Here is a 144,179-nt window from a genome sequence, read left to right as displayed (position 1 = left end):
TGTTAAACATAACTTTCGTCTTATCCAAGTTCATACAGAGACCGACACGTCGGGAGGACTCGTTAGAGATTTGTTATGCTAAAGTAAAATATCGAGACCTTTGTAATTATCTCTACAATTAACCCAATTTTTTTAAATTTAAATGTAACGTCAATAGGCTCTAATGCCCCTCTCTTCCCGTGGGTGTCGTAAGAGGCGATTAAGGGATAACAAGGTTCCACAACCACCTTGGAACTTAAGAAGCCGACCGATGGCGGGATAACCATCCAACTGCTGGCTTTGAAATACACAGGCCGAAGACGGGCAGCAGCGTCTTCGGTGCGACAAAGCCAGTACTGCGGTTACCAACCCGCCTGCCCAGCGTGGTGACTATGAGCAATACACATGAGTTCACGCATTTTTGGCGCGAACTTGTGGAGGTCTATGTCCAGCAGTGGACTGTATAGGCTGTAATGATGAGGCTCTTAATGCACTTTATAACACCATGAAAACAACCCCCACAATATCTGCTATAGTATCACCTTATTGTTGCGGAATAGTAAGCATGAGGTACCTGTAGAAGAGGGAGTAGGTACAGAGTTGCTAAGGCCAGCTGAATCGGAGTTCCCGCTAGCTGGCTGGCCGCTCTGAGACGCTGCACTTGCCGCTCCTCCACCTAATGATGCAACATTTATAACATTAATAAGAACAAATTAAGAATGGAACAAGCTATTAAGAATAACTAAACAGCTTACGATGCCGCGTTGGCGCAACGGTTACAGCCATGGACTGTACCTGTTGCGCTGGCGGTTGCGGGTTCGATCCCCGCACATGACAAACATTTGTATTGGCCATACAGGTGTTTGCCGTGGTCTGGGTGTTTGTGCAGTCTTTATGGGTCCCCACCGTGCCTCAGAGAGCACGTTAAGCCGTCGGTCCCGGTTGTTATAACGTACACCTGATAGCGATCGTTACTCATAGTAGGAATATATCCGCCAACCCACATTGGAGCAGCGTGGTGGATTAAGCTCTGATCCTTCTCCTATATGGGGAAAGAGGCCTATGCCTAATAGTGGAATATTACAGGCTGAAGCGTTACGGGGGTCCGAAAACACAACACACAAGCACAAACGCCTAGATCATGCTTAGCATCACACCATGAATGGAGTTCGAACCTGCAACTGCCAGCCTAACAGCCAGTATCGTGACAGTTCCCATAACGCATCGTAGATTTCAATATTTAGTACTTAATCAATTGGATCGCATTTTTAATAAAAAGTCTTGTACGGTTTTCATAAACCAGCGCTAGTAAAAAAATGAAAACGAAATATAGTCAAAAACAATGGACGCGACGGAGGCGTTTTAATTACAGATGCATTCGTAATAGTTTTTTTTTTTTTGTATTACGAAAATAAAACACCGTACTTTGGCAAACTACTGGCAAAGGAACACACAACTAACTATTAAGTCGAAAGAATTTGTAAAACATCGAATTACAAACCACAAAAAAAGGAAAATACATAAATATTAATATCTTGAAAGCCTACAGTTTAAAAGTTTAGGTTTAGGACAACGAATGTTTGTCTAATCGTAAAATTCTTAAAAATTAATAAATTGTAAATGGTTAAAATACGTGTAATGTGTATTTTACGAACAGAAGAGCACGAATACATCTACGCAGTTCATTGCGCGATCATTACCGCGAAGTTTTGAAAAAGAGGTTTATTTACATTTTAACATTGATTTAAATATAAATGAAGGAGTTATAAATTAAAGCGAGCTCTAACGACTCGGATTCCGGGATATCTGATTGTCGGACATCTGGTAACGGTTACGTGGAAGAAGTAATGAAGAAAACTCACAACTTTATTTATATGAGACAGGTCTCATAGCTTTTTCCTTTATTTTTTAACCGACTTCCAAAAAAGGAGGAGGTTCTCAAATCGACTGTATTTTTTTTTTTTTTTTTATGTATGTTACATCAGAACTTTTGACTGGGTGGAGCGATTTCGACAAATTTTCTTTTAATCGAAAGGTGGTATATGCCAATTGGTCCCATTTAAATTTATTTGAGATCTAACAACTACTTTTCGAGCTATATCTAATAATGCGTTTTTACTTGACGCTTTTTTCGTCGACCTACGTTGTATTATACCGCATAACTTTCTACTGGATATACCGATTTTCTATTTCTCGATAATTCTTTTTTTGTTGGAAAGGATATATCCCAAGTTTAGTACCATGATAAGGAAACCAGGATTTGATGATATGATCCCAGAGAAATCGAGGGAACTTCTTGAAAATCTGCAATAACTTTTTACTGGGTGTACCGATTTTAATAATTTTTAATTTAATCGAAAGCTGATGTTTGTCATGTGGTCACATAAATTTTATTGAGATCTGATAACTACTTTTTGAGTAATCTTTGATAACGCGTAGTTACTTGACTATTTTTTCGTTGATCTACATTGTATTACTCGTCGATGTAATTGAAGTCGGTTTTTTTTCGTTTGCGAGCAAACACAATTATGTTCTATATTAGTTCGCTAATTTGTTTTATGTATAATTCATAGCTATGACTATACATCGCTAAACGTGACACATGTTAGGCTTTGTTGTGCTAATTTCCCCACAAACTCGTATTCAATGGGGTCTGTAAGGCTAAATGACTTTCCAAGCTAGAGTTGAAGGCGAGACAAAATACATAACGAACACATTATACATATTATAGCGTTTACTAGTGGTCCCCAGTAGTCGAATTTCGACCATAATTAATTTAAATTATAAGTTTGATCATTATCAAGGTTCTGTTATCAAAGACTGTACTTCTATAATAATAAACAAAAGAGTATGGTAGTGTGTGTAATGTTTTTTTTTAATGATTTAATGTATTTTTATGCATAATTAAAAATATATATATTAACATTCTGCACTGTCTCTCTGTATAAACTATAAGTGTGCGAAATTTCATACTCCTCCATCCGCGCAGTTTTCATAACAAGGGGTACAAAGTTTATGCTTCACGTATCAATATATAGATTATGGTTCTAGAACTATCCGATTACAAATTAATGACACGCTACGTCTCAGAGCTTGCGGTCGCAAAAAGTTTTGCGAGAACTTTTAACAAATACAAGGTCGATTTAGTAAATAATCCCGACGTGATCGTGGCTCGTGATGTCACCGCGTGATGTCAACGAATACAGCTCGTATAATAATACTCCCAGTCTCAGAAGTTCGTGCGCGTAATTAATGTACGTGGGAGTCAATTGATTAATTATAACAGTCTGACTGATTATGAATATAAGCTTTACTGTGACCTTAACCCTTCGTGAACTAAGTGAATAATTATTTGAATATTTTGCTTAAATTCTGAGTTTTGTTTTACTTTTATTGTGCATTTAATCATGTTAATTAATGGCAATAGGTTAAAAAAATAAAATTAAAATTTATTCTATTGAACTTGGCTTCAAAACTACTTTTTAATAAATTATAGCTGAAGTGAAAAAATGTACTGTGTGGCTACGGTACTAAAGAATTTAGCCACCCCCTCTCTTCCCGTGGGTGTCGTAAGAGGCGACTAAGGGATATCACAGTTTCACTACCGCCTTGGAACTTAAAAAGGCGACCGGTGGCGGGATAACCATCCAACTGCTGGCTTTGAAATACACAGGCCGAAGACGGGCAGCAGCGTCTTCGGTGCGACAAAGCCAGTACTGCGGTCACCAACCCGCCTGCCCAGCGTGGTGACTATGGGCAACACACATGAGTTCACGTTATTTTTGGCGTAAACTTGTGGAGGTCTATGTCCAGCAGTGGACTGTATAGGCTGTAATGATGAAAAAATGTAATAAGTTCTCGTCTTCTCCTTCTAATTAAAGGGGAAGCTTAGAGCCCAATCCGCAGCAAATCGTTTGATTGCAAGGCAGAAATCATCTCATTAGTGGCAGGCCAAATGTTTTTTATCCTTTTATTTTACCTTTTATTCACCAAGCATAATATGACCTTGTCAACGTACATATAAAAATCATTAACATAAAATCACGACTTGACCAAGCCATTACGGCTCAAACTATAATTAGGATTTAAAAAATACAAGACTAAAAATACTACTTGTAAAACCATTATCGTGAACAGACAAAGAAAAGACCACATCATATTTTATTCAGTAAAGGTACACGCGGACGAGCGCGGTAGTAATATTAATGATTATGTTGTAGGTACAATGTACAATATTGTGTAACTATTTTTATTTTCATTGAAGTTCTATTTTTGTAAACGACTTCAAAAAAGGAGGAGGTTAGTCACTTTGACCGTATATATATTTATGTATGTTCGGGGATTCTTTTTTTTTTTTGTTGGAATGGAGATATCCCAAGAGTGGTACCAGGATAAGAAATCCCAGATAAATCGAGGGAAACCCTCGAAAATCGTAGTAACGACTAGTGCGTTTGTGAATTTTTTTCGTCTACCTACGTTGTATTACTTGTCGATGTAATTGAAGTCGGTTTTTTTCGTTTGCAAGCAAACAAAATTATTCATGATATTTTTATCGAAACAAAATCAACGTTCCCTTCATTTTTAACAGACTTCCAAAAAAGGAGGAGGTTCTCAATTCGACTGTATTTTTTTTTTTTTTTTTTTTTTTTTATGTATGTTACATCAGAACTTTTGCCCGTGTGGACCGATTTCGACAAATTTTGTTTTAATCGAAAGGTGGTGTGTGCCAATTGGTCCCATTTAAATTTATTTGAGATCGAACAACTACTTTTCGAGTTATATCTAATAATGTATTTTTACTTGACGCTTTTTTCGTCGACCTACGTTGTATTATACCGCATAACTTTCTACTGGATGTACCGATTTTGATAATTCTTTTTTTGTTGGAAAGGGGATATCCCTAGTTTAGTACCGTGATAAGGAAACCAGGATCTGATGATGGAATCTCAGAGGAATCGAGGGAAACTCTCGAAAATCCGTAATAACTTTTTACTGGGTGTACCGATTTTGATAATTTTTAATTTAATCGAAAGCTGATGTTAATCATGTGGTCACATATAAATTTTATTGAGATCTGATAACTACTTTTTGAGTAATCTTTAATAACGCGTAGTTGCTTGACTATTTTTTCGTCGATCTACGTTGTATTACTGGTCGATGTAATTGAAGTCGGTTTTTTTTCGTTTGCGAGCAAACACAATTATTTCCTGTCGATTCCCCATATACATATTTTTTTAATGGAAATAGCAAAAACGTAAAAAAACATATTAGTAGGAGATCCGAACTAGAGACGAACTTCACCCATCTGCTTAATGGATGAAAATTATTTTACATTTATTTTAGTACATGAGAAAATATTAGCGAAAGGGTTGAATAAGAATTCCTGGCCATCATCATCATCATCATCATCATCATTCCAGCCTATTGCAGTCCACTGCTGGACATAGGCCTCCAAAAGTTCGCTCCAAAAATGCGCGAATTCATGTGTTTTGCCCATAGTCACCACGCTGGGTAGGCAGGTTAGTGACCGCAGGGCTGGCTTTCTCGAACCGAAGACGCTGCTGCCCGTCTTCGGCCTGTACATTTAAAAGCCAGCAGTTGGATGGTTATCCCGCCACCGGTCGGCTTTTTAAGTTCCAAAGTGGTAGTGGAACTATGTTATCCCTTAGTCGCCTCTTACGACACCCACATTCCTGGCCAGGGTATATTTAATTCAAAATTGAACAATTTATTTAAAAATGCACCAACGAGTTTAAAGGATGTATTTAATACCTGCCAATAAATTTTACATCATAATGAGCGCTGTTTCATTGCGAATACTATGATACAGGGTTGCTGCTATAATTCTGGTTTGAATGACGGTTGACGAATATAATATAACCTGACCGGGAATTTTTTAGGCAACCCTTTCGAGATTTATCTTTAAAATACTAAAAAAGATAATTAATTTTTATGAACTAAGCAGAAAGGTGAAGATCGTGCCCCGTTCAACCAAAAAAAAAGAAAGAAAAACAAGATAACCTACTGTTGAATTTGGAATTATCGTTTGTAAAACGACTTCAACATGGACAAAACAAAAGAAATTACCCAGAACAGTCAGTCAATACAGTCGCAATTACTAAGCCAAAATGCCAGAACGAAAATCAGTACAGTTTTACCGGTATATAAATAAAAGCAGTAGGCGACGCAACCACGCGGAACTGTGGAACTGCTAAAGGTCACCTCGTATTATTCTTACTTCTCGTAACTTCTTTATGGCGAATATAAGTGTATATACCATAATAATAATGATACATAATACCATGAATAGGGATTGAAACCATTTCCAACAGTACAACTAACTCTGTGATAGTCCAAGATACCAAACCCCCCCCCCCCCCCTTTCCTTTCCTATAAATACTGCCGACAGAACGTGTCTGGCAGTATCAATTTCATATTTTTTTATATAATATAAAACAACATAGGTAAGAATCAGTCATGAGAAATACCTAAAATTGGTGCCATTTTTACGTACTTTCATGCAGCTAATGTCTGAAAATTGGCATATATACGTCCACTAATAATACACACTAATAATATTGCATACATTTTGTCTGTCAGAAAATAAGTAAAGTCTGAGGGGCATGGGATCTTTCTCTATAACCATTTGCAAGTAAATCAACATGTAATAGGTATTTTAGCCAAATCTCACAGGATACATAAGACGCTAAAATTGTGCTCTGTTAGCGGAAGACGTAAAGATTTTAATGTGGTTTTATTGTTTCATTAAAGTTCGCTTTAATCGTTCGCCAATCGTAATTCAACCACTGTTGATGATCTGAATGTGTACTACATAACATACCTTCATTTAAATTTTAATTGCGTTCTCATAAAGCGTACGATAGAAGTGATAAACAAACCGTAAATTAATACCAAGTATATGTCGATGTCGAGCGAGGACCTGTTCTCGTTTTCCAAGGATATTTAATGTTTTATACGCTATAGACAGCACTACATATGTTTCTATGTAAAATGGTTTAAAAGCAAAGGTTTTTTATTAACTTTGTGGATTCGAATAAGCCTTCAAAAATGGTCTCTAATTATAGTTTACTTTAGAAAGATTTTACATTTACTTCTCGTTTCCATCTGTTAGTGACAACTGATAGGACTTCAGTTGTTGTACAGATAATAGACATTATGATTGAACGGGGTAACGATAGGTGCCAGCAATCTTGCCAGCATCCCACGCGGACATGATTTATAACACAAATATTTCTAAATAATTACGTTTTAAGTTGGCGTTGTATATTATTTTGCATTCAAGATATATGTGAGATGATATTTTAGTCTAATTTTAAACCTGTTTCATCGTTACAGCGTAATAATACCTGATTTAAATCTAGATCAGATATACGGAAGTCAGTAGAACAGTGACACAAATAGTATTAAACCTGAGTAGTTAATCTCTGCGGGCACAAATGTCTTCATTACAGCGAGCGAGGTCGCTGGGCTCGTCGATGCCGTCATAATAGGGCTGACATCGACTAAATTAATTTTTACAACTCCGAGCATTTTGAAATCGTGTTTTTTTTTTGACGAATTTATGGTAGTCGGTATTTTTTTTTTGTGTTTAGGGTGCCCCCTCATGGCATAAATTCGTGTAGACAATTCTTTGTGTATTTCCAAAAATCGGTTCAGACTTTCTACTAAGTAGAGTTTTACGGAAAACAATTCCAAAGAATTTGAATAGATTTAAAATATAAGTTTATTAAAAGTATTGTATCGTATAGTTTTTAGGACTTTCTCCATATACAAAATTCTTCGATTTTATTAATGGTTTTTTCAGTAGCCTTTTCAGACAACACCAGATTACTCCACACGAAGGGAATCTTTAAAGAACGGCAACCCTGTCCACACAATACAATAACTCTCGCTGTATACCTAATTAGTAGGGAAGTGCGGACGATGCGTTGAGATTTGTTCCCATTAGAGCAACCGACACGACAATTATATTCTTAAGCAACTTTAAAGAATGAACTTCTGAATTAAATGATACATTTTTATAAAATTAAACTAGTTTTTTATTGCTTATAAACGACTTTTTTAAGGAATAAAGTTTGTATTTAGGTTGTTTTTGAAACACATTAAAACATAGTCATAATCAATGTTATTTAGTAGCTAATTCTGAAATAGTTAATTTTTAGGTAGGACTTACTTTCGATTCACGATCGCGATATCACAATCCAGCCTGCAACATCCCACTGCTGGGCATAGGCCTCTTTCTCCGTGTAGGAGTTACTTTCGATTAAAAAACTATTATTTTCTATGACATTCTCGACCTTGCAATAGTTGAATGAATTTAGCCCTTGAATAACAAGTCAGAACTAAATTAAGGAGCGTAAATGATTGAATAATAAAAAAAATTCTAGGCTTCTGAACATTCAAATAACTAGACAATAAAAAAAAATATTAGAGGACTAAATTAAAAACTTTCTGATTGGCTCCAACTTCACAATGTGAAAACTGAACAGAACTACATAAAATAAGTTGAAGTTCCAGTAGCTATCATCGTCATAATTCCACTACTTCTTGTACAACTTTTCTTATTTTCTTTCTGTCTGTTGGTCCTTATGCAAAAAACCTAGTACGAAATATTTGCAAGACAAAAAAAATATGAATATACTTAGAAATATAAAAACATACTTTTTAAAGACAATTTATTCGGTGCTAGATAAAGTTTGTCTTGTACTTGATACACTAATATACTCTGAGAGACGCTATCAGCATTATTTCTCGATGATCCTTAGGATCTCTGTCACCTCAACTCGTAAGCTACAATTTAAGCTTTCGCAGATATCGGATAGAAATATCTGACAGACAAACAACAGTATGATTGTGACACAGTCTGTATATTTTTAACTATTATCTATTTATAATTAAACATATACAGAGTGGGGATGACAATACGACAAAAATTGATAACACAGGTAATACTAGTTTATAGGAGTATTTCAAAACCATCAAAAAAGTTCTAACGTCAAAATCAAAAAAATGATTTTTTCAAACAAACTAAATAAGAAAAATATAATAAAATTATACTACAACATGTGTGACTATAGGTTCACTGACCTGTTATGACGCGCGGTGACACAACGAACTACTACGAACTAGGTACGTTAGTTTGTTTGGTCGGTCATTGTAGGTTACTAAATTTTTAAATTCTATCTAAAATAATTATCTTCTTATAATTTAATTCATTAATTTTGACATGATGTCGCCATTAGTGGCCATATTTTTTAATTTATTAAAAGGTCTAATAATTCTATTTTTAACTCATCAACTGTATTTACGTCTGTTGAGTACAAGTCGTTTGTTACAAAACTTCACAGTAAAGGCGCTTTTAGTGTCACGCGGATTTGCTCACGCACGCGGGATTGGACCGCATGCGTAAAATTTCACGCTGCGGATCATACGCAGCATGAGTTTCAGTTTTCTACGGGCTGCGTAACGGTATAGACGTGTTCAAAAATGATCAATGTCAGAAGAATATGTGTCGCTTACATACTTTACAAACGACGAAACAAGAAGACAAGAGTACATGTTGATCCCTTTCTTGAAAATAGGCTTCTTGCTGGGGCGTTTGTTACACGCTTTGGAAAACTACAAAATAATGAACGTAAATTTAAAAATTACTTTCGAATGTCCATTCGTTCTTTTGATGAACTGTTGTGTAAAATTGAGAATAAGCTACAAAAAAGCAGTTTACGAAGGATTACAATACAACCGATTGAGAGGCTCGCTATTACATTAAGGTAAGTTTTAAATTTTAAATATTTAATTTCCTGCTATGATTTAGTGGAAAGGGATTTGAACAGGTAGGATAAACGTTTTTTGACTTCAAATTACTGTCATGTGTAAATTTACATGTGCAAAAAAAAAATTTTGTCATGTACTCTGAAATTTCATTGTTCATAATTTCATTCAATTTCATGTTGAAATTTCATTAAATAAGATTATTTCACTCATAAAATGTCGCCATTAAAGTGGAATCATTCCTACCTTTCATCACACGCTACTTATTATAATATAGATAAAAGTTATAGGTTTGCACATGACAGTAATTTAAAGTCAAAAAAAGTCCTTAATTGGTTTGGGATTGGTACGTTCAACCTACATACACAATCCTTTTTTTTATCTGATAAAGTACACATGGCCACAGATCAAGTTACCCAAAACCAGCATAAATGGAACTCGCGCCTTGCGTATTATCATACTTAGGTAACCCGTCGGAGTCCCGCTTATACTGGATTTGAGTAACTTGATCTGTGCCGTGTGTACAACCGCACTCATATGACTAAACAAACAATTAGAGAGAAACTGGAGAAAAAAAGTTAATCGTACTCATTTTAATAAAAAGAGTTTTATTCATAAATTAAAAAATCAAATTTTACATCATTCATTTCTTTGTAAATTTGTATCCTGAGCGTTGACATTACTTTCGCCTGTAGATGATGTTGTTGCTGGGGTATAAATTACGTCATAAGACGTGATATTAAACAGGCCGCTTTCAGTCGAAATAAGAGTTTCATTGTCATTCACTGCAGCAGAACTAATAGCATTGTCGTTAAGACTCGAAGTATCCTGGATTATACTATTGGTTTGGTAATCTTGATTTATCGGTGACAAACTGTCAAGCTCAGTAAAAGCACTAGAACTTGTTGTAGGTATGGGACTGTAGTATGCAGGTTGTGTTTGACTTTCCATTTCCATAACTATATTTAACACTTTTGTTCTGAACATTAGTTTTTGATATCTAGTGAATCTTTTTAATGAAGGCTGCAGAGACTGAAAGAAAGCCAAATCCTCACTTTCTAGCTCCAGTTGATTAGACTTTAAGCATTCTAATAACTGTGCCTCAAATTCAGATGGTGCTTGCTTTTTAGATTTTACTTGTTTTTGTTTTGATGTTGGGTGAGAACTTTCTTGACGTGAAGTATCTGGTTGCGTGGACTCATTAGGTGTTTCTAAATTACTTTGTTCAGACATTTCTTCACAGAGTGACTCTTCTCCAGCAGTTTCCGTTGTACTGTCTAAGAAAGTCAAAATGTCATAGTAAGAATATTTCTTCTTCTTCTTCTTACTCCCAGAGCCGGATGGCTGATTTTTTTCAGATATCTTGTCTTTCTGGTAAGTGTCCCTTGCTGTTCGCCAGCGTTGTTGTATTTTCTTGTCTGAAATGACAAAATATAATAAGTAAGTGGCAAAAGTACACACAGTTTCAGATCAAGTTACCCAAAACCAGTACCAATAAACGGAACTTGCTAGGGCCTCGCCGGGCGCCGAGTCGTCTACGATAATAAACAACGCATGAGTCCTGTTTATACTGGTTTTGGGAAGCTTGATCTGTGGCCGTGTGTACAAATCTGATATTAGTTGGAAATTTAACTGCATTCGATTAAAGGCCCTCCTTAATTCACACATGTTGTCAACTTTACACTGTCTCATGAAGCATTAGATAAATCAAGCAATATATATATACCTATACAGAGTGGAAAAATAAGGCCGCAGTTGAAGGAAAAGTACCCTTAGGCGCAACGCAAACGGCGGGCTGGCGCAGGCCGGTCAATTTCGCCGCGAACGATAGCGCAAAGTGAATCTTATACTAGACGCAGACGGCGCGGCCGGGGCGGCGCGGCGCAGACATCGACGAAATAATTCATTTTTTACAAAAATAATTAGAACTTCATTTAAGGATTTTTGGAAAAACACCGGATTGAATCGGGCAATTTGTTTATTTGTTACAGTAAAATTTGCCATCATCAAAATTAAGGTGAAAACTTCCGGAAGTCACTAGCGCTGTAAGTTTTTAATTTGTTTTAACAAAAATTTGCTTTATTTGCATCTGTCAACCTTCATGAAGGAGGACATCTTGTAATGTAAATATTGCCTGAAATAAACGATATTTCATTATATTATATTATATATATTTATTAGATTCCTTTCATTTGCCGGAAATTTTACCATAGGGGTTAATTTATACAGAGAAGATTTCTTATAAAATATTTACAGCATAGTTATGTGTCTCAAATCTGCTAAAAGTGGCCACTTTTAGCAGATATGAGATACATAACTATACTTCGAACTTTTCATATGAAATCATAACTGCATAAATACCCCCCTATGATAAAATTTTCGGCAAATCATAGAAATCTAACGTAGCTATAGTACTGTAGTTAAAACGAATTAAAAACTTCTAGCGCTAGCTACTTCCGTGCCCTTTCACCTTAAGGGTATTTATTTTTCTTCTGAAGTAAAATTCGAGCGGTGCATGCTGTCTTATGTCTGATGTCAGCATTATTAATATATTATGTTATCATATTATTAATATATTGTTTTTGTTTTCAGATATTTGGCAACTGGTAATACATTCACTGATCTACACTATTCCTATGTGATTGGAATTGCAACAATTAGCGAAATAGTAAGACAAGTTTGTTACATAATATGGATTGAACTAAAGTCTGAATGTATTCCACAGCTTAATGGGATCAAATGGAAAGAAATCGCAGAGGGATTTCTCACATATACAAATTTTCCTAATTGCTTGGGTGCAATTGATGGAAAACATATAAGAGTGATTCGGCCGCCGCACAGTGGATCACTATATTTTAATTATAAGAAATATTATTCTGTAGTGCTCCTCGCAATGTGTGATGCTGATTATAATTTTACATATATTAATGTCGGTACCAGTGGAAGCAACGCCGATTCAACCATCTTTAGAAGGAGTCAATTGTATACGAAACTGGAAAGTAACACGTTGGGTATCCCTGACCCGCAAGAGTTGCCTATTATTTGCCCCGAAGTAGCTTATCCATCTAGTGTAAGAGCAAAGTTGCCGTTCGTGATAGTGGGAGACGAGGCATTTGGTTTATCATCACATGTGATGCGGCCTTATGCTCGTGATGATTTACCTTACAAAAAGAAAATATTTAATTACCGTCTGTCCAGAGCTAGAAGGTACATAGAATGCACTTTTGGAATTATGTCAAATAAATTTAGAATATTTCACAGATCCATGAATGTCAAGTTAGATCTAGTACAATTAATAGTCAAGACGGCATGTGTACTTCACAATTTCATAAGGAAACGGGATGGCTACAAGGTCAGCCATACATTTGTCACAAATGGTTTTACGGGACCACTACCCAGGCAGCAGACTGAAAGTAGTAATACGTCGGCAAGTAATATCAGAGATATATTTGCAGATTACTTTATCAATGAAGGAAAAGTCTCCTGGCAACACCGATATATAATTAATTAACTAAACTCAAAAGGTTTTAGAAGGTTTTTGATGTTATTTGTGAATTAAATAATTATGCTTATATTAATAAAGTAATGATGCTTGTATAAATAAAATAATGAACCAAACACATACCCGCCTCTTTTCTTTCCTCTTCGCTCAAATTTTCGTAGTTAGGTGCCAATTCCTTCAAAATATCTCTCCATGCAGCCTCCCTCGCGTCCCTGTTTTTGTATAATTCATTGCGTTTATCCCACAAAACGGGCCGCAGATGAACTTCAATGATTACTCGTTCTGTATCGATTTTCATTTCGGTAGTACAATACGGCGCGTGCGCCCCGCTCGACTCTAAAATGGGCACTGAAGTTGTAGGCAGCGCTTACGCATGCGGATACCCCGCACCGGGGTGACGCCCCGCACAGCGCCCCGCGTCCCGCGTGCGTTTATCACGCTTTACAATAGATACCTATATGAAATTGTTCTTTGCGGATGCTACGCATGCGGTCCAATCCCGCGTGCGTGAGCAAATCCGCGTGACACTAAAAGCGCCCTAAATGCGGGATAAAGCATTGATCTTCCCGTATCCTCTGAAAAGCATTTGAAAAAGTGCGGCCATCGGTTGGACAAATGCGGGTGTTCCCATATCTCTCCCGGTACTTCTGTATTGCTAAATTAGCCTTGCCGTGGCATTCTCCGTAAACAAAAATCATGTACTCCGAAGCTGTATAATTATAACGTGGCATTGTAAATAAAATAAAAACTATTCTTACTATTAACACTAGCGCCTAATTTCGCACAATTCACCTAATAACTATTATACTAGGCATTTATTCTACGTTAATGTTCTTGTCACTATAAAAATAAAGCGTTAAAATATCGCACAATCACTCCAAGTCTTTCGAGATAATTCAATAATTAATTAAAACGAACAAAACTCGTGCGCATATGTAGAAAATTGACAAATCAACGCGTATGACATCAAGAAACATGAGTACCTGGGTGGATTTTCAAAATAGCAAATTGTGAGTGTGATTCCACTTTTTGACTCAAAATAGAACCTCCATTATGTAAAAATGGCTTTAGATTATTCTTTATACATTTAGTTATAACTTGCAAGTAACAAAATAATAAAATAATTATGCTAAAATATAAAAAAACTTGAAATATTGTCCCAAAAATCATTTACCTCTCCGATATTTTTACACTATGTTCGTTAATGAAATAAATAAAACGCAGTAGTTTGCCCGAATTTCGTTTGATTTTATTCTATAAGTAATAAATAAAGTCTAAACTGAATAATCATTACCTTTCCTAAACAAAAATTTTCCTCTATCATTATTATTTAGCAATTTAAAATTTTGTCACAAGAATTTCATCATTACCATCCTTGATTTTTGTTTATAAAATTTTGTTCTACAAAATAACTAGATGAAAGATTTTGAATACATTCCGGGGGGCTTCCCCCGTGCTGCCCCTCAGTCGACATCAAGATCTGTACGAGTCTTGACGTGTTAGTAGTGAAATTACGTTTTTACGTGATTTTATATTAGTTTGTCAAGAAATCTCGTCATTAAACGCGTGAATATATTTTTGGTAAGTAATTTTTCTTTATTTAAACGATAATTTGCATAGATTAAACTAAATTTATATTAAATAATGAACAAAGTAATTATATAGGTTCTTCCCTCAATTTGCAAGTTACTAAATGTTTCGTTTTGTTTTGTCATATATCGTAACATCATTCATCGTGTAATTCTAAATGAGTTGAATGATTTCTTTTGAGGAAAATGACATTTATGTTGAATTTAATGATGCATAGTAGACGTTAATGATTAAGATGCAAAAAATTGAGTATATATTCAGAGCAATATATTTAATTTCTCATTGATTTTGAACATAATGTAATAGAATAGTCATGCACTAGGCATGATATTCAAATAATCTGTTCAGTTTACCTTTTTTAACTAATTTCTTATTATTATATTATTATTATTATTTTATTTTTATTTTAACTTAAACTGATTAGACTGATTTAGATTTTTTTCAGGCAGGTTACATCATGGCTAAAACAAAAGCAGAGCGTTTAGCCCAACAAAGGCTCTGTAAAAGACGTAAGTATTTGGAAATAAAAAATTACCCTGAATTATATGCACTAGAAAAAGAAAAACAACGTGCTCAAAAAAAAAACTTAAAGAAGAAAAGAAACAGAAATCTATCACAGCAAGAAGTCCACGTGAACAGCGAAAATTGCGTAAACAGTGGAAAGAAAATTCAAAAAAATATAGAGAGCGGCTTAAACAGGCAATTCCAACTAAAGTTAGTATAGTAAATGTTGAAGCTGAGGGATTATTTGAAGAAAAATCTAATACTACGGAAGATCCTATCGGTTTATTTACAAAAGAAGATTTACAAAAAGCAGAAAGGAAAATACGGTATCAAGAATTAAAGAGAGAATACGATTGACGAGCATTATAAAAAATCTGCAGAAAATTAATAAAAATCAAAAAAAGACAATAATGTATTTGAAATCACTTCTGGACAAGTTTAACGCATCTAACCCGCAGACTGAGGATACCAGACAAGAGTTAACACAACACAAGAAACAAACGAACTTTCGCGCTAGTGCTATTTCCAAATTGAGATCAAGAAAAGATACTAAATTTCGACTTTTTCGCCAACAAGTAATAGAATCTATTGAAACTTTTTATAATGATGACGCTGTGAGCACTTTTCTGCGGGCAAGAAAGAATTCATAACAAGAAACAAGAGGCGAATGCAAAAAGATATCTTACTGCCCCATTGAAAGTTTTGCACAAAAAATTACTCTCAGAAACAAATGTAAAAGTATTCATTTTTTACCAAACATCGTCCATTTTGGGTACTTCATCCTAAGCCTACAAACAGAGAAACGTGTTTGTGTGCTCAACATAGTAATATAGAGCTGTGAATTAAATCTCTGTATAATGCATCTATTATAGGCGAAAAAAACTTGGACGAATTAGTCTCACATTTATGCTGTGAAGCCAGGAACTCGAAATGTTTATTGAGAGAGTGCATTGCCTGTAAAGATAAGGTATTAAACTATAAAGAATTTTCTAATGACTCTAATTTGACCTATTTTAAATGGAAGAAAATGACCAAAGAGGTACTGACGAAAAAACGGATAAAGAAGAAACAAGTATTTACAGTGAAGGACCCGATAACTACACAACCATTAACAGTAATACGAGAATTAGAAACATTGATTAATCCCTTTTTATCTCATGTTAATAACATTGAAGCACAATATACTACCATGAAGAACCTAAAACTGAACTTAACGATATCAGAAGCACTTATACACGTAGACGTTTCTGAAAATTATGCCCTTAAATACGCTGACGAAGTCCAGTCATTTCATTTTGGAGAGAGCAGGCAACAAGTTGCTTTGCATACCTCAGTTATTTATAGTCATGATTTTTCTATAGGAGCTATTCGACCAATATCGGTGTGTACCATTAGTAGTTGTGTTCGTCACGATGTGGCAGCTATTTGGGCTCATTTAATCCCACTGATAAAACAAGCTTTAGAAATCAATCCGTTTATAACTATGTTACACTTCTTGTCAGACTCACCAATATCACAGTATCGAAACAAATTCATGTTTTATATAATATCACAGATTCGGAATGAATTTAATTGCATTTTCAGAATTTCGTGGAATTACACAGAGGCGAAAGAGGGAGCGAGGGAGAAAGGGTGCCCCTGATGGGGTGGGAGCCGTTCTGAAGAGAACTGCTGATAGAATGGTTAGTTTCTCTCTCTTGTCGGTCCCTCATGTCTGAGGATCGTGGTCAGCATCAGGGTTGCATCTGGAGCGGATGATTTGCCTCCACCGGTCTCTGTCCATGGCGTCTCTTACGACCGTGTCTAACTTAGTGGCAGAGGAGTTCTTGAGGCTAGAATGGTTAGTTACGGAAGAGATATTGGCGATTTTGATTCATTTTGTGAAGTATTGAAAGAAAACGTGGAAAATATCAGTATCAAAATAGTAAAGGAAGATTCTATAAAGAAAAAAGAAACCCTACTTCCAAAAAATCTTAAGCCTTTCAGAGGCACACTTTCCATCCACCAGGTTCTTTGGAATGCGTGTTCTGCTAAACTTACTTTAAGGAAACAAAGTTGTTTCTTATGTGATATTGATGAGCAATGCGTTCACGGCAAACACACCTTGGGTTTTATGAAATTATAGGTGGTAGTAATATTAATCATAACTATATAATGATTCTGAAAAGGTAACAATGTTAGCCGCAACTGCGCGTAGAAGCGTGAACGAAAACCGACTTGTTAACGTATTAACAGATATAACTTTTAACAATGACCTAAATTGATTATTTTGTTAATTTTGTGATTGATTTATTTTTTAGAGACTGGTTGTTCAAACAAATCAAAGATTTTTGTTTATTTACAATAATTATTAATAAGAACAAGCTGATTCTTTTGTAATTAGAGTATTTCGTAGAGGCTGGATATTTATTGTTACAGAAATCAAAATTGTTTGTTGATTGATAATTAGTAATCTGAGTTTAGATAAGATCGATTATTTTGTGATCAGATTGATTATTGTGTGTTTGGATTATTTTGTTGTGTTGTTTACTTGTTTTTAGTTCGATTAAATCAAAATTTTTTGTTATTTATATTTTAAATTTAGTAATTCGTATGTTATATATCTTTTTTCTTAAATAAAAAGCTTATTGTAATAAGAATGTTTTATTTACGTCATTAACTGTAACCGCTTATCATTTACTTCAACGGGTTATATCATTCATCTCTACACAATATCATTCACTTCAATACAGTATTTCAATTTTATGGTTTTTTCTCTTAAATGTTGTGTTTAAAACATAGTTTAAATATACAAATGCCTTAGTTTTACGATCAACATCGTTATTTAGTTGTTATTTTTTAGATTCATAAGTAAATAAAAAAATCACCCAAAAACAGTCATAATAAATCATAAAATGAAAATCCACCCACCTCAATAAACGGCACAGAGACCACTGGCCGCTTGTCGCGTACGCGGCAACTCAGGGAAAAACTAAAAACAGGTTATAACATGTTCAATGTTTACGCTAGCCTACGCACCAGGGCTGACAGATGTACGATTTTAATCGATACGATTTTTTTTTTAATTTTTACTCATGTACGATCGCTAGACTAAAATCATACGCAATATGTACGATTTTTATATTCCTATTACCTGGAAGCATTTCATAATTAAAGAAACATCATCCACCGGCAAGCTTGAATTTCGTTAATTTCCCTTACTTGAATGAACCTACCACTTTTATATGAATGAGGACTCTGAAAAATCATATAAGGCTGTATTTGTTTGCTTTCTAATGAAACTTATAATTAACCTTGTGGTAATAATTGCGACTTGAAAAAAAAAATACATTTTGAAATAAAAAACAATTTGAAAATTATAAAACACTAGCTCAATTTGCTTTGAATTTGTTATCTTTTCCCCATTACAGTGCAATCTGTAATGTGAACGAGAATTCAGCGAAGTTAATTTAATCAGAACAAAACTTAGAAACAGTTTATCCAATGATACCCTTAAGGGCACATTATTAGCCTAGCAATTAATAAGAAGAAACGAAAATGATACGAATTTTAAGCCAACAAATTCTTTTGTTAAAAAATATGACCACAGAAAATTTTGTATGAGTGTGACAAATTTTTCTAGCAGCCCTGGCATAGCCAGTTGTCCTTTACACCGTTAGACGTTCTCAGGGTCATTGCAACACACGTGCCACGTTGATTGTTTTTTTCAGCTGTTGCAAGATTTAATATTTTAATGTAATAACGTGGTATTTTATTATTAATAATTGTTGTTATTGTTATTTGTTGTCTTTATCGCATTTGTTGAACTGCTCGAGCAAAAGTTTCGCGAATATTTTGATCTTGAAATAAATATAGTCAATGAAATACTTAAATTTATTAAATATTGTTGATATGCCATGTGTGCTCCCCGTGATATTACCTACTTACAAAAACTATGTTAGATTCAGAATTTAGATTTTCAGAATTTAAAATTTAAGCATTAAAAGAAACAATAAATTTTTAAAAAACAAAAATTATAAAAAGAAAATTATTAGAATCATACTGAATATTAAAACTATTTAACAAATGTTTTTAATATGTCTTAACACAACACTGACCTACCAAAATAGATAACAATTTTGCACGTTTTTAAATTACGCGTACGCGTAATATTATGTTTGTACCGATCGCGCTCAAAGGGTCGTTAACCTGCGGGTGACCGTTTATTAATGTTATACAACACGTAGTAATTTTAAAAAATGAAAAATCATATTTTTTGACTAAACTACTGGATGTATTTTATTGATTTTTTGTATGTGGGCTTGGAATATCATTACATATACGATGTCAAAGTTATTGTCGTATTGTCATCCCCACCCTGTATATTAGATTTTAATAAATATCTGAAACATAAATTGGGCGCTTTATATCATGGAATATTTTTTTACCATTATCAAAATTTATTTCGATATATCGTATCGTGTGTAGAAATGGAAGCAGTTTTTATTGTTTACTGCGGCGAGTGCGAGTGCACCGGTCGCTCCGACACGCGCGTCGTACGTACTAATCTGTGTATTTGTGTCTTAGTGTTACTGGGATTATTTCCAACAGTTCTGATGAAGCAGCGCGGCGGTTAGGTTAACGATACGGGTATATCTGTGCAAATATTTCTTTCCGCTTTGGGTTTTTGTTGTCGTTACCTTCGCAATTTGTCTGAGAATACGTTAAAACTTTTGTCCCGTGTCTTATCATAAACGCCTGATTACGATGATTGCTCTTGGCTTGGAAGTCCCAACCCTTTGATAACAGAGAACCGGCATATGTTCGAGCATATACGGTATTTCTTCTCTATTACAAAAAGCACTGCATATAGTTGGATATTTTTCTTGTTGTTTTGGTCCGGTTCGCTTCAATGGCTTTATATGTATAGATCATGAGCAGTTTGTCATTTTAGTTCTTCAAACTTATATTTAACAGATCTTAATTAAGGAATATTTACTGACATACGAGTTCAAGACATACAAATTACATTATTTTCTCAAAGCTGCCAAACATTAGGGCTTAGTTTATTTTTTCTATACAACAATAACTCTTCAGACAACACGCACGTAAGTGTGGATAAGTTAACACCCAATAAAGGTGAAGGCATCTCTGATACCCCTCCACTATCAGTTATACAACCGAGAAGTTTTCTTATAAACACACACATACGCACACACACACACACACACATATAAACACACGCACATACAAACACAAACACTCACGCGCGCGCGCACGCGCTCACACGCACACACACATACAAAGACACGCACACACGCACATACAAACACACGCACACACGCACATACAAACACACGCACACACACACACGCACTAACACACACACATACAAACACACGCACATACAAACACAAACACTCACGCGCGCGCGCACGCGCTCACACGCACACACACATACAAAGACACGCACACACGCACATACAAACACACGTACACACGCACATACAAACACACGCACACACACACACGCACTAACACACACACATACAAACACACGCACATACAAACACACACACACACACACGCGCGCTTACACGCGCACACACATACAAAGACACGCACACACACACACACATATACATATTAACACACGCACACACGCACGCGCACGCACGCGCACGCACGCGCACGAACGCGCACGCACGCGCACGCACGCGCACGCACGCGCACACAAACCCACACGCACGCACACACATACACAGAGAGAGAGAGAGAGAAAGAAAATATGTAGTTTTATTAGTATGGTACGTACCGATGATGACGCTGCAAGTGTCGAGACAGTCCTGCTGCGAGATGAAATTGTTCCCATTTCCGCGACAGCCTCCGTAGTAGAAGGGTACGCACATTCCCTTCTGCGCCGCGAACGCCCAGCGCTGGTACAGGCCGCGGCAGGGACCCACCTCCGGGGGCTCCATGCAGATACCTGCGGTAGTTTATTAAGTGACTAATGGTAGTAAATCGTGTCTCATTTTCATAGAGATGAGTGAAATAAGTTCGAAAGAGGTGCTACTGTGTTGTTGTAGTTTAACTGAGATGGGCTTATATTAAAGCTGTGATTTCGTATTCAAAAGATTTAAATAAATTTAAGTTGATTTATTGTCGATAGGTCGTCAGTTTAAGTGTGAGACGATCAGCATGATTAGAGGAATTCTGCTCGACACGTATATACAAGCTGAACGGTGAACTTAAACAATCTCTGTTGTCAATTTTTTTTAATATATTTTTTATGTAAGTAGGTCGGTAAACAAGCGTACGGCTCACTTGATGGTAAGCGATTACCGTAGCTTATAGACGCCTGCAACACCAGAATCATCGCAAGCGCGTTTCCGACCCAATCCCCAATCTCCCCAGGAGCTCTGATCACCTTACTTACCAACAGGAACACAATACTGCTTGAAAACAGTATTATTTAGTTGTGGTCTTCTGTAAGGTCGAGGTACTACCCCAGTCGGGCTGCTCCATATTTTGAGCAGGAAATTCCTGCTGTGCCCTACCCCAGCTTAACCTCTACCTCGTTGTCGACCCTCCCAATCCTAGACGCTCTCACTCTCCAACAGGAACACAACACAGCTCGAAAGCAGTATTATTTAGCTGTGATCTTCTGTAAGGTCGAGGTACGTTCCCCAGTCCCCTCTCAGATTCCCTGACGCGGCCCCAGCAGCGCAGCAGCAACTCACGCTTGGCGGTGGCCATGTCGACGGCGCAGTCGGCGCGCTCGAGGCAGGGCCGCTGCTGCAGCAGCTCGACGCGCGCGCCGCAGTCCCGCTGGCGCGCGGCGGGCACCAGCAGCAGGCGCGTGCGGAACGCCACGCCGCGCCCGCACGACGCCGAGCACGGCGACCACGCCGACCACTCGCTGGCGGGGCACTGAGGGTCGGACACTGCAGGCGACTCCAGCTCCGAGCACGCCGGCTCCATGCACTTGCGGTTCTCCTCTGTAGATGGGAGACCAGAGAGACCATATTTGATTTCAAATCCAGTTTTAGATACTTGCATTTGATATTGTTTATGGATGATGAAACTTAGGACGTAGTGTGGCTACGGTACTAAAGAATATAGCCACCCTTCTCTTCCCGTGGGTATCGTAAGAGGCGACTAAGGGATAACACAGTTCCGCTACCACCTTGGAACTTAAAAAGCCAACGAGGGCGAGATAACCATCCAACTGCTGGCTTTGAAATACACAGGCCGAAGACGGGCAGCAGCGTCTTCGGTGCGACAAAGCCAGCCCTGCGGTCACCAACCCGCTTGCCAAGCGTGGTGACTATGGGCAAAACACATGAGTTCACGCTATTTTTGGCGTAAACTTGTGGAGGCCTATGTCCAGTAGTGGACTGTAAAAGCTGTAATAAAATGATGGATGATGAAAATATGATATAATAGTCAATTCCTAATTAAAATTGTTGGAGTAGACGGATCTTAGAGTTGAGACCGCGTCTTGGCAAACGCAGTGTGGGACGTCCTCCGGCCCGTTGGACCAACGATCTACGTAAGATTGCCGGTGTAGGCTGGATGAGGATTGCGGAATTGCGAAAGACCATGATGTGTGGCGCGAACTTGGAGAGGCCTATGTCCAGCAGTGGACTGCGATAGGCTGAAGTGTGTGAATTAAAATTATCCACGGTAGCATTAAACGAATCAAATTTATATTGGAAATCCTTAGTTTATATTATCTGAGCTATTGTTTTGTAGGTAGATGAGAAAATGTGGTATATTCGTTGAACCCTGTCTCTTGTTTCTGTGGCGGTGGAACATCCTATCTTCATCTGGACTTACGAAAGAAGTGGAGAGGTTTAATTAAACTGCAATATTATTCACTACAACTGATTAAACCATTGAACCTATAGGAGATATATATAAAAATAACACCAACTGCCTGTCGTAGATAACAAAAAGACTATTAAATAAATAGATACGCCCAAAAACTTACCAATTTGCACCAACGGACACTTCTTAGTACCCATCGGGTTGCGGAAGTGGCGCCTCCTGGTGCTGATGCCGACCCCGCAGGTCACGGAGCACTCGCTCCACGGCCCCCACTCTGTTGTCTCACAGATACCTCCGATCGCCTCCACCGGTGCCACTTCGAAATCTGTGTCCGCTTCGTTAGCATTTTCACCCCTGTTTGAATAATCAATCGTTTTATTCCATACCTGTATGCATATAATTATAACTTTTAGAACTAATACAAGAGAACTTCAATTTGGGAGCGCAGTTAGTGCTGCTGTATCAGCCCTATCAATTTTACAGTATTTGCAAGTTCCAGAAACCTTCATTTACAATTAGGATAAACGTAACATTCTTGGACTGTGTCAAATTATCTTTTCTGCAAATTTGATCCTACATCCTGCTACAGCTGTAATTTTTACAGCAACTACCTCGTCTTTTCAATAAATGGGTAGTAAACTAAGCGTGTAATATATTGCATATTAGGGTTTTAAGGTTTTAAACTTCCACGGTCTTTCAAAAGTCATTCGTGAGCATGGCGTCTGCAGCGTTACCAAAACATCGGATAGTCAAAATAACAATCGCCCTAAGTCCCGTTAAAGTAAAAGTATCCATACATCCACACTGTTAACTGAGGTAGGGCACAGCAGGAATTTCCTGCTCAAAATATGGAGCAGCCCGACTGGGGTAGTACCTCAACCTTACAGAAGATCACAGCTAAATAATACTGCTTTCGAGCAGTATTGTGTTCCTGTTGGTGAGTAAGGTGACCAGAGCTCCTGGGGGGTTGGGATTGGGTCGGCAACGCGCTTGCGATGCTTCTGGTGTTGCAGGCGTCTATAAGCTACGGTAATCGCTTACCATCAGGTGAGCCGTACGCTTGTTTGCCGACCTAGTGACAAACAAAAAACACATGTTCAACTCACTCGCACTCCGGCACGGCGGCGACGCACATCTCCTTGGACACGAGCTGGCGGTCGCACGCGAACATGCGCGCCTTCTCCGGCATGCGGAAGCTGCGCGTGCGCATGCGCAGCCCCTTGCCACACGTCACGGAGCACTCCGACCACGGCGACCACTCGCTCACCGCGCACTCCGCTAAGGGTTTTGGAAATACACATCAACTTAGGACTAATCCCTTTGAACCTATAAAGCTTAAAATGTTTGTCGACTCAAATCGACGATCAAAGCTTTTTATATCAGGCAATATACGTTTGGAAGTGTGAGGAACATGGTGATTGAATTCCTCATCAAACAATGAAAAGGGAGGATCCTCCGACCAGACGGATGTTGTGTCTGGTGGGCTACTGCCCCGACGGTTGTTGTCGAGTTCTTGTATATATACTTAATCACTTTGAATATTCTGATAGCGCGATGTAGCATACGTCAGGTTTCTCTAATTACGTAATTAGTATGTTGCGCGATAGATGTCGCCACATACGCAAACCCTATACCGTATGGTTTCATCGCTTTTTTAGCGTTTTGATCTATAGAGTAGCCTTACTCTTATGATGATTGGGAACTTAACCATAGACCCCACTATCATTATATTATTTTAAGTAATCTTATCATTTCCACACTAACGTCTGTTAGTAGATTCGGTATTCTCAGTTTCTTCCACGATCAGACTCTGCAGGGTCTCCTCGTCACAGGACTTGGGGATGATCTTCTCCCTGGTGAGGTAGAGCCTGGCCATAGGGTTCATCTCCTTCTGGTCGGGGTTGTAGAACGGTGCGCGAGGGTCCTCGGGATACATCGTTGTGATGCGGTACATCTTCTCTCGGGGATTTGTCTCTGAGTTTGGCGACTGGTGGGAATCGAAGCAATATTAATATTTTGAAAGTATTTTTGAAAATAAATTCACATTAAAGTTAATATACACATGTACTAACAGGAACAATAATATGCACAGTCTGACTGTGGTTTACGATACTCAATAACAGCTGATTTATTTTTCAGCTGATTTTCAACAGATTTTTACATATTTAATAAAAATAAGACAGGTAGCCTGTTTTACTTCTAATACCTCCAAGAATATGTGTACAAAGTTGCATGATGATCGGTTTTGTAGTTATCGCGTGTAATCGTAACAAACAAACTCACATTCACATTTATAACAAACATTATATCCTATTATTACATTTATAACACACATATATGTATTAGGGATGTACATAAGCATGATTGTGTGTTTCAATGTAACTTTGTAGTTTCTACAAGATTTCGACGCTAGCTGTTTAAGGAATATGTTTTCCAGGATGATGGGAAACATCAATTTTTTAATAGATTCCTCACTATTATCTTACCATATATGAGATGCCATTATCAGTACCAGCATCATACGGATACAAGTCTATGACCTTGGACTCCGCCCACGAGCAGTCCTTGTTGCACAGGTCCAGTCCGTTCACACCCACCACCCAGTCCGGTGAAGGACCTGAATCATCAATAATACTGAGTGAAAGATGAACTTTGAGAAACCTAAACTTAAAATCGTGATACAAATCATTTCTTCATCTCAATTTAGTTAAACTATACAAGTAGTATTAAGTACTTATCAATAAATGGAAATTTGAGTAAGTAACAGTTTTATCGCGTAATTTATGTTAAATTAACAACAACCCAATAGAAAGAACGTATCTATGATTCAAAGCGTAAATGGCACGGGTTTAAATATTGGTAAATCCAACTGTCAGTTTTGTAATTCGCATTCGTCGCGGTCTTAAAGGAAACATCATGACATATTCTGCATGTCTAGTAAGTTTGCGTAATGTATCAAGTAATAATTACGATCTTCAATTAAAAAAGAAATACATAGTTGTTTCCAGCACTCAGACGTTTACATGCTGATTGATTGAGGTAGAGAACTTACCAAACATAGAAGCAAGCGAGAGGTAGTGTCGTTTCCTGTCGACAGAGAAAGTGGCAGTGGTGTTCTCGTTAAGGCGAGGATGCCACAGTCCTGCAGCTTTTACTATGGACCTTAGGACTGGTCCGCGCTGACGCAGCTCGCGCTCCAGGAGACCCACGGAACCCCATTCTGCGAGTGACCTGCGAAAGACATTTTGGCGATAAAACCTCGCGTCATCAAATGTTAGCAAAATCTGGTGCTATGTGGGTCCTTTAAACAAAAGAACAACCAGAAACAAGAGTTTAGGTAGCATATATGGCAATCAAACAGTGAAAATACAAAATAATAAGGTAAAACATTGATCTAGCAAAATCAACGAACCTAAAAACTCGTTGCTTTTAATACTTCTTTGACACGAACGATGAAAAACTAAAGTACCACAAAGTAGGCTACTAATGAAATGGTAGCTCGTGTACCAACCTGAAGCCGTCGGTAGCGATCTCTCCTTCGCCCCAGAAACTAAAGTTCTTGCGATGCGTGGCTCCGATTACATCAGAGAAATGAGTGAGCCACAGCGCCTGCACTGGGAAATCCTTAGGATGCGTTTGCGGAGACCAGAGCCCTTCGAACACCATCTGTGGTATTTTACATATACGGTAACAATCAATTACGATATTATTTTTCTAACTTACCTCATAAAAAGAGAATGTTCCCGATTCCAATTTATTATTATATATTATTGTTAGGGTGATTTTCACGATTCTTTTTTTATTCGAAAGCTGCTTGTCGCATCGTTACATTTAAAATTTTATTTTTATGAATGTCAATTAAATTTGACTATTTTTTCGACGTTGATGATGTTCTCACTTTATCTCGTGTCGATACAAATTGAACAGTTAGCGAAGAATGTCAAATTATTTTCACGGATTAAGCTATATTGTAATCTAAAAACAAGATAAAATAATATAAACTAAAACAAAACGAGTGTGCTTTAGACCACACGACGGAAGTCAAACTTTTTTAGCAATAGGCCTGCACTTTGTCTTAGGTATACGAAACGTAACCGGCTATGCGAGAAAGAGAGGAAGAAAATGTGTGTCGCACCTCTCTCTCTAGCTCCGTTCGCCTCGACCGGCCATACTTTTCGTAACGATCTCGTAACGCATTCACCAGCTTACACCCCAAGTCGTGTCATAAAATACTCCAACATTTGTGTCGTTAAATATGATACTTGTCAAAAGATGAACAACCTCGACCCCAGTCCCAAGCCGGTCACTCACCCTGTACTTGGCGTCGTCGCAGGCGCAGCAGTCGGGCGCGGACAGCGCCGTGTCCTCGCACACGCGCCGCGACAGCTGCCCGTCCTCCGCGAACCAACGGCTTGCGTTCTCGTACACCATCGCTCTACACATACACCTTTAGCTATATACACATTGTATCATCATAACAGCCTATACAGTCCACTGCTGGACATAGGCCTCCACAAGTTTACGCCAAAAATAACGTGAACTCATGTGTTTTGCCCATAGTCACCACGCTGGGCAGGCGGGTTGGTGACCGCAGTACTGGCTTTGTCGCACCGAAGACGCTGCTGCCCGTCTTCGGCCTGTGTATTTCAAAGCCAGCAGTTGGATGGTTATCCCGCCATCGGTCGGCTTCTTAAGTTCCAAGGTGGTTGTGGAACCTTGTTATCTCTTAGTCGCCTCTTACGACACCCACGGGAAGAGAGGGGGTGGCTAAATTCTTTAGTGCCGTAGCCACACAGCACACACATTGTATACAATGAGATAATTAACTGAAATATTGTAGTAAAGCTATGCAAAATATCTAGACAATTTTTATTTTTATATATAGCTTAGTCGGCAACCGCGTTTACCGTAACTTATAGACGCCTGCAACACTAGAAGCATCGTAAGCGCGTTGCCGACCCTATCACAAATCCTCCCAAGAGGTCACCTTACTCACCACAGGAACACAACACCACTTGAAAGCAGTATAATTTAGCTGTAATCTTCTGTAAGGTCGAGGTACTTCCCCAATTGGGTCTGCTTCATACTTCGAGCAGGAAATTTCCTGCTGTGCCCTACCTCAGTTGAGAATTGTAAACTAATGTTCATTTTGATGATACCTCGTCTTTTATGTAAAAGTAGGTCGTGGCTTCAAAGGAAAACTTTTTACTTTTTTATTTTAACATTGATTCTTTATACTTGAAAAAAACTCGATTAACAAAAAGAAGCAATATTTTACAATTTCTAAAGAAAATAAGGAAACATTAACTCATTTAATTCACATTGGTCTCTTCAAAGTAATTACTGGTTAACTAAAAACTTAAGTAGGTAAATAGTAAAAACATACAAGCGTATAACTTACTTAAGTACAACGCAACCAGAACCAGCTGGAGGTGCCTTCCACATGACCTGCACCTCAGTCTTGGGCAAGTCGTCAGCTTCTATCACAGAGTTGGTGCACTCTTCGTTGAACTTAGTGAGAGTGTCCGCAAACAGCTGGAACTGGCCTTGTTTGTGGGGATTTCTTGGAGCGACTGGGTCCAGGGGGTCGACCACCAATGTAAATCTAGTGAACTGCTGGACAACATCGTGGGTTCGCGAACCAACGAGTGTGACTGGAACAAGATTTATTGATTCAGGAAAAAAGCTTATATGTTATTTTTTACTTTTTATCAAATTCCTTAGTTAAATCGAGTTTTAGGAAGCTAAGCTTCATCATTTATCAGCATCATTTCAGCCTATCAAAATACAGTGCTGGCCATAGGCCTCCTCAAGCTCTCTACTCATGTGTTTTGCCCATAGTCACCACGCTGGGTAGGCGGGTTGGTGACCGCAGGGCTGGCTTTGTCGCACCGAAGACGCTGCTGCCCGTCTTCAGCCTGTGTATTTCAAAACCAGCAGTTAAATGGTTTTCCCGCCATCGGTCGACTTTTTAAGCTCCAATGTGGTAGTGGAACTGTGTTATCCCTTAGTCGCCTCTTACGACACCCACGGAAAGGCAAGGGTGGCTATATTCTTTAATGCCGTTGCCACACAACAGCCAAGCTAAGCTTGTACTAATAAAATATGTTGCAGGAACACTGCTACAAACGAATTCCAATACCGACTTCAATGTAATATACCGTAATTTCAAATTTTATATTGAAAAGCTGTCTTCTTACAATCCTCAAGGATTTGAGACATGCCGACGACATTTCATTCTTCGTATCAGATTTGATTCAATACTTAGAGCACGCTAGTTTGTTTTCTTTTTGTGTTCTAAAATTACATTTCTATGTTATAGATATACAAATAGTATAAACTTGTTTCTTTATTGAAGACTTGTTATAAAAAAATTGTTATGCGTTAAATAAAGAACATTCAAAGATAACTGTCGTAAAGGACAAGCATATAGAACAATTAGGTCATGACCGCGGAATACAAAATTATCATTTAGCGTTAATTTCTGCAAGCTATCTGCGGATGTTTTAAGTGTAACGTTCGCGGCGTGTGCATTACGACATCCTTTACGCCTGCGCACTCTAAAACAATCACAACAATGTCAGATGCACCACACAACCGTTCTCTTTACTTTGTAGTAATGACTGGTGAGCAATTATAGTGCATTTATTGTAAATATTTGTTCAACTAAATACGTGCTAGAACAAAAGTAACACAATTCGAGTTCAAATATTCAAACTACGTACACGGAGTCATGTATAATGGCTTAGAAATCATTGAAACTTTTTTAACCGACTTTTGTGAGAAAAATTCAGATCTATAGTAATAAGTACCCCCCCCCCCTCCCCTTCTTAAAGAGGTCTGTATAGCTTACCAACATATCTCTGATCTGGCGCATATCGCTCTACGTCGCCGTTGATGATGAGCCGGTAGTAGTTGTCTCCCGGGCTCTTAGGCCGTGCTCCGTCTCCAGGGTTCAGCTCGCAGGCCAGCGCGCTCGCCAGGAGCAACGCCACGAACCACACACCATGCCACACCATCTTGTCTCACACGGTCACACCTCACGCGTACTACACACAGAGTGAAGTAACAGTAGATTATTAACCAAGGGGCTAAAGCAGTGTGTTCTGTCGTGGGTGACGATTTAAATCGCGAGCGTAACGAAGGACTCGAGGTTTACTCTCGAGTGTAGCGAGGGTGTTAAAAACTCAAATCACGAGTGAAGCGAGGGATTTAAGACGAGTCCTGGGTGTAGCGGGGGATTTAAGTTCACCCAAGACTAAGACAGCTTTATCACCGAAGAAAATACTCTACTTTTCGTACCATTTGCGAAAAAATTAACACAATAATAATATGAGATAAGCATTTAGAGTTATATTTGAGTATTTTTAGAACATTAACTTATTCATAAAAACAAATTAAAATAAACTTAACGTTTATGTATTTGAAGAAAACAAAAACGCGGCAAATTCCTAGACTATTTTTTTTTTTGTCGGAAAAGCAAAGGCATCAAGCTCATACGGCCTCGTCGGTTTTCGTAATTTTATTTAATAATCATAACTGCATAATAAATGCGTATTCCTTTTTCAAAAAGATGTATAATGCTTTTTAAACAAACTCAATGGTGTAAACACAGATGTAGTTCAGTATAAATTTCGGTAAGTATTCCACATTTAAATCACATTCTCCCTAGAGGATGAATGAAATTCAGTACAATTTTCTTTCCCTGTTTTTAACAGATTAAAAATGACTATTGTTATGTTCGCTTTTGGTGGCATAGAATGTCACTTTTTTGAGCAAGTGGTACGAAAAATATGATTTACATCCTTGTTAGAACTCCTTCTTATGGAGGATAAAGAACTTAACCGAACATTTACCTACAAATTTTTCTTCCGTCCGTCAGGTTCAATCAAAGATTATTAACGTTAGAACAATGAATTATTAAGTAGAAACAATATAGGCTGTCCAAAAACTTCTGCAAGTTGCTTAGCGTGTAAAGGAAATGAGCGTTTTACCACTTCATTCCATTTCAATTTCGGGGTCTTCCTACTTTAAATTTTCAACAAATACCACTTTATCCATCAGATGAAGAGCCCTAAGGGCCTGATTTGACTCCTATTGGTAAAGTCTATCTGTCTGCAACTTATTTGCAAGATAAACTGGCTACCATACCCACCACAGGACACAACCGCTAATCTTCTATAAGGTTTAGGGACTTCCTGAGGCTGCTCCAGGTTTTCAGTATAATATTTTCAGCGGTTCCCCAGCTCAATAAGACTATAAAATTGTTAATTTATTGCCACATTTATCAGTTTAAAATTAAAATGTACTTACACTTACGAATATCTCAAAAGTCTTAAAAGCAGTTTTTATGCCAAAATTCGGAAGAAACGCTTCTTAAATATTTAACAAAGCTATGACAATCATAATAGTATGAACGAAATCGTCAATTTATTTCACATGAACTCATTACTACTGATAACGATACCATCTGAACTAACGTTTTTAATATATTTCATAAAATATAAAACTTACCAATGTAATATGTGAGATGTGAGCAGCGGCGGGACGTGGAGTGCGCGATAGGACGGCGGTGGCTGATAAAGGGTCAGATGTCATGTGGCCCAGCGTGCTCACGAAGTCGCGCTCTGGACCGTTTTTAAGAATTTAATATTTATATCAGAAGCATTAAAATTAAATAACATTAAAATTAATGTTTTGATGAATTATCTACACGACAATGTTTGTAGCTGAATATTTATAATAACGGCCATTTTGACTAATTATAGTTTATCTTTTTAAAATTTTCAGTTGTTTTAGGTGAATTGGAAACTTTTATAGAAACTTATCATTTGTGATTACTCGTTTTTGTGATTTTTATTCTGTGGTTAGTTTATATCTCTACTGCAATCAACTCATGCGTATGCAAGATTTTTACATAGTCCATCCTTGGAAATCAAAATTCCGTCGAAGCGACAATAAAACCGTATAAATTTTGTTTTAAAAGTCAAAAATGAATATAAATATAAACTGATATACACATATAACTCAAATAATAAAATGGATAGAAATGTTGAAATGCATCTTTTGTTTCTAACTTGACGGCAAAGAAAGATCGTGTAGAATCTTGCGTATCTACTTATTTGGGGGTAATTTCTAAGATGCAGATTAATAAAGTCCAAATCTTCTCCTAGAAAAGAGAAGTCTTATATCAACAGAAAGATCCAAAGATTCACCCGCTAAGTGTAATAGAAACGCATTACGAAAAGTCGGTGTCTAACAAGCCTGGTCTTCAAGTGCGCGAATCACGTTGCTTTGTTAATTTTGATCAATCAATTGACAAAAGTTCAAATACGGTAATATAAAGAAACAATATTATGAAATGTATATAATACGAAGGCTCACCCTTATAGTAATGACGTCAAACGGAAGTGTGCCAAGGCCGTGTTATAATCTAGAATTGGGGATGACACGTTAGGCGGGACTGCTGGGGCAAATGGTACAATTAGCGGTAATTGTTACGTGAGACAATGTCATTAACATTACTCTCTATATGTATTAGCATACTTGTAGGTGCTTAATTTAATAGAAATAAATTTGTGCATGATAATGTTCATCTACACAAGTACATTAGTACGTAATGTTTTTTTAAGTACCTCATTGCAGTGGCACATTGATCAGTAGGCTATGTTGGAGCCTAGGGTGGCAAAATTTTGCCTAAATTTTTGCAACATTATTACCTATATAGATCCAGAAAATGAATGAGCATACCGAAATAATCGCAACTGGCAGTTGGCACACAACCCTTTTGAGGTCTGGATCCGCGCCTGACTGTACTTACACGAAGATATTATATTATTATATCGAATTTAGGAGATCACTAGAAGCGTAAGAGGTTGTAAATCCTAAACTACCTAATTGTATTTTCCTTTAAAGTTTTTAGATATGCAAATGTGACAAATCTAGTCGCTTCCTCCATAAAGGTATTATAATAAAAACAAAAACTTGAAAACAAAAGCATATCACGTCGTATAAATGGACAAACACGAATAAATAAAAGTCCGATTGCAAAATTCATGAAATAAACAACCTATTTGTCGAAAGGCTATAGCTATAATATTTCATTTCAACACCCATATGATGATCATGATGATGTTCGTGAACGTGATTATGCGTAAAGTTTCCACAATCAATTTATAATAAAGCCTACTTCTAAATAATAAGTAAGAACATTCATTTTAGATGTCGTATAAAATTGCAATGAAAGAAAATGTGCAACGCATTAGTGTTCAGTCGTACACTGTAAGTCATTCAATGTACTTTATATTTAACTCTTATACAAAAGGAGAAATACGAGAGTATTCTCAAAGTACTCACCTTGGTGACTCGTGTGCCGGTAATGAGGCGAAGACAGCGCTGCTCGCTGCCGGCAAGTGCTCTCTTCCGCCGCTCACACATTTACTTTTAAGACATCCACACGAGAGGGATTACACGAAACAGTTCGTTTCTATTCCTTGCACCCCAATCATAGCATGACTCTAAAGGTTAAAGGCCGTTAATAAATTATTACATCTAAATTCCAAAGCTGTCTCTACTCTCTAGCATAAGATAGGCAATTGTTGATTCTTTATTTCAGTATGCTTCGATTCGAAAGCAGGGAAAAAGCAAATACCGGGGTCACTTTATTCTATTAGCCGAGGCCTACGTTAGTTGTTTTAAAAAAACGGAATGATTATTAAACTGATTAGAAACCGAATACTTAATTATATTACAAATAACTGAATGATTTTCGCCCAGTACCACAAGCATTCGTTGTCTACACGATCTCTTAACGGTCTTCTTAATTTTAGTCCAGTATTTAGATTTTATTAGAACATGCCTAATGTTTATACATCAATTTCCCACAATTAATCTTTACTATTTGTTAGGTAATTTCTATTCTTATAATAATACAACTGCTAAAGTATTTTGATATTTCGTAAAAGCGAATATAAAAGTTTTCTCAGCTAGCTAATGGTGACCCTACTCATTACGGATAGACGACGCGGCGCGTGCTCGCATACCGCACGCCTACTGTCGGCGGTTCAGCAGGATATGCTCATTTTTGGACCTCACCGCTCCAAACGAAGCACCACTGGATGCGCCAGTGACCCTGTGTCACCTAATTACTACGAGGAAGTTAAACGAACTTCACTAGTAGATGTTTTCTTTACTACTAGGTACCTATTTTATATATAATATAAGATACTAATTTGTATCTTTTAGTCTTATTAATAATTTTCAAAAGAAAATGTTATCGTCTTTGAATACTTAAAAACGCTCAATGTTTTATTTGACTATAAAGTTGCGCCGTAAATAGTCACACCTGGTTGCAGTGCTCCTCTAATGGTCATGGTTTCCTTGGCTCTTTGGTGTGTCTCCTAATATCTACTACTGCTAGTACAGTTTGGGATTTTCTATAGTGAATTTCATCGACAAAACGGCATACCAATCACAGATAAATATTACTGCTTTTTTATTTAATGAAACACTTTTTTCGGATTTTATCGCGGTTTATTATTAACTTTTGATTCCCGACGTTTCGGATACTTTACAGCAACCATGTTCACGGGAGGACTAAATCCGAAATAAGTGTTTCATTAAATGAATAAAATTCGCGTAAACATTAGAAAAAAAAATATTACTGCTTTCAAGCAGTGTCGTGTTCCTGTGGTGAGTAAAGTGACCAGACCTACTGGGGGATAGGGAGTTAGGTTGGCAACGCGTTTGCGACGCTTCAGATATTCAGGTGATGCAGGCGTGTATTAGCTACGGTAATCGCTTACCATTAGCGGAGCCGATCGATTGTTTGTCGATCTAGTTGTATATCATATATTATATTCAAGATTCAGGCTGCCTTATTGAAACTGGTGTCTTCTTAAGCTCGTTAATCGTATTTGTATTCAATAACCTCGTTTTAACTTTTAACACTATCATGAGCTTGTTCAGTTCAAAGTCAAACAAACACCATAATATCATAAAATAACATTAGTTCCATGATGTCAGCCGTTTATAGAACAAAAACAATCATTTCTGTTTTTGTGACATCTTTACGTTATGGAGTGCAGTCACGAGCGCCGCACTCGCGACTAACACACCTGTCATATTCTATTGTTTTTCCGTCGAAATGTTATCGGCATGCTGATCTGACGCGGCCCCTCAGAAACCCCAAATATGAGCTTGTTTAGCGCAAGTATCGCGTTAGTAAATATCAGCATCACTCTAATTCGTTAAAATAGTTGGTAAACTGCATTAAATTCCAACTTTAGTTTGACGTGGCCTTCGTGCCGCGCCGGGGATTTGTCGCAAATACTTCCGGCCGTCACTATGGCCAACACGTTGTATTGATAAAATACCTAGAAATCCAATGAAAGCGCAGTTTTTTTTTTATAATAATTACGATTCTGTAGAAATGTAAAAGTGGCGTGTTTGCATTTAAATGAAATAAATCATGATTAATAAATTAATACCGCTAAACCCCAGTGGAGCAGCGTGGTGGACAAAGCTTCCAATCATTCTTCTACATGGAGAAAGAGACCTATGTCCAACAGTGGGATGTTACAGACTAAATTGAATACATTTCTCAACCTATATGAATCCTAAACTCAACTTATTCTGATGTTTTTAATGATTTTTTTTTTTTAATATCGAATAGAGATATTGGTGAATATCAATGTAACGTATAAGAGAAATTACAATTTATAAAGAATCCATCTTTCGTGTATATTTTAAATGTTCAATCATTTTACCTAGTAAAGTCAATGTGAATTGACCGTCAACTCGGAACGTAGATTTTGCACAGAAAAACCGGTCAGAAAGTCATCGTTACCAAAACTATTATCTTTGGTAAATTTAAATAGCGTCTTCTGTGCGATAAAGCCAGCCCTGCGGTCACCAACCCCGCCTGCCCAGCGTGGCGACTATGGGCAAAACATGAGTTCACGCCATTTTTGGCGCGATTTTTTTTTTGCCTATGTCCAGCAGTGGACTGCGATAGGCTGAAGTTGAAGTGAATTTTGTCTACGAGTATTGTCATCGTTTCTAGGTTTGCACGTTTAATAATAAAATAATATTTTTTTAAGGTCGCATAGCTAATTAATACTAACATACAAAATTTTTACTTATTATGGGTGTCCGACCTTTTTAACAAATTGTCCGGCCAAACGCTAGTCTGTCCAGCTACTAGGCTTGACGATTTAGCAAACCTAACCGTATCATACAAATTTTCTGAACACGTACCACTGCGACTAAATTATAAAAAAAAACAAGCAGAAAAAATCTCACTGTATTCATTGTTAATTTTTATGATATTTATTTGTTTTGTTTATCTATTTCAGGTAAAAATGGACATTGAAAAAATAGAGCACCTATTCCGCATACATCGGTCAGGTAAATCAAATTACCAAAATTAATAACTTATTTTCAAATATTATTTACAAGAATCTTGAAATGAAACCATGTAATTTCATTATTATAGTTCATTAGTCGACACGTACAACAACGTAGGTAGACGAAAAAATATTTAAGTAAATACGCGTTATCAAAGATTACTCAAAAAGTAATTATCAGGTCTCGATCAAATTTAAATGGAACTACAAGACAAGCATCAACTTCCGACTAACATAAAGAGTCATCAAAATCGGTACACCCAGTGAAATGTTGTCGTATAATACAACGTAAACGACTAAGAATAGTCAAGTAAATACGCTTTAAAAGATATAACTCGAAACGTACTTGTTAGATCTCAATTGTATTTAAATGAGACCACATGACACGCCTCGATTTAAAAAAAATCATCGAATTCGGTCCACTCAGTCGAAAGTTCTAAGGTATTACAATTGAATTGAGAAAAAATACGAGTACAATTGAACTGAGAACTTTCTTCCTTTTTGGAAGTTGGTTAAAAATCCAAACTAATATTCACTCTTGACTTATTTTAATTAACAGTTTATTAAATTTTTTATTAACTATAAAAACAAAATAATGTTTACAATTAAAGTAAAATATTTAAAACAATCCGCGAACTCGCAGTGACGCAGCGTGGTGGATTAAGCTCCAATCCTTCTCCTACATGGAAAAAGAGGCTTATGCCCAGCAGTGGGATGTTACAGGCTGTATCACGATTTAAAAAAAAAAACACAAAAAAATATGTAAGAGTATTTTATTCATCAAATCATAAAAATGTCTTAAAAATAATCTCACCGCAGCTTTACTGCCCAGGCAAGTATAACATCACACGGTCACACAACTCGTACGTGCATCACACACAAACAGAAATAATGCGGCCGACAATTAAATCACTAACTTTATATTTTTGACGTTTTTTTCCAAAACTTGTATAATTTAATTTTCCTAACGCAAAAAAAAAATAATTATATCGACTTACATCTGAATTTTAATTAGTAAGGCAATTTTTATCGTTTCTGTAATAATTTCACAATAATTAGCCTTAAAATGTCGTCCAAAATGGATGTCTAATTATAAATAGCAAACAAGTTCAAACATCGATGATACACATGTATTTATCATATAAAGCATTTCATCATATTAGACATTGAACTCCATTCTTATATTCGAAAAAACAATTAGTTCTCTCACGAAAACGGGCCGTTTTTGAATATAGGAACCGAGTTTTAAGGCAACAAAACTAACGATTGAATCTATATCTCTATTTAAGGTCTGTTTTTTTGGAATTGTCCTAATTGGTAAACAAATATGGCGTACTTATGACCACAGACAGTTAGAGTATAGTGTAGCTTAGTGAAGTGACACAAAGAGCAAATGAATGAACAATATCAATAAGCCATAGACAAAGTAAAATTAATTTTACATCGAAATATTTAATGATACCATATTGCTAAAATTATTTCAAAACCTAATAATATATTGAATATTTTTGCTAAGAATTAGTAGAGGTACAGAATTACGAAAAAAAATACTAATCGAGCATCGAGCATAAAAGGCAACAAAGGGACTGTCCATTTTGGCCCAAGGTGAACAGAATTCATACAAAAAAACAAATATACCAATAATTTTCATAAATTAAATCATGTTTATTCGTGAATTGCAGTTTTATCAATATAAACTGATAAAAAGTTTATTTAATAAGTATTTTAATTCATTAATTATATAGTTCTAGTTTATTTTCGGTTGGTGATTTGATTACAACACGTTGCCAGTCTTAAAAAAACAATTATTATTAACGAACAATCGATTTTAAAATATTTTTAAATCAATTATTTGTTAAAATCGATTAAAAGTATTGTTAAATCGAATTAATAAGAAAAAAGTCTAAAAAAAGTCTATAAAAGTGTATTTAGTAAAAAAACATTTAACTTTGGTGAAAAATAAACTATTTTAGAAACATTGTTATTGACTAAATAAAAAGCAAGCAATTAATTATATTAAATTCGATTATCGATTTAATCGATTTATTTGTTTATTGAAAATATTATTTATTATGGCAACCCTAAACTACAGACTTTTGCTTCATACATTCATTTGACTTCGATGTTGCTTTCATGGTGATATAGCAACCTACTGTAAGGTTTTCCGTCAACCGAGAATTCATCACTACTGCGACGTAAAATACACAGTAGGCATATTCATAAGTAGGAAAATATATTTTGTATTTATTTTATATGTAAACAATAAAGGTCAGGCAGAGAAGCCATAAAAAATATTATTGCAACTGCATGGTTGGTCGACGGACAGTAGTAGGTTGTTGTGGCCATGTCATGAAATTATTTGGTTTTTGGGCTGAAAAAGGTTTCAAGATTTTATAAATCTACCTGCCTAGTTTTTAGATAACATTCTGTTAACGTACGAATCCGATTAGTAAAACAAAAATAACAAAACAATGATTTTTTATTTCAGAAACCTTCTTGTAATTATCCACAAAAAAACAAAAAATGAAACACCTGGATACAAAACTATATCATTTTTCTAATTCATAATTGTTAGTACTACTAACTTAATATATAATTATTATTCTCAGTGACTGTCCACTCGGGGCCGAAACCCCCATACAAAGTGGACAGTCCCCTATATATTTCGTTTATGTGATATGGTCGGTAAAAAAAAAGCCAAAAATAAAATTTACAACAAAATAAAGGGGCCGCCTGTGTCTAAAAAAAGTCGACCCTATTAATATTATTGTCACATTATTTGTATTTACTATGAATAAAAAACCTTGCGCCGGCGGCACACTCTCTCTAACATCTAAAAAAAGGACTAATAACATTGTACTCCACGATGCTCTCATTGGGTAATCTTCAGTCTCATCCTAAAGTCTCAAAATTTTTTCCTGTGAACTACAGTAAACGTTTATGCCGTTGCTATGTGGTATACTTTAATATTATATGGGATAGCATTAAAAATGTTCAGGATGAAATTGATATTCAGAAATATTCATAATATAAAATAAAACCTTTACAATGAACACTTTACCATAAATGATTGACATTTGCAATATTTTGTAAGCATTTTTTTTGTGCGCTCAACATAAAAAAAAGAAGAAAAAAAAACAATTAATAACAAAATACAAATAAATAACAAATCGCTTTACTGTAATATTATTTAACAAGTTATAATTCGTGAAATTTTAAAATATAGTTAAAGAACATGGCCTATTTTATCGCTCATGCTGTTCATTCACTTATACTCATTCACTTCTAAAAATATTATGACCACATCCCTATTTGCCTTATAAAAAAAGATATTGAAATGTCATATTCGAAAATATTAGTTATCTGTACTCTCGGAATTCGTATTTTGTAGTTTTTATGTGTTTAAAATGATAAATTGATATTTGTTTTTAGTGAAATAAATAGTAAATGGAGTTTTACAAATGTCCGTAAGCTAATATTTTGTGAAAGTGAGTGATAAATGCGGAAAAAACGTGAATTACGATTGACAGCGGTTTGTTTACCAATTAGGACAATTCCAAAAAAACAAGATATATATAGTCTTTGGTTTTATTAGAGAAGTTTGATATAAGCTTTCCGAAAGCTGTTTAGTAGTAAGCTTTGTTCATGTAAGTTTTATCATAATATTTTTTAATTTAAAATTAATCAGTCAATATATAATTATAGACAAGGTCGCACCCTTTAAGCAAATAAAATAAAAAAAAAAACTGTCAGACATTAATAATTAAAACTACAAAGAAGCACAACACACATCATTCACATTAAAAAATAAGTCCCTTTAAAATATTTGTATTTTATCTATGACTAGATTTATACTTGTCGGATCCAGAGATTATTCGATCACAAAAGTTCTATTACATAGCTATTCAGAGAACTCTTTATCACATATACCTTGATAACGCACTGAAAGATTTTTTTCAAATGCAGGTATAAAGAAAAAACGCCTAGACATTTATTATAAATATAAATACATTTCAATTTAAAAAAAAAACGAGTGTGCTTTAGACCACACGACTGAAGTAAAACTTCTTTAGCTCCATCTATCTTATAAATCCCTCTCAACTTCCGTTTGCTTCGCCCGATCACACTTTTCGTAACGCTCTAGTCACGCATTCACCAGCTTACTCCCCAAGTCAAGCGTACATAAGGAAGTTAAGTTAAACGGATCACATTTTCCACAGTTCGAGGCCCAATTATCCTGTTCCTTACTGCTGTGTCGTAAGCACACACAACACCATGAACGCCCACACTGTATAGCTTACACAAATGTTTGTTCAGATAGACGCGGAGATCGAACCCGCGACTGCTAGTGCACCAGCCACTGCTGTGTTTCTTTCAATATGGGAACCGGGCTTTAAGGGGCTACACTACCTCAGCTCGAATTCAGATTTCAACCGTACTAACACACATGAGAATTGAAAGCGCTTGGTTGTTCATCGCGCGAGTTATATGTTTTAATAAAAACTAGAGGTAATTTTGCGATTTTTTTGTATCGAGAAAATTTTATGGAATCGTGTTTTCGAAACATATAAAAGATGGTTTATGTCCTGAACTTTACCATACATACATTTCAAACTTAAATATTCAGTAGTTTGGAAGATATGGACATCCTGCCGAGTGGAAAATAAGCAATTTGGGGTAGCATACACTCGTAATGAGCCTCTCAAACTTTAAGTTTATTAATACAAATGAAAATATAGATATGCACATTGAATCACAAGTTAATAAAAACTTATATAAGTTTAATAATATCTCCAAGATCCGACACGCGTGTACATATTTCGTTCACAGTACAAATTCATTAATTATATAGCCTAGCTAACCTAGCTAACCTAGCTAGTCCTCGCCATTACACATACGATTCGATTATATAGATCTACAACTAGTCGGAATGTTACAGATCGTCATTCGTATTTATCACATTTATATGCATTATTTATTATTTTACTATCACTCGTAACAAAACAACTGTAGTTTAAATAAATAAACGGCCAACTCTCCACGGATTAAAATTTCTTTCTTCTCCAGACCACGGCAAACATCTGTACAGTCCATATAAACGTTTGCCATGACCGGGAACCAAACCCTTGACTGACAAAGTAATAGCTAGTACATACATACATAATAAAAAAATATGCTTTAATTCTTCAGCGGCATATTTTAATATATGCAAACTTTTTTCATTTATTTATATATTTTTTGTGATTGTGATTTTAATATCATGCGAGTTACTTAGAACTTATTTTCAGAAATTTTTTTGTGCCACTCTAAAGGTCGTCTCAATCATTAACAATTAGCTACTAAGAACAACACTGAATATTACAAACACTACATTCTCAACCGTCAAAACAGAGTAATAAATTAATCAACAGTAATTAAGTCAAAAATTTAATGGAATGTTATGTAAGTGTCACCTTCATAATCCGAACCTAAGCTTATTATACATACCATATGTTCTAAAATTTTAAAACTGTATTCAGCACGCATATAAGAATGTCAAATAAAATTAAAATTAATAACGAAATAACAATAGAAAAAAGTATGAGTGAAACTCACAACTGTCATAATGACAAGTTAGGAAATCAAAGATTCTTTCGTGTCTTCTCCAGTGTATGTGGCATTGGCAGAATCATTCGCGCTATTTCGCACAATGAAAGCCATTAATCCAAACTAATGAATGTGATTCTTATATCTCTTATTGTTGGAACGAAGTTCCTTACGGCAGGCTTGACATTTGGCTGGGCAAGCGAACTGAAAAGAATGTGATACTAAAACCGTAAGAAAAATATATAACGGAAGTGACGTAATATCAGTCGCACGACTGTATAATATGACGTTTGTAAAACTAAAATATTACTAGTAAACTTTTTTTAAATTATTTACGTGATTTTATACTGTCGACAAAAATAAATAAAGACACATGTTTTTTATTTCACTTAATAGTTTGAATTATTATTATTTTGTTCGATTTATTTTATTTTACGGTATTTGTTATTTTCTAAAATACCAAATTTCCTAAATACTTTTATGTACTTAATTAAAAACCAATCAACAAAATTTAAAGAAAAATCAAGAACTAGAAAATATATATAAAATTTAACATTTTTTTTAAACTGTTGCTTCTATACTATCCGAAGGAACTTCGTTTCTACCTGGTGTCCCATGACACCACATATTTATTTAATTTTAGTACATTAATTATAAAATAATGTATTTTTATAACGTGATTGCATATCTCATTAGAACACTCGAAACAGACTATATAATTATACCTGGTTATATTCAAAAAACGATACGTTTTACATGTGAATTAATTTCAAACATATGTCCGGAATTAAATGGCTCGTAAAACGAATCGTTAAATATAGTAACGGGGCTTTAAAAACCGCCTTCAAGTATAATATTAATGGAATAATTAAATGGCGACTGTATTATAACCTTAATATAAACCTCATAGTACAGAACTAATGATTGTCGCTATCAGTTCATCCCTTGTTAATTACAAATTATAAACACACACACAATTAATACTATTTAACTTTGTGACTTAGGAAGACTAGAGTTTGTATTTGATTTTTAGATCTTTTTTTTTATAAAATATGTAAAAATTATACCAGTCAAGTATGATACCGTCACGTTTAATGACGAACTAAGCAAAAATTAATTTTAAAAGTTTTTGTCATCTATTTATATTATGTCTAAGAGTTAGTAGTCTGTGAAAGTGGCTTGCACTTAGAGGCCTAGAAGGCCTAGTGTATGTAAGGGCCTCGCGTTTTTGTAGGCCTAGCACGTTTTTAGGCCTAACAATTCAAAACTTCAATTTACATACATCTTTCGTCCTGTCCACCCTGAGAAAGCTATTAGCATCATACATATTACATGCATGTCGAGGTAAAAAATGTACCTCACAAATCACAAAGGCCTTAAGAGACCAAGACCCCATGATGTGCACTTTCTAGGAACCGTTAAGCCTTTTCCAATAAGTTTTGAGGTACAGTCGCTTAAATAAACTAAACTAAGGGCCTGTTTCATTAGTTGTGGATAACGCTATTTGACGGATGACAATATCCAAAAGATAAAAGTTTTTGATATTATTTTTCCACCATCGAATGTCACTGTATTTATGAGATATTTCTATTCGCAAATATGTATCTAATACTTATATATATACTTTATTTTTTGAGGCGAGACAGGTCCTAATGGTCTATTCTGTCTCCTGCTGTTAAAGTTTAGTCGTAACTTATGTGTGAGATAACCTTTATCCATAACTGGTGGAACAGGCCCTGACTGTTTCTGTGATAGAAGCATTTATAACTAAGAAATATACATGGTTATTTCAATTGTTTTTTCTGTATACAATATCTTGTACATCGTCATTACGTTATTACTAAAAATATCATTTGTTAATCTGAGGATTTTTAAATACAATTAAATTTTGAGAAAAATTGCTATTTAGGCTAGATTCTTATATTCAGAAAACGATTGGTTACGCGTATTCGATCGAGCGGACGAAACCATTCGTTCGTTCTCGTTCGTTCGTTCATTCGAACGAAAATGTCTAACAAAAGTTAAACTGTTAAATTTCGAACTTGTCATGTTCATAAAACGGCTCGTTTACTGAATATAGAAACTAGATTTTAAAGTATTGACTAGATTCATTTTTTTTTGTCTCGTTGAAATTCAATTTTAAACACCAACAACGTTTCTTAGAAAAATATTGTTGACATAAAAATATTTCTCCAGGAGCCTTGTGCTCACAGCTGGATAGTTGTCGTACCGTTAAGAATTAACTTAAATATCTTAAATAATTCTACTTAATTATCTTAAATAATCTTAATATTCGTTACAAACGGATGCACTTTTGTTGAGGTCTCTTCATATTTAATGGTATGAGATCGGAGGACTGGCGGATTGACCTCCCGTGCAGGCAAGGCTGGGGGCGAGGGGTGTTCGCCTCAGAATGTGAGGATGGGTTCCTCGCGGTGGTCCAAGATGTCTGAAACGTGAAAAAGGATCTTATAGAACATTTCTTGACAAGTTCACTTTGATTCATTTAAATTCGTTGGGAAAGTTTTTTTAGTAAATGTTGAAAGTAAGGCGTGTCCAAGTACCATGAACAGTTTAATAATTTAGTTTGTAAGATACATAGGTTCAAACGCTTCAGGGATATATTATCATTGATCTAATTTGAACTCGACAGTAAGAGAAGGATATCGCTTAGTGCCCCCCCCCACTCACCCTTGGCGATGCTCCACCAGGGCAGCGTGACGTAGGTGAGGAAGGCGTTGAGCGGCGCGGACTGCGCGCGCCGGCCCTCCTTCCACAGGTGGAAGGTCTGCGTGAAGCCGCGCATCGCCCACAGCGGGTTGTAGGCGCCGTCGTCCAGCTCTGCGGACACACGGCCAGATACACACACCGCCGACGGGCTAACTAATGAGTTTCATCCACGCCACTTGGATGCTTGGTTTGCAATTAAGGTGCGAACTTTACGTGCATTTTTTCGGCGTATATGCAACTGTGGAATGACCTTCCCGCTGAGGTTTTCCCTGAGCTCTATAATTTAGGGGATTTCAAGCGTCGACATCTTTTTCTTAAAGTCCGGCAACGTATCCGCGACTTCTCTTATTTCGAAGATGTTCATGAGCGAAGGTAATTGTTATTAAAAAAAAAATACAATGAGGCGGCGCTATCGCCGGACACGCTGCGCTACACTGCGCTACGCTGTGCTACGCTGCGCTAGGCCGCGCTGGGCGCGGTCAGTGCGCCTACCCGCGAGCCTGCGGCGCGGCACGTCGCACCAGTAGTAGATGTCGGTCCCGTCGGGCGTGGTGCGGCGCGGCGGCAGCGGCGCGTTGCGGAACAGCTCGGCCGCCGCGCCGCGCCGCCGCGGCAGCGTCACGTACGCGCGCGCGCCCGCGCTCCACGCGCCCGCCCCCGCCACCGCCCCGCCCGCCCCCGCCACCGCCCCGCCCGCCGCCAGCTCGCACGGGAGCTCCTCCTCGCCGCGCACCGTGACGCCGGCGAGCCGCTCGGCCAGGCCGGGGGGCGGGGGCGCGCGCGGACTCGGCACTTCGCCCGCCAGGCAGCCCGCCTCGCACGCGTCGCACGCGAGCTCGCACTCGGGGTCGGGCGCGGGGCCGGGGGGGCCGGGGGCGGCCCGTCGCGTGCGCGCGGGGCGCAGCGGGCGCAGGGGCGGCGGCGTGGCCGCGGGGCGGGCGGGACGCGGCACGCGGCGCGACACGGTGGCCAGGCAGGCGGGCGACAGGGCGGGCGGCGCGCGGCGGTACACGTCGCGCATGTCCGCGGCGGGCGGCGCGCGCGCGCAGCAGCGCCAGCGCTCCGAGGAAGCCCGCCGCCCTACGGACGCACACCACTCGGTTACTGCGCGTGTCGGGGCGGGCGGGGCGCCGCGGCGAGGAGTGTCCGGGCTAGCGGGCTTCCTGCGGGCGACGGGCCGCGCACCGAGGGCGGGCGCGAGACGCGTTCACACCGACGCCCGCCCTCGGTGTCCACTCGGAACGTGCGTTGACGCAGTTCTCGAGTCGAGCGGAAGCGATCACGATACGACAACTAGTGAATGGAAGCATGTCGTGTGACTACTGTGCTACCGTGATATTCGTATGAAACTATAACATTGATGAATTTATCTAAAAGCAGAGATTGAAACTGATAATGAAAATAATCACTTAAGTAAATAATTTTACAAATGGAACTCTCTAATAAAACTAATATTTTTTGTTTTGATCGATAAACAACTCAACTTTTTTCAATATCACTTCCCAACGAAGATACGAAATCAAAATAAGATATTATTATCTACAATGGCGTACGATAAATTGTGATTCACTAATGTGACTACAGCCAACTGTACGCAATGAAGAAATGAAGACGATGACATGGTATTAGGAGTCAGACAGCGGGGCGGGGCGGGCTCACCGTCGCGCAGGTCGCCCGCCTCCACCTCGGCCAGGCCGCCCAGCGCGTCCAGCGCGCCGCCCTCCGAGCGGCTGGTGTCGTCGCGCTCGCGCGCGCGCCAGCCGCCGCGCACGAACGTCGCGATGTTGGCGCTCGGGTCGCTCAGGCGCCGCTGCAAGGGGCCGCGGGGTTAGCGCACTGGCTGCGAGCTGCAGCCTCACCGGACGGTTACTTATTTGGATCCGGGAATCCGTAACGTTTTGATGTCACCGTCGCTTTAGAATTAAAGCTTTAGGAGTCTGTTACTGAGGCAGGACACGGCAGAGATACCTATTCTGCTCGGAATTTTAAACTAATCCCACTGGGGTAGTACCTCAACTTTACAGAAGAACGCAAACAAATAATACTAAACATTTTTGAATATCATATCAAAAATTGACCGCTCCAGCGGGATTCGAACCCGCGTCTCCGACTGACCGTGTCAGTCCGACACGGTCAGTCAGTGGGAGCTGGAGCGGTCAATTATTGATATGATATTCAAAAATGTTTAGAATTCCTAATGTGTGGGTACACAAAAATAAAATCGTACATAACAAATAATACTACTTTCAAAAATATTGTGTCCTGTGGTAAGTAAAGTAAACAGAACTCCTGAACGAGGTAAGGGGTGATACAACTACGCACTTGTGATGCTTCTGGTTTTGCAGGCATCCATAATAAACAGTAGCCGCTTACCATCAAATGGGTCGTACCCCCAAGCTTCTTTGACACCTCAGTGGTAAAAAAACTTTCTACGTGATATTAAGGCCTCGTACGCATTTTGATAGTTAATTTTCTAATTAATGTAATATAGCATTAATAATAAGCTAATAAGAAGTTATATTAAACATACACATTCTTTAATTTACAATATTAATATGCGTTACAAATACTAAGTTCCGACTTTACACACAGGAGGCGTCTATATTCTTCCGTCACAACATAGATGGCGTTAGAAGCGCACATGAAAGAATCAACTGTATCATAATTAATTGTAACAAGACTTTCTTCTACGATTAATTAATGATAAAATCTGATAAACAACGACTAATGTTATATAAATTTAACTCTTAGATAAGGACATGAAGAATTTTATTTAAACTCCGTTAGTATCTTAATGAGTTGATTATCGAAATTTTTTAATAAATCATTTTCTTCAGAATCAACAAAATAAAACGCAAAAACGCAACGTAATAAATAAAAATAAGTATACAGATAAAGATATGTCTGATAAAATAAATCAAAAAGTCCGCCGCTTTAAAGTCGACTGAAAATTTAATAACACATTCAATAAATTTAGACGAACAAATTACTATTCAAAATTTTTAAGCCTATTAATCAAACTTGCTCCTAATTTTTCTTTTATTTTCTTTATTCGGTAAATTCTTATAGTGAGGTGAAAGATTGGAACTTAATTTATATTATCTTATGAAGTTAGGTAACAATGCCTCTTGGCTTTGTTTTTTTTAATTGCTAAGAGCTAGTCGCTTGGTGACATTGTACCTAACATTACATACTGAATTTCCAAGTCTCTAATTTATTTAAAAAATATTAAGATTTTTTATCCCTTTTCCTTATCTAAGTTTCGATTAAATTACTTATTAAATTATTCAAATTATATTACTCAGTGATTAAAACCGTAACGTAAGGAAACACGTGCATTATTATTTCCTGTAGCTTATAAACGCCTGCAACACTAGAAGCATCGCAAGCGCGTTTTCGAGCCTAGCCCCAATCTGCCCCAGGAGCTATAGTCACCTTACTCACCAGTAGGAACACAACGTTGCTGTAAAACAATATTATTTAGCTGTGACCTTTTAGCAGTAAATTTCATGCTGTCAACTGACTGAGACTATTCGTAACGAACCTCGAAAACAGCTTATAGACGTGGCTCAGAAGTGAGATCGCTTTATAATTCTTTAAGATCACTAATTAATATTTATAAAATCTAATTTAAATTTCGGATTGAAAGCAGTTAAAAAAGGCCTATAAGTCCTGTTATAGTCGTGCTGTGTGGCTACGGCACTAAAGAATTTAGCCACTCCCTCTCTTCCCGTGGGTGTCGTAAGAGGCGACTAAGGGATAACAAGGTTCCACAACCACCTTGGAACTTAAGAAGCCGACCGATGGCGGGATAACCATCCAACTGCTGGCTTTGAAATACACAGGCCGAAGAGGGGCAGCAGCGTCTTCGGTGCGACAAAGCCAGTACTGCGGTCACCAACCCGCCTGCCCAGCGTGGTGACTATGGGCAAAACACATGAGTTCACGTTATTTTTGGCGTAAACTTATGGAGGCCTATGTCCAGCAGTGGACTGTATAGGCTGTAATGATGAAGTCCTGTTATAGTATTTCATGCAACATGTTTCTAATTTTGTACTAAAACACAGTTTATATATTATTTTCAAAAGAGTAACTGCGGAGTTTCTTGCCGATTCTTCTCTGCAGGATCTACATTCCGAATCGGTGGTAGCTTCACTTCTACAAAAATAATAATTTATTTTTAAAGTTTTGATTTGTAAGATGACGATTCGAAAGTGCTCTTGGAGCCTATTTGAATAAAGTCATTTTTGATTTTGATTTTGATAGTTGCGGTTACCTGTTACTCAAGGACGCAATAATAATCCTCAGTCATAGTTTGCGGCAGCACTGTCACCTAATCATAGCAGAGCGATGGTTGGTGATGTTTTTATTATTAATTATGAATATTACACTACATCCACGGGCTCTCAGTTGGGCATGCCCGTTGCACTACACAAAGCACCAGTTCCTCTGGGGCGCACCTGGTGGCGATAGAGGAAGAGCTCGTCGACGTCGTCCTCGCAGTCGCTGTCCCACAGCTCGGCGGCCGCGAGCCCGGGCTCCGAGCTGGGCGTGTGCGCGCCGTGCGAGCGCGGCCGCGACACCGCCACCTGCGACATATGCGCTACACTCTAGACCACTATATGTATGGTAACGCTTCAGCCTGGAATATCCCACCGCTGGGCATAGGCCTCTTTCCCCATGCAGGAGAAGAATCAGAGCTTGATCCACCTCGCTGCCCCAATGCAGTTTGGAGGAGAGAACTAACGATCGCTATCAGGTGTGCATAATACAACTGGGATCGACAGCTTAACGTGCTTTTCGAGGCACGGTGGGGAGACCCACAAAGACTAGACATACGGACGTTTGCTGTGGTTTGGGCGTTTGTGCTTGTGTATTGTGTCTATGGTCTAATGACATAAGAGGAATTTCTACTGGGGGGTGTTGAGTTTGAAGCGTGAGACGTTGGAATGTTTCCCCTAAAATACTAAGAATAGAGGTGCCTTTTGCACGTGTCTAATGCTCTGAAGTATGATATATAAAGATGGGAGATTTCTGTTAGAACGTTAGCAGAATGTTCAGACTAGTGTACATACAATTATACAAACGCTTTTGTAGATAAGACTAACAATGATTTATTTACCCGATTAGTCTATTATAAGAATTTAGAAGTGGATACATTTTGTTTCGTTACCAAATAAACTTCTACTTCTACTAGGTACTACTCAATCTAGAATAAAAACAGACAATATTTAGTCTTGTCGCCTATGCCACTTCAACTGATAAAAATTGACATGTGTTTGTGGCAATCCGCACATTGTGATTGTAATATTTAGATCGATTGCATTTCACGAACCTGATTCATGCACATACAAACAAACAGCTGTGAATGACATTCGAATGTTCGTTTACGTCGATAGTTATCGTTATCGCAGTTACGCAGTTATCGTTATTACCGTACTGTACTATATCTAAAACACAAAAAGACGTGAAGGCGTTGGTAAAAGCCCAACTATTTCCGTGCAGTCTACAATAAAAGCCTCACACTAACAAACATACACACAACACAAAGAACCACCAAGACCACAACAAACATCTGTAATTCATTGATTCAGCTTGTATCATCCCACTGCTAGGCACTGGCATCTTGCTCGGCAAACAATTCATTTCATTTGATCTCTATGGGCCAAGACATCTTTCCGTGTACGGGGATCGAACCCACATCATCGAGCACATTAACCAGTTGTAAGTGATGCGCCAACAAGTCGATCTACGGCAAAGTTATCACGAGCAAACGTTACGTGTTGACCGAATCATAATGAAAAAAATCCTATGAAAATAATCTCATAAACATCATAAAAACCCTGACAAATGCACCGAGATATAAGAGCCTACGATATCTATGATATTTACCATTGACACTGAACCTATATATTGTGATTATAATCTACATACGATATTACTTATTTCACCATATGTGAATATGTCATGTACCTGTCAATAACGATTCATTTATCTTTTTAAATTGAGATTGCTTGTATAACAAATGTGATCAATAATGATTACAAATCAATAAAATTATCATTAAATATAGAGTGGAAAAAACGTTTGAAGAATATTTTCATAAATCGTTGGTCGTATAATGATGAAATTTGGCAGGGAGGTAGTTTACAGTTAGACTTTCACTGTGAACGGATTTTTAACAGGATCCGATTAAAGGGTCCAAGAGCTCTCACAAGTAATATGTGTAAGACAGCGACGTTTCAAACACGGCACCGTGTGTATGTATGATAGTGCTCGGTGCGACGTACCTCGGCGTGTCCCTTCCCGCCCGGGCCCTTCATGCGAACGAACTCGCAGCGCGCCGCCGAACCCGCGCCGCGGCCCAGCAGACCGAACGACATGCGCTGCGCCACCTTCGTCGACAGCGACGATTGCTGATGCACACAAACACGTCAGATTAGCAACTTTTTTTTTAAACATATCACTCGTGATATTCTAACATCCATAATAATTGTTTACACAAGTACATAACAACAAGTAATAAAAAATATATATACGGTCGAATTGAGTAACCTCCTCCTTTTCTGAAGTCAGTTAAAAAATGCAAACATCATCAACAAGGGTAATCGAAAAAAAATGTCTTTTTGTTCGACTACATACACATAGCTATGTGACGTCATTTTAAATCCAAAATGGCTTACAATGTGGGTATCAAATGCATTATGCAGCTTGCAGAGAATAACTTGATGCGTAAAGTGACGTTACTCTAAATCCAATATGGCAGACTTCTTAAGATGGTTGACTAAGTTTTTTATGCTTTCCTACATTAGGGGTATCAAATGAGAATACCAGACTGAGAAACCTGTCCAGCGATAGCTAAAAAGTAAGAAATAAATTAAAATATAAAACTTTTTAAAAACAAGCTTTTATTTTGAATGCGCTACATTTTATTCTTTGTGAATAAAATAAACTTTTTCTGTAAAACTTTTACTATCAACTAAGTAAATATGAGTAGGTACTAAAATTTCGCGACAAGATTTAATACGCAAATATTTATAAATTATTTATCGTTGGTTTTTATTTAAATATTCATAAATTACTTACTTTTTGTAATAGTCTTTGTACTCTGTCACAAAAAGAAAATCTACAAAGTAATTTTTTATAGTTTATAAGTTATTGCAATCATCAATTTTTACGAGTTTAAAATAAAATTAAAATCAAATTCACAACTTTTAAATACCTAGAGATTTTTATTTATGTTATTCGTCGAAGTCGAAAGTCGATTAAAACAGTATATACAGATATAACAGTCATTCACACTTTCATAACACCTATTCATTCACTCCGATCCGTTCCGTTGGGTACATCGACGTCAGATATCAAACCCTGGCAACATATCTCCTCAATCTTAAATTGGGTTAATTTCGTATGAATATACAAAAAATACACAGACATCCGCCAAAATACAATTTCAAGTGCCACGCTGGAAACGAACTTCTTGTATAGATCGTATAAGATCACAATTATTATTATATCAATCGATATAACCAGATAAATTGATTTTAACCGATTTCAAAAAAGGAGGAGATTACTCAATTCGACCGTATATATATATATATATATATATATATATATATATATATATTTATAGAGATATCCCAAGTCCTGGAGCTGATGATGGAATCCCAGAGAAATCGAGGAAAACCCTCGCAAAAACCGTAGTGCGTTTTTTTGTTTTTTCATTTGCAAGCAAACAAAATTATAATTGAAACAAATCTATACATATAATAAAATGGTAGGAAAGTCAAAACTGAACATTGAATATTTTTTTAAAAGAATACTTGGGGTGTGATCTACAATCGATACCGAAGCCAAAAATATAGTTTTTAGAATTTTTTGTCGTACCGCATGGATTTACTTCAAATTAGGCACGAATATTATTAAGGACGCTATCACATTTTTCTACAAATATCAGTGTTTTTCACGTACCATTTTAATTAATTAGGAGTCACCCTGAGAGGATATCTTGGTTTCAAATGAAAGATAATATATTCATCTCCGAGTGAGACCATAAAAATTCTATAGCCCCATACAAACTTTTCACACAAATACAGTTTAACCATCACAGAAATCGCAAAAAATTAAAAAAAGACGGGTCTGAATTGGAACCATTATAGCCTAAATACACTGCACTAAGAAAAATAAATACACTAAGAAATTGTTGCTTATTTAGTCCTCTATGCGTAGCGCTAGATATTTTATATAAAAATAAATAATATTTCCATTTATGAGAAAAATAAGAAACGCTCTCAAATTTCTTCATACATTTTTTACAAGTGAACCATCGTCGTTCGTCATTCCGCGCCGAAACGCGCTCATGGAAGCACGGCTGTATCGCTTCAGCGCAAGTAATAATTACGTAAAAAATGAGTTCCTTGTGTGTACTGTGCTTGGACGAAATTGATACTTCACAATCGATTATCTTTGCTATGCACCTGGTTTATATATAATAATCAATAATAATAAGTAATCTTCGCAATTTGTCTTCTTTTCAACCGACTTCAAAAAAAGGAGGAGGTTACTCAATTCGACCGTATATATATATATATAAATATTTTTTTAATGTATGTTCGGAGATAACTTTTTCATTTATGAACCGATTTTGATAATTCTTTTTTTGTTGGAAAGGAGATATCCCTAGTTTGGTACTATGATAAGGAAAGTAGGATCTGATGATGGAATCCCAGAGAAATCGAGGGAAACTTTCAAAAATCGTACGGGTGACTGGTAAATTTAATCATGTTTTCATTAAGTACTATAAAGCACTACTATTTAATAAAGGTCTGGAGTCGATCTGATGATGGAGAAGAAAGATAGTCGAGGGAACTCTTCAACAATTTATAGCAATTACCTACTTTTTGAACTTAATTCGTTTCTATTGATGAGAACTTTGCGCCTGTATGAGTTATAAGTGCCATTACAGTCTGATGATGGAGACAAAAGATAGTCGAGGGAACTCTTTAACGATTTATAGCAATTACCTGCTGTTTGAACTTAATTCGTTTGTATCGATGAGAACTTTGCACCTATATGAGTTACAAGTGCCATTACAGTCTGATGATGGAGACGAAAGATATTCGAGGAATTACCTGCTGTGTGGTCATCTGTGTCACAGGACCAGATTTGATGATGGAGCCCATAAACACTCGAGGGAATTTCTCAACAATTTACAGCAGTTACCTTTTGCTGTTTGACGACCGCTTTGATATATGGTGCATGTGCCGCGTCGGCGGCGCCTAAACACTGACGGTCGCGGGTTCAATTCCCGCTTGGAGTGGATATTTATGTTTATACAAATATTTATTTTCAGTCTAGTTGTTAATCCTTGTGGTTCTCCCAACCTAGCCTCAGAGAACACGCTAGGCTGTCAGTCCCGGTTGTTATTACGTACACCTGATAGCGAACTTTACTCATAGTATGTCGACGCGTTAGCGCAGCGGTCACAGCACTGGCTGTTGCGCTGGCGTTAGTGGGTTCAATCTCCGCGCAGGACAGACATTTGTATTGGCCATATAAGATGTTTGTCATGATCTGGGTGTTTGTGCTTGTGTATTGTGTATGTTTCCGGACCTCCGACACAAGAGAAAAAGCATCCTTGTTAGGTCTACCCATCACTAAAAATTGTAAAATAAAATAATTTTTAACAAAAAAAAACCGACTTCTAACAGGAAACTAAAAAGTGAAAAATAAACTTACTTAGTACAAATTAATTCGTATTTTGATTTAGTTAATCAGAAATGATTAAATAAATATTTTATAATATTGAAGAAGTTTCCTGTTTGAAGTCGGTTTTTTTTTGTTAAAAATTATTTTATTTTAAATTTACATTCATCATCTGATGATGAATGTAAATTTAAAATAAAATCATTGTTCCGTTTGCAGAGTTATAAAATAAATAAATTTCTAAAATAGAAGCAGCCTATGTTACTCCTTATTGCATAAGATATATCCCAGTGAAAGTACCGTCAAAATCGGTCCACTCGTTTCAGAGATTAGCCGGAACATACCGACAGACAGACAGACAAAAATTGGAAAAATATTATTTTGGTATATGGACCGTGTATACATCCGTATGCATTTAGTAAAAAGCAGTATTTTAATATAACTAAAGGACACTCCAATTTTATTTATTTGTATAGATTGTTTACGTAAAATATGTTATGTTTATATTATTATAATGTTAAAACTATAATAATATAACTTAAAATTGTATGTGATTTTGAATTATAAAAATAAGCGTATTATTATCTATTATATTTTATTGTATAGTACGACGAACGAGTAGTAGATACCCTGACGCCTCGTCTCTCTGATCGTCATAAACAGAGTAGGGGAGAGGTTCCGTGAACAGTAGGTACTTAGTAACAGTTATCAAGTTCGACTTTAAACTTACAACTAAATTTACTAATCAATACCAGTAAAATTAAAAATTAATACTTTCAAGTACCAAGATTAGTTACGTCGGTACAATATCGAGCAGATAGCGGTATCAATGTGTGCGTACGCGTAATGTTATTGTGTTGCGATTTAAATACCTAAACTTGAGCGAGTGAAAAATGTGATAGCGTCCTTAAGAAGTCGGGTCAACATAGAGGCTACATATTATGCTATCACCTACCGGGAACGAGCAGTGAACCTTTATTTTTTCAACGCATTCTGTAACAACGTGTAATCTAACGAAGCATATTTGAATGTTGTTGTTATTATGTTAATAATAACCATGCTATAAGCTAGCTTCACACTATAAAAATCACGCAATATAAGTAACTAATCCGATAAACATAATTAAATGAATATAAGTAAACAAGACAATTTTCGATCTGTACACGTTTTACTGATTCTGTAGGTTGAACATTTGACTAACTTCCATCGTGTTTTACCATCCGTGTCCGAAAACAATAATTAGGTATAATTACTATTTCGCTTCGCTTTTATGATAATGCTAATCACAAATAATTGTGTTTGCTCGCAAACGAAAAAAAACCGACTTCAATTACATCGAAGAGTAATACAACGTAGATCGACGAAAAAATAGTAATACTTTGTTCGTATTCCATATAACGCGACATTATAAAATTGTACAATTATAATATAATGTTCTACTGTTATTTCTAACATTTTGTTAGCGATTGTAGGCAGAAGCGCTGACATCGCTTATTACGGCGGGTTTTTTAGTTGAAGCGGATTTATATTGAATTACGGTTTATGTCTTTTTTATTAAAAATATGTAATGTTCATGTTTTCACACAGCTCCGATGCACGACTGCAGTTTACCCCTTCAGATCAACTGTCTAAATAGGCACAAAAAGGCTTACTAGTCTAAGAAATATATTATTACTATATCAAATTGTAAATAAATGAATCTATAACGCCATCTATCGGAACCTAATTGCGTTATTAGAAAACGTCTGAACGCCATCTCTAACAAGGTCATTCGTTCAGTAGATTTTACTGTTCAATTTTTTCATTCCGGGGCCTTAAATGAAAATCGATTCTTAAGGAGAAAACTCCAAAAACAGTCAAGTAAATACGCCATATCAGATATAGCTCAAAAAGTTCGAGTCAAATCTCAATTATATTTAAATGGGACCACATGACAAGCACCACCTATCGATTAAAAAAAGAATCATCGATATCGGTCCACCCAGTAAAATAGTAATGAGGTTAATATAACGTTGGTCGACGTAAAATAGCCAAGTAAATACCCAGTATTAGCGATAACTCAAACATTAAAAGCTCAAATATATTTATAACGAATAAACTGCTACTCTCTACTCTAGTGGAATATTGTAATTTGATCGATAGTGAACGACGTAATTTCATAAAATTTTGATAGATGGCGTTGTGGCACAGTATTGAACATAACCGCAGTCGTCTTAACATCGTCATGTAAATACGTGTCATTAAAGATTACTCAAAAATTGCTCATTATATCTCAATCATATTTAAAACGGACGACATGACAAGTATTAGCTTTTGATTTATACAAAAAAGATCAAAATCAGTGCACCCAGTAAAAAGATATAACGTATAATACAACGTAGGGTGACGAAAAAACCGTCAAGTAAATACGCAATATTAGATATAACTCACAAATTACTAATCAAATCTCAATTAAATTTGAATGGGACCACGTGACGATTAGTAGCTTTTAATTTTTTATTTATATTTTTTAAGAAACGTCAAAATCGGTGCACCCAGTAAAAAGTTATGAGGTATAATACAACGTAAGGTGACGAAAATAATGGCAAGTAAATACGCGTTATCAAAGATTAATCAAAAAGTAGTTATCAGATCTCGATAAAATTTATATGTGACCACATGATATACATCAGCTTTCGATTAAAGTAAAAATTATCAAAATCGATACACCCAGTTAAAAGTTATTGCGGATTTTCAAGAGTTTCCCTCGATTTCTGTGGGATCCCATCATCAGATCCTGGTTTTCTTATCATGGTACCAAACTAGGGATATCCCCTTTCCAACAAAAAAAGAATTATCAAAATCGGTACACCCAGTAGAAAGTTATGTGGTATAATACAACGTAGGTCGACGAAAAAAGCGTCAAGTAAAAACGCATTATTAGATATAATTCGAAAAGTAGTTGTTAGATCTCAAATAAATTTAAATGGGACCAATCGGCACACACCACCTTTCGATTAAAACAAAATTTGTCGAAATCGGTCTACCTGGTCAAAAGTTCTGATGTAACATACATAAAAAAAAAAAAAAAAAAAAAAAAAAAAAAAAAAAAATACAGTCGAATTGAGAACCTCCTCCTTTTTTGGAAGTCGGTTAAAAACTACTCCTTAATATATAAGCCGGAGTAAAATGGCTAGATAAAACTCACATAGCTACAGCTTAAACACTTAATCGTAATATTGGCTATAAAACATCACAATGTGATTAATATAAAGTGAGTGGTGACTATGGACGTCAAGAGGAGTTTCGGCTAGTTATCTCAGTCAGGAAACGTGCCACGATCATAATTAAAAAACGAGGGGATATCAGTAACAAATATAATGTACTTGGTATGTTTTAAAGTATCGCCAACTTATCTACGTGACCAACTATCTTCGAATGTATATATTAGAGATGCCACGAATATTCGGCAATTATTCGGTATTCGGCTATTCGGCCTCTTTTTTTCGCTATTCGGTATTCGGCCGAATATGGTTAACCATTTGGCCGAATACCGAATAGCAATTTTTTTATTACCTACTGTTTTTCCGCGACTTCGCGTAAATTATAGCCCATGTCCTTTCTAAGGCTCTAGAGTAGATCTGTGTACCAAATTTCATTTAAATCGGTTCAGCAGTTTGGGCGTGAAATCATGACAAACAGATTTACTTCCTTATTTATGATAAAATACAGTAAGGATTACCTAATAAATTATGAAAAAACTCAAAATATTACAAACAAAGATATTTATTTAACCAAAAAAGAACTAAAAAATTAATATTTAAAATCTAACACAACAAACATACTGCCAGTTTATTGTCTTCACTATAAATTTTATAATAGTTCCAAATAGGCGATTTCTTATTAAATTGATTCATATTGCTTTTTTCGAACAAACGGTGATATTTCTTATGGTAATCAATCACATTAAATGTTATATTTTAGTATACAGTACGTATGATGCACTAACGATCAACAATTAAAGCAGGTTGTGACTCGACCGTGACCTTATCACAATCACAAATGAAATTATGAAACAAAACCGCCCGCGCCTGCCAAACGTATTAGGTACTTCAGCGATGCAAGTTTAAACTCGTACGGTGACGAGTTGTGTCTTATCGCCCGCGAAAAATACTAAGTGTGGCCGAATATTCGGCTGCCGAATGTTCGGCGTTTCGGCCAAGAGCCTCGCCGAACATTCGGTATTCGGTATTCGGCCAAATTACTATTCGTGGCATCTCTAGTATATATATATATATATATATCACTAGGTCGGCAAATAAGCGTACGGCTCACCTAATGGTAAGAGATTACCGTAGCTTATAGACGCCTGCAACACCAGAAACATCCGAAGCGCATTGCCGACCCAATCCCCAGTCCCCCCCCAGGAGCTCTGGTCACCTTACTCAGTACTGCTTGAAAACAGTATTATTTAGCTGTGATCTTCTGTAAGGTCGAGGTATTACAGTACCCCAGTCGGGCTGCTCCATATTTTGAGCAGAAAATTCCTGCTGTGCCTCAGTTAGTTATTAAATTCATATTAAATGTACGCTATAATGTGGACTTCGTACATGTACGAATACATACACAATTTACTAGTAAAACGCGAGCTTTAAATTGCCTACGTTACGAACAGACGACCTTGTGTGTAGGTATGTTAAGGGCCTGTTTCACCAGTTGCGGATATCTGTTTGACGGATGACGGTATTTAACGGACAAAATTTTTGATGTATTTTTCTTTTTCCGGTAAAATAGGGTCATATTAATTATTATTATTTCGACATTTCCCATACATGCGAATCAGTCAGTGTCAGGAGTAAGTGCGCGTTTATTTTTGAAACGAGCGAACAATGGCGGGTGTCTGTAGTAAGCGGTTGTACGACGGTGAGGGTAGCGTAAACACGGTGCCATCTGGCGCCTGCCGTCCGCTGCACTAATGTAGCGACGCGGACCCGCTCGCTACGACTACAATAGTATTTATAATTTTACTACCAGAGTGCCTAGTGCGAGTTTTATTCACAGAAACATGAGAGAAACGCGTTTATACGTGAAGACGCATGGGAATTTAAACAGTGCAGCCTAGACGATAAAGAATAGTATACGATAAAATCGATAGAGTCATCTAGCGGCGAACGCGAGAACTAGGTTGAAATGCCGAATTTCCCATACAAAATGAAGTTAAAATTTACGCCCGTTATTGCGAGACGGATTAAACAAAACTCGCACTAGGCGCTCTGATGACTGAGCAATATTGTCTTGATTTCACTATGTACTCATGCCACCTGTCGCCCGCCGTCCGCTGTAGTGTTAGGGCGCGGGTGTGACTGCTTAGTATTATAATATCTAATGACTGCACACTATCGTTATATATTTCATGCAAGGTATTATACATTTTGACTTAAAACACTTTCTTTAAAGAGTAACTGCATCGGCGGTAGCTTCACTTTTAATGATTATTAAAATATTAATTTGTAAGATGAAGGTCTGAAAGTGCTTTTGAAGCCTGTTTGAAAGAAGGTTTTTTTTTGTATTTTAAGATATAATGACTGTAAACTATTGTTTTTTTTTTCACTACAGTACTCTAATTACAATGGTAAATATTTTTTTTTTTTAATTAATATATTTATCACTAAAAGTAACACGACTTTTAGGGTTTATGTCCCTCGAGTGCTCAAGACCTCGAATTAATTAGTTTATACTTTAATCTATACAAATAAATAAAGTTGAAGTGTCTGTTTGTAATATTAAAATAACCGCTTTTTACTAAATGCATGTGGTACATATATACAAAAATTGTATTCTTTTAAATTTTTGTCTGTCTGTCTATCTGTTGCGGCTAATCTGAAAAGGCTGGATCGATTTTGACGAGACTTTAACTGGCAGATAGCTGATGTAATAAGGAGTACTTTGCTACTTTTAGTTTAGAAATTTAATATTTTATAACTCCGCGAACTGAACATCCCTATTTGTTACATTCCACGCAGACCAACTCACGGATACAACTAGTTTTAAAATAAAACATAGTAACACTATACATATATATCATTTCCGTGATAGCTTAATGAACCTACCATATTTTAACAATACATACAATAATTTAAAATAATGGTCAATAGTTGTTACCACGTCATACAACAACAATGTTTCTATATACTATTATACACACATACACGGAATATAAAGTAATAACCAGCAATCAATCACACACAGTAAATGAACGCTATTATTATCCTCGCCGAGTCGCCGAGCTGCGTCATATGAACTTCACATTAAAATCACACTTTGCCGCAGGCGCTATTTTTAAACGGTTTTATTAAACGGTTTTATTTAGCTCACCCCGTTTGTTTTATTTAGCTCACCCCGTTTGTTTTATTTATTTTTTATTATTTATTCTTGGGTCAAATTTAGTAATTCAAATTTCACCCTCTTCCTGTCAACCGATTAATCTGAAATTTTGTATACACTTTGGATTTTGGTGACAATACAATTATGTTTATTCATTATCATTATAAATTCAAGATGGCCGCCGCTACAAAATGGCGGATAATTTATATTTTATTAATCCCATCAATATGGGTATCAAATGAAAGGGCTCAACAAGCAGAATACAATATACTATAAAAAATTGAAATCCAAGATGGCGGCCGCTACAAAATGGCGGATAACGTAGGTTTTATCAATCCCATCAATATGGGTATCAAATGAAAGGGCTCAACAAGCAGAATACAATATACTATATAAAATTGAAATACAAGATGGCGGCCGCTACAAAATGGCGGATAACGTAGGTTTTATCGATCCCATCAATATGGGTATCAAATGAAAGTGCTCAACCAGTATAATCAATGTACTATATAAAATTAAAATCCAAGATGGCGGCCTCTACAAAATGGCGGATAACTTAGGTTTTATCAATCCCATCAACATAGGTATCAAATGAAAGGTCTCAACAAGTAGAATACAATTTACTATGCAAAATTGAAATCTAAGCTGGCCGCCGCTACCAAATGTCTGATAGCAATTTTTTATCAATCCCACCAATATGGGTATCAAATAAAAGGGCTTGACAAGAAGAATACAGTGCACTATACAACCTCAATATTTAAGATGGGCCTTGCAATAATGAAGCACTAAATGAATTAAACAGAATGCGAAATAAAAACTAAAAACTAGAAAATAAAAATAGGTAAAAAAACTTTTTAAGTTAAACGGTTTTATGTTAAACATACATTGCAATGTTTAAGATAAATGTACTAAAAACCAAAAAATAATAAAATAGATACAGTCGTGGGAATTATAAACATATGCATAGACTAGACTAAAATAAAACCGTGGGGCACGTCAATTGTCTACAAATTATCGACTTAATGTGCGATAGAAGAATCGTTTAATTCGTCGTTAAAATAGGCAGTTGGCCCGCAGACGGTGAGGAAATTACTTACTATTTTCTTGCTCATGGAAATTCCAATAGTTACATACACTCCATGTAAATAAAAGAGATGTTTCAACTAGTTTATCGTTGGACATTCACACTGCTGGCTGGCGAGGAATCGTTTCACTGCTCGTAGTTTGTCTTTAATCGACAAAACATATGATAAAAGTACTACTCGCTCACCACTATGAAACCCTAAAACTCGCTTATAATCGAGCTTGCTAGCTTGTTTCCACATTCTAGCCCTACTTATCACACGTCCATCTTTGTCGGTTGAACAACTGCATAATTATAGTGTAACATTACAAAACAAACATTTTAATCAACGATTGTAGACAATTGACGTGCCCCACGGTTTTATTTTAGTCTAGTCTATGCATATGTTTATAATTCCCACGACTGTATCTATTTTATTATTTTTTGGTTTTTAGTACATTTATCTTAAACATTGCAATGTATGTTTAACATAAAACCGTTTAACTTAAAAAGTTTTTTTACCTATTTTTTTGGATATACACTTAATTTGACATTTTGGAACGAAGTTCCTTACGGCAGGCTTGACATTTGGCTGGGCGAGCGAACTGAAAGAATGTGATACTAAAACCGTAAGAAAAATATATAACAGAAGTGACGTAATATCAGTCACACGACTGTATAATATGACGTTTGTAAAACTAAAATATTACTAGTAAACCTTTTTTTTAAATTATCTATGTAATTTTATACTGTCGACAAAAATAAATAAAGACACATGTTTTTTTATTTCACTTTAATAGTTTGAATTATTATTATTATTTTGTTTGATTTATTTTATTTTACGGTATTTGTTATTTTCTAAAATACTAAATTTCCTAAATACTTTTATGTACTTAATTAAAAACCAATCAACAAAATTAAAAAAATATATATCAAGAACTAGAAAATATATATAAAATTCAACATTTTTTTTTAAATTGTGTTGCTTCTATACTATCCGAAGGAACTCCATTCCGACCTGGTGTCCCATGACACCACATAATTTCTTGTTATTCGTTTTTTTTTTTTCTCATAACTTTTGGAAATTTTAAATCATTTTTTTTATGATATGGATATTTTTTGTAGTCTATATCTAGTATTACTGTTCTTGTAATATTTTTTCCTTCGTTTTTTTTCTATATGTATTTACTTATTATTTATTACTCATCACTCATCACTTCAGCCTATCGCAGTCCACTGCATAGGCCCTCAAGTTCGCACCAAAAATGGCGTGAACTTATGTGTGTTGCCCATAGTCACCACGCTGGGCAGGCGGGTTAGTAACCGCGGGGCTGGCTTTATCACACCGAAGACGCCGCTGCCCGTCTTCGACCTATGTATTTCGAAGCCAGACGTGGGATGGTTATCCCGCTATCGGTCGGCTTTTTAAATTCCAAGGTGGTAGTGGAACTGTGTTATCACTTAGTCGCCTCTTAAGACACCCACGGGAAGAGATGCGGTGGCTATATTATTTACTGCCGTAGCCACACAACTGTTATTATTATTTTATTATTTATTATTATTTCTATTTAACAGTATTTTTCTTTTTTATGTAAAAACTATGTGATTTGTGTGATGTCCCGAATAAACCTGTTTCTTTCTTTGTTCTTCTTATTTAAAAGAGAAATACAAATCGGAATTGAATACATTTACTTATAAAACATAACATGTTGATTTCGACATTTATAGATCCGTTAGCGAAACGATTTTTTTTTTTCTGAATATATGAACCGGACTTAAGTCAGTATAATCCAATAAAAATAAGTCATTTAATTTCATAAAATATTGAAAACTTTGAATAAAGATAAATATAAATCCGATAGATCGAAAATGAGATCCGTAAAAAACAACCAGCCAGGGACGATAAAAAAATAAAAAAAAAGCAAATAAGAAAGATTAGGAAATAAGAACAATTATATATACTATTATATACCCGAGCAAACTCACTTCATTCATCTTAAGTTCACTTCTAAAAACAACACATAATATCCACGTCCAATTTATCGCTGTTTCCTTTGTCCACGAAAGGCTAAGGCTCAGAAATCAGGGCATCCCAGTTCCAAGGAAGGGTGTGAGTTCAAAGTGAGCCAAAGACATTAATTTCGGCTGTCGAACCCGTATGAGACAGTCGCTGCGGGCCACTACGCGACTACAAAGAACTCGATTGTCCTAGATACAGCCCGTTCTAGGGCAACTGATTCTATGTAAACCTTACAAGTGAGTCATCATCACCAGACGCTACTAGGTACTTTTCATAGTCATAGATTTTTTTTAATTCTATTAAAATGTAATTCTGTACACAATTTTAAAATAAAGTTCCATAAGTATATGATCGTGCAACTGAACCGTACACATTCACCTCGTAATCGAAAATAATAAATATTTATAACGTGAATTTGGTTTTCTGCTACTGCCTCAGCTCTTTCAAACACCATCACTTTCGTCTTCTTTACATTAAAACTATAATTAATAATAAATACTAATAATAAATATCTTATAATATACACAAACGGTCGTCTGTTCCTACGGTAAGGAACTTAGCGCTTGTGTAATAGGTAACAGCCGGCTGATATAGGTAATTGTTTTTCGGATTCGAACCCCCATGTAGCATGAGGATTACAGCATAATCCACCACGCTGCTCCAATGCGGGTTAGCGGATATATTCCCTACTAGGAGTAACGATCGCTATTAGGTATACATGATAAAAACCGGGGCCGACAGCTTAACGTGCTCTCCGAGGCACTGTGGAGAGACCCACAAGGACTAGCCATACGGATGTTTGCTGTGGTTTGGACGTTTGTGCTTCTGTATTGTGTGTCTTTATGATCTAATGACACAAGAGAAATTTCATAAACATAAGCAAATAATTATCACGTACTAAGTGCGCCTTGCGGTACACCATTGTGGACCAAATTTTTAAATCTATTTGTCGGTCATATTATGTCGGTCGAATTTCATACTAAATGCTATTTGGCTTGCGTAATTAATTTCATAATCAAGTTGAAGAGATAACACTGAGAGAGGACACGTGGTATGAGGCGCGATGTTTACTGTCATTAATACGTCCATCCATTACGTTCGGCGACGCGGCGACGCGACGAAAACTTGTTGATATCGGCCGCCCTCGCCCCGCCCGTCCCGCGACCGCCCTACCGGCCCCGGCTACATATCTCGATCAATCTCCACATCAACCCTCAGACAGATAACGGGACATTAGCAAATCTAAATCTAAACGGAAAACACACACTGCGTCAAATCATTTTCGACGACCGTTTAACGCAGTGGCTTCGGAAACGGATTAACTACAACTATGCAACGGTTACAGCCATGGATTGTACTCGTTGCGCTGGCGGTTGCGGGTTCGATCCCCGCACATGACAAACATTTGTATTGGCCATACAGGTGGTTGCCGTGGTCTGGGTGTTTGTGCAGTCCTTGTGGGTCTCCCCACCGTGCCTCGGAGAGCACGTTAAGCCGTCGGTCCCGGTTGTTATCATGTACACCTGATAGCGATCGTTACTCATAGTAGGGAATATATCCGCCAACCCGCATTGGAGCAGCGTGGTGGATTAAGCTCTGATCCTTCTCCTACATGGGGAAAGAGGCCTATGCCCAGTAGTGGGATATAACAGGCTGAAGCGTATGCAGCGATCGCGGGTTTGATCCCCGTCTCATGATCATATTTCTATAGGTTTTCTGTAGTTTTTTGGGCGTTTCCGTTGTATTTCCAGACTACGTTTCTTAATTTCTCATCGGCCGGCGTTATCGGAGATTATTTAGTACGTATGAGTGATTTACTTATTTATTTTATTTTTATATTGTTCAAAGCGTAGGTACACGATAAAATCTACAAAGACCCAGTTACTGAAAGATGCAACCAGCAACGTAATGTTATTCACTTGAAATCCTTCCTCGCCACATATTACACGGCATAAAGAACATTTAAATAGGATTATTAGCTTCAGATTACAACGAGGAGAGCCCTAATCGGATCGATTTGTTATTTGTTATTCCATCCTTTTTAAACATGTTAAAGAAATATTCCTCGAACTGCTACTGTTTATCCTACATATCAAAATCAAAGGCAAAAATTACTTTTTTCAGGTAGGCTTCAAAATGAAATTTGCACCGTCATATTAATTTGTTTTATTACATTAGTTTTAAAGAATAAATTATTGTCAAAAGTGAAGCTACACCACCCATTCGAAATGTAAATTGCTCTTTAAAAGAAAAGTTTTAGTATCAAATTAGTAAAATCCTGCATGAAATACAGCGCCACGATATCCGCACATCTTTATCATTCATATAATATTCAATAGAATAATATGCTTTAGCTGATAAATTGTTTTTTAATAAAAGCTTTGATTCTGACAATAGAATATTTTCTGCCAATTTTAAAGTCATTGTTACTTAACAATATTAGTGAAAACAAAATCCAATTCGCACAAAACCACGTACCAAGTAAATAATAAGGAGGACGAATCGGCCTCTAGGGTCGTTTCGTCGAGAGCCGTCTCTCCAGCCCCGCCAGCGGTCTCGGCGGAGCGTCACGTGGGCGTGTGACGTCACAGACCTCGAGCGCTTCGCTACCCGGTCACACAGAAATCTCACCCATTTCATTTCACCCCACAGTCGAGCGTTGTCTCTTTGCATTTCTCTCGTTACTGCGATTGGAAGATTTGAGTGTACTCGGAAAGTGGGTGTATCGACGTCAGCGGTATAACTAAACTCGATTTTACGCAGATTTTTCGCGGTGCCCTACTTATGAGATGTAGAATGGTACTGGACGATGGTCACGGCCGCTCCCGCCCGATCTAATAAAGTCGTGGGCGGGTCGTCGTCACAATTTTTAACCGACTTCCAAAAAAGGAGGAGGTTTTCAATTCGACTGTATTTTTTTTTATGTATGTTACATCAGAACTTTTGACCGGGTAGACCGATTTCGACAAATTTTGTTTTAATCGAAAGTTGGTGTATGGCAATTGGTCCCATTTAAATTTATTTGAGATCTAACCACTACTTTTCGAGTTATATCTAATAATGCGTTTTTTTACTTGACGCTTTTTTCGTCGACCTACGTTGTATTATACCGCATAACTTTCTACTGGATGTACCGATTTTGATAATTCTTTTTTTGTTGGAAAGGGGATATCCCTAGTTTGGTACCGTGATAAGGAAACCAGGATCTGATGATGGGATCCCAGGGAAATCGAAGGAAACTCTCGAAAATCCGTAATAATTTTTTACTGGGTGTACCGATTTTGATAATTTTTAATTTAATCGAAAGCTGATGTTTATCATGTGTTCACATATAAATTTTATCGAGACCTGATAACTACTTTTTGAGTAATCTTTGATAACGCGTAGTTGCTTGACTATTTTTTCGTCGATCTACGTTGTATTACTCGTCGATGTAATTGAAGTCGGTTTTTTTTTTCGTTTGCGAGCAAACACAATTATATCCAGACAAATGGGTGTCTGATTGTGAACTTCGGGGGTGTTACTTGCTTACTAACACAATAATTGAATTCGCCGAAGCATTACGTCACAGTCACAGATCTCATTTCTCATGCTCGAGCGTTATATTTATATTGAGCTTAGCGCAACACGTTACAACTAAAGTTTATGGGTTGGAATAAATTCACGACAGAAACTGCAAATTTTGTCCATTTTATAAACTATTTTAGATTTCAAGATCTCGGCACTACAATTTCTTAACAGGCAGTCAGAATAACTTCGTATTAAACTAATGCGAACTTCACAAAATATCGAAAATATTTTTAACAAAAAATATTTCACTGTTAATTTATTGACAAGCAAAAAAAGAATTTGTGCAAATGTCACTGACAAAACTTATTTCAAACGAGTTTCTTTTTTTTTTATCAAGACCTACCTCGGCTATTCGTAAAGTAAAACCATCCTAATTTGTTTTATTTAAATATGAGAGGCGTACAATTTTGCACACAACATCTATGACTAGACACAAAGTTAGCCGAACATTACCAATGCCAAACATCGCACTCATACGCCTACCGTAACCTGAACCTACAACAGGAAAAATAAAAACTACTATTCGAAACGATAAAAAAACCGCGACACAAGAATAAATTAACATTATGTAAGAGTTTATTTCGTGTCGTCGGAATACAACCACAAAAACAAACATAATTTTTATTAGCGTACAATAAAGTTTACAGATAAGTCAGTGTTAAACCACATCAACGGAATTTTCTAGAATAAAAAACGGCAATCCAATGTGAACACAAAAATAGTAATTCTTCGCTGTTTTTCCAACGACACCAAATGACTAATGGCCGACCTTCGCTCGTGCAAATTAAGTTGCTTTACGTCAGGTTTAAGGCAAAACGTTTTGAAATAAGATTCATAATGTTCCTCAAAAGCATTTTATACAAGATCTTTTGACAAATAGTGAAATATAATTTGAACTATTATAAAATTTTAAACTATTATATAGACGCATCATATGATTGAATTACTTTGTTGTTACTATTTGCATCATACAATATACAAAAAGATTATCTATCTAATGGCATCAAGATCATCTGCCATAACAACAACAAGCCATAAACTTCAAGCTTTACATAACCACGAGATAATGAGCCTTGAGAACGTAAGGTGTATAAAATAGGATATTTTTTTAGACACAAAGTATTGTCGTTACAAAGCATCTTTTGTTTAATTTAAGAGCAATCGCTCGCGACGGGAGCAAGGTCACGGCTAATGAGGTATTTCTGGGCTAATTATTTCCTGCGCGACACTGGACGAGACGAGACATCTTTATAGTGACAAAATATAGCCTCGACCTTTGTCTTCGTACAATATTTTTGGCTACTTGAAAACATCGGAAATACAATATAATTTAAGGATCACCACGGTACTTAATATTTGCTGTTTGCTAACAAACTTTTTGATCTTTGTAAATACGAAACCAAACAAGGAAGACTATTCAGAAACAAAAATTCTAAAGTAAACTTAAGCGACGTTGTTAACCTTAACATTACTTTATGTCGTCCGCCAGAATAATTAAAATATTTAAATTGCCTGTTTTGATGACCAGCTGCCGTCCGCGTATTTGTGTGCGTCGCTCATTATAATTACAATGTATTTTATGTACAGAAGGACATCATAAAAAAAACGAGTGTGCTTTAGACCACACGACTGAAGTAAAACTTCTGCACGATAGGCCTGCACTGCGTCTTAGATATACGAAACGTAACTGACTATGAGAGAAAAAGAGAAAGAAATGCGTGCTCGCACCTCTCTCTCTTGCTCCGTTCGCCTCGTCCGATCACACTTTTCGTAACGTAAGTCGTAAGTCGAGCTACTTACTACGTTACTTACAAAATATACCTTTCCCAACAGTGTAATTTCAACAAACTGAACACGTAACGCATACAAAATCATATTTATGAGATAAGGATTAAATACCTATCTAAGTAATAAAGCTAAAAAGACTTGATTGAGGTCTATTTAATAGCTTCTCGTTCGTGACGCACGCACGACAGGCGAGGCGAACAAGACGAAGGCAATTGATTTGAATAAAGCTATTTTGATTTTAATTTTGATTCGCGCTTATAGTCAATATTTGTATAGACCATACAATAGATATTGTTGTTTTTTGGACGCTTCTGTTGTGTTTCTGCGGACCATCGACACAGAATCACATCCTGCTGGAGTTCCAGATTGTGAGGCGTTTCTTTCTTTACTCGACACAGTATAGACTATACTACTTAACAGATATCTTCAAATATACTTTTATGTCTGCGCTACTTTACCAGTATGTATTTCTGATGCCAACGACTAGTTCTCAAAACTACCCAATTGTATTGAAACAAAATTTTATATTTTAATATGAATTACAGCGATAAGAACGTCAGCGTTGCGGTAATGTATTCGTAAGTTTCCAGTTACTCTACGTAATTAGCTCCAAACATTCAAACATATTTGAATATTTTTCAGCAAAACAATTCGAAATGAAAAACTCACAGGTAATCAGTTCTGGTTCCAGTTTGAGTGATTCATTAATTGTTTCCTTATAGCAGTAATTAAGCAAAATAAGCTTCACTATCTCTAGTCAAATTAAATCGGCTAGTTCGCTACGGTATATAATAGCCGTAACCACTACATTGTTATTTCAATAATGTCCCTTCATTATGAGAGTTGTCTATTCGGATTTGGTCACATTAATGAATTAGTCAGCCTGTAAGCGCCCAACAAATGGTAGGCAAAGGCTTTTCTCTATACAAAGAAGTATCTAAGTAGCTAGCCACTGCAGAATAGTCCACAATTACCACCAAGCACCTCTCAATAATATATAATAATAAATAAATATATTTAACATACACACAAGGTCGTCTGTTTCTAAGTGAAACAACTTAATGCATGTGTTATAGGTAACAGCCAACTGATTAAGTTTTTTTTTTTTCGGTAATTATATGCTTAAATAAATATATACATATTACACCGATAATCAGGGGGAGACGAAGCCACAAACCGCGGAGCAGAAAGCGGTGCCACCACAAATGCACCAACGAGCTAGTCAAGTAGCCAAATTATGGTATATTTGAACTTTTGTGGGCAAGTGTGCCACAAGTAAGGACCTTGCTGCTTAATCACTTTTTCTCCAGACATAAGCTAAGTTCATACAATATACGAGAATATTTAAACTTTAGTGCGCAACTTTGTCACAAAACTTCCTTCTTCATGACGTGTCTGGAAACCAATACCAAGTTTATATCATACTCACCCTCGCATCGTAGACCCGTGTGAGCGCGTCGTATCGGATGGAGCCGAGGAAGATGACCGCCTGCGCCGCGCCGCCCCGCCCGCGCGCCACCAGCTCCACGCACACCATTTCGCCGTCGCGCACCACGATGTCGCAGAACACCTGCACACCAAGACCACGTATTACGATCCAGCCTGAACACCCCACTGCTGGGCATACGCTTTTTTCTCTATTTACGAGAAAGATCGGAGCTTAACCCTCCAACTCCACTGCGGTTAGGCGAATATATTCTCGACTATGAGAAGGTACATCGCAATCAAGTGTTTATGATAACAAGCGCGACCGACAGCTTAACGTACTGTCCGAAACACGGCGGGGAGCCCACAAGGACATAGACAAGACATCCGAACCGGAAGCAAATATTTGTACAAATACAAATTCATCCCGAACGGGAATCAAACACGCGAACCACCGGTGTTTAGACACCTTCAAGATACTCGCACATCTACACCAGTGCGGTTGTTATTACACCACCACGTAATTCACTCCATGAACATACGAGTATGCCCACCACATTACCTCGTACACGTTACCTAACATTCAAGCTAGCGTTACTCGACTTTTACAGACTAATACTTAGAATGTTAGCAATGGAAGAATCGAGAAAATATACCTCTAGCCTCTAGCTGACTTAGTTAAGTTTTAGACGACCGAAGACCTTTCAACCAATACCTTAAGTACGAGCAATCAGACAGATTTCATTTTAAGGGAATATAACAAAGTATGATACATTATTAACCCCTGTGACACATAACTTGACTTCGCCTGACAATAAAACTAACTATAAACAATGACTCATTGTATTTATCGAAAAAGTGGACTGTATTGGACTGTATGCAAATCATATCAAAGTTGTAGAAGACGGTTTGGTTACAATTTAAGTTTTGTACCGACCGATATAGAAGGTGATATATATAATATAAAATCGCGATCCTTAGAAATAGACCATTATTCTATTTCACAAACAAACGACTTGCCTCCATTTATTGCCCTATAGCATGCAGATCTAGGAAGCCAAGGAACTGTTTAACTGGATTGAAAGTTACTCAGACGATCGTTCCTCCACAATCAGATTGTGTGATTTAACCTACAAACGATGCGTTCCCATTTCAATATAAACTAACTTCCACTATCTGCAAATTCAGCTGTATCGCCAATCGAATGTTCCAGTTCAATCGACTATCCCAACAATGTCAGCTGGCAGCTAATTGCGTTTTTATAGGGCTTGAAATGATAACGACCTCACGAGTGACGTTAGTAATTACAGTATCTGGTAATATTTCTGCATACAACATTACGTATTAATTGAAAGTCTGACCATCCTCCGGCTGGAAAGATTACAGGAAAATATACATGACGATTAAACGGATAGCGCCCTGTTGAGAAACTATTTGCGTGAGGTATTCATTATTTTGGTATACTTAGTCTGAATTTTTATTATTATTTTGAGTCGATTTTTATTTATTTTTTCCTAGAGCTGACATAATGATTTAGGTGGCCACCTTAAATAATTGCGCAGTGAAGTTTATTGATTTAATATTGGACACCTGTGTACGTGTATTCAGTGTCGTAAATCACAATATAAATAACATTTTTTGTAGCGTAAAATATGAATTGATGTTTATCTCATTTGAAATGAAAATGAAATGAAAATATTCGTTTCGACATAAGGTCGCATCTGGTCGCACCCCACACACACTTAACGAAAGTCAATAAAAAAATTACATTCACTAAAAAAGCTGAACAAAAATAAAAAAGGCTACTTAGCAAAATATCTATCAATAAAAAAAACCTTACATCCTTAACATTAGGTAGATTGATTACAAACTAAGGTAACCCAATGTTATCCAGCAGCCTTAACCTTAACCGGTGTAAACCTATTCCGAAGATTTTTATTATAAAATGAACACTGCTCTCGTATAACGTAACTTGCAATAACAAACGATATCAGAAGTTGCGAAGTGATTACCGACACGTGGATATGGTATTTAAACTTTAATGCGATAATCAATTGGCATATTTGCTTCTCTTTCGCTCGGCTCTTTTTCTTCGCTATGTCCTATGCCCAAAGGTTGTCTGGAAGAAATCGCTCTTAGCGATAAGACCGCCTTTGTACATCTTTCTTTTCATGTATCACTTTTGTTGTAATGTTTCTTTGTGGTGTACAATAAAGAGTATTTATTATTATTATTATTATTTATTATATTTGACATTATTCTCAAGCGATCAACAGTTGGAGTTTGACTTTAAATATCTACTTGATTACATATTAAACAAGCTTATCAATCCCGCGATAATTGTGCGATTATTGCAAATAGCTTGACTTTATCTAATAAGTATGACGATTAAAACAACTGACAGGAAACTAATAAGCCTTAATATATAATAAATATGCTTCACGCTTCAGCCTGCAATATCCCACTGCTGGATATAGGCCTCTTTTCTCGTGTAGGAGAAGGATCAGAGTCCACCTCTCTGTTCCGATGCGGGACGGCGGATATACTATAAGTAACTATCGCTATCAGGTGTACATGATAACAACCGGGACCGACGGCTTAGCGTGCTCTCCGAAGCACGGTGAGGAGAACCACAAGGACTGCACAATCACCCAGACCACGGAAAACATCTGTATGGCCAATACAAATGTTTGTCATGTACGGGGATCGAACCCGCAACCGCCAGCGCACAGTCAATCTATGATGATACTACGACTCAGACATTCATTCGAAATAAAGGTCTTTAAGTTATATATATTTATGCAACCACTTACATAAATATTAAAAAAGATCATTTGATATACAAACAAAACAAAAGGCATATCGACGTAGTTATCACAAATGCGTTCAACGTTGGCCGTGATAAGCGATATCAGTGATCTGTTATCAGACGTTCCCGCGTCCATCAGCCCGACCATAGCGAGATAACAGACACCCAATAAATTACGTTTGTAGGGATAGCTTTCCTTAATACTGAGACCAATTATAACTTCGGATGTGATTTGATTATCGAAGCCCTGGTCGTGGCGACATTAAAATATTATAACACACTAATAACACATCTGATTTTAATTTTAGGTTTTTTTTTTTTTTTGAACACTTGAGGACTTAAACGTGTTATACGTTTACGGAAGTTAAACCGGTTCACTATGTAGAAATGGATCGCCAATTATTTATGAGGATTTTATTGTGAATCTTCGGATGAATGGAGGTATTCCTCAAACACGCCAGAACTTCCGAGAAATTATGAATAAAATTCGGTATAGACAGGTTATAGCTTGAAATAATAGACTATTTTTAATTTTGGAAATTATACAAAACGAAGAAGAGTGCAATGCTGGTATGTAGGTATGCAAAAGTACAAAGAGACAACTTGCAGTCTTCGTGGCGCTGCCTGGTGCAGTTGGCACCTTTCCCTAGACGTGACTAATATGCGACAGAATCGTGCGGGTTTCGTGTACGTCTTCTTATGACATAAATAATCAGGTTCGAATTTTGAGAGAGTATCTTTCCGCAATGCAAGTTGATCAGTAGTTAAAAATAAAGATGAGTAAATTTGCAAAACCAGAACGTGTACACCTACCCATTCGCACCTATGCTTTACACATTATAGATATCCCACTACTTGGTATTACGCTACTGGCTTCCAAACGTCGCATTAATCGTGTGACTTTTATTTTTAAACATGTTTTTATCCTTAAATACAAATATAAATTTAATATTATATTATGAGTTATATTTATATAGTATACAGTGGTTTTTATCATTCGTACATTGTTAAACAGAATATCTTACACTATACACGACACTTACAGGCCAACTCAGCATGCACAATTTAAACAGTTGCTTGGAAACTTATACAAACAATAAATATGTATCTTATGACAAATGAACTCATCAATAAAACATATATAACAAACGAATAAAAAAATTACAACAATTAAAACCCGTGCCAAAACAGTAAAAAATATTTAAAAGAAAAAAGTAAAAATATGTAGGTATATGTAAAAAAAACAACGAAAGACAACAATTAATGTGATAACACATCGCGAATTCTGTAAATATATATAAAAATTACAAATATAATCTATTTATAAGTAAAAACGGTTCGAGGTTCAAGAAATCAGCTAATTTAAAATATAATAATGACATGTATGTTCATAACTACATGCAGTAGGTAACTAATTTGAGTTCAAATGTAAAAAAAAGCATCTTAACTTTTCTCTTGAACGCTTTCCCAGAATATCTAAAAATATCAATATCTGCTTCCTCCTTTAAAATTGAATTATACCAGTTTATGATTCTATTTAAGCATGTATTGATGGTTTTGGTTCTAGCAAATCTGCTCACAAACGTGTGTTTTGATCTGGAGTCCTCATAGGTTTTCTAGGGATTGCAAATTTTAATCTTCGGCCCAAATCAGGACAGTCAATATCCTCTAATAATTTTATTTAAAAAGCAAAGATCCAAAACATCTCTTCTTATAGACAATGACAATACTTTATAGTTTCAACATTTTATTTTAGTTATATTCTAGATTGTCTTTATAAGATAATGCACGTAATAATCTTTTTTGTATTCTTTCTAATCTATTCTTGTGAATTTGGTAGTATGGGTTCCAGACAATTGAACAATTTTCGATTTTGCTACTGATGTATGAAATAAAAAAGTACTATTTTATATGATTTTTTTGAAATCCTTTGTATTTCTAAAGATAAATCCCAGCATTTTAAGGGACTTTTTTAACAATATCTATACTAATATTATAAAACTGAAGAGTTTGTTTGTTTGTTTGAACGCGCTAATCTCAGAAAGTAATTGTCTGATTTGAAAAATTCTTTTAGTGTTAGATAGCCCATTTATTGAGGAATATATTAGTTATAGGATATATATCATCACGCTAAGACCAAAAGGAGCGGAGCACCAATGAAGAATGTTTCAAAATCGGGGGTTCTTTTTTTCCTTTTGAGAGCTTCCGTTAACGTTAACAGTTAAAGTTTCGCAAAAATCATGTATGACAGAATTGATCCTCTTTAAAAAGTTCTAAAAAAAGTCCGCGACAGCATATATCTATCTTTTAAGGTTGGCTCACTATAACCTTTTTATGCTAATCAAGTTTGTTCTAAACACTTCAGCCTATCGCATTCCAATGCTATAGGCCAAGTTCGCGCCACACATCCCGGTCATCCACAATCCTCATCCAGCCTACACCGGCAATCTTACGTAGATCGTCGGTCCAACGGGCCGGAGGACGTCCCACACTGCGTTTGCCAAGTCGCGGTCTCCACTCTAGGACCCGTCTACTCCAACGGCCATCGGTCCTGCGACACAGATGACCAGCCCACTGCCACTTCAACTTGCTAATTCTGTGGGCTATGTCGGTTACTTTCGTTCTCTCGCGGATAGTCTCATTTCTAATCCTGTCTTTGAGAGAGACCCCAAGCATAGCCCGCTCCATTGCACGTTAAGCGACTTTAAACTTGTGGACCAGTCCCTTCGTCAGTGTCCACGTCTCGGCTCCGTATGTTAACACAGGCAGGACGCATTGCTCGAAAACTTTAGTCTTCAAGCATTGCGGAATCTTCGAAGTGAAGACTCGACGGAGTCTGCCAAACGCCGCCCGAAGTATGTTCTAAAATAATGCATTATTTGCGAAGATGTTTTTATAAACATGATATCTAAATAAATACGTTATTCATCACAAGTATTTAATTTAAAACATAATAGCCTTTGACATAATTCGATTTCAATGAGTATCTCAGGAGATATCTCAGTTTTAAAATAACATCGCAGCAAAATAATGATAAAGTATTGCGCGCGCCTCTTTTCCACGCGGACGAAGTCGCGCGCAGAAGCCTAATAAAAAAATTAGACACAGGTGTTTGGAATTACTTAAAGAATATGGGTTTTTACTAGCTCCAGTATACGAACAAATTTCTTTGGAGACGCGTGGTGCCTGTATTTCCTGCTCATTAGATGCTAAATTCAAACTTGACGTTCTAGCTTTACATGAAAAATTGTGTGCACCTTTAAACCCTTTGATTTGACAAGTCGCAGAGCCACGATATTATCTATTTCGAAATGTCGAGCTGTATTTAGGACCAAATCCTATTTATTGCACATGTCTTGAAATGCACGTTTTGCATGCCACACTGCGACACATTCTCTGACAATCCGTTCTTTTCATTTTCGTAGTTACTATTATTATTATAATCATCATTTCACGTACCGTACCGTGGTCTCTAATTTTTGTCCGTCTGTCTGTCTTTCTGTTGGCTTATCTTCGGAGCGGCTGAACCGATTTTTATGGGATAGTGATTAGAAGACAAAAAAGGTTGGGTGGCAAAACATAGGCTCCTTTTTATACCGAAATTTCCGCTAAATCGGGGTTTTACGCGGGAAAAACCATGTTTACCGTGTCCGAGTACCTAACGCCCAGATAGATATGAAATACCCAAACATTTTTTATTAAATACGACAATTTTTGCGATAAAGTTCTTTTTGTTTAGATAATTGTGTTGAATTTTTATGGAACAATCATTAGAAGATTAGAGATATAGTGATGAAGGTTATAGGCAACTACCTTTCTCAAATTAACGCAGGTGAAACCGCGGTGCACAGCTAGTCTTCTACATGTGGGATAAAACTTAGCTTCGAATCCATTAAGATTCCCAGATCGTATATTTCATTAACACATACCAAGTTATAACCCCTTATATTATAATAATAATGAATATTTCGAATTTTTCGACTATAATAAAATATGTATTTTATAACACTTTTGGTGATTTAATGTTAAGTGATTCCGTTCACACCACGATATACCTAAGTCTTTCTAAATCTGCTTGCATTTGTATGGAATCATCTGTTGTTGATATTTGTTTAAACATTTTTAGATTATCCGCACATATATTTTAGAATCTCACACGTTAGTACGTCGTTTATAAGATATACATATTTTATTCCACTATTGGAACTCCACACTGAGTATAGGCCTCCTCCAGCTCACTCCATATTTCCCTACACTTTGCTTTACTTCTTCATTCTTCCTGCTGTTGTAATTATTTCGTCGATCCATCTATTCCTTGGACGGCCTCTTCTTCAAACATCACATTACCTCCTCGTAAATCTACACTCAGACTATGCCTATATCACGTGTAAGTATTTTCATAAAGAAATGTATATAAATATTCATAGAGGAATGGATTATTTAGCTCTAAGCTGAATACCAATTCCAACTGAGTGAACTCTGAACTGTGCGATCGCAATGAAAACAATTTCAATAAATTTCTTACAAAAGCATTAATTTGTATAAAAACTACGACTGATTTACAGTCGTTTAATTAAGAATATCAAATATATAGTTAACAGCTACGTAAAATCTCTTTCTTCTTAGTAATCACACTAGTTTCTAACATAAACCATAATAGGCGAGCGATAACAGGAATTGTGCAACAATTGTTCTCATAACGAAATACAATTGCGATAACCAAGCGATATATAAATACAGAATTTTAAATATAATCTCCTCTTCTTTCGATAAATAAGATATTGAAAGATAAATATTCAAAGTTTGAAACGTTAGCGCCGACCGAGTGATCTCTGAACGATAAAAGTTCTTATCGCGAACAACCGTGAGGTCTTACGGAATCATTGTTCCGTATTTGACTAAAATGTTATACTACAAGAATGGATATAAAATTTCCGCATTACATACATTAGTAATTAATTTGGTTTCGTCCTTGTTTGGATCCCCACCGTATCTCCGAGAGCACAAAGCCTATTCATACAGCCATCGATCCCAATTCTTGTCAATTGCCAAAACCCCCTGGAGTAGTCACGATTATATTAAGTTACTAGCAGTTCGTAGAGTTATAAAATAAAAATAAAAATAAAAGTAGCCTCAGTTACTCCTTATTATACAAGCTATCTGACAGTGAAAGTCCCGTAAAAATCGGTCCAGCCGTTTCAGAGATTAGCCGGAACAGACAGACAGACAGATAGACAAAATTAAATGACTTTGTTTTAATTAACATTATATACCTAACGTGACGAATCAATATTTCTATTATATGACAGAATTTTCGTCAAGAACATGCTTGATGATAGTTGTTAAGCGGAACGAGTTTCGCATTGAGTTAGTAATTTACTAGTTCCGACAATTAGAACGTTATAATTTATTAACATTACAGCTGTTATTATTCCATTTAGATTTATTTATAATTATTATGACATATATATTACAATGATTGCCGGCTTCCAATTGACTTGTATATTACCACTTGACCAAAGTCTGTGTCTTTGGTTTCTGGTCACAAGTGATAAGACGCTCCGTCATTATTCCATGTAATTATAGCAGTAAGAGTAAAGGCGACGTCACGGTGAGTCACGCCGCGGCTTTCTGTGACGGAGCCGATGTTTGGATCCAGAACGATCGTTACTCATCTTCCGGAATAACTCCAAGTGTCCACCATCGGCATTTAATTACTCATGCCTTCTGAATATGTGTATTATGGACACGGTGGTTCGCGGTAGCTCATTGCACAACGTCGCGTTCTAATTGGATTATCACTACATAGTATAAAACAAAGTCGCTTTCTCTGTCCCTGCACATGTATGTACGCTTAAATCTTTAAAACTACGCAACAGATTTTGATGCGGTTCTTTTTAATAGATAGATTGATTCAAGAGGAAGGTTTATATGTATAATAACATCCATTAAATAGTGGAGAAATACTGTTATTTTTGAGTTTTCTAATGTTATGTCGTAAATAATTATTTTTTTTTTCGCTTAAATTGCAAACGCAGACTGAACCTTACGAGATTTATCAAAATAATATACTAAGTATTGTAAACATTGAAAAGGTCTACAGAAAACTCCGCGATGGTATATACCTATCTCTTATGGATATCCCACAATAAAATTTTTTTGTCATTTACTTTTTACGACAAATAAAGGCTAATTTTCGAAGCGATTTTAACCAAAACAGCGTTAATTCTTATCCAATTAAATACCTTAAATATGTTTTTTATTTAATAAAGATCTATATGGCCCTTTACAGCATATGATTTAAATGAATATTTTCGAAGATATTACAGATTTAAAAATCGCGGTACGTAGCGTTTGAGGCGGTTCCGGCCGGCTTTTACTCTTAAGTTAACGCGTGCGGGCCACTGGCAGTAATGAATAAATCAAAACTACTGGATCGATTTTAATCATTATTTCAGTGAATGACATAGGCTATAATTATATTTTATACCCGTGCGAAGCCGGAGCGGGTCGCTAGTCATTAATATAATAATGCATAATAGTAAGGTCGTTTTCAATTATTTTCTAATGTAATAAAGTACAAATATTAAATAAGCGAAGACAACAAAATTATCATCCCATTACAAACCTTTTTTTCCTAGCAATTATGTTTTGAACTTTTTTTTACAAAATGATAAATCTAGATACCAAACGTCTAAAGCTTTACTGAAATCATAACCGTTAGAAGGTTACAAAGTAAAGTCAAAACATAAACACTGAGTAAAACATAAAACCGTCGTGAGAACTAAGATAAGCTAGTAGATGGTAGCCGTAACACGAATGCCGCTACGAGCTGGGTGGACAAAGGCGGCATTGTTTCGAGTGGTACATACTTGGACCTTTTATCGGTAAACGACACGATCTCTCATCTAGCAATGTCACGTTGACATCATAAATATAAACTTCTAAATATTCTATTAAAACCAATCAATGAGAAGACATGAAGTATTGAGCCGTTGAACGCCAGTATAAACATTCGACGATGTGGGTACAGCGCCGCGCTTATTAGCATACCTCGTGTCGGGGAGCAACAGGTACGCAATCACTGGCTCGCAAACTGCTCCGAGTTTGTTTACAGATTTCTTTAGAGGTCGGAAGTATTTTTTCATTAGTGTACCGGGATGGTGGACGCCTGTAATTAGGGCGGCTGGAGGCGCTCCAAGCAATTTTCCCGAGTAATTGGGCCGGAGCGCCATCTGTTCTGTAATTAGTGCGGCGCCGGGCGGACAATGCGACCCATAGCTGAGTACTGTCACATATACTCGTATTCCGATCCGCTGGTTATTCATCTTTTCACTGACACTTTAATTATACGAATCCCACACGTACTGCGGTATTAAATGGACGTACTTTCTACACCTCACTGATTGCTGTACATTCATATTATACCTACTTACAAATATGTTGTCAGGTCGTGTTATTGTATTTACATTTACTTCATTGTTTATTTTATTTTTATTTTATTTTATTTATTAGGTTAGCCAACAGTTGTTTACACTGATTCACAGACATTTAACATTTAAATATAATTAATACATAGCACAAGTGCAACAACCACTTATAGGCTAACACCACATGCAAAAATCACCGTTGCACTTAGTGATAGATAGATTATGGTTGCATTAGATAACACAATAACCCAGCAATAATCACTTAATATCAGATAAAGTTTGGGAATTACATAAAAACACATCATAACGTCATCATTACTTACAATATAAAAATTTCACAATTGATAGAAACGGGTGTGCAAGAAAAATTGATTCATAGTACATTAGAGACACAAGTATTCACGTTTCACAATTTACAGAAGCTTGTTTATCAACAATAGCTGCCTGTATACTGAATGTCTCAAATAATTTCTTACGTGTGCAGGGATAATGGGATATATTTTCTAACCACTGACGGCGAGTTTCAATACTCTAACTATCTCTGAATTTGCTTTCTAGAGATAGGATTTTAACTTAAAGTCCATACAGATTGTGTCAAAAAGCTATCGTTAGTAAGCAAAACCAGAGATAGATAGATGATCGAAACGGGCCGTAAGTCAATTACATGTATGATCTGATGTTCTCAATGAATGCAGTATCGAAATAGATTCAATGAGCAACAAGTGCTAGTGTGCGAGTGCCGACCTGTGCGAGCACGTGTACGCACACGCGACAGAACGCGCGGAGCCCGCACTCGATACCTACTCTAACGAGGCGGTTCCGTTGCAACGAATAAAACAATAAACATGCAGCACAATCACAACCGTTTACTATTAAATAAAATACTATTATTAGGAACATAACAAGAAATTGTTTAGCGTTAACTGCAATCGAGTTATCACTAATGATAGTCATTTGTAGAAATACCATTAACTTTAAGGATCTCAATGATAATTTGTTAATGTACGGCAACGTAAAAGTCGATTGGTAGTTGCCCCCATTTATCAGAGGGGCAAACTTGTTTACAATTATAATGACTGAGACTCAGAACTGGAAACACAATAATTCCAATGCGAATAACAAAATGTACATACCGACATCCATACGAGCGAGTATCGATCTTATTTCGTACTAAATATAGTTAAAATTTGATTAATCGTACGTGATATTAAATTTAATCAATGATTTACAATTTTATATAGTTCTATGTAAAACTGACTTTTATTATTTGGGACATAAAGTTCAAAATAAAATATTTTGTTTATTTTTGTCCGTGGCAGTTGACAAGCTCGAGGAGAATTAGGAAGCGTAACAACAACATTCGAAATAAGAATTGTAAAAAAAAAGTACATTCCGACTGTTTGAAGTTTTAAAATTAGAATCTTTACTTGATAAAGAATGTATTTCTAGAAAGATCTTACAACAAAGGAAACGTCGAGTCTACCTAGTTATTTACATGCGATAAGCGAGTGGAAATAAACTAAGATTTGATGTTTTAATTAAACACCAAACTGGCGAAAAACACATACTAGCGAAATAAATTGTTTAAGAGAACCAGAGACCATGGTCAGTTCTAAAAGAATACAAACTGCCACGTCAGTTGTTAATTTAAAAAATATGGACATAGTTACTATATTAGGTATTAGATATAAAATCTGCGAGTCCGTATCATCAGGGCCACATTCCGCAGCAGGCCCTGGCGCCGCTCTCGAGTGCAGCCGCACCGGACTGATTTCCGTCAACCGACTCATGTTTTAGCACTTAGAACCGGTTTAGTTAACGTCCACGCGAGAATTTCCTTCGATGATCATACTTATTAAAATATTAAACTTTTTCACGACATTCTTTTAGAAGAATGGTGGGCCAATCAACATAATTTTGAAACTAATTTAAACTTTTTTTAATATCTGTATAAATGCTGTTCATTAATGCATTTATTATTATTATATTTAATAGTAAATTTTATAAAATAAAAACTGAAATCATTCTATACGCTTCGTCCGTAGACGTGGAACTTGGTCAAGTTCATCCACCTTTAATATTTCTAAAAAAAAGCAAGGCTTAAACTCGAGCTAACAAATCAATACTCAACAAGTTTACTAATTTCAATAAAAATATCCATACTGTCGCTTTACGAAATACTATTTTTGAAGCCACAAACAAATTATAATTTGACAAACCAATAACTATCAATTCCCATCAATATTTAAACCACGATATCATCATTAAATGAATATTTATAACTATAGGCGAGGCAAATGTAAAATTAGATCATCGATGCGAGACGTAAATAGTGAGTATAGTAGTGGGTCGTCAATAATACAAAAAATATATATAAATAGCTGTCTTTTGTGAGATTGTGACGTCAGCGGAGCGGCGCGTGACAGTCGCTAGTCGTTTACTTTCGCTGGAGTTATCTCGCGCAAAAAGATTCATATAAAAATTATGAATATTTACGATTTTATTTTTGTGTTACCCACACATTAGGAATTCTAAACATTTTCGGTTTAAGCCCCCGTTAATTATTATTAAGGTCCGATCCCCGCTGGAACGGTCAATTTTTGATATGATATTCAAAAATGTTTAAAAATTGTGAAACTGAGTTCCGACGCTCACGATACCGTCAAATCTAGGTCCTTAAAATCTCTTCCATGTGCTGTGACAGTGATAAATTGTGCGACTGTATTTGCAATCTGCAACGTTTCGACGGTCAAGCCCCCCTCCACCCCCCACCCTCCACTCCGCCACAACAGTAACCGTTATCACATCCGCTCGGGTCCGGCGCTCGTCAGCTGATTTTGCATTACCGAGCGTATACATACTTCATTTGTACATCAATCACGAGTCACGGCCACTTTATGTATCTTTATCTTAAAAGGCAAGATAATAATAAAACTTTCACATTTTAATGTTTCCAAAAAAAAACAACTTAATGTTTGTATACATTTTAAAAAAAGACAAAACAATATAGAAATCATCTCATACTCAAATTCTCTAACTCACATTTCTTCGAAAACAAAAAAAATAAGGGCTGCGGAATATTAGGTGACTAACGTACCTACACCAAGTATCAGAAATAAAACATTGTGGGCTCTTTTACCAGTTGTGGAAAACGCGATTTAACGGATGACACTATCCGACAGAAAAAAGTTTTTGATTCATATTTTTCTACCATCGAATTCTACTATATTTATGAGATATTTCTATTTGCATCTTTAAGTTGCAGTTAATTAATTGAGGAAAAACAGATCCTACTGGCCAATTCTACCTCCCGCTGTCAAAGTCTATTTGTATCGTAGTCCGACAAATAGCGTCATCCATAACAAGTGAAACAGGCTCTAAGAGACGAAAGAAAATCGTATTAAGGTTAACCTTTGAGCCCACGATTATATTTACTGCGACTTCAAACGAGCGTTTGCCAAATCATTTTAGCAACTATTTCAAAGGGCAAACTCGTGTTACCTATAAACGCGCTAACCTTGGGAACTACTGTTTCGAATCGAAAAATTATTTTTATGTTGGATTGTCAATTTACCTAGGAAGGCTATAGGCTATATAACATCACGGGCATTAATAATTAATGTTACGGAAACGGGATAAAATATTCTTTTTTGACAGCTTCCGTTGCGTCCGCTGCTTAATCTGTTAAAGCTACCGAAAAATTATGTATGGTGGAAATGATCGCCATTAAAAGTTTTAAAAAAAAGTCCACAACTGCATATGTCCATCTTTTAACTTTAATTTATAATAATGCTATATTTGTAAAGGCGGTTTTATAAACATGATATAATCCAAATAAATACGTTATTTATCACAAGCATTTCTTTTTGAACAAAATCGTCCTCGACATCATTCGATTACAATAAACATCTTAGAAGATATCATAGTTTTAAAATAACTTTGCAACGAATTAAATACACAAAAAATTAAGACGTGATTTTATTGCTTTTTTTATCAGCCAGGCATAGGAATCCTTACAAATGAAAAATACTTCATGAACTAGGCAATTTTACGAAGATAAACTATCTCTTATTTCGACGCATAACTTAAGAGATAATGTCAAATCAAATGAAACACGCTCCGGTGTAAGTCGCCCGAGTTGCACGGTAATGGTTTAAAATATTATAGTACATTTTTCCTGAAATTAGCGCGGGGAATACCGCAGGAACAGCTTGTTATAAACTGTTAACGTTATAAATACACGATATTGTGTTATCGCACATTGATCAGAACAAAACACTTATTTGTCCAATTTAATATCCTATTGACCAACCACCCTTACATCACTTAATCGTGTCGTACTGAATTTACGTTTAATTATCATCAATTTATTAAACGGGCATTGCACACATGTGCAAGATTTCTACCCTTAAGCGAATGTTACCTCATCGAAGTTGTCGACCATGAAGCAGATGTGCGGGTACGTCATCTCCTCGCCCTCGCCCTTCGTGTCCATCTTGCGCCGGCTCGGCGACGCGTACACCTGCCAAAACACCGGACTCAGTCGAATTCGCACAATAAACTCCCAAACATATTTCATAGAAAATTATACTACAAAACTTTTAAAACTATGCGCAAATGTTGGAATACTGCTTTCACGTGACTTGCAAATATGTGTATGTTTATAAATTACTTTAGATTATTAAATATGTTACGCGTTATTATTATACAGAGCAATCAGTATCTAATCGCGAGCGTCGACGACATTGGGAGAGATCGTTGCCAAAGTGTCAACGACTTCTCGCTAAACAACACACACGATTAGAACATGATATAATTTGCAATATCACAAAAATAATAGCAGATATAATTCAGAAACAATTTGTAATCCAAATTTTTGTCCTCAGCTACTCGACTTCAATTTGAAAACGGGCGTAAAATAAGCATAAACGTTTAATTAGAAGTCGCGTAAGAGGCGCGAGTGGGTAAATGTAACGACTTGACGCCAGATTCGTGTTCCAGTGGGCGCTAACGTTCAAGCGTCGATGTGTGACCGATAGTATTAACGTCAGTCTCAAATGTAAAAAAAATGTAGCGTGCGATAATTTCGTTTCCGTGTTCTTTTGAAGCGGTCCTTTAAAATTCGGTAAATTTTATGACGCTCGAGAAAAACCAATAAAATCATTAAAAAACGTTTTAAAATATTTTACATTTCTATATCCGCTGATGATACAACGAGTAACGCCCCAGAGAGAGATACCGTCGTTCCTGAAATATCTCGAGATCTTTCTATATTTCTTAATATTTGCCTCGTCAACATGTAACAACAAACAAGCACTTTAGGCTACCATTTCTATCCCTTTATTTCCGGCGACGTGAGAACATGGAGATGCATAATTCCCACGCGGAGTAGCTGGCGAGAAACGGAAACAGCGATGTTTAGGCGCCAACCACCGCCGCCAGTTGGAACGTGATACAACAATAACTTTTATGAACACTTATGTGGAACAATGGGAACCGTTCCAAATTCTAAAGAATTTTTAAGAGTTTAACTTAAGAGGAAGTTAAAGCTTACACATATTTTAGATCGATAACTATCCCTTTGATGCCAAAACCAAATCAGTAAAGATAAAATGATAACAATATAATACACACTAACCTACTCGCAGAATAAGTTCAATTTAATAATGTCAGCTACGATATCTTGCGCTTGACAAACGTGGCCTATATTTTTCGAGCGCCGCATTCGTCTATTGTTATAAAAATTGAAAACTATTCTACAAAAAACTTCAGTCGAGCGTCCGTTTTTCTCGTCGAAGTATAAAATGTAATTAGAAAAAGATCCATCTAGACGATTCGATATTAGCTTCCAAGTACTTTCAAATAGAACCTCAATCGTTCGAGCGAGGCGCTCGATAGTAGGTATGGTTTCCTTCAGCAATTACCTACATACAACTGATTGCATTCGTAAGGTTTCATTAGCGCTGTTAATAAGTGTCCAATATCAAACGCAAATCTTTACATACTTATGATTAGCAGATTTAGTTACTAGTAAGAAAATCTACGAAATTTGAACATTATTTCAAATTTCAAACCAAAACTTGGTGGTTCAATTGAAATTTATGTTGCTCGTAATAAAGCCACACAAGGAAGCTTTAGCTAATATCTTCTACGTGGATCGGCACAATATTATCACAAAATTGAAAAGAAATCAAAAGTGGAATGCTATGAGAGTATAACTATTATTGTAAGTAATAAAATACAACAAGTCTCGTGAAATGAGCTCACTACTTTAGCAAAGTAATAAAGGTTACGAGTTTAATATATTACTTCACTCATTAATGAAGGGAAACGCAGTTATTAAAAATTCTTGTAAATACAATTACAAACATCTGTTTCATTAAGTTTTCCTCTAGCTGCGTCGTTAAAGACGGATTCTCTCTTCCGCGCAAGACTGGTTACTTATTCCATATTCATATGTTATTCATAGCTTCGATAAATGTTGCGATAACAGGATGATCTCACATATAATTATGTAGTTTAATATCGAATATTAAAGATGATGACTTCATCTGTATTCTCGAAGTTTCTATGATACACAATAGCATAGGCCTGCGATTTTCAATATCTTGGCATAAAAAGTCACAAGTCCGTTAGACAATTTTGATCAAGTGGTGTTTACGAAGGGCGGTCGAGAGACGCTTACACAATGAGATGCCTCCGACCTTGACCGTGACGGAGCCGCTCGGAGGCTGGCCATGAGGAACATTATCACCTCAGCACATTTAAATTAAATGCCATTTAAGTACTTTATTACATTAAATGTACATTTTTCGCGATTTTATAATTTTTTACTTAAAAACCAAAATATGTGAGGGGTGGAGGGAGTGAAACAGGGGGAAAGGAGACAGTTGTATGTGTATTTTTGGAACAAAGTTCCTTACGGCAGGCTTGACATTTGGCTGGGCGACCGAACTGAGAAAAATGTGATACTAAAACCGTAAGAAAAATATATAACGGAAGTGACGTAATATCAGTCACACGACTGATTAATATGACGTATGTAAAACTAAAATATTACTAGTATTTTTTTTTAAATTATTTATGTAATTTTATATCGTCGACAAAAATAAATAAAGACATGTTTTTTTATTTCACTTAATAGTTTGAATTATTATTATTATTATTATTTTGTTTGATTTATTTTATTTTACGGTATTTGTTATTTTCTAAAATACTAAATTTCCTAAATACTTTTATGTACTTAATTAAAAACCAATTAACAAAATTTAAAAAAATCAAGAACTAGAAAATATATATAAAATTCAACATTTTGTTTTTCAAATATTGTAGCTTCTATATTTTTAAATTTATCTTCACTTCTAGATGTCTTGTGGAAAAGTATTTCAATGTATAAATCTCGAACATTGTTGTATTTCCTAACAGTTGTGTGTTTACCATCGAGCTAACCATTTAATCACTGTCCTTACGAGTTGTTTGTCACACAATGTCATATGAGGAGGACCGTTCGCCGGCTTTGCCAGTTAAATTTAACCTTAAGGCTTTAAGGATAAGATCTATACCTCCCCATGTAACGGCAATCGATATGCAGCACCGTGCAGCGGTCGGTGTAACATTACACCAGTCATATGATACTAAAAATGTGTCTAGAGTCTAGACTCGTAAAACTCGGTAACTTAGCTAGCGTTGCCGATTGTGTCAACGATTTCTCTATTACTTTACTATCGCTTTTAGCTTTTATTTATTCGATTTGAACTGTCACTGCGATGCCAAAAAGAAAAACGTAACGAAGTAGACGCGAAATGGATGAAACATGTTGTCAGTTATTTTTCGATAGCTGTCTCTTTCGCTCACTGTCAATTGAACACAATTGACCGCCGATGCTACAATTTACACTTCAATTAGTTCGTTTAATAGTTCTCACATTCGGCTCACCTCTGCGCTGTCATTAAAATACTAATTCTTATCTAGTTATCCCTAGAACGACGCTGTAGTCGGTTAAACCAACGACGAGATTCCGGACGTTTGGGAAACCGGATCCGCGTGTACTCTCTTGTAAACCGAGACTTTCATAACCATCGAACAGCTAATTCATTCATTCCATTGTTATCAAGGAACTCGACTGGACGATCGGCGGCCGATACTGGACTTACCTACACATAGGCCATAATATAAACTCTTAACCGTTTGTTATGATTCAGCCTGTAATATTCCACTACTGGGCCTCTTTCTCCATATAGGAGAAGGATCGGAGCTTATCCACCACGCTGCTCCACTGCGGGTTGGCGGATGTATTGCCTAGTATGAGTAACGATCAACGGGGAAAGGACGGACAGCTTAACGTGCTCTCCGAGACACTATGGGGAGACCCACTTGGACATACGTCCAAAGCGGATAGAAGTATTCGTACAAATCTACAACATATCCATTCCGAGCGATCGAACCCGCAAGGCGTCGGTGTTGTCGGTGTTTTAGGCGCCGACACGCACCACCAAACCAACCGTTTTTAGTCTTCTATACATATAAATAATAATTGTGTTTGCTCGCAAACGAAAAAAAACCGACTTCAATTACATCGACAAGTAATACAACGTAGATCGACGAAAAAATAGTCAAGTAACTACGCGTTATCAAAGATTACTCAAAAAGTAGTTATCAGATCTCAATAAAATTTAAATGTGACCACATGATAAACATCAGCTTTTGATTAAATTAAAAATATCAAAATCGGTACACCCAGTAAAAAGTTATGCGGATTTTCGAAGTTTTCTTCGATTTCTCTGGGATCCCATCATCAAATCCTGGTTTCCTTATCACGGTACAAAACTAGAGATATCTTCTTTCCAATAAAAAAAGAATTATCAAAATCGGTACATCCAGTAAAAAGTTATGCGGTATAATACAACGTAGGTCGACGAAAAAAGCGTCAAGTAAAAACGCATTATTAGATATAACTCGATAAGTAGTTGTTAGATCTCAAATTAATTTAAATGGGACCAATAGACACACACCACCTTCCGATTGAAAAAAAAATTGTCGAAATCGGTCCACCCGGTCAAAAGTTCAGATGTAACATACATTAAAAAAAATACAGTCGAATTGAGAACCTCCTCCTTTTATGGAAGTCGGTTAAAAATGAATACCCAACATGTATGTACGCGCATAACTTTCGAACGACTGCACCGCATAAACATTATTGACAAAACAGGGTTTGTATACAAGAAAATAAAAATCAAAGCGATATATCCACGAAACAATATAACAAATTGTCCAAGTTCGTTAGGTCAGCTAATTTAATACAACGTCATGATTTACTTTAAACTCGTCGTTCATTCAACAATTAGGCTGTAGTTACAAGCCCGCATTCCGGAAACTTTTACCAATTTATTTTCATTAACTCAAAATACCGAACCAGCACGGAACCCGCTGCGATGGATTGAAGCGTACAATGGTGACCGTCACAATGGCAATCATGTGTACGAGCAATTTAAGTATTACAGTCTATTTGGTATCGCCTGTAAGAAAATACTGACTCACTGCTATTACTTAGCCATGCCTCTTGGCCAATTAAATCGTAGCAAATTAGAACGCCGTGTTAGATTATATTTAAATGAGGTAGGCCACTGCAGGAAATGTCCGCCTGGAGCAGCCCGACTGAGGACTACCCCGACGTACGGGTCAAGGTACTAACTTCGACCTTACAGAAGATCACAGCTAATAATACTGCTTTCAAGTCGTGTTGTGTTCTGCAGCAGTTTCAAGCAGTGGTGAGTAAGATGACCAAAGACCTGGAGGGATTTCGGGTAGGGTCAGCAACGCGCTTGCTATGCTTCTGATATTACAGGCGTCTATAAGCTACAGTAATAACTTATCGTCAAGTAAGTCGTACGCTAATTTGCAGACCTCGTTGTATAGAAAAAAAAATAATGACTTAAAGTACGCCACTCACTGTTTTTATAACTTGAATTGAAAACAAAAATTTACATGTGAATTTGAAACTATAAAATGTTACCTAAAATAGACGCACGAAACAAGTTTTACAAGTGTGTCAAATTTGAATCAGACGTCACAGCAGCAGTTTGAAAAACAACTGCATATAATTATTATTATACTAAAATATTTAAAGAAATGGTGAAAAGTAAACGAAAAGTAAGTGAAATGAAAAGTAAAAGGTTTAAACATTTAAATGGAATTTTAATTAAAAACATTTAAACAATAAATAAATAAATATATAAAAAAAATAATCGTTCAATGTGTAGCTGAATGCAAAATTAAAAAACGGCTGGACTGATTCATCTTTTTTTAAGTTTGTCTAATATTGTAAATTGCGGAATAAAATATTAAGATTGCGCGTAAAATTGGAAAGTTAACGAAACAGTTTTTTTTTTTTTTTTTTAATCTTCGTTCGTTTAGTTCTCAAAACGTTTCAACGCTGTTGGGTCAGAAATATACGCAACAACCCGCACTGTGCGGTACTGATGTTCAGTATTTGTAGACAGTTTAAGTTATGTTAGATATCAGTGATTTACGTTACGTAATAAAACTACATAATAGATATACACGAGTTATCAGAAACAAATTGTGTATTTAAAATTACAGGACAAAAACACTAACCCAACACGAGCCCTACAATATAACTTTTAATTGTTTGTTAAGCGAAACATAACTCCGCGCATTACCATGAATCGATGCTACAAGTATTGTTTAACTGGCCTACATTAAAAGTGCAGTCGCCGGGTTGTTCACCGCACTAGCGAGTATACATACTCCATTGACATCATTAATCCATCAAGTATGGGTGCTTGTCTAAATTTGAAACCCTGTGACCGTTGGACCAACAATTTAAACTAGATTGACGTCGCGTTGACTCGTCGTCAAAATTCATAAAACTTTATAACGCTTTAAAACTCTTGATAGCTCATGATTCTTCTTTGAATCTAAGTTATGCAACAACATAATCTATATAATTTCGTAATTTCAAATCTAAACAACGATAATTAAATGCACAGCGATGTAGTCAGAACGAGTGATACCGGTTCGTGAACGTTTCGCGGTCACGTAGTAGGGCCCGCACCGGTGCACGAGCACCGGCGGCCGGGGGGGCGCCGCGCGTGACGTCACCCCGCGTAATCGTTTCCATTGAGCCGAGCGCGCCCGAAAGCGGCCGACAGCGCCCGAGCGCCGCCGCCCCGCGCCGAAGCCAACCAGTGTTACAGACATCTTTTCTAGTACGCGGCCGACACCACACGAGCTTGCTCGCCACCGCGCAGTTTGTCGATTCGAGTGATATTCCCAGCGAGATTGAGGCCGCGATCCGGTGCGCAGTGTAACAGTGTGAGTGAAGTTCGACCGGTGAAGCTCGGCCCGAGCGCTTTCCACGCATGCCGAAAGTGATGTGTACGAGATAGTGTGCCGAGCCGACCTCGTTTACCCCTCGAGTCGCCGGACGCGAGTCGAGTCAGGCTTTCTATCGGGCGCACAGGACGGCCGACACGCCGAATCGATGAGGAGCGCTCAGCCGGAGTGACAGCTCGCACATTGATCGAGTGAGTCCCGATACCGTTCGCTATGCGTCTTCCGTGCACTTTCTACCGCGATGCACGCTCGCGGAGCGGCTAGGAATCTGTCGTCGAGTCGCGACCAATCTATATTTGTCTAATCGGCGAGTGCATCCCGGCCAGCGGCGCGCGGAGGGTGCACAGCCGATGCACCGCGGCGCGGGGCGGCGAGCGGCGTGTTAATTAGCAAATGACACAAAAGAGAACGGCCGCGCGCCCTCGTGCTTTGTGTCCACGGTCTTTGAACTGTGCCACCCGCTCGGGTCTCTCGTTTGTTTACAACGCTGAACCGTCTAGAATTAACAATAAAATACGCAGCGATTACTCGACGTGAGTGAGGTTATTGCGAGAGTAACAAAATCACGATAATGTTTTAGCTAATGACTGTAGGAGGTACATTATACAAGAACGTTTGAACTGATCAACAACAAAGAATGTAACAGTTTAGAGTTGCTAAACGTGTATACAAATTCTAAAACCGGTTTTTATTCCTCATTATTTGTCAGTTTAAAATTGATTAGAGTTCAACCGGATTCTCATCCACATTTTACGATTTGGTTAACGACAATAATAATTATCTCAAACATACAGAGCTCAACATTATATATACGCATATTGTACGTGAATTTGTTATCATTTATTTGTTATTGTTAGCAGTTATTCGATACAGTGTGACGTATAAAACTGGTGATATAAATGGTACTCGTATCCGTTTCAGGTTCAATACAGACCAATGGTGATTGGATGACGATCTCCGCCCGCTCCCCGGACAAGGAGTCCTCGCCACCCAAGCAGATTAACTTCGCGGAACCGCTCGTCGAGTCGGTGCGCGTGTACCTCGCCAATGAGCTGCCCGCCAAGCAGCTAGCGCTGGTGCCGCGCGCGCCCTCGCCGCCCCCGCCGCCCCCGCCCCCGCCGCACTGCCATGTCGAGATAGCCTCCGGCACCGCGCGCGAGGACATCAAGGGCATCAACTTCGAGGCGCGCCTCAAACGGAATGACCTAAACAACAACGCATCGCGGAGCCAGAGCGACCAGAGAGAGATGCCCAGCCAGGCGGAGCTGATGCAGCGGCAGCCGCTGCTGGCGCGCGCGGTCAAGACGGACGCGCCGCAGCCCACCACCGACGAGTCCGACCCGGACCAAGACCACTCGCCGCAGCGCACCCACGCCGGCGACTTCATGGTGGAGATCCCGCCCGGTGCGGTCCGCGAGGAGAGATATCCCAAAGAGATATGGAAGACGATAGTATCTTTCTTCTTCCTATTCACGTGTGTGTGCGTGAACATGATGTCGCTGTCGCTAGTGCACGAGCGGCTGCCGGACAGGAACACGACGCCACCGCTCAACGACATCGTGCTGGACAACATCGCCGCACGCGACTGGGGCCTGAACGTCTCCGAGTACCTGATCATGATATCCACGACGGTCGCCATGCTAGTCGTCGTCTTCCATAAACATCGGTTTATCGTCGCCCGGCGACTGTTCTTCATCATTGGGCTGCTGTACCTGTACAGGTCGGTCACCATGTTCGTGACCGTGCTGCCGGTCGCCAGCACCACGTACTACTGCAGTCCGAAGAGTAACAACACGACGCCGCTGCTCATTATCAGAAGAATGTTTTATCTGATCTCGGGCTTCGGACTGTCCATTAATGGAAAACACACGTACTGCGGTGACTACATATATTCCGGACACACCATGGTGTTAGTGTTGAGTTACCTAATTGTAGCGGAGTACTCGCCCAAGAAGCTGTGGCCCGTGCACTGGGCGATGTGGGGCTCGGCGCTGCTGGGCGTGTTGTTCGTGCTGCTGGCGCACGGGCACTACACGGTGGACATCGTGATCGCGTACTACATCACGACGCGCCTGTTCTGGACGTTCCACTCGCTGCTGGTGACGCCGCACCGCAGCGGCAACGGCTACAACCACTACATGATCCAGCGCGAGTGGTGGTACTGGCTGTTCACGTACCTGGAGCGCAACGTGCGCGGGCCGGTGCCGCGCCGCTACGACTGGCCGCTGCCGTGGCCGCGCACCAAGCTGTTCAGCCGGCTCAGCTAGTGACGCGCCCGCCCGCCGCCGCCGGAGCGCGTATGACGCTCACCTTCTGCGAGTGCCTCTTCAGCACCTGCAGCTCCTTGGGGCTGGTCCGCGTACAGATGGCCAGCGTGAGCGTGTAGTCGAACTGGTGCACGATGAGGTTGAGGTAGACGGTCTCCTCCCAGTCGATCTCCGGGTCGCCGATGGGCAGCTTTTTGGAGTCCTTGCGAAACACCTCCACGTCCGTCTGCGAACAAACAGGCCAGCCGAGCGGCGGGTGAGCCGGTGAGGCGGGCTCGGGGCCGCCGCGCGACTAATGTGATAACCCTATCCCCGTTGCAGACTATTCTCGAACGAAGACCTCGTAAGCTTTTATCGTTAAATAGATTTAAGATTCGATTTTCATTTGACAGAGAACAATAATCGATCAACTATGTATCAACTGTTGTATTTTTGTTTTGTAAATTGTATATTTTATAAGTGGTTATTGAACAGTCTCGAGTCTAACGAAGAAATAATATTTATTAACAAAATATACTGTGATTAGTTTTTGATGTGCGCTGAATGCGAGTGCGGTCGAGAGTGTGCGTGCAGTGCTGTGCGGAGGGGCGTCTAGGATAGTGTCAGAGCATTGTACATTCGTCGTGTTGTAATAGCAGTCTATTGTAAGAAATAATATTTTTATATTGTTTAAAATAAAGTACACAACTGTTATCGATGCAAACTTTTTGTATATCCAAAGATTGTTCTAATAGAGTATAGTATCTATAATCCAAATGGTGCTGACCCAGCCACAGCCCGGGCCCGACCGAGGCGGGCGCTGGCTGCGTCGGTCGCGCTTCGTTCCGGAACTCGTCCAGGTTGACACTGCTATTTGTATTATAGCATATACGGGAACATTGCGAGTAGGAGCACAAACGATTTACTGATCGCGAAAGTATTTTTATAAAATGAATTTATATAACTAAGAGGAGAACTTCGATGTAGCGTGGCGAACATAAAACGGAATTTGCCATTCGTACGTAGGCACTAGATAATTGCGTTTACAAATTAGATAGCATAATCTGTTTAATCTAGCCTGGATTCCGAGAAGATAAAACACTGTCGGAGCAGCGAATCAGATGTGTACAAACTTAAAACCAAATGTACTCCATATACTATATTTCAATGTGTTTAATGTTAAGGATGTGACTCCTTTAAATTTATGAATAAAGTATTAATTGTGCTAATGTCTCTCGTTTTAAAAGCTTTTAAACTGAAAAGCAAATTCCACACTATTCCTTGTATTGAAAATAATATATATTACACGAGAGATGTTATGGACTTGAAGTTCCAGATATCGATATGGATATTGTGCTGGTTTCGTATACTGTTACGGATATAAAATATTTCAGAATTTCTCTATGTTTCGAATAGCTTCGGTTTTCGGAAATTAGTTTTAAGTAATTGTTAAAGTAAATTGTATTGTTTTAAATATTTAATTCTTAAACTAAAGAGTAAGACACGTAAATAATAATCGATTAAACGAGCATACGCGGGCAATTTCAATCAATATCAAATCAATCCACGTCGTAAAATGTCTTATTTAAACTCTGGCCATTTCCAAAACAATTCGAAACGCTTTTATCTGATTCAGTTACGATTACAGAGCTTATAAAATACTATCACTCGAAATGTAATCAACATAATAAAACGATATCTTTATCGGAACAATAAGTAATATGACGACTGGTCGTGATCGTGAGACTGATAGCGTAGGACAGCCACGTACCTCATACTTGGGCAGGTAGCGCGAGGATCCCTTCACGTGACGTTTGCGCACAAAGAACAGCAGATCGTCGCAGTCAATCGACTGCTCCTCCTGGAAGAGGAAGTGGCGCACGAACAGGTCGGTCCAGTACGTCGTGCCCTGCAGCACCACGAACCCTGAGTCTGCAACACACATTTACATCAACACTTGTCTCCGCAGTTTCCTTTTCTATTCTATGTATTCCTCTATTTCCCAATGTTTTACATTTCATCGCAGTTCGCTTGCTATCGCGAGGTACTAGGAATCCACGGTCATATGAAATTTGAAGTGCCTTCGAAGAGAAGATTTGACAGATCTCTGCTGAATGCTTATAGATGTAATTTGCATGTTTCTAAAATCTCTGTTACTAACAAAACATGAAAATAATCAGTCGCTCGGCTGTATTTATCTCACAAATCGATTGAAATGATTTATTTAATGATGAAATGTATTTTTACTTATAATTGAGATGTGATAGATGCTAGTTTTAATACTGTCATCGTTATGTTATACTGATGCGTGATCGAGTAACTTTTGTGAGCACAAGTTGCCAGGGCTCGACGCTTCAGCTGCATAACGCTAGGATTATTTATTTAATTTAACGTAAGCTTCTCGTAAGTCGTGTCGTGCGGAACACGCGTTGTACATAGAAACGATAATATCGTACCGTGTTGTGCAGCGGATACGGAAACAAGTTTCAAAAATATTGTCAGTTTTTATGTTATGAAATTGTTTTTATCTGTACATATTATTTTTTAATTTATTGTTTGTTAAAAGCTGCAGTAATGCGATGATGTTAACGCTACGGTGATGTTTACTTCATTGAATCTATTGTTTCATAATTTGTGTGAAATAAAAGTCCTTCGGGGAAATGAATAGACATCACCGGCACCGAGGCATACAGCAACCCTACTGGGCTCCGGACCGGGGCTGCCTACTAACACATTCCGTAACAGACAGACTCTTTGTAGTCATTTATATGTCGAGAACACTGCAAAAGTGGGTTCCCTATAAATGTAAAATGATTAGAGAGAAACCCTTTACATGTTGCTTAAATTTTATATACAAAACATTCAATATTTTACGCTGGTGGTCTGTCGGAAATATTTGACGATTTCGCTGAAGCTACAGAGGAACCCGAAGTGTTTGTGATGTTCTGTCGATGTCTGTCAGTGAGTACGATTGCTGACAGTTTTTATCCATTGCTGTTGTAATTCAAAGTTCAATAAATGTCTTTTCTAATCGCATTCGTTTCATTTGTCCCCGTAATCATCGTCAATAATTTTTTTTAAAATCAATCGACACACACCAGTGAAACTCTAATACATTTATATACGACTGTGTTTTGAACATAATAAATAGTAGATTTAGCTGATGTGTTAAATCATTTACTTAACAGACTACATCAAAAGTAAATTAACGTTATCATTGTTATGAATTAGATTTAATCTTAATATTTATTCGAAGCTCGACAGCAAACTTTCGATATTATCTAAATCAACTTTTCAGATTAGCAGCAGTAAATTGACTTCTACAAATTATACAAAACAATTCGCGGTGTTATGAAAGTAACAAACACTTATGAAAAACTATAATTGTTCATTGTATTCATAACACTTAACGATAAGACTTGAACCTTTGAACCTTGTTGAAGATGAGGTTAAATTTTTACAGATGTAACGGCAACGTTTTTGTCGATGGCGCTGGAACGGAAATCTATAGCTTTAGATTTGTATAAACATAAACTTGACTTAAAAATTAGTTTGGCAAAGAAGTTTCACATCTGACATGTGTACTTTGTACGCACGCACTTTTTTTTAACAAATGCTAAGGATTTTATACATTTAATAAGTCGAGTCATTTATAGAATAAAAATATTAAGTAAAAGATTTTGGTGTCAAGATTACCTTAAGTGGTCTAACAAAACTTTCTGATCGTTTTTTGTCAACGACTCTGGACTTATGAGCAAAATTAAAAAGTAAATTAATTCTAAATAAGTTCACCGATAGATGGCACTAGTAGCGTTCAACACGAGGAATTATGAATGTTATACTACGAACAAATTTATATTACCTATATACAATGCGCTGATATTAAATACAAGGTTATTACGAGTTAGTATTGTACACAGGCGATTAGGATGCGCAGGCTATAGAAGATAATCCATACTGTTTTGGTGATTATGGTGATTTTTTTTAGGAATCATTTTTGAGTCACTCAAATAGTTTTTTTTTTTTTTTTTGATTAATTTGATTTAACATGACTCGCCTAATAAAATTTATACTAATCTGTACTAAAATGAAATATAATATACACACAGATACACGCTTATTTAATTAAGTGATAACATATATATAGGTAAATATAGTGCTCACAGAATAGTCCAGCTACGATTAAAATTGATCAAGAAAAATTATTAACTTTAATTCTATAGTTATTGAAAGAGATCAAATAATAAAGTAAATTTGACTACCCTACGTTTGACAAGTCACTGGGTAGTATCACTACCATCAAAAATTATAATTATTAATATCCTATTTAGGGACACATGTAGATGAATATATTATGAAAAGATAATATTAGTAATCATTTCAAATTTCCGACTTAATTCTTGTGACATCATCATCATCATCATCATTACAGCCTATACTGTCCACTGCTGGACATAGGCCTCCACAAGTTTACGCCAAAAATAACGTGAACTCATGTGTTTTGCCCATAGTCACCACACTGGGCAGGCGGGTTGGTGACCGCAGGGTTGGCTTTGTCGCACCGAAGACGCTGCTGCCCGTCTTCGGCCTGTGTATTTCAAAGCCAGCAGTTGGATGGTTATCCCGCCACGGGTCGGCTTTTTAAGTTCCAAGGTGGTAGCTGTGGAACTGTGTTATCCCTTAGTCGCCTCTTACGACACCCACGGGAAGAGAGGGGGAGAGGAGCGATATAAAAAAAATCGTACTAAAAGTTGGTAGGCTTTGCGGTGGAGAGGTTATTTACTGTTTCGTAATACTACTGTCTTGTATTGACAAACAGTATGTAATATATAAATGTGTTTGTGGACAATATATACATCACCTGTTTGTATAATTGAACATCTCAGTGGACGTCTCACGACGACCCACATGCCATCCACAGTTGCGGATAGTAGATAATAATAATAAAGATGTTTATTCATCAACAAAAAAAAACTATTCTTAACATTGATTCTTAAAGTCTAATTTACAGAGATTTTAGAAAAAATGCTGGCGAAAAGGTCGTAGGTTCAGCTTATAGCTGCTTTTCAGTCCGCACCTTTACAGACACAGTATTATGGCAGAGAATATTTATTATTACATTATCAGTAGTTTAGTCAGGAATTTTTAAAATCGAATGTCTGAAACAACAGAACCGTTAAAAAAAATTCACCAATTTGGAGAATGGACCTTTTATGGAGAAAAAAAACAAAGGGACTTTTTATGGAGATCCATTGAAAAGGTTCGACGAGGATGTCAAAAAAACGAATGTTGCTTTCACGAAAGGTAAGAGATATACAAATGCCTTCTGGAGAAAAAACAAAATATAAAAACACAATGTATGCTATGTTCAGAGCAAAACTGAGACCATATTTCAATACCCAGGTATGTCGCAGCCTACTGGTTCAAATCACTGTGCAAATTTTAGATTATTCTAGCCATTGAGTTATTATTACTCGTATAATAATAGTTCAAAGATTCTAGCTACCTTTTGATGGAATCATTACAAAAATTTAATTGCTTAATATTACGGCTGTCTTAAAATCATTTGGTTTTGGAGTATTAGTTTAAATTTTAGTGGCCTAATTTGATCCTATGTCATCAAATTATTTTCTGAATTGGCCATTACATTTTTTTTTTTTACTAACACAATTAGTTTGGATTAGCACTGTCCTTACAAATATATCAAAGAGTATAACAGAATATAAAAATATAGTTCAACTAGAACTTGAACTATATTTAGGAAAACTTAGCGATTGATATATGGTACAACAACCAGATTAACTATTAGTCATACACATCAAAGACTTTAATAATGGCCATATTTCAGACACTGGAGCTTTGGCTACCTTTCTCACCACAAGAACAAAACACTACAATGGAGCAGTATTATGCTGCAAACTTTACACAAATGAATAACTATTTACAAAGCTTTTCTTTCTGTTTCGTATTACTGCCATTATCTAAATATTTGTACAAAAACCTAAAAAAAGTTTAAGTGCAACCCAACAGAATACCTATTAAAAATATAAGATTTTTACTGTTGCACAAAACTCTACTACATACTTAACCTTTTACCTGTAACTCTAAAAAGTATTTATATTATGTAGATAGAAAAAATCAAAACAAATGTTTTATTATTCTCACAGTTAACAATACAACAGAAATGTTCATATGTAAACAAAATGAAAGAACTAAAACACTGTCAACAGGCTACGAAAACAAAGTTTAAGTTGTTGCAATAGATAGAGACAAATTGACTGAGACAAAAAGTGAACATCTAAATTTTTTATAATTGTTGCAGTATAGAGTAACCTGCAAGTAACATTATGGTACACTCTAGATCGGTAACCACATTTAAAGATTCATTTGGGATACTAGTAAGACTATGGGGCCCGTTTCACTGATGAATTTTTTTGATATATTAATGTTTTTTTGCCATCGATTTCCACTATATTTATGAAACATTATTATCTGCAAATGTGAATCTAAAAGTTCTAGTTTATTAGTTAAGGAGAAAGAGGTTCTAACGACCTATTCTCACACAAACAAACACACTCATACACACACAGAAACATGTATAAATAAACTCTTTTTTTTGTCTTTTCTGATTGAATTTTGATAATGTTAAGTTTTTTTTTTAATTTTATAAGTATGAATATGGAAGAGCAGGTCATCTTGACAAAGGTAAAACACTTACTTAAAAGGATGTCATAACAACGGTATATGTAAACGTTTTTCTAAATAAATAATTTTTTATTTATTTTTTATTTTCTTATTCTACCTCCTGCTGTTAAAGTATATTCCTAACTTATTTGCAGGATTAATTTTTTCCATGACAGGTAAAACAAGCCATAATTAATTTAAATGGAACTTTTAAAATAACAGATAACGGTCCCTACTAGCTCTACATAAAGTGTCATACAGTTCAGTCTTCTTGAAGCAAAAAGTTATCAAAAATAAATTTGTACATGGAATAAATATAAATGTATTTAAAGTTATCAATGTCTGTGTATCTAGTGGACTAGAACTTCAGAAAGCAATAGACATCAATAATCTATACACAGAAGGGAATATTTTAATATATTTGAGTTCTAATATCTATACTTATAAAGCTGGAAAAAAATTTTTAAACACACTAATCTTAGAAACAACTGGTTCCAATTAAAAATTGTTTTTGTGTTTGACAACCCATTTACCAATGAAGGCTAACAAGACAAATCCTACTATCAATCCTATTTTATGCAATTTCTAATAAGACTAGGCTATTCTGATTTACCTAAGACTATTTTACAGCACACGGTACAATTACATGTATATTCTTATAAGAGTGTTATTTATCCAGACAAAAGTCTCTCACACAAGCATGTGCATTTGCTGTAATTTTATCTGTGTATATGTAGATAAAATATAGATTTCATACTTTCTTTTGCCTGCGTTACAGTAAGATATTTTTTTTTTTAATTAAAAGCAAAGGAAATTTTAAAAAACATTTTACCAATCATTGTTTAGGTTATAATATCAACTATAACGACAAGAATAAATAGCTTAAGTTCAACAAAACTAGAGAAATTATATTTATAAAATACAATAAAACATTTTCTAACTAGAATTCTACTTTTTGAGACGAAACAATGATTAAGAACTTACCATCCTTCATCAACTGACGCATCTCCTTGGTTCGCTGGAAATTGATCTCTTCAAGGAGTTGCTCCAGCATTGTAGCGTTGTGCAGGAAGGTCGATCCACCCAAAGCCATATCCCACTAGCACGAAACAAATCCCCGCGAAATTTTTTATACAAACAGACACACTTCATATGTCAACACATTAGCGAGTGGCGATTATAAACAAACCACTTTTGTGATATAAAAGCAATAGCGAAATATCTATTATTAAGTAATGGTACAGGCTATCTTTTTACAAAAATTCAAGGCTATCAATTCATTTTATAAGGTCTCAGTTCTGTATTTTCTGTTTTATCACACCTCAAAACGAAATTGAAATTGATTGAAGTGTCATGTCTAATGTCGACTTTTGAAAGCTATTATATACATAAAAAACGTTCGGAAAATAATTGGGCATGCAAAATTAATATTAAAAACTATATGTTTTATATGTATTGTATAAATTAATGTTTCTAATTTTTTTTTATAATTTCTTATTAGATTTGTAAAAACGAATCTGATAAGTTTACTTCTATTCTGACGTTTAAAAAAAATATTAACGTCAAAATTGTCACATTATGTCCAATTAGAATAATGATGTAAGTCGACGAAATAAACAGAAATTTACAAAAAAAGGCTTAAAATATGACTGAGCAGTCCCAATATTAAAAATGAGGGAAAATATTAATGCTGCTTCAAATTGCATATAAATCTCAACCAAAAAACTGCAATTATTAGTACAATACAGTCTCATAGTTTGGTATCAACAATGTCAACAATTCGGTCTGCAGCAGCAAGGATATTCCGCTTGGTCCCAGGTCCAGTGAGGCTGGTAACGGTGCCGGTCAGGCGCTGTTCAACAAACAGCCTAAGTTCTAAATCTTTATCCATCTCGAATCGACGACGATATGCATTGCATGCAGCCACAGTCGGACTAGCACTCATTGCAGCTGATTATGTATATAATGGTATGTTTTTATTATACTTTGCCATCTTTGTACTCATGAAACGTATTAAAATAAGAATATTCTATAATACATACTTCTTTTGAATGTTTAATCATTCCTATTCGCAATGTGTGGAAAACTACTATGGTGCTATTAATCTGATCAATAAACTCTAAGAAAACTGGTAAAATATTTAGAAATTCTTATTGAATTATTTTTATTTAGACCAGTTTAGTTACTTTATATGTGATATTCTACAAAATAACAGTAGGTACAAATAATTTAGCTTATAATGTTATCCAAATAAAAATTTATCATATATTTTTCTTTTGAACAAAAAAACTCCATTTTATCAGTCAAATATTTCTTGATATGTAATCAAAAAAAGAGAACTGAAAAAATGCTATCAAGTTTATATCGGCACTGACAACTTTACCCACTTTCTAAGCCATTATGGGGAGACCCATAAAGACATATACGTGGACCAAAAAGGTTTGCACTTTATAATATGAATAATTGCTCAAGCACCAACCCTCAAGTTTTAGCTTGAATTTGACTACTTGTGGAACTACATAAAAATAATAATTGGTTCCCAGCAATATGATAGATAGGATATGCATAAATGAAATAAATCTTCTGATTAGCAAATTTCTTTTTTTTGCAGAAAAAAGGTTTTTTAAAGCTGCAAAAGTTGGAAATGTCCAGGAACTTAGAAAGTAAGTTGACATAATATTAATAGCATCTGAAGCAAAGAAATAGGTGGAATTATTGAACTTTTGTTATTTACCTGCGTTTGAAACTCTTTTGACATTTTTAATATTTTTTTTTAATTATTTTTTTCTATGCTTTTGTATTTTTTTTTACAAGTTCCTTAAAACCTAAATTCACTTTGATTAGGGTAATGATTTAGAAAAAATATACAAGATGGTTAAATTATCTTATAAATGACTAGAATTTAAGATATTGGTTAGCTTTTATTGGTTTCTATTTTAATAAATTAAAATTTTTAATTATTGTGCCACCTGCCTTTTTGTGTCTCCAGGAGCCCTATAATACATAAACTATCATTAACGCTTAATGACTCGTAATTTTCTTTTAGGCAAGTGGAAACAGCCAAAAACGATGGCCGAAGTTCTGGTGGTGGGGATGAAGAAGGTGGTCCTGCTGACCGGCGACACTCGCTCGGCTGGACCGCTCTAATGGTCGCCGCTGCCAACGACCAGTCAGCAGCAGTAAAAGAGCTACTCCGCCTTGGAGCAAAGCCCGACCTTCGCGAACAGTACGCGGGTGCCTCCGCAACCGCCTCCGCCACTGGACTGCATCCACTGGAAGTATTACAGAGACGAGAGGATGAATTCTGTAGTGCCATGAATGCTCGTGCGTCTTTTCTAGGCTGGACGGCACTTCACTACGCAGCGCTAGCAGATTCTTCAGTATCTGCCACGGCACTTCTCGAGGCCGGCGCCGATCCAACTGCTAGAGACCACGCCGGCCGACGAGCGCTTCATTACGCCAGGGATCCTTCCCCCACACGAGACGTAATCCTCGAGCACATACGACATTGGGAGGAAAAGGTTGCAGCAGCCGCAGCCGAAGAACGACGTCGATTTCCTCTCGAACAGAGGTTAAAACAATACATCGTCGGACAGACGGCCGCTATAGAAACGGTTGCAGCGGCCGTGCGCCGGAAAGAAAACGGCTGGGCGGACGAGGAACACCCGCTAGTCTTTCTCTTTTTGGGAAGCTCGGGAATAGGAAAAACGGAATTAGCAAAACAATTGGCCAGGTACATGCATCGAGACGACCCCTCGGCATTCATCCGGCTGGATATGTCCGAGTACCAGGAGAAGCACGAGGTGGCCAAGTTGATCGGCGCGCCGCCGGGCTACGTGGGCCACGAAGAGGGCGGGCAGCTGACGCGAGCACTCGCCCGCCGCGCGGACGCTGTCGTCCTCTTCGACGAGGTGGACAAGGCTCACCCCGACGTCCTCACCGTTCTCCTTCAACTTTTCGACGAGGTATCCGGCCAAATCCCATATAAAATTTTAAAAGACTCGCTGTCAGTCTTAAAGAATAAATTTGGTACAAAAATAAATTTGGTACAAAAAGCTTCAATTGAGTTGATAGAAAAATAAAAATAAATGTAAAGCTCATATTAAATAACATAAGATGGCAAGAAAGTCTTCAAGCGACTCAGTCACTCAGTCTGTTTTTCGTACATTTCCAGGGTCGCCTCACGGACGGCAAGGGCAAGCTGATCGAGTGCAAGAACGCGATCTTCGTGATGACGTCAAACCTGGCGTCGGATGAGATCGCGCAGTACGGGCTGCAGCTAAGGCGAGAGGCGGAGGCCCGCGCCGAGCAACGCGTGCGACCAACTGCCGGGCTCCCGTCCGGGGGAGCTCCCCCGCCTACCGGTGACGACCTGGAGCCGAGGAGTAAGTACAGTCTGAAGCGTTAGAGAATTAAAAGCCAAAATTTCCAAATAATCGTTTGTAATTTTCTATCTTACGAAATAGGATACTTTTACCAATTTAATTTTTTAGCAATGGTTTTGAGCATAATGATGATGAATCAGTCAACGGACTTTATTGTAATGTAACATAATTATGCAATATAAAAACACGAACAATATAACATCGCCGCAGAGGAACACGACGAGAACTCGGAGGTGGGCGAGTGCGAGGAGGAGGCGCTGCAGGTGTCGCGCAAGTTCAAGGACACGGTGGTGCGGCCCATCCTCAAGCGACACTTCGGGCGGGACGAGTTCCTCGGCCGCATCAACGAGATCGTGTACTTCCTGCCGTTCTCGCGCCAGGAGCTGCTCGCGCTCGTGCAGAGGGAGCTGCGCGCCTGGGCGGAGCGCGCGCGCGCCCGCCACGACGTGGAGCTGCGCTGGGAGGGCGGCGTGCTGGGCGCGCTCGCCGACGGGTAACCGCTCACATTTGGTTCTGTGCGGTGTAGTCTCGGTGGCGGTGCACGTGAGAACGTCACGTCGTGCTTTGACGTCACAGCGCTACAGACGGAGAGCGGTTATCGTAGCCTATGGACATCCGCAAACCTAGAAGCGTCGCTAGCGGTCCGCATTATCTACTCCCGTCCCTCCCCAGGTACTCTGGACACCTCATTCACAACAGAAACGCAACACTACTCGCGAGCAGTATTATTTGACGGCGATATTGAGTAAGGTCGAGGTACTTCCCCGGTCGTTCTACTCCAAGTCTTTTACTGAGAAATTTTCTGCTACGCCCCTGACGTTCAGTTAGCCCGAGAGATCGAAGTGGCGCGTTGCAGGTACGACGTGCACTACGGCGCGCGCTCCATCAAGCACGAGGTGGAGCGGCGCGTGGTGAGCCAGCTGGCGCTGGCGGCGGAGCGCGACGCCGTGACGCGCGGCTGCTGCGTGCTGCTGGCGGCGCGCGCCGGCCGCCTCACGCTGGCCGTGCGGGCGCCGCGCGCGCAGGACTACGTGCCGCTCGACCTCGCCGCGCTCTGACCGCAATACATACTACTTGAACCTTGCACGGACTTTCATTTACACCCCCCCCCCCCTCCCCGGCTGCCGCGCCTGATGCTCGTACATTAGAGCTTGTTGTGATCGAACGTAGCGACCAAACGCTACCTGCTGCTGCTACCAAGTCTCCAAAGAATATTTGATCCATTTTTTTTTTTATTCTTGATAATGCTCGAAGAGTACTTAGTAGTATATTGATTTAAACAGGATTAACAATCGGCAGGAATTTATTTAAATCAATTACAGGTGTAACCATTACAGGTGTGTATCAATTACAGGTGGTAATAAATTTAGGTGCAAATGAAATAGCAATACAGATGTACCACATAACCACAGTTAATACACAAGAGCATTTTTTTAAATATCATTGCAGCAGCCCAATCTTCAACTCTGTACGAATCAATATTTAAAAAAATTACAGTAATTAGGTGCAGATGAAATAGCAATACAGATGAATGTTACCACATACCAAAGAGCAACACGAAGGGAAGTAGTCATAGCGTTTTTAGCGATACAAAACTGTCTGTCATTTTTTGCGGGGGTGATCACACACATGCACTATCTAATTCTCACACAAAAATAATCGTCTGTCACTTCGAAACTCACACATACTGAATTAAAAACACATTTACATTTCTCACACACACATAGATAGATTGTGTGTCATTACAGTATAATGACATGCCGCAACTACACTGACAAGTTGCTTTCAGCCGTGGTTGAACAACTGTCGATACGCATTATCGATAAATTCAAGTACTCGGTTAGGGAAATTAGATTTTTAAAGTGATACAAAGATAAGGTGTTATTATAAGGATGTACTTTATTTATTATGTACTACAATAATTATCATGTCAAAAATAAAGTATATGCTCATATCATTTTAAAAACCAGTGACAGTTGTATCTATTACTGGTTTTTAAAATCGATTTGTTTTCTATAAATATGACGAATGCATTTTTGTGGGTTTTCTTTATGTATTAAGAAAGAAATGCTTGTGCTGGTATATTTTTCCATTATTAATCTTACCATTTGTACACTTGAAAGTCGTAAATGCAATGATGAGAAAATGATACTATTTCTTGTGGGCGTCCGGGTTAGTTTATTGTGACAATATTGTTACGAACACGCAAAGAAACTAGCGCCATCTAGCGGCAACCATTGAAACCACACAAAGACAGCGATAGCATGAAACTCTCTACTCAATACTAGATGGCATTAGAGGAACTATTGTGGAACTTTATAGAAGTATAGTCTCGAAAACCGGGCACATGCGCGAACTTTCCAGAATGGTCTGGGCCTCGTGTCGGCCGATATAAATAGCCGCAGGGAGGCGAGCGAGTACAGTTCAGTTTGAGCGATCTTCGAGGCGACTTCAAGAGTGAAAACTAGTGATCAAGAGTGGTACCAGTGAAACCTACGACATTGGCTACGACATAGGACATTGTTAGTGCTTAGTGTTTGAACCTAGTGCTTTGTGTTGGACCTAGTGCTTGTGAATAAAGTCTTGAAAAGAGTCAGCAGGTCTTTCTCTCCAAATCCTTCGAACCCTACCACGTAACAACAAGGACAGTTGTTACAACTGTCCTTGTTGTTACGCACTAGGTGATAAGGAAACTAGGATCTGATGATGGGATTCCAGAGGAATCGAGGGAAACTCTCGAAAATCCGTAATAACTTTTTACTGGGTGTACCGATTTTGATAATTTTTAATTTAATCGAAAGCTGATGTTTATCATGTGGTCACATATAAATTTTATTGAGATCTGATAACTACTTTTTGAGAAATCTTTAATAACGCGTAGTTGCTTGACTATTTTTTCGTCGATCTACGTTGTATTACTGGTCGATGTAATTGAAGTCGGTTTTTTTTTTCGTTTGCGAGCAAACACAATTATGTATGCCTTAAATATATTTTAGGAAACCTGCAAAAATTAATATAAAACATTATGGTCGAAGTTCAGTCATTCTAGCAAAATGTGTTAATACTCGTAAATATTGCATTTTATTTAATTTGATGCAATTTTATTATCAAAATATGTAGGTATAATAAAATTTAGCTCGCAATATTATATTATAAATAAATCAGAATCTCAAATATATCTCTCTCCTCCTTTGCTATTGCCGTTTTTATCGATGACTATCAACAAACAAACCAGTAACAACGCTATCGCTCGGCGACAGCAACTTGTCGGAAATAGATTCGGATCAGTCGCTCGACCGATCCGCATATTGTATAAGGGTGAGCGGCCTGTGTTGGTAAACAAATCCGAAACAACACGACCGATAACTTTTGTAATTTTTAAGTTTAAAAAAGGTTTAAAAGAAGTATACAGTAATAATATGATTAAAAAATACTTACATATAAAGGTAACGCCATCTTTTATATCGCGACTGCAACTAGTTTTATTGTACGCATAGGACCATTTGGTCTTATACCTTGACAGAGGGGAACGCCTGTGCATGGTTACTCCCCTTCGTGTTGCTCTATGCCACATACACACAATATGATATAACATGACACAAGAGCTTTTTTTTTAATATTTTTGCCACGAAACAAACCATCAGCCTCGGGGCACTCCCCTAGCCGGATATTTACAGGAGGATTTAGTTACATTTGTATCAATAAATCATGCAATTTTACAAACTGAGTATTCTTTTAAAGATAATCAATTTCTTATAATTCGAGAGGAGTCCGTATTATATTAAATGCTACTAAATTCAGTTATCTTAAAGACTGAGGCTCCTTCACATTATCCATTAGATATATCTATATGAATTTAATGAATCTAGATTGCTTAATTAATTTGATTTGTTTGGAAAATGAGTAAGAGCAAAAAAACAATCTAGAATATAATTGAAAATCACAGAAAAAACCTGAATGGTCGTAAGTCTTTTTATACGGTACTTTTAGGTTAGGTTTTTCTACTGACCACTCCAGACTTCCGTAATTTAAGATAATGTTCCAGTGGTAACAGATTTTTTAAAAGTTAGAGTGGCGCGAAGAGTCAATAAAATCAGTCTGTGAAGTACAAGTATATCCAGTGATTTCGACTTCTAGTTTTCACTTTTCCAACTCTTTTCGACATAATCCACAGAAACGGTTTTTAATGGATCATGTTTATGAGATAATAAAAGTATAGGCTTCAGCCTTTATTATTCCATTGCTGAGCATAGGCCACGTTCCCCATGTTGGAGAAGGATCACTGATTGTATGAAAATTTTGGAATCCCTGTTTAAAATACAATAGTTTACAATAACTTCCATTCAATAATCGTTTTTTATTTGGAACTTTCAGCAGGGCAGAGCTTAATCTACCGCACTACTCCAATGTGGGTTGGCGGATATATTCCCTACTATGAATAACGATCACTATCATGTACACACGCTACAGGATAACAACCGAGACCGACGGCTCAACGTGCTCTCCGAGACCCACAAACTCCCAGACCGTGCAAACATTTGTATGGTCAATACAAATGTTTGTCATGTGCGGGGATTAAACCCACAACAGCCACAAACCACTGCTGTGACCATTGCGCCAACGCATCGTTGACGCAATAAAAGCGAATAAATGTATGGCTGTAGTTATTTAAAGCACTGATACAGTGGGTGGAGTAAGAATGTTCTCCAATGGAGATCATGGCTCGGCAAACGTAGTGTCGGACCAGCCCTCCAGTCAGATGGACCGACGACTTGTAGGGAGTAGCTGGATGACGAAAGCGAGAGATCGGGTCTTATGGCGTACCATGAGGGAAGGCTACGTCCAGTAGTCGACTATAGTGTAACAGGCTGATAATGATAGATCATACAGATTTTTGTATACGCCAGCAAAACTAAAACTTCATATGGGTAAAACTCGTAATTATTTCATAATATAGGTACTGAACATGTTTACATATTAGTCATTTAATAAAAATCTAATTTCAACAGTAGGATATAATTGAAAATAAAACAACACACCGTGTAGTGCTTATTTTATTAAACTTCGCACCGTTATATACAAATATAATGTATAAATAAACAACAACTCTTTATAAAATATAAATCGTTTGTGTAGCTGCGCGTGTTCGTTTGTGTCGCGCCGCAAACAACTAAACACGTGTGAAGGCCTCCAGTGATTCTACTCGAGATACAAGTACGCATACCCAACAATAACCAACTAAACTATAATTACGCGCACCCCACCGCCTCTCTCAGAGCCAACGGGCTGTATCACACTCGCGGCCCTAATTTATTGGCCATGTTTTCTGACATACAGTTCTTACATACGAGCCCAATTTAATGTAAATAAATAAAGTATTCGACTGAAATTGTAGCCTTTTACAGTTCTGCCATTAGGAATACATTAAAAATATTAGAATTTCAACGATATATTTTTTTCTCAAAGAGAGACCTGAGGCGATACGTGAGGTGCGCCCTCACACACAGAACATAGCACGCACTCAAAAGTGACAGACGGCATTAGATGCATCGTCAATGCCTCGCTAATTGCGCTATTAGACTACTTACGAATTGGTCTATCTAACAACAGCGATGCCTTTATGCGATTCATGAATTATAATTCGGCTCTACTAACGTTTCCTTTCAAGAAAAATTTTTGACTGTCCTCAAAAACAATTTATTAGCTGATAGTCTAAATACAATTGGTCATCTAAACTCAATATTGTGATAAAGAAAAAACTTTGGTAACAAAAACTGTATTTCATTCTTCGTTCCAAAAGATGTATTAAATTAATATTTTTAAAGTAGGTACTCGAACTATGTTTACCGCAAATAGTGCAGTGGTCGCCAAGCTAAGGTACAACATAAAGTTCAAGCAAGATTCATTTGGACATTTTTATTGACGTAAAGCTCGTGAATAATAATATCGAATGATGTTCAGAATTAAACATTTTCATTGTTTTATTTAAATATCCTTTTTAGTTGACACCTTATACATTTTTTTTCTAACAATGAATAACAGGAATATACCGGATTAGTTATATATAAATTCACATTTTTATATGTCAATGAAATCTGCAGCTGTTGTTAATTAAACCAATTATAAAGGTATGTCATGTCAACTATCCTAATTATTAGCTTTTATGTATTCTAGTTATAAAATATTTCAAAATGTTTCGATTAAATGCGAGTGTTATTTAAATCTATTTTAGGCACCTATTGCTACTCATATCGTTATGTCCCTTACGCAGCCCAGTGTAAGTAGACGTCACCGCAGCAAATCCAGTTAAATAAGTACTTTCCTCGATGTTGGGGCGGTGCAAATTATTCTATCGGGACCTTTATCATAATATGCTAGAATGATATTTGATTTATAAAAATTAGTTTTTATTTATTTATTTAATTAGACCTTATTTCGACCTGTTAAGTGCTGTCGGCTGTTGTTTGTTTATCGGCCTTTACAGCGTCACTGGGTGGAGTGGCCGGGTACTGAGATCCAGCCGTGAAGGAAGAAGAGGAGCCCTTAGGAGGTCTTGGGATGTCCACATTCCGTTCGTCTTAAGGGTGTCTTTTAGCGAGATCGCACCTCGGCATCGGACGAAATCAATGTGGAGAAAGCGCTGTCAGAAGCGCTGAGAAGGGTTGCGAGTCGTCAGAACGCGAAGGATTTTTTATTTAAGATTTTCTTATGTATACGTGTTACAATGACTATCGTGTCTGTGTAGGACAAAAATCCCTAAATTTAAATGAAAGAATAAGAAAGTACTTTCCTATGGGAATAAATTTAATAAGCTTCATATACCTCATAAAAATGTGGATAAATACAGACCAAATTCTTACACCGAGTTACGAAAGGCTATGAGATATATTATAATATATATTGTTTCCTTTTAATATTATAAGATGATTTTTTCAAACGAAGGTTGGAAATGACAATCCTAGGTTTAACATAGGCTGGATTTGCTGAGACGTCATTTTGTTATCGATATTAAATAGCTACTAGTGCTCCAGTACCGGCGTGAAACACAGTGACAGTGTCCGGATCACATGCCCTTGTCGATCTCAATACGCTACCGTTGTGCTAGAAGCCCACAGCGTACACTTGCCGACGGATAATAGAATGCAGTTTCAGTAAATTGGACAACATATTTCACATAAAATCCCTGTTTCTTCTTGTTCGATCTTAGCCCAAAATAGTAATATTTCTGTGGGCGCAGGCCGATTAACTAATAACTGGAAAACATTCTGGAACACATTATTGTATCGTACTGTTAATCTATAGATTTAGCTAAATAACTCTATCTTTAGTATACATATTATAAGTCGTATATAAAATAGTTTAAGTACTTATCATAGAACTATTATAAATTTTCGATTGCATCTACTTACTTAATTAGTTGGTGTTCGATATATGTGTCCTCGTTTGTAGTTTCTTAACATACAGGAAACGTCTACGACTACCTAAACACTAAGTCATATGTACGCATGATAAACGAGTATGCCGACTACCAGTGGGCGGGGACGTACGCAGTCTAGAACGAACGTTCTTCGATACTTTTCATTGATGTTATTTCCATACTAATCGTAGTACTCTTCCATGGAGCCACTCCGATGCTATAAATGACATCATCTTCGCGGTAGTCCCGGAGCGGCCCCTCGACGTCGCACGCCGTCCCCGGAGCGTCAGTCAGGCGCCGGCCGGCGCGCTAGAGCCAGCCGGCGGAGTGGTGCGGCGCGTGGCCGTGCAGCGGCGTGACGCCCGCCAGCCGCGCCAGCGCCGCGCAGCGCCCGCACGGCCCGCCGCCCGCCGCCTCCGCCGGCGCCGCGGGGCCCGGCGCCGCCGGCGCGCCCGCCGCCTCGTAGCCGCACTGCCCGCACGCCTCCTGCAGTCGCAACACTGTTCAGGCACGGTCGAACGCGCACCGCAGCACTCACTCAGTCGATCTACCGATGACGGTGAAACTAGACCGGTCGTGCGACCCGGAATACCTTATGCGCGTCGTCGTCGAGACTGGCGAGCAATGGCTCTCGGCTGCCGCCCTTGCCGGGTACGCTCTCGGCGGTGGTGGAGGGCGAGATGGAGGGTGGCGGGGGGAGGGGCGCGCGCGGCGGCGCTGCCGGGGGCGCGCGCGCCGGCACGGAGCTGGCGCGCTGCAGCGCCTCCGCCGCTCCGGCCGGGGAGCGCGCGTCCTCGGCCGCCCGGCGCGAGTCCGAAAACTTTTTACGCTTTCGCTTGAGAGCCGCCAGCGCCGTCAGCGGGTGCAGGGGGCCGCTGCGAGTCACTCGCTCGGGGCTTCGCTGCGAGTCGCTACCGGAGTCCGATCGCTCGCTACCGCTGGGATAAATAGAGTGAGTTCAGAATGAGTTTCCATATATGTCATTCGTTTTTTTTTTTTCTTTTACTATTGAAAAAGACAGTCTATAAAAGTGAGCACCTCGGTGAGGGTCGCGCGTGGTCGCACACGGAGTCCTCGGAGCGCGAGCGGCCGATGAGGCGTGAAACGCGCGCGGCGCGCGCTGCCTCGATGATGGTGCCCCAGCGGCGCTTGTGCGGCGGCGGCTTACGGCGCGGGCCCAGCGCGGCGCCGCCGCTGTCCGACAGGCTGGACTGCGAGGCGCGCAGGCGGCCGCCCAGCAGCGCCGACAGCGAGGCGTGGTGCGCGGCGCCGTGCGCACCGCCGTGCTCGTGGTGCAGCGACGCCAGGAACTCGTCGACGGGCGCCAGCGAGCCGCCCGGTGCGATGTTGAAGCCCTTCATCAACCGTCGCTCCTTCTGCCTGTTCTTCTTGCCGCCGCCGCCTCCTGAGAGGGCTGATTGTTAGCTTCAATTTCTGTTTCAATAAAGTTTTAAAAATTGTGCTGGTAGCAACAAAGCTTACTTCTTTTTTCAAGTTGTTTTACATTTGCACAACAAGTGAGAAACTTTCCTAAGCCTATAAATAGTACTATGGTAAAACCTAGTTACAGATATCGCACAACAGCGCCCTAACTCCTTTCTTGACGAATACAATGTCACGGACACAAATAGGTCAGCATATGGCTGTTATTCCTAGAGTGAGTGCGGCGGCTACAGATGTAAAAATCTTACTTTGCTTAAACCCCATTACTATGATAACCATCAAAGCAGTTGTGGCTTCTCTGCTGTTATAGTCTGTACGGCCTTGCTTGTTTGAACTTCAAAAAGTCTGAGCATTTTTTTCTTTATTTTATTATACCTACTTATAAAAAAATACCTCCTGAGCTACATTTTTTGTTAAATGAAAGCAAACGCGAACACGACAGCATGGTGTAGTCTATTACCGGGAGCTCCCGCGTTGGCGGTGGAGGTGTTCATGCCGGAGTTGCGCAGGATCTCGACGAGCTCGCAGCGGAAGGCGCTGACGTCCTGCTTGATCTCGTTGACGTCGTCCTCCGTCACGCCGCCGCACTCGGCGCGCCGCTGCTGCACCGTCACGTAGCGACGCACCAGGTTGCGCATGATCGCCTGCGTATCGTTACGTTCCATGTAACATCGTAACTTACTTGTATATACAATGCGTAGGAATACTTAAAGATTAAAATTTCCTAAGATTTTTTGAAGTAAAACTTGTTTACGCGATCTTGACTTGGGGAATAAACTGGTGAATGCGTGACGAGAGCGTTACAAAAAGTGTGATCGGGCAAGGTGAATGGAAAATATGAGGGAGATATAAGTTAATCCCAATAAAAATAACAAAAGCTCCAATACAGTTACAGACCTGATATCGAAAGTCTCGTTCGTTCGCCTGCTTCGCTTTTCTCTGAAAAAAAAAAGAAATAGGTATTTGAATACATAAATCCCACAACAATTAAGCGGCCCGTTCGAGCAACGATGACCCTTACTCGGATAGTGCGCATGTGCTCCCGCTTGGCGCGCGTGTGCCCGCACAGGCGGCGCTGCAGCCAGCGCCACGCGTACAGCGCGGACTTGGGCGACGGCACTACGTTGAAGGGCGGCGGCGACGTGCCGCCCTCCTCGAAGTAGCTGATCCACAGTTTGCTACGTGCGAATTTCCACTCCACATCCGCACGTTCCTATGCAATAATCGGTTATTTTTTTAGTACAAAGGTGGCAAACAGGACTGAGGTTCATCTAATGGTAAGTGGATCCCATAGCTTATGGAAACCAGTATTACTAGGATCATTGCTAGCGCGTTGCCGACCCTATCTCCGACTTTTCCCAGGAGCTCTAGCTACCTTACTCACCAAAGGAATACAGCACTGCTGGAGAGCAGTGTTATTTTGCTGTAATTTTCTGTAAGGTTGAGGTGCTTCCCAAACGGTGATCCAAATCTAAACAAGTTATTTTTTGCTGTGCTCTACCTCAAAAATAAGATACCGACTTCAATATATGATACCAGTTCAAAATGTCCACCTTATAGAATATGGAAACGATAACCGACGTAATACTCACCGATATGAGCTGGTAAGAGTGGTTCATCATCGCTATAAGCAGATTGAGTAGCACGATAACATTGATGACGGCGTAAGTACCGAACATGAGCATTCCCCAGAAGCGAGTGAAGATCTTGATGCCTTCAAGTTCGAAGGAGTCTAGGTCGACGAGCCCGAATGCGGCCCAGAACAGAGTCTGCATCGTTTCGAAGAGACTTGAAGAAAGATAATGAACATGTTATTGTGTGAAAAAAACTCGATATAATCTTCTATCAATAGTTTAATACTATTAGTTGAAAAAAGAAGTAAATTTTGTACGCGTGTTTGTATATTTTTACGTACCGGACACTGAATAAATAATTTAAATAGAGTATTTGGCTACATTATTCAGTGTCAGGCTATATTTTATTTTCGTTATTATAAGTTAGAAAGTGATTTGTAAACATTATTATTAAGAATAAAATTAGACGTAACTTTTGTTTGAAAATATATTTATCTTAAGTTGTACGTTTTTTTTTTTTGTACATTGGATGCGCAGGGACGTGAATATTAACGTGGGCATGAATAAGACAGTCTTCGTTAAAACAAAGTTTTTACTTTGCAAAACGACGCCAAACGACGCATGCGTCAGGATCCGGAATAGTGCCATTTGTTGAGGGAACGGAAGTTCCTTTATTACATTTTTTCTTTTCCATATCCGCGTAGTACCACAGCAACTGATTGAGACCTAAAACATACTTTTTATTAATCATTATTCTTAAAGAACTGGGGGATTATTGTAAACAACAGGGTGGAAAAATTTTTATCAGGATATTTCCTGCTGTGTCCTGCCCAAGTTAAATTACAGAATAAATAGTAAATATCTATAAATATTAAAAATGTGATATATTTTCTGAACTTACCACAAGAAAAAGCGAATATAACTAGAATGTCCAGCACAAAAAATTTAAGTATGTCCAAAACCATACGACTGAGTGACACTTGCAGAGGTCCCAGGTGGGGATTGACACTAAAAATGTAAACGAGTTTCAAGCTACTAAAAATATTAGCAGCAGAAAAGAGACCCTCGGATAGTAGCATGGGGTCCCATGCGTCCCACTTCTCACGCGGCTGATTCCATTCCAGTTTCATTGCCATTTCTCGACGAACCTACAATCCAGAAAGTGATCGAAATTAATCTCAAAAAGTTTCAACATATATATCAAGAATGACAATAAAAATAGCGATAATAGTTAGGTATGCTGAAAGGTCTAAATAATCATTTGTTATTTACGTAAATTAATTGGTTTTCATCTATTTAATAATTTAGAAGTAACTTTTTAGTTAATTATTTTAACCGAATACTCGTATTTGTGTATTAACTTTAATTAGTTACAAAACTAAAAGGACGATGAAGATCTGACCTGAAAGTGCGAGACCACGCGCAGCGCGACGGTGGCCACGTAGAGCGAGTTGGTCACGAAGTCGATCACGTTCCACATGTCGTGCACGTACTCGCGCAGCCCCATGTCCCACAGCTGCTTCACCTCGCTCCAGATCAACCCTGCAGGTACGCGTAACGTTTTATTGCTATGTACACTTGTATTAGATCGAACACGTCCAATTCTGGACGTTGAAAATACTTTAAAAAGGACATTATTCGATCAATAGTTATGCCCAAAATTCTTATTATATATATTTTATATTTTTGTCTATCTGCTTTCGGGGCCGAGCGTCTCTTTAAAACACTGATCAATACAAAACATGTATTAATGAATCGTTGCACTGTTGGAATTAAATAACGGGTACTGTTTAATCGACTTGCAAAAAAGGAGGAGGTTCTCAATTCGCGTGTACTTTTTTGAAGTTATACTTCTTTTGGCGCGATAGGGAATAATTGTGTTTGCTCGCAAACGAAAAAAAAAAACCGACTTCAATTACATCGACGAGTAATACAACGTAGATTGACGAAAAAATAGTCAAGTAAGTACGCGTTATCAAAGATTACTCAAAAAGTAGTTATCAGATCTCGATAAAATTTAAATGTGACCACATGATAAACATCCGCTTTCGATTAAATTAAAAATTATCAAAATCGGTATACCCAGTAAAAAGTTATTGCGGATTTTCGAGAGTTTCCCTCGATTTCCCTGGGATCCCATCATTAGATCCTGGTTTCCTTATCATGGTACCAAACTAGGGATATCTACTTTCCAACAAAAAAAGAAATATCAAAATCGGTACATCCAGTAGAAAGTTATGCGGTATAATACAACGTAGGTCGACGAAAAAAGCGTCAAGTAAAAACGCATTATTAGATATAATTCGAAAACTACATAGTTGTTAGATCTCAAAATAAATTTAAATGGGACCAATTGGCACACACCACCATTCGATTAAAAAAAATTGTCGAAATCGGTCCACCCGGTCAAAAGTTCTGTTGTAACATACATTAAAAAAAATATAGTCGAATTGAGAACCTCCTCCTTTTTTGGAAGTCGGTTAAAAATGATAACAGTAAATTTTAACTATGCGCGCACACACCGTCATAAAAAACCGACAGCCTGAAGTTAGCTAGCCCATGAAGTATAAATTCTTAGGTGCGTACATAAGTACCTACACACACACATTACTTTATGTATGTTACCTCAGAACTTTTGACTGGGTGGACCGATTTCGATGATTATTTTAATCGAAAGGTGGTGTGTCTCATGTCTCCATTTGAAGTTAATTGAGATCTGACAAGTACTTATCGACTTATATCTAATAATGCGTATTTACTTTACTATTACTACTACTATTTTACATCGACCTACATTGTATTATACCGTTTAACTTTTCACTGGGTGTACCGATTTTAATAATTCTTGTTTTAATCAGAAGTCGATGCTTGTGGTCCCAATTAAATTACTTTACTTACTTTTTAAGTAACCTTTGATACCGCGTATTTACTTAACTTGATTTTTTCGTCTACCTACGTTGCATTACTTCTCGATGTAACTGAAGTCGGTTTCTTTTCGTAAGCGAGCAAACACAATTGTTATCACGAATATTATATTGGTATGGTTCCCTTGAAGGCAGGGATTAAAATATCAGTAATCCATTAGCACTTAATAAGAAAAAATCAAAATTATTAAAAAATTAGGAAACCAAACTGACCGCTGACCCACGCGAGGATGAGCCACTCCACGAGCGAGGGCGGCGCCCCGCGGCGCGACAGCGGCGTGTCGTCGGGCGCCACGTGGTGCACGTCCCACGGGCCCGTCGTCTCGATGCGCTGCGACGCCAGGATCAGCAGGACTGTTGGCCGAAACGGACTTTAAGTGCTTGCATTTCTAGTAAGACCCTCGCAATTATTTCAGCTCAAACTGCCCTTCTCAGGCTCTTCGTTAATGAAATGAGCATCTAAAATTAATGTAAATTTAACATGTAAAATATTGAATACGAATTTTCAATTAATTAAGAATTTTACATAATACAGGCCTATTATACTGACATAGAAACATAAAGTAGCTAGCCGAATGGCACAGGAATTTGATGAAAGGTTTCCGCAGCGTCCGCCCTGCCGCGGAGTGGGGTGCAGCGATGTAAGCAATAGAGTACAAAGGGAACATGGCGCCGATCCGCACCATCTCCGCAGCTTGAAGCAGCATGTTCTTGCGACGGAATCCCGGCACGCTATCGTACCAGATGGATGCCAACAACTGCTGGACATTGGGGTGAGCTACGAACTGCAATCACATATATCAAAGTAGCTATAACATTTGTACAACTTACTCGTAGTCACCCAAACCCAAGAAAGTCCCGTTTTTAAATAACTTACTTTTTTCTGTCGAAGTTTTATAGCAAGCTTAAGACGAGACAATCGCATCCGCTCCGGCGCGCCGGGCTCAGCAAGCGGCGCTTGCGGTGAACCCGTCTCATGGTTAAGCAGAACTTGTAGCTCGTGGGAAGTACGCGTATGATCGAGCAGCGCGGTAGCGAACTCCTGACATTGAACACGTAGCTCCTGGTACTCCGTTTTGAACTCGTGTTCCAAGGCCGATAATCGTCGGAGTTCCCATGACAACTCGAAAGCTGTTAGGATGGGATCCTTGGAGGAAAGAGCGATGAGGGAGGGCGAGGCGAGTGCTCGGTAGGCGTTGATGCGGGAACGCGAGTGTCGTAGTGAGTCCTCGCGACGCGATCTAACACACTCATCGCAGCCGCAGCGCACGTCGTGCGGCACGGGCAGCGCCGCGCCCCGGTCCAGCAGCAGCTTGATGATCTCGTAGCTGTCGCGGTGCGCCGCCAGGATCAGAGGAGTTATGTCCGATGTGAACGTCGCAGTCTCCGGGGGCAGCGCCTCCCAGCTCTGGAATCAATTATATTTCGTATTTGGTATTTTTTAGTTAATAATTAATTTCAATTCTGTATAATTCTGTCTGCATCAGCGTTGTCTAAGAAAAATCTGCGACCACATACGGCTTAAACCTAATATTCGTGCGACATGCTTTTAATCTACCACAATCAAGCATAATTAATTTAAACTGCACATTATTTCGTCAAATTGACAAAAGCTTTAGTTTTTATCACCACATCACACTTCCATCACATGGTCATTGCGCCGGGCAGCAATTGATATTAATCTTGATATTGACAGAATCGTTAAAGACAAATTACTGATGTATCAATAGATTAATATTAAACAATATCGTTGTTATTTGTACAACCAGTAACGTAGGTTTTTGTTTCAACGACGCTCCCACCATTACCTACATTTGAATTGGTTCGCGAACGTTTAGTCTCCATACTACTAATGAACGAGCGAAAAACTAACGAACGCTGCTTATATAGTAGTCAGGCTTATATTCTATGGAAGTGGGGATACAATTATTATGTGCATATAATATTGTGTTATAAGTTTATCGTGCCTCGTGTGAATTTCGTGACATTAGTTAATCAACTGATGAAACTGGCAAATAAATAAATTGAGTGACCATTTCAGACACCCATGGGAATTAACTATTTGCATCACATTAGCTATGACATTGTCTGTTTCATTTATAAATAGAAGTCGATGTTATTAATTTGCCATTGTATATTCCGTATCGTTCTCAGCTTTCATACTGGTATTCAGAATGTAGAAATTATTGATTCAAAAAATTACACAACAGCGCTGTTGCTGTTGCCTATGAGTTCGTTTCCAATGAAACGTTACATAGAAACTATGCATTAACATGCATGAAAAAAATATGTTCTTGTCATTGTCTGACCACGTTTGTATAAAATTGTCACAAATAATTGAAAATGCTTTTCTTGACATTTAAAATTTTAAAGTAGTCCCAGTCTCAGACTCACGTGCAACTCCCCCGGCTTCCTCGTTCGTTCTTCATGGTCTAACAGCGCCTCCACCGCCTCGACGAACTCCTCGGAGATGGCGTGCAGCAGCGCGTCGCGCGTCTCCACCCCGAACTCCAGCAGCAGCTCGACCATCTCGAGGTTCTCGTTGTCGATGGCCATGAGCAGCGCGCTGCGGCCCAGCGGGTCCACGCAGTCCACGTTGATGTGTCCGGTGTCGCGCGCGCGCTGCAGCACGCGCCGTGTGCCCGCCACGTCGCCGCGCTCCACTCCCAGCAGGTACTTCTTCTCCTCGAGGGACAGCACCGCCATCTCCTGATGTGGTCGGACCACATTTTCTTCTTCTGTCATACCATGTATGCTGTGTCGCTGTTGACAGAGGGTCAATAAATAAACTAGACAGTATTTTCGAAGCGACACGACTTTTTTTATTTCTGTGATAAAACGACAATGGGTGCGTAACCCATGCATATTTAAAAGAATTGGGAAGTAAAGTTACCTTAATTAGTTTTTGATGTTTCAGATACGGCTCAAAACCTGCTATAATTTTATAAGACGCTGAACAAAAATAAATTTGACCTAAATTAAACATTGCGTATTAAGACTTCTTATTAACCGACGAGAGATCATCGAGTGCGGCCGGCGGTGGTTTACAAACAGTCGCTGAGTGAGAAAACTATATTTTCAAGCGGAAATTAACTTCCGACAAGTGATATGTTAGAATTTATTATAACATATCGCTTGTCGGATATTTGTCTTTGTCTTATCGGATATTAGATTAAAGCAAATAATATAACCGTACGGTGTACGGCTTGTATACAAATAAATTTACATATTTACTGTAATAAACAATTCCAAAGTATATGTAGTGCTGTCAATTCTCCAAGGTCATTGAAATAAGTCTACTCCATTAATTGCTACGTTGGTGTAAGGAAATTTTCAATACTTAGCAGTAATGAACTTACTCGAGTAGTTATTTTTTGGTTATTTATATTACAAAAATAACTACATTCCAGCTGCTCGCGAACTACCGAATTCCATAATTTACCGCTGAGCATCAACGCATTACGACGTGAGGTGCAACTTGCAGAAACTATTGAAGTTAATTTCGACTTTACACGGCTTAGTGCACGGTCGTGATATTTTCGCAAAATGTCTACGTCGTCGAGTACCTACTGTCATCGACAGACATCGTGAGATGATAGACGATAAAAGTGAAGTAGGTCAGCTGTTAATGGTGAAATGTCGTAGGGTTGCAGTCGAAGTGTCGAAGGCTTCGAGGAGCGATATACTTATTATGCAAATGGGTCGCGCAGGGCGAGGGCGGGCGGCCGCGCCTCCGCCTCACCTCGCCGTGTATGTGTCGCGAATCGTCGTTCACTCATATACTATAACAACGGCTGCTGTCACATACGTCGTTACGCGGCTCCCGCCACCTTGCCCTCGGCACTTCGAGAGTAAACAACGATACATTTCCAATTGCGAAACAATAACTGCGTTACATATAGGTACATAACTACATATATTAATAACATTAATTTGGCAGCGGAATACACTATCGAGTGTAATTCACGTCATTTTCATAGCCTCACGTGCCGCACGGTTCGAAATCTTTAATTGGTAGATACAACGTCACCGTCAAAAGAAAGCTTCCCTCCCTACCTTAACCTTGTTGTCGAGGGGACGCGGCTCGGGCGCCAGCAGCGCGCCCAGCTCCACGCGACAGGTGGAGGGCCGCCGCTCGGCGTCGCCGGCGCCTCCGCTGCCGCCGGACATCTCGGAGCCGCCGCTCTCTGCGCACACGAAGGAACAATGAGGGCGGCCCGCGAGCGCAGCCGCCGCCGCTCGAGCTCCGCAGGCGGCGGCCAGCGCGTGCGACGCGGCCGGATATATTTAGCGCGAATGCGGTGCGAGGAAGGGTGGAGTCAGGACGAGCACTCACCGGCGCCGTCGCCGCAAGCGCCATCTCTCGCCCGCTCCGTGAACTGAAACAGACAGCGAGGTGTAGAGAGACCGCGGCAGCGACGGGTACGCTGGGCTCGGGGAGTGGACGACGCACCTGTACGCGGCGGACGCGGCGGGCGGCGATTTGCCGCGAGTGACGGCGGAGCGCCTCCAGTGTGACGGCGGGCGGGCGGCGGATGGCGACCGGGCGATCGCGGTCGGAGCGTGGCTCTGCGAATTCGAAATTCTCTGTTTATTACATCGTAAACGTCTCTCCGATGTTTCCGCGACAATCCGTCCTATACGACGCGAGCGCTTCGTCGGACGAATGTTTTAATTTTTTAACGATCTTACATGAATCGTGCTGCTAGATTAATTATGGATTTAAATTATAATTAGTACTCACCTATCTGCGATGCGTTGCTTTCAATCGCTCGTCAATGTTCTTATCACTATTTAATGGCTACTTCGATATGATTACTTTCGTAACTCTTAAAAACTTAGTTTATTTAATACGTCCTTCACGTAATATATTGTAGATACCTACTGTTTGTACAAAACACACGTCCACGTAAAGAAATCAATTATCTACTACTATTAAACGAGCAATTCTTGTATGTATATCTAGAATCTGAATTTCGGAAACGGCTAAAACGATTTTCATGAAATTTTGTATGCAGGGGATTTCGGGGGCGATAAATCGACATAGCTAAGATTCATTTTTAGAAAATGTCGTTTTATCCCTGTTTTTTTTAGGGGATGAAAAAATAGCTACAATATCATCCGAAGATAAATTTCGCAACCGTCAATATAGTTGTCATAGCACAGGTAGGAAATCGGCCCTCAGGCTCTTGGAACCTAGGCCCAGACTAAGGCTGCCCCAAGACCCTCGGATCTCCTACTGGACGCGTCCCTCTAGGTAGCGGATGGGGGAACGCCACTCGCCTGGTTCCAGTGAGTGGTAGGGGTTTTAGGTCCTGGACCCCCGTGGACCAAAAACCGGCGGACGGACGGGGCGGGTGGTTCGATCGCCCTGCAGCGCTAAGGCGCGGTGTGCTGGCCGGGTTGTACTGGCTCCCTGGAGCTTGCTCGGTTGCTGGTGCAATCCGGCAGACCAGTTGCGTGAGGGCCGGGCTGTGCTGGCTCTCTGGAGCTTTTAGCTCGGTTGTCGGTGCAATCCGGCGGACCCGTGGGGTAGTAGTAGTAGTAGTTGCCGGGTCACGCTGGGCTCCCTGGAGCTTTGCACGGTTGCTCGGTTCGATCCGGCGTTGGAGGTCAGACCTGCCTGGCTTGGAGGGGGGTTTGGCTCCTGGACATATGTCCCCATTCTGCAGACGGTAGACTGGTTCGATTGAGCGTCCCTTACGTGGGGTGGTCGGCTGGAGGGTTGGGGGACCTTCGGCTGGCTTGAGACCCCACGCGTCGTCGGGAGAGGTGGTCTTGTGGGTGCTGCCCCTCTCTGGGTGCCGGGGCCCAGATGTTTTCATTCGGGCCGGCCGCCGGGGCGAGGTGTTGCATGCTAATACAACCCCATCTCGCCACACTTAGGCGGAGGTCTGCTCACACGTGGATGGTTTTTATTCAGTAAGAGTCTGACTCTTCCCCACGATAAAAAAAAAGATAGGGAATCTACCAGTTGGGATCGACCGAGAAGACCACGGTTCAAATCACATGTCTCCAGATCGGTTATTTTTTCCTTTTTTTTTCTAATTGCACTCATGATTTTTTATTTAAATAACCTGTTTCATATTTTTTATTATTATGTCGGTAAAATCAAAAAATATTATTCATATTTTATCAATATGTAATTCGTATTTAAATACGATTTTCAAAAAACACGATTTACTAAAAATACAGAGCTAAGCTCGGTCGCCCAGGTACTTTATCCTATAAAAGTCTTACTTCATCCGCTATTGATTGGTTTACAAGCAATAAGATGATTAACGATTTAATTTGACTACGAATCAAACAAATTTGGTTAAGATAACAAGGGTTTTTATAAAAAAAATTTTTGTTAGCACTGACACTAAGTGCCCACTCGGCAACAGCAGAAAATTCTAGGTAAAGTCTGATGTGAATCACAAACACTGTCTTGTTCGATGACGATTCCCGGATGAAGAAACGATCGCTGCCTTTTTGTTTACGTGTTCCCGCCTCGCACGCGTGCAGGAGCGTCGCGGAGTGAGCACCAGTCGCGTGCCGAATAAACGCTACGAAGTACGAACGATTTAAATATTTACATTCGACTCGTCGTCTACAAATACATGTGTCCGAAGCTTTGCTGCGGTCGCGAGAACAGCGCCGAGTTCTCTCGGCTCCGTCGGCCCAGCTCTGTCGTACCAGACACGACGATTGTGTTTAAATCGAGAACTTAACGACCAGTACCAATAAACCCATATATTTTTACTGCTCATAATATAAATTTATCGCTGTAACGAAATTCTGCGATTTACTCAGTTTCCACTCGATCGAATGTCGGTGCACGCATAATAAATTCGGCGACCGCAGTTTATAAACGCGACGTGATGTGCCATCGTTTCAATTACTGTGGCTCGCCCCATTAAACGATGCCGTAAAGAAACAACACAAAACTCGTACTCTGCACGCAGTTCTGACTTGGACGGAGAGTTGCATCGGACGCCGCGCGAGACCGGGAGCGGAGGCGGCCGGTAGGGTGCGCGTCACGTTCTTGAAGTCAATCTGAAAGGGCCCGAAGGTAAGGCGAGCGCGTGAGCCGCGCACGTGGCGCGTCAGGGCCGCGAGGCGGGCGTAGGCGGCCGACTCTCCGAGAGCCGCGCGCGCCGCGCACTGCCGTCCGGCGCCGCCCGCCTCTAGCCCGCCGCCCGCCCGCACCTCCTCACGCCCGCCCTAGGGCGGCGCGTGGCTGCCCTCATTGTCGATTCTCTTATCTTTGCTGTCAGAATTTTCCAGACTGGACTTTCTACGAGCTGTCAAAGTGACGACGTGGTCATTAAGATGAACGAAGATAATTGCGAAAACCTTTATCGATGTTAGACCGTGGAGTTCACGTTAGGTAGGTACGTATTACATAGGTAGGACGCATTGTTTGTGCAATAAGATATATTTGGATTACAAAGTTAGATATTTCGTGCTCACTTACTGATTTACGTAAGGACTCCAGTACACTATGGTCTGTGATGGGTCATGCTTTGCCATGAGCAGCTGTTGGCCATGATCACTTCACACAGCAGTGAGCCATGTACCAACATGGCTCACTGCCGCCTGGTGAAGCACTTGCGATACACGCACCTAAAACTAATTACAGCCGCGGCTGTTTATTTATTATATATTACGTTTCAATCAATATGAACGTTTCAATTGATTGAATAAACATAGTTTCGACCCTATTATTTTACGATTGTTATTTTTTTGAACAACATTACTACACACCAAGATATTATGAACAGAAAAAACCAAAGCACGGATATTTTATAAACAAAAATAATACTAAAAAGTTTATCGACATTGGCGCAACCCGCGGCGCGGCGCCGAGCGCGCGCTCGAGCTCGACAAGCTTTATGTTCCACAATCGCTTTTCCCACATTACAATTCTTATTGTAAATTGTTATTTATCAAACATTAAAATGCATTGAAATATGGGTTTTACTCGAAATCGTTTTTGTGAATTACAAACTTTGCTACAATTTTTATAAAAAACTAACTGACCCCCTTAACTTAATTCCCTTCCCCTTATAACTTAGGGGTATAAAAAATAAATGTTGGCCTATTCTCAGACCTGCCCGATATGCTCATCAAAATTTCATAAAAACCGGTCCAGCCGTTTTGGAGTAGTACGGTAACTAACATTGTGACACGAGAATTTTATATACAAGATTATCGGCCTCGACCTGTATGCAAAAATATTGTCACTTGTTAGGGCACAAGGTGATTTAAATATGATTTAACTATTTAAGCGATCAGCTTTTTTTCACCCTTTTAGCGGTCTTTTTTATCTTTGTCACGAGTTTCTATTAAAAATCGATGAGACGATGATGTTTTGATCACAGAATTGGTTCCGAAGCCGACCGCAGCGGTGCACATCACGGTCGCGACGCCACTTGACCGCTTTCAACGTAAAGGACATAGGTAACATACCATCGTACACTCAATCATCCGATTCTAATATCTTCTTTACGACAGATAGCATACTTAAATACATAGGTAACTTAGGAACTGTTTTACTTTTATTTTAGCTATGGCCTTTTAAATATAAATTGTCAATGCAGTGTCATCCGCCAACCCGCAGCAAATCAGCGCGGTGGATTAAGCTCCAATCCTTCTCCTACATGGAGAAAGAAACCTATGCTCGGCGGTGGGATACTACAGGCCCGTACGTTACAGGAACCGTAGTCAATGCCAAAATTACTCTTTCTCTTATAGACGAACATAGAAGCTCCTCCTAGCCGCCTATTTTGAATTCAGTTGAATAGAGTAAATACATTTGAATAATTTATTGATTCAGCCCGGAACGACCCGCAGGCAGGCCCTGTTTCGTCCTATAGGAGCTTGTACTAACCCCATCACGCTATCTTACTACAGGTTTTCGGATAATTCCTCACAACGAGTAACGAGTGCTACCTTATTTCTATGGAAACAACCAGGACCGCCAGCTTATGTGTTCTCTGATGCAAAGTGAGGAGAACCAAAAGGACATACACTCAGACCAGAGAAAATATTTGTTCACATACAAATATCTGCCCCGAGAGGGATTCAAACTCGCGGCAGTCGGCGTTTTAGGCTACTCTCGAACGATTGGCAATAATAATTTTATTCTATGTTATACTTTCAAGCCACATAATAAATGTTTTATACTCCAACGAAAATACCCAAGAAGTAGTCAAGATTATGTAAATATTGAAGAGCCAAAAACCTTCCTCAACAAACGGAGTTTACACCGAAAAAAAATTTTTATAATCCTCCTGTGATACCGGGGCTTAGCGCGTTCGAACAAACAATTTCACCGGCTTTGTTTAATTAGAATGAACTAAGGGATCCGCGTGGCTTTGTTTGAATTTGTGATTCTGCCATCACTCTGTCAGGAGTAGGACCTACGTGTAGAATTGTTGATACAGATGTCCAAAAAGCAAATATATTCCTCGTTAAGTGCCATTAAACTATAGCACTAAGATTTATTAAGCTTTGTGTCTCTGTTGTATCAAAATTGTCGAGGATTTGTAATAAATCTTAAAAATATGAAGTCTTCCTCGCACTCCTACTAATGTACAATTCGACGATTCCGTCGTTCGTGATCAAGTATAGGACTCGGAGCACATTTTCATTTTCACAATGACTTTCTTATGTCGCTAGCAAACCGTACATTTTTAATTGAGGAACAGATCGAATGCTAATTACACGCGAACGAAGCCCTTGATGGCTGTTTTGTAAAATAAAAATAGACCATATTTCAAATGACTACAACTAAAATTAATCTTATAAAAACTTTTAAAAAATTATATAATTTAAATTAACATGGACAGACAACTTTGTTTACTTTTATATGGAACTTTAAGAAGCAATCGAACAGTAAGTAGTGGGTGTCGAAAAGAAATGCAACAATGGCTTCGGAAAGAACACAGCTGGCTCAATAACCGCGCCGAAACGAACGAAGCCCGGCTTACGTTACCGATTTGACAGGTGGATTGTACAAAGGCAACATGATTATTTTGGGACTTAATGACTTTACAAGTAACGGTACTTTTCGCCTCGCCATTCCGTGTAATAAAAGATATCGACACTAAATGCGGTACAAATTGATGGGAAATAATAAAATACGCCATATTCGCAGCCGCAAGAGGGCCGCGCCTCGCAATAAAACAATATTATCACTCTGAAATTCATATTGATCGCTACTATTCCGATACTAATTTCTTCGGTTATCGACTACGTAGGTACGCTCGCTCGCTTAATCTGCACACGATAAAACAACAAATTAACCTATTTCGTGTCCGGCGCTCGCCATTGCGACTGCAGTTTGTATTTCTGAAAAAGCTTAGGCTGGAATGATGATGATGATGATGATGATGATGATGATGATCTGTGCCAATAGTGGTCCTACAAGAGGTGACTTTCTGTATTTAAAGTCACACAAAAAATATTCGAGTTTAGCTAATATCTGTGAGTTTGAGAAGAGTAAATAATAGGTATGGTCGATGATCATTTTGTCAGAGGCTAGAACAAATCTAAAGTTCTAAATAAACAATTCATCTGAGTCGGATAGAGCGGACGGACCATACGGCGTACCAGACTTTTAAATTAGGTCGGCCATGCCTACTCTCATCGCAAGGAAACGGTGTTGAATATGTATTATTTGGGTAAACGTTGTAACTAAATTTCGTATCTGCTACTCTGCAAATTTCATGATTTCAACTTCAAAATACTAATCTTATTACATATTTTATACCATGATGCTCTTCAAGATTACGGTTGGAGAGTTGATTGGGTTCCGTCTAATATATTAAAAGGTATAATTATATACTTAGTAGCTGACTCGGCAAACGTTATTTTGCCGCATAACGCTATTTAAAAATAGGGGTTGGTACTAGAAGGATTTTCAACGCCAAATCATAATAAATTAAAAAATAAATAATTTATCTAAAAATTAAACCCTTAACATTTAGGGGGATGAAAAATAGATGTTGTTCGATTCTCAGACCTACCTAATATGCACATAAAATTTCATGAGAATCGGTCAAGCCGTTTAGGAGGAGTTTACTACAAACACCGCGACACGAGAATATTATATATTTAGATATTAATTATAAATATCATTTTGGATTAAGATAAGCAAGTCAAAATGGTTACATTTTTGTTGAAAACAATTTCTGCAATTTTCTTTCATTCTGGCCCAATCTGGCCGTCATTAGGATAATCCTCTCGGACAAAATTATAGACGTCCGTCCGGCCGTAATATGGAACACTGTGGATAAAATTGAGCCTTATTTTAGCTATTTTCCTTCTCTACAGAGGTCATGTCGTAGTCGCACCCTTAAATTATTTTATCAAACTACAAACCAAGAGATTAACATTTGAAGTGGCTTGCTACTGCGTCATTAATTAATTCATTTATTTTATTTATTTATTTATTTTCAGTGGAAACAAACAGTATACAGTAATTTTTACAAATTAGCACATATTTGGAAAATCATCACCAGAACAGTTTCCAACGACTAATAACACATAACAAGTACGTGGCGTAGATGCGCCTCATTAATATGTATTTGGATATTTTACTATGACATATGACTTTAATACGATTGAAATACTAATAGACTTTAATATCGTTCTTTGATTAACTACATTTACCCCCAAATGATTTAGATCAAAATTTAAGTTATTCAAATCAAGAACGACACATTAGAATAATGATGTAAAGATGAATGATATGTACAAACATATCGTATGAAATTTGAAATAGGTAACTTACATCTGATTTATGTTCAAAAGTAATACTTCTGATGACAACAGAATGCTGAATTTTTTCTCTGTTACGACACTTTTTTTACTTCGTCTGAGTAAATAAATGGCGGTATTTATTGACTGTGGTGACGTCCCGGACACCAAATAATCACGCTAATTGTAATTCTAGGGAAATTGGAGTAAATAATTATATTGTAACGAATTAAGTAATGAAACGAGCTATTATCCATCCATTGACCCATTTAATTATCAGTTGATTCTAAAGAAAGTTATGACGTTAGCAGACGTAACGACAATAAGTAATTATAACTCGTGTCTCCTTCATTCTACGTGACATTGGCGAAATTACCTGTGTTAATTTGGCACTGTTGGAAGTCATTGATCTGAACGAATGAAATAATGAAAACCTCTAGATGATATTATAACAGGATACATGCATAAATTTATTAAGTCGCGAGTAAAAAGGTTAATTCTAGGCAAGCATGCTCCATCTTAGACCGCATTTTCACTTATCATCAGGTGAAATAGTGGTCAAACACAAGCCCCTTCCCTCGTTCCCTTTATAGGTTTTTTAGAGTTCAGTAATTTCGAAAGTCAAAGCATTTTCAGAATTGTTCGTGTATCTGTCGGTTCCTTTATCACAGCCAATTTTAAAATGGAAATCGCGGCAAGCGAATGTACCAGTATTATACCGATTTAATTGAAATTTGTTGTAATCGATATCAACCTGAAACCGGTAGTCGTACTTTATTTCTAAAGACCTCTTATTAGCCACCTGTTGTTTAGCACTTTAGCTGTACTATATATATATTTATATTTGAACGAATTTATACATATACTTCTGTTGAAACATCGTGTACTTTCTTTATCTTTCGGGCGATTAATCATATAAGTGGCTTAAAATCGGCAAAGTGGCTCTCTAGTAAAGCTAGTACGTGGTCCTATGCTGACGATGTTATTCTGTTATGATTTCTTCTATGGGCGAACCCACAGTGGGGCAAGGCATTTGCCCCACCCTGGCTGGAAGCTAATAAATATTTTAGACTTTAATAAAGAAATTTTAGTTAGATTTTGCCAAAGCTATTATATGAAATAGTGTAGATAGTGAAATGATGAATGAAAAGCTGCAGCAACTAAAAATCGTTTTTAATTTATTTGTATTTGCGAAACCCTTACAAATTTTGGGTATGACCATGATTCTTCTACTTAGAAATTTTCATTAAATCGGGATTTACGCGGAAAAACCTACGTTCCATTCATCTTGTTTTCGATCGAGGAAGTTAATAAGGAGCAATCAAGTACATACATATCCCTGATGTAGTAAACGAGGGCAAATTAGATTCCGCGCAACATAAATATCTTTGTTAAAACTAAATTTAGTGCCAAGTAAAGTGTACAGCATCCTTTCGTTCTTCCTGCCGATTAATTACATAAGTGACTTCTGATACAGAAATTTCAGATCGGCAGCCCTAGCACTGCCTAGTACCTAAAGCTAGGACGTGGTACAAAGCGGACGATGTGATCCTGTTATGATTTCTTCTATTTACATATAATTTCTATTTTGCAATGCATATTTTTGTCGCGGAAAACCTACACAAAGATACGGGTGCTTGCGGTTTTCTATATTTTGTTTTTCTTTTTTTTTTTATTCTAATGTTATTATGCGAACAAAATTTTATTTATGCCATATATACAGATTATTATATTAGTCACGTTACACGGGCTTACTGATGCAAAAAGCTTGAATTGCAATCTCGAACGATATCAGAGCCTCTCGGTGCAAGTGACACGTCGTCCGCCGCCGGCGGGTACCAGGTATTGGTGCACTAATTCTTGGCCTATTTAGTTATTATATAAGTAAACAGTTTTATTCAACTAAATAAAAGTCGGTTTTTGTTTTGTTCGAGAACATACAAAATTATTAACTGTGATATTGCTTTGTGTACAGAGCAGTGTGTGGACGTGCTCGTAACCACGTCTGTAAGATCACCGCTGTACGTGCATCATATGAGAGGGTTATTATATTCTTTCACCTTTTCAAGCGACATTCAGCAAACGAGCAAAGGGCAGGATAATACGTAACTGACGTCACCGATTTTTATGTACAAAGTTTGAAGAAAAGGCGGCTGTAAGTATGGGAAAAAGATTCGATTTCCAGCTTTTTACTCATTATTTTTCAAAAGAGTAACTGCGGAGTTTCTTGCCGATTCTTCTCTGCAGAATCTACATTCCGAATCGGTGGTAGCTTTACTTCTACAAATATAATAATTGATTTTTAAAGTTTTAATTTGTAAAATGACGATTCTAAAGTGTTCTTGGACCCTATTGGAATAAAGCTGTTTTTGATTTTGATTAAAGCTTGTAATTGGAAGACTACCAACGCTACTTTCGAGTGCTTGAACTAAAGTTCGCATAATTTTGACTTGTACTACATTTTCACGATTAGTTACTGCGTCCGTGTCGCACAGTGTTGGTCCATCATCAAACATCTGATCACTATTAGGGTCATGTATGATTGCTCTATCACTGTTAGCTAGCGGAGTCGTCTGTCAACGAGCAGGATCGATACGGCGTCAATTGCTCTGTGAGCTGGACGATGTGCTAACCAATATCGAACCTAAGAATATAATTTAAAGAATGCATGGCAAGATATAAAAATATTTGAGTTGATTGATATTGTAAATTTCTACTATAATAATTTGTTTGCTTGCAAAAGAAAAAAACAACTTCAAATACATCGACCATTACAACATTGGTACACGAAAAAAATATTCAAGTAAATACACACTATTTAGAGATAACTCGAAAACTACTCAGCAGATCTCTATCAATATAAACCAGATGACAAGGATCAGCTTTTCATTGAAGAAAGAATTATCGAAATCGTTCTACAGAGTAAAAAGTTATGAAGTACGTACATCGATGAAAAAATAGTCAAGTAAATACGCATAATTAGCGATAACTTAAAAAGTACTTGTCAGATCTCAAATAAATTTAAAACGGGACTAAGTGACGCGCACTACCTTACGATTCATAAAATAATAGTAATCGATCCACCCAGTCAAAAGTTCTGAGGTGATAGGTATACACGATATAAAATACAGTCGAATTGAGAACCTCCTCCTTTTTTTTTTGATCGGTTAAAAAGGTAGTAGCTATACTTTCTATGGACTATATAGTAGCCTTTATTCTTAATATGTCATATCATTTCAGCCTATCACAGTCCACTGCTGGACATATACCTCTACAAGTTCACGCCAAAAATGGCGTGAACTCATGTGTTTTGCCCATAGTCACCACGCTGGGCAGTGGCTTGTGACCGCAGGGCTGGCTTTGTCGCACCGAAGATGCTGCTGCCCGTCTTTGGCATATAAAATATGTCATATGAAATCGATATTTTCGTTTTACATGCCATAGGAAATAAATACGACACTTTTTCAATATTTAAGACATTTAATAAAACCTTCATTATGTAGCTATCAACAAACAATATTCCCATTTATATTTATTTATTCTTTAATACTTTATCATTTGTAGTACCTATGTCACATTCATAACCATTTCTTATGTCCCTTTCATAAATATTGTATCTAAATTCAAAGCCCGGCTATAAAATCTGAAAGGTTTATCTAAATCTTGCTGACCTTTTATTCCAGTATGTGTATGAATGTTGTCGATCACAATAAATGCTGATCAAAAAGACAGAGTACCGTACGACATTTGAAAGAACACTACAGTGGTAATAAAAAAACTTACTTTGACGTGCAAAAACAATTGCGACCTCAGCACAGATATCTTTGAATAGAATAGATCTTAGATTAAAATCGTAAGGTTAGTAGTGACAGGGTGTGCAGCTGCAGCTACACAACAAATATGGTGTTGATTCGGAATTGTGTATATTTCGCGGGTAATTCGAATTGTCACTTTCAGGACGTGTCCCTTTCAAGTGACCTCTCGACTGCAAAGACGATACACAAAGAGTTGTAACATCACGGAAAATAAGTCGATATGATGTAAAAACACATAATCGGCAACATAACGGTATCCAGGGCAAGGGACTCGGTTCGATGTAATTTCGGTGTACGGCAAGCGCCGGCCGGTGGTGGCGCGGTGGCGCACGGTGGTGGTGAGCGCTCCGCTGACCTACATCGGAGCCTCCTCACCGCTTACATCGCAACGCTAATCGCATCACGTGAAAAAGCTCGCGTGCCGCGGTCGTTGCCCCGAAGTCACAACCCCCTCCCCGCGACCTCTCACACCCCGCGCCCCAGCTGCCTGCCACCGCTGCCACCGATCGGCCGCTTGCAGCTAACGATTGCAACTAGGTGCCCGCACACAGAATTATAGTCTATCACTATATCCTGGTAATCTTTTCACAATCTTTAAATTCATTGTATTGTAAAGAGTTACTCTTTCGTTTATTTAATATGTGTAAAATAGTGTCTAATTTATCATCAATACATATCATAAAAATATCATATTGTATCATCAATACATGTCATAAAAATATCATAATGTATCATTTGATGATACACACATACATATCATAAAAATATAATGGATCGCTATCTGTAAATGGAAGATATATGAGAAAAAATATTATTGGTACCTTTATCAACGCAAATAGCTCCCAAAACAATGATTGTTAGAATTTTTGTCAGTTTTCTGTGCGTTTGAGCACGCTAATCTCAGAAATGACATCTGATTTTAGTGTGGTTTTTACTAATATATTGTGGTATGCTTCACGGTTCATAATTAAAAAAGTTATGCCAATTTAAGTATCACGTTGAACATGTAAATACCCAAACGACGGTGTTTATAATCCGAAATAAACCAAAAGATATTTCAAAAAATGCTGTCCAAAGTCACTATTTCACGCGGACGAAGACGCGGGCACAGCTAGTTTAAAAATAAAAACATGAACGCCGTATTATAAAACAGCTGTGTGGCTACGGCAGTAAAGAATATAGCTACCCCCTCTCTTTCCGTGGGTGTCGTAAGAGGCGACTAAGGGATAACATAGTTCCACTACCACCTTGGAATGATGGGACAACCATCCGACTGTTGACATTGAAATCGCTTCAGCCTGTAATATCCCACTACTGGGCATAGGCCTCTTTCCCCATGTAGGAGAAGGATCAGAGCATAATCCACCACGCTGCTCCAATGCGGGTTGGCGGATATATTCTCTACTATGAGTAACGATCGCTATCAGGTGTACATGATAACAACCGGGACCGACGGCTTAACGTGCTCTCCGAGGCACGGTGGGGAGACCCACTAGGACTGCACAAAAACCCAGACCACAGCAAACAGCTGTATGGCAAATACAAATGTTTGTCATGTGCGGGGATCGAACCCGCAACCGCCAGCGCAACAGGTACAATCCATGGCTGTGACCTCTGAGCCAACGCGGCGGGTGACTTTGAAATACCTAGGCCAAAACGGGCAGCAGCTTCTTCGGTGCGACAAAGCCAGCCCTGCGGTCACCAACCCGCCCAGCGTGGTGACTATGGGCAACACACATGACTTCACGCGTTTTTTGGTGTGAACTCGTGGAGGCCTATGTCCAGCAGTGGACTGCGATGGGCTGAAGTGATGATTATGATTATTTATTTATTTATTTATTTTTTTAGAACAACTTACAAAACATACACTAATACAGATTTTAAAAATAAATGTTTACAATAATTTGCTGAGTGTTGTTTTATTTACAAATTGCCACGGCGTGGTTAAGGACAGTTCCATCTAAGTAGTAATTATTTTATTTATTTTAAATTTATATAAATGTAAAAAAACAAAAACCTAAAATTATAAAACACATACACCTAATTGAATTTTTTAAAACTCGTTATAATGCAATTGATAAGTAATATACAATATACCTATATACTATTTTTATATTATCCTATATACATTTGCGTGTGTAATCTAATAAATATCTGATTCCCTAGGGAAGCAAGTTCGTACGCATGTTTACTCAGGAGTGTACCCATCATGTAATAATATAATAACTTTAACAATAAGGCTGGGTATTTTCTTCATAGCTGTCCGATATGACTTCATGGTTTTTCCCTTATCAATATCCAGTTTATTTATGTACCCAATGTCAAAGTTATGTATCAGCTCGATAACGAACAATTCTTCCTGGAAGAGGTTCATTTTCTTTTAACACAAGAGACGTTTAGCTAACTTGGGAAAGAATCTACAACATTTGAGTGCAAAATACTCCTAAACAGTGAAGACATTATTTTCTATTGTCATCATAAGTTTCGGAAATTATTCAGAACGAAGTACATATGAAGTCGGAGTAGAGTAAAAATTCGAACAAATAACAGCTGATCATTTGACGGTACTCGCACATTATGTCTGTAATTTATTACAGAGCAGATGTCTGAACACTACCAGCAGAGTATGGTAAAGACTACATTATGTTGCCAAGAGTACTGAGTCTATATATAGATTCATAAATCCTTATCGTTACATAGATACAAAAATATGTGTACGTATATTGAAAATGAAACTACTTTTGACTTCTCCACTCCAGAGGCCATCTACAACTCGTTGCGGCTCAATTGCAAAGGAGTTTTCTTTCTCGATTAACGAACGCCCCTCAACCTCGCTTCCACAATAGTGAGTCCTCGAAACGCTAGATTAACTTACAGAGCACGGCCAATATAATTCCAATATACCCAGGGTCGTACAAAACAAGAAACAATATTTGATTCTAAATCGCTCTTCAGTCTACCAATATTAACCAATATCGTAGATAGTCCGTATAGGCCTTGTATAATTTTTTTTAGGTCATCCTTCTCCTACATGGGGAAAGAGGCCTATGCCCAGTAGTAGGATATTACAGGCTAAAGCGTAGCGTTGTTGTCTCTTACCTATAGGTCACTCTTATAACTTTTATCAGTGTAATTTTTGGCTATAAGTCGATCAATCGAGAATAATCAGTGATGAGCTCATTGGCTGAGTACCGAACATGATCATCCAAAGCATATGGCTCCGGATATTGGTTCGTCCTTGCAAACTTCCTGTGTATTTAAAAATTAAAGTAATTACAATAGAGTATAAGGATTAAAATCAACATTCATCTTTATTATTTATTTTAAAACTTGTTTATCGTAGGACGGGGATAAAATTCTTTCATGTGCACCGTCTGTTTTAATTAACGCTACGGTTTACAAGAGCGCAGCCGTAACTCCTAAGTTAACTGAACAATAACCCGTTCGACTCAACAATAACGATTGCACAACTTTACAAAAGTTTGTTATACGAGTGTATTTCCAAATTCTTTATAAATACATATATATGCTATCTCTTTTAGTCTAAAATCAACAAAAGGATAAACATTTTTTTTTGTAGCTCATAAATTCTGAATCGTATTAGAACACGTATCGAGGTAAAAACGTAGTGCCGACAGCGCGCTGTAAACAAATGCGCTCGTCAAGAGCGTGCGAGGTACCTAATTGATACTTCGGCCGAGTCATGTCCGATCCGATTATAACAACACTTAGGTACTCTTTAATACCATTTACAGTTTCCTGAGAATCCATCTCAAATATAAGTAAGAGATTTTTCTTTTATTTATCGAAAGGTACCCAGTTACTTATTTGAAAATATCACGTACCTATATAGAAAATACTTATCTACATATTTGTAAGTAGTCAGTCAAAGATCCACTCATTCAGACTTATCAGTCAAATTATCTAACACGTGTTTTCAAATTTAATCACAACGTTGAAATTCCGCTCGTCCTTGGTAGTAATATTTTCTTATACGCTAAGGTAACTCAGAGTCCAGAGTTGGGAAGCCGCTCCAGATCAATAAAGCTATGATAACGTAAACATACGCGCGATGAAAGCGGCTCGCAGTTATAACAACATTTAACTATTTTGGCTCGCGATCCTCGAAAGATGCAAAATTACCATTGGAGCGATCAAAGTCCGGATATCCGCATTGCATATCTTACGTAAGTCAAACATGAGTCAAACTTTCGTCCAGAGCTAATAATAAGTAGGAACCACGCTGGCAAACAATGAGGTAATCCGAAAATTTCTCTTATTTCCCTTATTTCGAAACAACGTCTCTACGGTTTAATGACATTTAGTTCTGACACTTTTGTAATATGATATCTTAATTAGAATAACGTTTTAAACATATTCTATACGTTTCTGAGATTAACTAAGCTGCAAATATACTTTCTTATCGTCAGCGGTAAATATTTCGAATAGAATCCACTGCGTTAAAATTTATATGATATTTAGTGATTTACAACCTACGTATTTAAATGCCCAAAACTACTATCATATTTATCTGCATAAGGATTAATCTATAATATCTATATGTATAATTACATAAAATCGTTAGAGTATTGACTCATCATGAAATCTCAAAAATCGCTGGACGCATAGAGACAAAATTAGGCAGAAAGGTGGCTTTTAGTTAATACTTTAGTAGAAGTCCACTAAGAACGGACTTTTCGATAGGGACGGACTAAAAGACGGACTAAGGGCTCTTACAAGTTTGTATGAAAGTCCTTAATTTTTTATGTTACAAGCTTAATTCGGCAGGAAGATAGTTAGTAGCTAGTAAACCTCTACTGAGAACTATTTTTGTGACAGGGCCGTATTAAGAAGTTCTAAGGGGAATAGTCTCGAAAGATTTTATAAGTTCCTAATTTTTTGTACTACAAACTTGAAATTGTACATAGAGATAGTTTATAGTTAGTAGACGTCCTTTATGAACGGATTTTTTGACAGTGTTCACGAAAGTTTGTATGAAAGTCCTTAATTTTTAACCGACTTCCAAAAAAGGAGGAGGTTCTCAATTCGACTGTATTTTTTTTTTATGTATGTTACATCAGAACTTTTGACCGGGTAGACCGATTTCGACAAATTTTGTTTTAATCGAAAGGTGGTGTGTGCCAATTGGTCCCATTTAAATTTATTTGAGATCTAACAACTACTTTTCGAGTTATATCTAATAATGCGTTTTTACTTGACGCTTTTTTCGTCGACCTACGTTGTATTATACCGCATAACTTTCTACTGGATGTACCGATTTTGATAATTCTTTTTTTGTTGGAAAGGGTATCCCTAGTTTGGTACCGTGATAAGGAAACCAGGATCTGATGATGGGATCCCAGAGAAATCGAGGGAAACTCTTGAAAATCCGCAATAACTTTTTACTGGGTGTACCGTTTTGATAATTCTATTATTTTTGAAATTTAGTATGCAGGGGATTTCGGGGGCGATAAATCGACATAGCTAGGATTCATTTTTATAAAATGTCGTTTTATCCCTGTTTTTAGACAATGAAAAAATGGCTACAATATCGTTAGAATACGAAGGTAAATTTCGCACTTGTCAATAAAGTTGTAATAGCTCAGGTGGGTAAATCGACCGGTCGCGATCGACCGAAAAGACGACGCTGCAAATCCTCAAATTTCCAGATCGATCATAATTTTATATATTTATTTTTTCTATTGTACTCGTTATTTTTTATTTAAATAACCAGTTCTTATTTTTTATTATGATATCGGTAAAATCGAAAAATATTATTCATATTTTATCATTATTATTTTTTAATTATTCTTTTATTTTTGATTTTATTTATTTATTTATATTTTTTATTACTGTCGGTAAAAAAATATTATTCATATTTTATAAATATGTAATTCGTATTTAAATATGATTTCCAAAAAACACGATTTACTAAAAATACCGAGCTAAGCTCGGTCACCCAAGTACTATATATAATATGATAGTTAATAGTAGGCGTCTACTAAATATGAACAAATCTTGCTTAAGAGCCACATTAACGAACTCCTGGAGAATTTTATAAAAGTCTTTTAATTATAACTAGCTTTTTACAGAAAAAGGTTACTACTTACGTATTTCAATATTTGGACAATCTACCCTTAAAAGGACTAATTAGGGTTTGAAATTTTAAATGGAAACTTCGTCAAATTTGAATTCTGGGCTTGAAACATATATTTCAGCTGTACATTATGTAGGTATTGATTATTTATAGTTTTATCAATAAAAACTGAAAAAAGAATGTTTCAGTTACAAAAGAATATTAACAACAAGAAAGTTTGACCTTTATGGCCTGAAATCTAGTCTTTCTAGATTGTTTCAACATTTGTTTATGTACTCGTACAATACGGGTACGTATTAACATTGTGAGGTCTGTCATATTTACATTGTTGGCGGAGTAAGTAACGTCGACTGTTTGTTTGAAAAATTAAATATAGTTGTACTATTTATTTTATACGTAGGTACGTGTAGTATCTGTATTACTGTAAATACAGAGTAGGAAAGATGCAAAGCATAATATGTTATCTATTGTTTTCTCGCTTCTTATCTTTCAGTTGACGACGACTTGGCGCAACGGTCATAGCATTGGCTTGTGGCTGCTGCGCTGACGGTTGCGGGATCAATTCCCACACACGACAGACATTTGTATTGGCCAGATGTTTGCCGTGGTCTAGGTGCTTATGCAATCCTTGTGGGTCTCCCCAGCGTGCCTCGGAGAGCACGTTAAGCCATCGGCCCTGCTGTTATCATGTACGCCTGGAAGCGATCGTTACTCATAGTAGGGAATATCCGCCAACTGCTATTGGAGCAGCGTGGTAGATTAAGCTCTGATCCTTCTCCTACATGGGGAAAGGGGCCTATGCCTAGCAGTGGGGTATTATAGGCTAAATCGTATCTTTCAGTTTAATTTTTAAGTGTATGTCACGAAATATAAATGGCTTTGGAAGATACTTATTTGACGAAGCATTGGCACAGTGCAGTGACGTAGCGTGGTTCTTTGCCACCCGGGGCCCACCAAAAATTTACCGCTCCTAAAATTCATTGTTTTTTTTAACCAGAATATCGTACTTAACACATTCATTGCTCGCACATTTTTCATTAATAAAATGGGAAGGTTCTCAATTCTACTATATTTTTATGTGTTACACTGTGGACGCGATTTGGAATTATTTTTGATAGAGATAGAGATGTTTCTCGTGGTCTAAGCTTTTATGCTATTGCGTGTGTTGTCAGATCCTCGACAGATATCTCAAAAGTAAAAAAAATCCTAGCTTTTAGTAGGCCTACTATTTACTTATTCTTTTAAACACTGTTGAACCGTAATCACTGTTATCACTCACTCTTTTGTTTTGGAAACTACAGTTTCACCTTCCGATGTGAATTATAGCTGTAGATGTAGTACAAAACATTTAAAATAAACTACGGTCTCGCTATTCTATTAAATAAATTTTAACATCAATACTATCTTATTTCTTATATGTACCTACTACATATCTTGTGCCAATGTGGTTAGTACAGAAATCTGAAAATCCTGGGGGGAATTGGGGATCTGGTCTGCAGCGCGCTTGCGATCCTCTGGTGTTGCAGACGTCTATATGCTACGGTAATATACGCTATATGCCGCCCAAGTGATTAAAAAAAATGCAAGTATAAATTATTGTTTTATGAGTTACTATCTATCACTAAAGCTAACTAGTACTTAATATTTTTTTATTAAATAGTAACAAGGTTTTTATACTGTATATTACCCTAATTATAAAGAAATGTCCAATCGGTATTTTATTATTGTTTATTATTGTTATTTTTGTGCTTCTTTATACTATTATTTGAATTGTCTTGCATTTCTTTGTTCATTTACATTTAATCAATTGTAAAAATTATTAATTATTAAAAAAATTATAATTATTATTATTTATCTTCGTTATTTGTACTCATTGGTGCCAGACTGTCAACGTGACACGTGACAGTGACAGGCGGTGCGATGGACGTGGGCGGTGCCGTGGCGTGCGCGGTGGTGCGCGTGTTGCTCGTGTACTGCTGCATCCTACTTGTCCACTCATTACTCTACTGGGGACGCCGCTATCTACGCGCGCATGCTCGAGCCTCCTAGTTACAACTTACAAAACAAAATCTGAAGCTACTGGTTCAATCATGGTCCGTCACCGTACATTTCCCGGTGAAAAACTGACGCAACAAATTTTACTCGGCTCTGCGTGGCTCGCTTTCATTTACATGCTACTGTTGACACTCTTTGAACTGATAGAACTCCTGCGACCGATACAAAAGTATGCACGTTGTGAGCCACGACGTCACCGTTCTTCTTTACAAATGAAATAGTCGACTCTCACAATGGAAGAATCTTTACATAGAGTATGAAAATAAAGTGTGTTCATAAAATGATTACGGTGTAATTTGTAAATATTTTTATTACCTACTGTGCTTTGTTACTATGAATATTCGAGCCGTAGTTTATCTGCGACGCAACGACTAATGTTCTTGGCATCTTAATAAATAATCACTGAAATGTAGTAGTAGATTACCTAATTATCGCAGTAGCAAAATTTTTGACTTCAGCACTGCGAAATCGGCAGACACTAACCCATTCATCGTAATTGTCTTTTTAGACTTTGGTTTCTGAATACCGGAAATAAATAAATTTAAAGCACTAACTGAATAGAAAAGGTGAAAAACTTCACAATCTGTCTTTCTGTATATGTATAAGAACTCACAATGCTTCGAACATTTACTGTAACTTTAGTAGAAAATGTAGATAGCCATAACTCTAATATTTAATCGTCACTATCCTAGCTTCGTTATAGACATGCCGCCATAAAACTGTATACGATATTAATGTAATAATAAAAGAACGTGTAAACTGAATATATATTTTAACGGCTCGCTATAATTATCTGAGATAACATACGACGCCGAACAGCGACACGCGTAATTACGAGACTTGTAAATTTTTACTTTTGAAGTCTTAAAACTTGTTAACGATAATAAATTTTAATTCAATTAATATTTCAGACTTATTAATACTTTTTTTCTCATAATTCGAACTATTTTCATTAACTATATACTGTTTATTTATTAACTATTTACTTATATTAACTGAGGTAGAGCACAACAGGAATTTTCAGTGTGGTGACTATGGGCAACACACATGAGTTCACGCTATTTTTGGCGCGAACTTATTGAGGCATATGACCAGCAGTGGACTGCGATAGACTGAAGTGAAGTGGGTAATAAGACTAACTAAATAAGGGCCGACTATAAATCAGGTTGACCAGCCAACCAGCCTAGAATGGATTCTTTAGTTAATATTTTAAATATAACTGATAAATAGATAGCTATGAAAATAAAATAACAATGTTAAATTACGCCATCATGACTAGGTGGCACTGTCCTCAGTTACATCAGGCTATTAAGGTTATACGGGAAAATGAATATACCTTTCCGGCTATCAATTGTCAATGAGGAA

At 37.9% G+C, this 144,179-nt stretch overlaps 6 protein-coding genes and 2 long non-coding RNA genes across 10 annotated transcripts; 4 read left to right on the top strand and 4 right to left on the bottom strand.

Moving 5' to 3' along the window:
• Positions 1-9,360: 9,360 nt before the first annotated feature.
• Positions 9,361-13,019, top strand: LOC123669989. 3 transcript variants are annotated; one of them, XM_045603492.1, is made up of 3 exons: positions 9,361-9,770; positions 12,364-12,377; positions 12,497-13,019. In XM_045603492.1, the coding sequence occupies exons 1-3, from the start codon at positions 9,487-9,489 to the stop codon at positions 12,499-12,501; spliced, it is 303 nt and encodes a 100-aa protein (XP_045459448.1). In that variant the 5' UTR covers positions 9,361-9,486; the 3' UTR covers positions 12,502-13,019. The 3 variants fall into 3 exon arrangements, 1 of the variants encoding a protein (XP_045459448.1); XR_006745843.1 differs by lacking the exon at positions 9,361-9,770 and adding an exon at positions 11,850-11,894; XR_006745842.1 differs by lacking the exon at positions 9,361-9,770 and adding an exon at positions 11,850-11,894 and having other exon boundaries at positions 12,364-13,019.
• Positions 10,360-13,785, bottom strand: LOC123669987. Its single transcript, XM_045603491.1, has 2 exons — positions 13,397-13,785; positions 10,360-11,189 (listed from the first exon to the last, which is right to left on the bottom strand). Exons 1-2 carry the CDS (start codon positions 13,569-13,571, stop codon positions 10,411-10,413), a joined length of 954 nt encoding a protein of 317 aa, XP_045459447.1. The 5' UTR covers positions 13,572-13,785; the 3' UTR covers positions 10,360-10,410.
• Positions 13,786-14,743: 958 nt separating this feature from the next.
• On the top strand, positions 14,744-15,522 carry LOC123669991. Its single transcript, XR_006745845.1, has 2 exons — positions 14,744-14,854; positions 15,313-15,522. It is a non-coding gene; the product is annotated as an uncharacterized LOC123669991 (long non-coding RNA).
• Positions 15,523-18,985: 3,463 nt separating this feature from the next.
• Positions 18,986-29,398, bottom strand: LOC123670064 (spondin-1). The gene is made up of 12 exons (XM_045603573.1): positions 29,377-29,398; positions 28,578-28,830; positions 27,488-27,611; positions 26,688-26,842; positions 26,229-26,407; positions 25,663-25,793; positions 24,941-25,163; positions 24,283-24,454; positions 23,340-23,530; positions 22,087-22,344; positions 21,162-21,332; positions 18,986-19,077 (listed from the first exon to the last, which is right to left on the bottom strand). The coding sequence occupies exons 1-12, from the start codon at positions 29,396-29,398 to the stop codon at positions 18,986-18,988; spliced, it is 1,971 nt and encodes a 656-aa protein (XP_045459529.1).
• Positions 29,399-43,951: 14,553 nt separating this feature from the next.
• LOC123669985 (uncharacterized protein KIAA0930 homolog) lies at positions 43,952-102,509 on the bottom strand. The gene is made up of 10 exons (XM_045603490.1): positions 102,341-102,509; positions 96,444-96,604; positions 94,737-94,919; positions 85,495-85,593; positions 70,837-70,977; positions 51,189-51,314; positions 49,359-49,487; positions 46,558-46,708; positions 44,860-45,009; positions 43,952-44,617 (listed from the first exon to the last, which is right to left on the bottom strand). Exons 1-10 carry the CDS (start codon positions 102,447-102,449, stop codon positions 44,577-44,579), a joined length of 1,290 nt encoding a protein of 429 aa, XP_045459446.1. The 5' UTR covers positions 102,450-102,509; the 3' UTR covers positions 43,952-44,576.
• Positions 74,548-84,117, top strand: LOC123669986. The gene is made up of 3 exons (XR_006745841.1): positions 74,548-74,558; positions 80,554-80,557; positions 83,922-84,117. It is a non-coding gene; the product is annotated as an uncharacterized LOC123669986 (long non-coding RNA).
• Positions 102,510-102,809: 300 nt separating the features above from the next.
• LOC123670063 (caseinolytic peptidase B protein homolog) lies at positions 102,810-106,799 on the top strand. Its single transcript, XM_045603572.1, has 6 exons — positions 102,810-103,324; positions 103,968-104,019; positions 104,403-105,321; positions 105,531-105,741; positions 105,952-106,234; positions 106,598-106,799. The coding sequence occupies exons 1-6, from the start codon at positions 103,126-103,128 to the stop codon at positions 106,797-106,799; spliced, it is 1,866 nt and encodes a 621-aa protein (XP_045459528.1). The 5' UTR covers positions 102,810-103,125.
• Positions 106,800-113,405: 6,606 nt separating this feature from the next.
• LOC123670482 (transient receptor potential-gamma protein) lies at positions 113,406-121,859 on the bottom strand. The gene is made up of 14 exons (XM_045603976.1): positions 121,494-121,859; positions 119,977-120,507; positions 119,650-119,884; positions 119,313-119,453; positions 117,578-117,717; positions 117,077-117,323; positions 116,772-116,901; positions 116,194-116,389; positions 115,623-115,814; positions 115,499-115,540; positions 115,062-115,245; positions 114,197-114,563; positions 113,751-114,096; positions 113,406-113,641 (listed from the first exon to the last, which is right to left on the bottom strand). Exons 1-14 carry the CDS (start codon positions 121,842-121,844, stop codon positions 113,468-113,470), a joined length of 3,276 nt encoding a protein of 1,091 aa, XP_045459932.1. The 5' UTR covers positions 121,845-121,859; the 3' UTR covers positions 113,406-113,467.
• Positions 121,860-144,179: the final 22,320 nt, after the last annotated feature.

This window comes from Melitaea cinxia, chromosome 4, assembly GCF_905220565.1.
Source record: "Melitaea cinxia chromosome 4, ilMelCinx1.1, whole genome shotgun sequence".
NCBI lineage: Eukaryota > Metazoa > Arthropoda > Insecta > Lepidoptera > Nymphalidae > Melitaea > Melitaea cinxia.
The sequence above is the reverse complement of the archived record's forward strand: the minus strand, read 5'-3'. Positions and strand labels throughout refer to the sequence as shown.

Excerpts from the sequence above, each read along its gene's own strand:
- LOC123669989 (XM_045603492.1), top strand. The coding sequence starts at position 9,487 with ATGATCAATGTCAGAAGAATATGTGTCGCTTACATACTTTACAAACGA.
- LOC123669987 (XM_045603491.1), bottom strand. The coding sequence starts at position 13,571 with ATGAAAATCGATACAGAACGAGTAATCATTGAAGTTCATCTGCGGCCC. Across the intron at positions 11,190-13,396 it reads AGAGGAAAGAAAAGAGGCGG|ACAAGAAAATACAACAACGC; the intron begins GTATGTGTTTGG and ends TTGTCATTTCAG.
- LOC123669985 (XM_045603490.1), bottom strand. The coding sequence starts at position 102,449 with ATGGCTTTGGGTGGATCGACCTTCCTGCACAACGCTACAATGCTGGAG. Across the intron at positions 94,920-96,443 it reads GCTACCTGCCCAAGTATGAG|ACGGACGTGGAGGTGTTTCG; the intron begins GTACGTGGCTGT and ends GTTTGTTCGCAG. Across the intron at positions 44,618-44,859 it reads CTGGTGGAGCATCGCCAAGG|ACATCTTGGACCACCGCGAG; the intron begins GTGAGTGGGGGG and ends TTCACGTTTCAG.
- LOC123670063 (XM_045603572.1), top strand. The coding sequence starts at position 103,126 with ATGTCAACAATTCGGTCTGCAGCAGCAAGGATATTCCGCTTGGTCCCA. Across the intron at positions 105,322-105,530 it reads TCCTTCAACTTTTCGACGAG|GGTCGCCTCACGGACGGCAA; the intron begins GTATCCGGCCAA and ends GTACATTTCCAG. Across the intron at positions 106,235-106,597 it reads CTGGGCGCGCTCGCCGACGG|GTACGACGTGCACTACGGCG; the intron begins GTAACCGCTCAC and ends GGCGCGTTGCAG.
- LOC123670064 (XM_045603573.1), bottom strand. The coding sequence starts at position 29,398 with ATGTCTCAAATCCTTGAGGATT. Across the intron at positions 28,831-29,376 it reads GTCTCAAATCCTTGAGGATT|TCACACTCGTTGGTTCGCGA; the intron begins GTAAGAAGACAG and ends ATCTTGTTCCAG. Across the intron at positions 23,531-24,282 it reads GCCGCCGTGCCGGAGTGCGA|GGGTGAAAATGCTAACGAAG; the intron begins GTGAGTTGAACA and ends TTATTCAAACAG.
- LOC123670482 (XM_045603976.1), bottom strand. The coding sequence starts at position 121,844 with ATGACAGAAGAAGAAAATGTGGTCCGACCACATCAGGAGATGGCGGTG. Across the intron at positions 120,508-121,493 it reads GGAAGCCGGGGGAGTTGCAC|AGCTGGGAGGCGCTGCCCCC; the intron begins GTGAGTCTGAGA and ends AATTGATTCCAG. Across the intron at positions 114,564-115,061 it reads CGCCAACGCGGGAGCTCCCG|GAGGCGGCGGCGGCAAGAAG; the intron begins GTAATAGACTAC and ends CAGCCCTCTCAG.